This window comes from Nymphaea colorata, chromosome 2 (assembly GCF_008831285.2).
Source record: "Nymphaea colorata isolate Beijing-Zhang1983 chromosome 2, ASM883128v2, whole genome shotgun sequence".
NCBI classification, from domain to species: domain Eukaryota; kingdom Viridiplantae; phylum Streptophyta; class Magnoliopsida; order Nymphaeales; family Nymphaeaceae; genus Nymphaea; species Nymphaea colorata.
In genome coordinates this window covers 792288-933297 of record NC_045139.1, presented here as the reverse complement: position 1 = coordinate 933297, position 141010 = coordinate 792288, and the positions used below count along the sequence as shown (strand labels likewise).

General features: G+C 38.3%; 13 protein-coding genes and 1 non-coding gene across 31 annotated transcripts; 8 read left to right on the top strand and 6 right to left on the bottom strand.

Moving 5' to 3' along the window:
• Window positions 1-277: 277 nt before the first annotated feature.
• On the top strand, window positions 278-1330 carry LOC116248253 (transcription factor bHLH148-like). Its single transcript, XM_031620932.2, has one exon. The coding sequence runs from the start codon at window positions 343-345 to the stop codon at window positions 964-966; it is 624 nt and encodes a 207-aa protein (XP_031476792.1). The 5' UTR covers window positions 278-342; the 3' UTR covers window positions 967-1330.
• A 9123-nt stretch (window positions 1331-10453) lies between these two features.
• On the top strand, window positions 10454-10958 carry LOC116248674 (succinate dehydrogenase assembly factor 1, mitochondrial). Its single transcript, XM_031621599.2, has one exon. It carries the CDS (start codon window positions 10514-10516, stop codon window positions 10766-10768), a length of 255 nt encoding a protein of 84 aa, XP_031477459.1. The 5' UTR covers window positions 10454-10513; the 3' UTR covers window positions 10769-10958.
• Window positions 10959-25365: 14407 nt separating this feature from the next.
• On the top strand, window positions 25366-32422 carry LOC116247803 (mitogen-activated protein kinase 10-like). The gene is made up of 10 exons (XM_031620125.2): window positions 25366-25969; window positions 27234-27642; window positions 27864-27991; window positions 28117-28176; window positions 29837-29986; window positions 30096-30251; window positions 30483-30694; window positions 30789-30890; window positions 31096-31268; window positions 31561-32422. Exons 1-10 carry the CDS (start codon window positions 25943-25945, stop codon window positions 31992-31994), a joined length of 1851 nt encoding a protein of 616 aa, XP_031475985.1. The 5' UTR covers window positions 25366-25942; the 3' UTR covers window positions 31995-32422.
• Window positions 32423-35261: 2839 nt separating this feature from the next.
• On the top strand, window positions 35262-37724 carry LOC116249235 (serine carboxypeptidase-like 50). The gene has a single exon (XM_031622450.2). It carries the CDS (start codon window positions 35302-35304, stop codon window positions 36655-36657), a length of 1356 nt encoding a protein of 451 aa, XP_031478310.1. The 5' UTR covers window positions 35262-35301; the 3' UTR covers window positions 36658-37724.
• Window positions 37725-38866: 1142 nt separating this feature from the next.
• On the bottom strand, window positions 38867-45301 carry LOC116248558 (uncharacterized). Of its 4 annotated transcripts, none has more exons than XM_031621422.1 (7): window positions 45142-45301; window positions 42931-43190; window positions 42166-42239; window positions 41335-41437; window positions 40016-40564; window positions 39541-39878; window positions 38867-39363 (listed from the first exon to the last, which is right to left on the bottom strand). In XM_031621422.1, exons 2-7 carry the CDS (start codon window positions 43085-43087, stop codon window positions 39205-39207), a joined length of 1380 nt encoding a protein of 459 aa, XP_031477282.1. In that variant the 5' UTR covers window positions 43088-43190; window positions 45142-45301; the 3' UTR covers window positions 38867-39204. The 4 variants fall into 4 exon arrangements, with proteins under 4 accessions (XP_031477282.1, XP_031477280.1, XP_031477281.1 ...); XM_031621420.1 differs by having other exon boundaries at window positions 42931-43131; XM_031621421.1 differs by having other exon boundaries at window positions 42931-43114.
• A 1608-nt stretch (window positions 45302-46909) lies between these two features.
• Window positions 46910-47010, top strand: LOC116249419 (U6 spliceosomal RNA). The gene has a single exon (XR_004171184.1). It is a non-coding gene; the product is annotated as a U6 spliceosomal RNA (small nuclear RNA).
• A 599-nt stretch (window positions 47011-47609) lies between these two features.
• Window positions 47610-60172, bottom strand: LOC116248069 (glutamine--tRNA ligase). 2 transcript variants are annotated; one of them, XM_031620654.1, is made up of 24 exons: window positions 60038-60172; window positions 59712-59910; window positions 59175-59225; window positions 59012-59083; window positions 58624-58723; window positions 56469-56564; window positions 55435-55496; window positions 55238-55339; window positions 55066-55158; window positions 54086-54238; window positions 53927-53982; window positions 53688-53778; window positions 53525-53611; window positions 53247-53444; window positions 51789-51887; window positions 51554-51685; window positions 51327-51463; window positions 50041-50140; window positions 49872-49967; window positions 49136-49236; window positions 48856-48961; window positions 48679-48768; window positions 48461-48590; window positions 47610-48151 (listed from the first exon to the last, which is right to left on the bottom strand). In XM_031620654.1, exons 2-24 carry the CDS (start codon window positions 59841-59843, stop codon window positions 48054-48056), a joined length of 2382 nt encoding a protein of 793 aa, XP_031476514.1. In that variant the 5' UTR covers window positions 59844-59910; window positions 60038-60172; the 3' UTR covers window positions 47610-48053. The 2 variants fall into 2 exon arrangements, with proteins under 2 accessions (XP_031476514.1, XP_031476515.1); XM_031620655.2 differs by having other exon boundaries at window positions 59712-60157.
• A 9857-nt stretch (window positions 60173-70029) lies between these two features.
• Window positions 70030-72564, bottom strand: LOC116246780 (glycerol-3-phosphate acyltransferase 1-like). The gene is made up of 2 exons (XM_031618643.2): window positions 71762-72564; window positions 70030-71245 (listed from the first exon to the last, which is right to left on the bottom strand). Exons 1-2 carry the CDS (start codon window positions 72476-72478, stop codon window positions 70370-70372), a joined length of 1593 nt encoding a protein of 530 aa, XP_031474503.1. The 5' UTR covers window positions 72479-72564; the 3' UTR covers window positions 70030-70369.
• Window positions 72565-78935: 6371 nt separating this feature from the next.
• LOC116248227 (30S ribosomal protein S17, chloroplastic) lies at window positions 78936-79618 on the top strand. The gene has a single exon (XM_031620889.2). The coding sequence runs from the start codon at window positions 79033-79035 to the stop codon at window positions 79495-79497; it is 465 nt and encodes a 154-aa protein (XP_031476749.1). The 5' UTR covers window positions 78936-79032; the 3' UTR covers window positions 79498-79618.
• Window positions 79619-80865: 1247 nt separating this feature from the next.
• LOC116249011 (uncharacterized) lies at window positions 80866-86378 on the bottom strand. The gene is made up of 17 exons (XM_031622098.2): window positions 86214-86378; window positions 85788-85906; window positions 85537-85645; window positions 84858-84922; window positions 84659-84697; window positions 84394-84490; window positions 84208-84304; window positions 84072-84122; window positions 83899-83962; window positions 83737-83813; window positions 83502-83583; window positions 83068-83147; window positions 82745-82829; window positions 82584-82652; window positions 82248-82315; window positions 82122-82170; window positions 80866-81984 (listed from the first exon to the last, which is right to left on the bottom strand). Exons 1-17 carry the CDS (start codon window positions 86296-86298, stop codon window positions 81622-81624), a joined length of 1599 nt encoding a protein of 532 aa, XP_031477958.1. The 5' UTR covers window positions 86299-86378; the 3' UTR covers window positions 80866-81621.
• Window positions 86379-99566: 13188 nt separating this feature from the next.
• LOC116249113 (pescadillo homolog) lies at window positions 99567-103116 on the bottom strand. Of its 10 annotated transcripts, XM_050076417.1 has the most exons (7): window positions 102721-103116; window positions 102367-102464; window positions 101969-102058; window positions 101689-101843; window positions 101390-101497; window positions 100785-100906; window positions 99567-99844 (listed from the first exon to the last, which is right to left on the bottom strand). In XM_050076417.1, exons 4-7 carry the CDS (start codon window positions 101803-101805, stop codon window positions 99748-99750), a joined length of 444 nt encoding a protein of 147 aa, XP_049932374.1. In that variant the 5' UTR covers window positions 101806-101843; window positions 101969-102058; window positions 102367-102464; window positions 102721-103116; the 3' UTR covers window positions 99567-99747. The 10 variants fall into 10 exon arrangements, 2 of the variants coding, with proteins under 2 accessions (XP_049932374.1, XP_049932375.1); XR_007572680.1 differs by adding an exon at window positions 100479-100589 and having other exon boundaries at window positions 100842-100906; window positions 101390-102058; XR_007572681.1 differs by adding an exon at window positions 100479-100589 and having other exon boundaries at window positions 100848-100906; window positions 101390-102058.
• A 1477-nt stretch (window positions 103117-104593) lies between these two features.
• Window positions 104594-105433, top strand: LOC116249004 (putative pentatricopeptide repeat-containing protein At1g10330). The gene has a single exon (XM_031622088.1). The coding sequence runs from the start codon at window positions 104594-104596 to the stop codon at window positions 105431-105433; it is 840 nt and encodes a 279-aa protein (XP_031477948.1).
• A 4622-nt stretch (window positions 105434-110055) lies between these two features.
• LOC116248776 (pyrophosphate-energized vacuolar membrane proton pump-like) lies at window positions 110056-116226 on the top strand. 4 transcript variants are annotated; one of them, XM_031621741.2, is made up of 10 exons: window positions 110056-110175; window positions 110282-110332; window positions 110628-110758; window positions 111615-112189; window positions 112500-112879; window positions 113001-113087; window positions 113707-114037; window positions 114186-114596; window positions 115146-115205; window positions 115778-116226. In XM_031621741.2, exons 1-10 carry the CDS (start codon window positions 110093-110095, stop codon window positions 115982-115984), a joined length of 2316 nt encoding a protein of 771 aa, XP_031477601.1. In that variant the 5' UTR covers window positions 110056-110092; the 3' UTR covers window positions 115985-116226. The 4 variants fall into 4 exon arrangements, with proteins under 4 accessions (XP_031477601.1, XP_031477603.1, XP_031477604.1 ...); XM_031621744.2 differs by having other exon boundaries at window positions 110063-110175; window positions 110282-110307; window positions 115778-116224; XM_031621743.2 differs by lacking the exon at window positions 110282-110332 and having other exon boundaries at window positions 110060-110175; window positions 115778-116225.
• Window positions 116227-117618: 1392 nt separating this feature from the next.
• Window positions 117619-136661, bottom strand: LOC116247217 (uncharacterized). 2 transcript variants are annotated; one of them, XM_031619243.2, is made up of 9 exons: window positions 136357-136660; window positions 126194-134548; window positions 124381-125394; window positions 123219-123335; window positions 122288-122350; window positions 122028-122120; window positions 121619-121717; window positions 120902-120970; window positions 117619-120200 (listed from the first exon to the last, which is right to left on the bottom strand). In XM_031619243.2, the coding sequence occupies exons 1-9, from the start codon at window positions 136396-136398 to the stop codon at window positions 117738-117740; spliced, it is 12315 nt and encodes a 4104-aa protein (XP_031475103.1). In that variant the 5' UTR covers window positions 136399-136660; the 3' UTR covers window positions 117619-117737. The 2 variants fall into 2 exon arrangements, with proteins under 2 accessions (XP_031475103.1, XP_031475104.1); XM_031619244.2 differs by lacking the exons at window positions 122028-122120; window positions 122288-122350 and having other exon boundaries at window positions 136357-136661.
• Window positions 136662-141010: the final 4349 nt, after the last annotated feature.

Here is a 141010-nt window from a genome sequence, read left to right as displayed (position 1 = left end):
GAGAGAGAGGGAATTAAAAATGAGTAAAAGCATGTGACTAAACAATGTGAAGAGGAAGAGGTTTTTTTTATATATTTTTCGAAAGAAAGGGCAGTGACGTAATAGTGTTTCATATGGTGGGCAATTTCGTTACAGGGCGACTCTTTGAATTCATCACTTCCCCAGATAATTCAGGAGTCGTTCGGCAATCTTGAGAAGGAGGAGGGCAATAACGTCAACTCCTCTGGCCCCGTGGCGGGCTATAAATACCGCCACCGTCTCCATTTATGCCTTTCCAAGCCACGCCTAGATCCTCTCTCTCTCTCTCTCTCTCTCTCTCTCGATTCTCTACTTTCGCCGGAGATGACGCCGGAAAATGTTTCCGATGAACCCACCCCTCCGAAACCGGCGGAAGAGGAGCCGAACGTGGCGGGCGATGGAGAAGGGGTGGGATCGTCTGGGGGCTCCCGGTGGAGGACGAGTCCGGAGCAGCGGAGCTACACGCAGAGGCTTCTGAAGGCGCTGCGATCCGCGGGAGGGGATGCGACCCCTGCGGACGGCGTTTCGCGGTCTTTCGCCGTCAAGGAGGCCGCGGATTCCGCCCTTGCGATGTCTGCGAAGGGGCGTTCGCGGTGGAGCCGGGCGATCCTGGCTCGGTGGCGCCGTCGGAGGGAGCGCTTCATGTCGCGGAAGATTCGGCGGGTGTCGTTGCGCAGGAGAACGGCGATGATGGAGCCTTCGCCCTCCGTGCCTGCGGCGGAGAACGCTCTTCGGACCCCGGCCAAGAGGAAGCGCGGAGGGAAGGAGGAGTCCGTGGTCGATGACCGGCTGAGGACGCTGGGGAGGCTGATCCCCGGTGGCCAGAAGCTCGGCGCCCCGGCGCTCCTCGAGGAGGCGGGTGACTACATCGCAGCGTTGGAGATGCAAGTTAAGGCGATGGGCGTGCTGGAGAACCTCCTTTCAGCGGCGGCGCCGGCCCGACCCTGATCGCCTGTTTCTCTCTCGGTCTCTCTCTCTCTCTCTCTATCTCTCTGTCTCCTCCTGGGCGATTCTGCGGCGACGACGGGCTTACTTTTGCCGGAATCCCGTCCTTGTGGTGAGGACAGGCCCCTCTATCTTCCGGCCTCCGACGTCGGAATTCGGTTCCGGGAGGAATCTGACCAAATCTCTGTTCTCTTGTTTTCTGACCTCTCTCTCTTTTTCTTTCCCCGTCTCCCCTCTGCTCGTTTCCGCCGGAATATGACTCGTTTTTTTTTTCCGGCAACCATAAACCTGCTTCCTGCTGTAAATCCTGGCGCCCTTGTACAATTTTTTCTTTTTGGGAAAGAAAGAAGAAGAAAAACATTTATTTCGTGCCGAGTCTTTTCCCCTTTGCGCGTGACTGACGGACTGTTGCTCCCCCATAAACGACCTCGTGAGAAGGATAGATCCTCGCCTGCCTGCCTAACTGCCTTTATTTTTCCATTAAAAATGTTCCCTTTTTTCTTAAATTGGTTTGTTCTTTAGGTTTTGTTCTTTAAATTTCAATGGGAGTGCAACGAAATCTTGACAGTTTTCAACACTTCTGTGAATTCCGTTTCTCATGGGGATTGAAAGCCCTGTTTAAACAAAACGATTCTGATGATGATGATGATAATGATGGGTGGTGGAAATTATACATCAAGAACTTATAATTGAATAATCAAAATGATATAGATGAGCTCAGTCCGGATTGCTGACATTATTATTGAAGATTTTCTATCAAATATAAAATATCTGCTAAACTTTACATCCTTTTGTATTCGCTTGGTTGAAATTCATATCTTCAAGTTCTGTTCTATTAAAAAATTGCATTTAGATGCAAGTCCTCTCTGCTAACCTTACAGAACTTGGGTCTTCCAAGTTTGTCTGGAGAGAACTGTTTTTGGGTTCTACAGGTCGCATTCATCTAGATGTTTTTCACGAAAAGACACTCCTAGCTATGAGGTTCAAGTGAAAGATTAAGAATGAAAGACAGATGCAGCAAAACTCTTTTCCTTTTTCAAAATTCTACAGTGGACCACCCATTTGAATCTTCCATTGACACGAAATTTTTCATGATGATGACGATGACGATGGTCCATCATGATCACCATGGTGGCGCCACAAATGCCTTCAAAAGTTTCAGATGGGATTGCAGAACTTTAGGAACGTGAACACATTGATTGCCCTCATTAAAAGTTATTCATTGAATGCCAAAAATTGCAGAAGAGGTTCCCCTCTCAATGGCGACGACCGAGTGCTCGCACGGAAATTGGAAACCATTTGAAACTGCAGGGGATTTGTGGAAGAAAATACAGAAACCCATGTTACTTTTTTTCCCTCTCCCCTGATTGTTCTCTCATTGAATGCAGACCACAAGAATATGGTTGTTAAAAGCTCATTCAAGAAAAACAGGAACAACGAAAACGTACAGAAGGAAAATTTGGAAGCAGTCGTCAAAGGAAGAAAGCTAGAGAGACGACGATGGCAATTATGAGTTCCAAATTTTTGAAGACGAGTCAAAAGTCTGGAGGTGCTTGCCACAGATTTCACACAGACGAAGGTGAAAATTAATTGCAGTTGATCTTGGAGCTACCCATTGAAGCCAGCAACTGCAGATTACCTTTTTCTATACTTTGAACTTGCTTTTTATTTACATAGCAAAGAAACTTTTTCTGTGAGAGAGACCTGGTCAAACTGGTTCATTTCTTGTCTCCCCAACAGTGTAGAACTCAGTACCATGGCCACTTGGTCACTGAGAACTAAAGTCATGTCTCGCCAAATTAAGTAAGTGGTAGAACATAATTAGATTGGACAGAGGATGCAGATTCAAAACAAGATTGATGTTTCTCAATATTGGATATCACAGACAAACTTAAAGAGTATTAAGAGACAAAAAGAAAATTCATGCCTACCCAGAAAGGAAAAAATTATATTCATAAGATGCCCAAATGTGATGTAAAAAAAAGGTTATTGATGACATTTCTTTGGTATGTTAAACATAGTACCAACTTTAGTCAGATATCTACCTAGGGAAACATCTCATGATATTTGACATTTTTGGCTCTATATATGAGAAAAACTCAAGGAGTATCAAAATCTACTGATTGGTATCGTATCTTAAGTTCAATCAATTCAAAACCCCATGCCCATCAACCACTTCAAACAAAACCATGACATCAAAATGTTCAAATGAGTTCCACATGGTCAAGTGCCCAAGAATCTAAACTTCAAATCATAACTTCTCAACAAGAAACTGGGTTTTTACATCTTAAAAGCCATTTATAGTACATCCACCTTCATAGTTGGATTTGATTGAAGCATTAGAGTTTTGAAAAGTGTGCCAACTAAGGGTAAGTGCTACCACTCATTGCCAACAAAGGAGCCTTTTCCAATATGTGCACCCTTAATCAAATCTCTCTCTTCTCTCTCTCTTCTCTCATGTGCCATTTCTTGGTTGTTGGGGACACCATAAAGAAGAGAATGACCCTTAGAATAAGGTCAATCTAGAAATAAGGGTACACATAGCACATGGCACTACATAATTATTTGTGCTCCCATGCATAAATATCTCTTGATTGTTCAACTAATACAAACCACATCATATATTTATATTTTGGTGTGTCCATGTGCAGGTGGGTCCCTCCACTAGGGTCAATGCCTGTGATGAATGTGGGGTAGGTCAACACCCCCCACCTTTCTTCCCTTTCTAGGTTCAATTGGATCCAGAATTTTCTCACATCAATTTTGTTTTGAAAATTGCTTTCAGAGACATAGCATAGCTGGTCGAGATCGTGATCACGTAGATGGTGTGTCCCCGCTTCGATTCTCACAAGTGTTACTTCCTTGTAGCACAAAACATGGAGATCCATCTGTCTTTTGGACGAATCCGACTTTAAATGATCTGGTTTTGCTAAACAGTTTGGATTTTAATTAATAATTGTGCCGTTGTTTTGGTTTAGGATTTCGAAGTATGAATCGGAGAACATTCAATACATTCGGTTGTCATCCATGTCCTGGATCAAGCAATTTGGTTTTGATAATATGGATCCAAGCTGGTTCCAGTATTGAAAAAGGTATTTGGCTGTGGCATCACTGGATTTCAATCCGCATGTCCATATATCCTGAATCTTCTGCTTAACAAGTTTATATTTCTTTAACGTATTTAAAGTGATTCTAACCTCCTTAGATAAATAATAATACATAAAGATTGTGAACATTAATTGCAAGTTAGTAATCGGGCTAAATAAGCAAGAAAGAGAGGAAATTTAAACTGTATAATATGATCTGTAGCTGATCTGATCGCATAAATTACTTCAAAAATAGCAGATTCTTTTTTGCTTTACATCAAATCTTTCTTTTTTCCGGTTTTTTATTTTTCTTTCTTACGTCATCCAAACTTTTTTCTTTTTATTTTAATGAAAGAAATATGTACATGAAATTTACGAAATTGTATGTGATGACTATCAATTACTTGATTAGATAGTCTTGAAGTGAAGCATTCAAAGGACACTCCATCAAATCATCTGTACATGAAAAAACAGTTAAATATCATTTACTTTTTTTTTTTTTATTGTGTATCAACTGACGTGCACAAACATTGGAATCAGATGATTCTAGACACACTGTCGATCATGTGCGCCATATTTATAAAGTTTTCTTACCTCTCTCTCTCTCTCTCTCTCTCTCTCTCTATCCTTGTTTATGCATGCACGCGTGCATGTGCATGTGTGTGTATATTTATTTCGAAACTCCCACTCTACCCACTCTGCACATGCTTAGTGCAGTATCTAATCCTTATGAGAATGGATAAGAAAGAGCAGTCAGCCGTAAATTTTTACTGCAGCAGCATTGGCTATTCTATTTTGTGTTTGGTCTGAGTTGTTGAACTGCAGGCATAAGTTGGATGACGACCTCATACCAGATAATTCTCTCTCTCTCTCTCTCTCTCTCTATATATATATATATATATATATATATAAATATAATAATAATAATAATAATAATAATTTGCAGTGAGTAGGAACAATAACGTGGTTTATAATCCAATAGCTGTTATATGTTTGTAGTTCAAGTGAAAAATAATACTGTTCAAATGCTACGTAGCCAAGAACTTAGTTAAGAAATACGTTAGCATTATGGGAGGAAGACCAAGAAATGTGAGTAACTCAAGAGGATTACCATGAGTGGTGAGTTGTTGTTTAAATCTAATCCAACAACTCCATTTTCATATATAAAATTTACCTCCTGAAGTCAAACTATTAACAGTCATCTATTGGAGTCTAATTTAAAATGGTAGTTACCAAACCATCTAATCAAATCCCAAGATCACTTTTGCTGCTTTTTGCAATAGAAGTAGAAATTGTTAATGGATTACATTCCGAGAAACGTATCCAACTAAAATGATTCAAAAAGTGGGATATCTTAAAAAATTTAACATCTCATTAAGAGATCAGATTTAAGGGATGACTGACATCCAACCACGATTTAGTTTTAAATAAATATCCGATCAGCTTCAGATTCATGATCCAACTAGGTTTGGATGTCGATTTAGTTTTAAATAAATATCCGATCAGATTCAGATTCATGATCTTCAGATTCAGTTTTAGACAAATGCCCTATACCTGATACCCGGAAGTTATTGAAAGTTGGTTCTCAACATATCAGAGGCAGAGACAGGCGGGCCTTTGTGTGGCGTGTACCCATGAAGCTACTCTCAAACCTTAAATTTATAGTTGGATTTAGGTAGACCTGTGTCCAGTTTATATGGAGGAGTTCCACAAGACCCGGATCACTACTCCATGAACTTGGGTAGACTTGGTTGTTAACGATATATTTGGTGTCCCATAGAAAAAAAATTTTGGCTCTGCCTCTGGTAATGAATTTATTAAAGATTTGAACTGGATTCGAATGTGAAAATAAAAAGTCAGGTTCAGATCAAACTCGAATGTGAATTTAAAACTCATACCCATATATCATATAGACTTTACTTTGTTGGCATTTGAATCTTCATTGGAATTCAAATATGTGAACATTCACAGAACATGATAAGGGTACTTTGAGATTCGAATCCAATCTATTGACATCCCTACACAAGAAATGTTGTTGCCGCCCTCATATTTCTTCGTGGACATATTTTAAGAGCCATTTTATGTTATACCCAAAAGAAAAAAAAAACATATTATGGAAAAGCAAAAAAGAAAAAGTTCAATGTCACAATTTAAGAGGCATAATGATTATCAGAGCTCACAGTATTACAGAAATTGCGTGCACTAACTTTTTTTCTCTTTGGTTTTTTTCCATGAATCCAAATGTCTGCATCATTGTTGTCTGAAAATGGTAGGTAAGATTGTATTATTGCCATAATCAACGAAGGAAATGCGATTAAAACGTGAACACGATGCCAAAAAATCTATGGTTCAGGATTTTGGTACCAAACATACTTAAAAATGCATTAATGATCTTAGTCAAGCAATCTGTTTGTGCAAGAATTTCTGTGGGAAGCATGTTGGGAATCAATTGCCATCAATTACCAAAAAAGGGTTTGTTCGATACCAAATCATAAGATTCATATTCTTCATGATATAAAAGCATTTACTTCATCTTCTTTCTTTCCATAATAGAGAACTTTCCAAGAACCAGCCATTAAAGATGAATTCAACCTCCATGGAAAGACAATATGATATTCTAGGTATTATGTTTGTTAGCATATGAAACTTGACCAATTAAGTCCTTAAGATCCCAAATTATCCAGATCAGCGGGATAAAATGGAAACTCACTTGATGTGATGTAATGCAACTACCAACTTAATCTTGGGTTTCCCCATAAATTGTTACATCGGCACCCAGAGGCTTAGTGTGGCTAGCTGGGCTGGAGGAAGCCGGCCGTCAGTTTGATTCCTGTATGTGATACTCTTCTGAACTGTAAACCATGGGTGTGCACGTGTCCTACTCCTAAAGAATGAGGGGCTTAGGTTAAAAGATGTATCATCTTAAAATTTTTAATACAAGCCTAATTTTCTATGGGTATTATACAGCGAGAAATTTCTTGAGCATAATACCGTAAAGTTGTATATGTGTTTTTTTTAATGTTTTTTTATTTTCTGGCATTTTTTTTTAAACACATTTTTTCACGTTTTATATGACAGACTGTTTTTTGGCATATTATATGCATTTTTTTCCGAATGAAACGTATTTTTTTGTGACAATGGACTATGTCCCAACAGTAAGCAGAATGACTGACAGTAATACCTAATTTCTATGTGGAAATGTGAAAAAAAGAAGTTCAAATTGGAGAGACAACATGAAAAAATATATATTTTAGAAGAATTAATCTTTTATCTGAAGCCATTGCTCTCAATAGTTGCCAAGAAAAATTGGCCTTGTGAAAGTAAATAAAACTTGCATTGAACTTTTTTGAAAAATGGCTATTACGGGCCCCAAAGCGAAAATTGCTAAGAAAAACGCCAATACCATTATTTGATTACATATAAAATCATGCAATGGAACATATCTTTCTGGGACATGAACAGATCTGGGTCTGGACCCCACAACTGATCCAGATCGTGCAATTAAGCCTCAATGTTCTAATTGCATGTCCACAACCATGATCCAGATCTGGGACCTACATTTCAGATCTAGAGCCAACTGTTGTCCCTGCCCATTTCCATGGCCTCCTCCTCAGACCAAAAATTTCTGGAGCCCTTTCATTACCAGAGTGGGTAGGGCCCCACCGACACTGGCGACACGTGTTGCCGAGTCAGATCCAGCTCACCAATCTGGTACTGGATAGCAAGTTGTGGGGCCCATCGTGTCGGAAGCAGTGGCGGAGCCAGAAAAGTTTCCTGGAGGGGGCACCCATTCATAGATTTTCACTTACGAAAGGGCACTCACATATAGAACAAAGCAAATATTTGAAGATACTAATGTAAAAATAAACAAACATTGAGGGATGTTTGACGAAGCTTTGATCTCCAACTCAAACTCAAACTCAACTCGATTATTTGAGCATGATGAACCTACTTAAAAAATTAAGGTAGATTCGTGGTACATTAGTTTTATTATTTTAAGAATCTGCTTCAATTTTTGGGGCAAATTTATATTGTTACTATTCAGTGAAGTTGTTTAAAAAATTGACGCAGATTTATAAACCCTATAACATAATGTTTCATAAATCTACTCTAAATTTTGGTGTAGAATCATTAAATAAGAACAATATGTTATAGTTACCAAACGGCCCCTAAGAAACATGGCAATCCTGATCCAGGATCCCATGTGACTGCACACTGGATTAATGCAGCCTAATATATATATATATATATTAATCATTCGTATGGAAGCAATTCTCATCACCGGGTATGAGTTCTGAAATGGGTTCGATATTAGAACATATAATTTAAAAGATAATAGAGGGAATCCCTGGAGTGCATTTATTTTAAAAATGATTGATGACAATTGCAGCTGGAAAAGGAAATCCAATGGAGAAATCTTGAGTTGGCATGGGCAAGCGCCCATGCCAGCCCCATGCTGGCTCCGCCACTGGTCGGAAGATACACGTGTCGGTTTACGCATGGGTCCGAACCTGCCCTAGCTCAAAATTTTTTTATGGTGGCCCTACATGTATCCATATTAATCATTTGGTTGGAGCATTAGCCACATGGATACATCATACAAAAAAAAGATTCTTGTGTTTGGAAGAGATATGTTAATATACATTATTACAAGAAAAAAGAAAAAAAAAACTATTAAAGAGTGTTTGGATGACATCCTCATAAAAAAAACTGTTTTGAAAAGTTTGGTTTTATGAAATAAAGGCTAAAAACCAAGACAAGCAGCTTCTAGTCCAATTGGATTTCCGCCTTGCGAAAGGTCATGGAAGACACTTTCTCGGCTCGAGCAGGCTCAGCAACTAGTAAGAAACATATCTTATTTACCTTTGGATTGCCGGTTCGAGGGCATATAACCTATGCCACATGGACACTCCATTTTGGCTCCTCCTTACATGCAAATAATACAAAAATCGATCGAATCTCGGAATCGGCTCTCACATCCATGTCCATAGAAGTTGATAGACCCATGAACCTGTTCAAGTTTTCTGTCTATCCACAAGATTTAATGAGATTTTGAGGCAGAATATGTGGATAAAGTGGACAAAAAGACCAGCAAAGCAGGAGGGTTGCTCTTTGGAGCCAGCCTGGGAAAGCTCATGCATCCCCATGAAATGGATCGGGTCCATTGTATATGGCTGCACCCAAATACAAAAACAAGTTTATCCCCAATGAGGTTGGTACAATAGGATTGTATAGGGGCTGGCAGACAACTAGTCACCACTTCCAACCCTCAGAATGTCAACTTACTGCACTGCAAACGAGAAGCCATCGACGTGCAAGTTGAAGTGCAGTAAGACGGTACCTCCAAGAACCAAAGTATGTTATGTACCCAGAACAATGGAGGGTTGGATGAGATCTTTGGCCTAATTCGAACGGTAGGTCAAATCCCACTCACCCAAACATGAAAACAAGTTCAACAACTCAGGAGTCAGGTCAAGACGCCAAAAATGAATGTGATTTCTCTGATCATAGCCTCAAGTAGAGAAGGCCTCAAGTAGAGAAGGAGAAGACCAAAACAAGTTCAACTACTCTGATTGAATATTTAAAAAAGAATGATTAGAAGAAGACTGAAACAAGTTCAATTTCCCAGGTCCAACACCCAAGTAGGCAATTATTAGAAGACTTGGTGGGGAATTATTAGAAGAACAAAAAAAGTTAAATTACTCAAGTAAGTAAAAATAAGAGCACGAAAACAAGTGAATAAGAGCACGAAAACAAGTGAATGACGAGGAGGAGAAATATTTCATCATATCGCCAACAAGAGTTTAAGACAAGTAACAGGAAAGAAGATCGAAAACAAGTTTAATTACTCGGGTCGAATGAAAAGATCAACTAACTTGAGTTACTCGGGTCTAAGACTCAAGTAGAGAATTCTTTTCACCTTTTACATAGGATTATGAATTATTGTTTAGATTAAATCAAATCAATAAAAATTCTTCTCTTTTCATGAAATGCCGGAATCAACATTAGAAAGAGAAAAATCAATAGAATGGGATATATACAAGAATTTTTGTAGAATAATACACGAACAATTTCATGGACATAAATTGTTGCCCATTATTTAAGTTTTTAAAAAATATTTTTCTTCAAAATATATGTTTCAACGATGAATTTATGTACTGACCGGAAGCAAAACTGAATTTGGAAAAGTTCTGTAAAAAGTATTTCTCTACCTTCACTTGTTATTGTAAAGCTAACTTTTACCAACCAGTCAGATTGCCAATTTTAAAGCCTTCAACCCCAAAACAGCCGATATCTTGAAAATACAGGCTCATCGAAGCGCTACACCGCGTCGTGGAAGATATCGCGATATGGTTCCTTTTTAAATGCTGACCGATATTTACCCAGCCTGATGCAGTGGGGAGGAACAGACCAAGTAGAGAGAGAGAGAGAGAGAGAGGGGGAGGGAGGTGCTTCCTCCGGCGATGGCGAAGCTGTCTGGGTTGCAGAAGCAGGTGGTCAGCCTATACCGCGGATTCTTACGGGCGGCGCGGTCGAAGGGCGGCGAGGAGCGTCGGAGAATCGAGGCAGTCGTCTCGGGGGAGTTCCGGCGGAACTCTACCTCCGTCGACCGGAAAGACTTCCTCTACATCGAGTACCTGCTCCGGAGGGGGAAGAAGCAGCTGGATCAGCTTAGTGACCCCCAAACTGTAGGCCTATTTTCCCGCCACGTCGGTTGATTCTGTAATCCTTTTCCTATTTCCTCTTTGCCCCTTTTCTTTCCGTTTCCGTCTGTACATTCGTTCTCGCGAAACAGAAAATTTTTGTTAAATCTGAGATTCCAACTACCCATGATAGACAATTCTCAATGTTGTACATTGTTAATGGTCGATGAATAAAATTATACCAAGAACCGCAGCTTATTCGCAATGATGAATCGAATTTGTGGTTCAAAATCCCAATCTTTTTTGGGTTTGAGGAATTCTTTAATGTTCTTACTGTGATTAAGAAATTGATTCTGTTTATTATTTGGGTTTGTTTTGGATTAGCAGCTATTGGCATCCAATGTGTAGTTCAGAAGTTGTTTCCTTATTGATCGGTACATAAAATAGCTTGTTTCAATTACTTGAATTGGAGAAGTGTTTCCCCATCTAGCTTTTTCAAGCCTGCATAAGGGTACATTTTTGTCACCATGAATCGTATTGCCTTGGTTGGATTTCAAGTAGAACTCAAATCCCATCAGGTTTCACATTGTTCAGGATGTCTTGACAGATGCTGGAGGTGGATGTCCAGCACGTATTTTTGACCCTCCAGGCTAATAAGGGCTGAGTTACGTGGTGGAACCTCTGGGTTGTTGGCTCACTTGAGCGCTATCATATCTCATCTATTAGATCAAGATCAAGTTTGCTTCAAGTTCACAAACAATTAAACACCCATACTGGCAAAAATTCAACTGGAAATTTTATCCTGCAGCAAAATAACAATCATGAAGCAGCATTGACGAAATTGTGAGTACAACGTTGACCTTGTTCAACATCTGCTTGAACTGTCTGCTTGGTGTATTTAAGCATAGAATAGAACCTGTAAAATACTCCCTTAGTAAGCAGATGTTCATGAATTAGCATATATAAGATTAAATGTAGACGGTGTATGTTCATCTGGACCACTCTCAGAAAATCAAGTTGGTCGTCGTAAGTTAAACAACCAAAGTAAAATGAAGGCGATGAGAATTACTTAAAATATATCCGTAGTCTTGGCATACTCGGTTTCTCCTTCTTCGATCTTGATATATGCCGTTTGCTAGACATGGACGTTGCCGTTTGCTAAACATGGACGCTGTTTCTTTGTTAATGCACTCATCACCTTTGTCAACTCCTAAGCAGAAGAAGTCAAGGATGAATTCTGAATGTATTGCTGCTACTTTTAGTGTCAGAAGGAACCTATTCAAATCCTACTAAATGCGCCAGCATATTCTTTGCTAAAGACTTGCAAGACTAAACATGTTTTTGGAGTATTTTCAGAATGTTTATGTGGTAAAGTCTAAATAGCAAGAAAGGCTTATAACAGAAGAAGTATTCTCAGAATGTTGATGTAGTAAAGTCTAAATAGCAAGAAAGGCCCATAACAGAAGTCCTTGTCCTGTGGCATGAAGCACTGGGCTCACAGGACATAGTTGAAGTGGACTGTAAATATCTTGAATATAAGACTTCTAGCATTGCTGTGGAAAGAGTTTATGAAACCCAGCTGTACATCTTTATGTTTTGTCAGCCCTTATAAATCCTGCAGCTTCTGTTATGTCCTGTGATGGAATAGCATGTTTATTTACGTAGGACGGAGCCAAGTATCCATGTAAGAAAACCTCAAAAGAAATTATTACTGTTATCCTACAGCAAAAACGCAGCGCTCAGGGCACTGCGGGATGTTTTCACCACGGACATGGTTCACATGGAGTCTGGAATGTCTTAAATTGGTAGCGATCCCTTTCAAAACTTCTGAAATCCAGCTATGACATCTTTAAATTTGTCAGTCCTTGTAAGCCCTGTAGCCTCTATGATGTCATTCAGTCACAGAAGAGGACAGTTCGAATAACTGCTCCATAGGATCTTCGTGTACACATAGCATGGTTTGTCAAGCTTATCTGGATGTTATTGGTGTTGGTCCTTTGTTTTCTAGTGGAGGGCATCAATGAGACTATGAACAGCAGGTGATCCGTGAGCATCTGAGTACTGTATCTATTCTTAATGGAGCAATAGGATGTGTGACTGAAACTGTAAGTAGAGGTACCAGACCGTAGGTTGGCGATGTCAAGAGCCACCCTATAGACAGCCTGTGTACCAATAGGCCTTCATTGTTGGAATCTATCATTCTGCATATCGTCCTGTGCGACATGGTTTTCCTGGTTGGCTGTCTGCTATCACTATAAGATCAAGCCCATTTAGCTAGTCCTTTTTTCACATAAGTTCCGTAATTTACCTAAAAGGGCTGTAGTTTTTAATGCAATTTTGCCCCTTCTTTCACGGCTCAGAGTGCATTTAGGTGGCATATCACCATCCACAAAGAATTTTCTCTAAACAAAACCTTTAGTATTGCTTATGTGAAATACCTTAGCGCATGTTAATCGATGGTTATGCTGCCATCCTGTCTTGTTCTTGTTCGAGACCATGGAACGGCTTACTCGCTCCGAGATTTATATCCTCTCTATCATTACATTTATATAGCATTCGATTCAACTTTCCTGAGGATCACTTCGACTCCATGAATCTTCCATTACAGTTATGATGATTTAATTTGGTGAAAACCCATGCATGTTTGGCTGACAGCGGCTAAAACCTGGCTCCTAGAGTGACTTAAGTTTTGCTTTAGTACCTAGTCTTTTTTGTAAACGAGTTCTGTTAAGTCTAGCTTCTCTTTGCTTGGGTGATCCAAATTCAGGACAAAAGAAGACGTATTCTAAGGTGAAATTAAAGAAAAATATGTCATACACTGGCTCCTTGGTGGCTAAAAATAAGTTGGTGCCATAGTAATATAGACAGACTATCATTCTCTAGCAAAATGGCTGGAACGGGTCAAAGAACAAACTTTTTAATGAATATGTGGACAGAAAGTAGTTGAAGAATGAAAATTACAGAACACTTCCAGCTTTATGGAGACTGGAAGTAGCTCTAATTCAATAGTTTTACATGCCATCTTTGCGGACATAAACCTGAATATCCATATTGGCACAAAAAGTTTGTCAACAGTACATGTTTTTGAGCAACCTCAATTATATATAGATTGGATTTCAAATACAATTTCTACCTGAACATCTGTCGATGTCTTATATTTGCTTTGATTGTGGACTTGTGTTCTAAATGCCATTGAAATTGCATATGTTGGGTCAGGACTCATCTTCTTCATCTGACATAATCTGGGTCAGTTGCCTGGCCTCGAATGTTGGTCAGCTGAGTGGGTTCGACGAAAATATGGTTCTTCATAACAAATCTTCATCCGCCTAGTTTGTAACTCGGCTTAAAGGTGCTTATGACCTTCACATTCAAGGAAGTCGAGTTTGACGCGGGTGATGGCCTCTCTATCTGAGACTTACTTTCAGCCTCTTCCAATAGACTTACTTTTAGGGTCCTCTAAATGGGACTCTGGATGCCAATGAAACATCAGCACCTTCATTGAAAGAAAATTTTCAACTACATTATTCTCTGTCATTGTTCAACTGATAAGAGTTGACACTTGACACATCCCAATCAGAGGTTTCTGAGTTCATTTCCAAACTGGCATTTAAAGAAACAGGAGAGATACAAATGAACATTCAATGGTAGAGACGTGAAAGCAGTAGTTGAAATTTACGCATTTCTACTGCAACTACGCGGCTGTCCTCTTGTCTGACATGACAAAAGCATGTAGAATATTCCTGCAGATGCCTAGTTTCCAGCTTAACCTGCACATGGGAGGTGAATAATGTCGGCGAAGGAGACGGAGAGTACTCCATTGGACAAGCTAGTTCTGGTTACGAATGTAAATGAATCGGATGTGACCAAGACCAATCTGAATTGAATTCATTTAGCAGAATTCAGCTTAAATTATCCGTTTCCTAGTCCTTTTCCAGATTCAGTATGCAGTTTCACAACTAATCCGAATTTGAATCGAATATTCTAGCCATTTCAACTCAATTTAGGATGAAAGTGTAAGTCAAAGCTTGAAACTAAATCTGGCAGAAAATGTGATTGTGTCAAATTTTGTAGAGGTTGGATCGGATGGAATCCAACTCTGTTAGGTTCCTAGTTACGACTTACAAAAAGCAGGTGGAAACAAGACGACCGGAATTGTTAAGAGTCTGGAGGTGTCCTTGAAAGGACGTTCTTCTTTACACTTTGGCTGCAAGCAAATGAGTTGTTTTACAGGATTTCCAGTATGGTAACTTCTCTCTCTCTCGCTCTTTCTCTCTCTCAATATATATATATATATAAAGGAACTGAAATAATGACAAAAACATTTGAAAATTGACATTAAAAGCACAATGCCACAAGAGTATTAGCAATAGTTTATTTTACTGACAGATTTTGAATATCTGGTAACATCCAAGGGCCGGCTGATTTCAATTTTTCCACATATACTATGGCTAAGTTTTGAGTTTGATAAAAAAATGACTAAATATTAGTACTACTATTTAAAAAAAAAAAAAACATGCTCCCATTCAATTGAGTCAGTTTTACAAACAGACTAATTTTCCCAACTAAAGTTGTAATTTATGAGCTGAAAAATAAATCAAAATATGAAATTATTTTGAAAAATGAAAAAAAATAGAGAAGTGTATTGTCTATGAGAAGCAAGATAGATGTAATTGGATCGAGATACGAAATCTAGATTTTGGACCCTCGGTTTCAGATTCAGAATCTGGACATTGGGAACCGAGGAATCACTCCCTTTCCCTCTGGATTTGACCTCCATGAAGATATTTCAAGTACGAGAAATCCCTTGGTGTATCCTTTGTCGAATAAAACATGGATCGACCAAAAGTGTCTGGATAAAAATATGGATCCAACCGATGTTGAACCTTGATACTAATACCCTAACCAGTCAAAGGTCCAAGCAGGATTCTCTCACACACTCTCTTTAGGTGGGTCCAAGCCCAGCAGTCTGGTTTCCCATGTCGTCAGGCTAGGCATAGGTCCGGGATGGGGCCCGGTTCGTAGCTTGGATGCAGCCAGTGGTCTGGTCCGACAAGTTATCAGGCTGTGCTGGACCCAGCTAATCTTGGCCCCATGGTTGTTTTCGCGACCAAAGCTCTACCCACCAGGCCACCGACTAGACTCTATGACTCTGCCCATTCTGACCCAATTAGTTATTGTCTCGTCTGCTCGAAGCGCAGGTGATGCAAGGCTTCAGGATATCGTTGTGTGATGTGCTTGGAGCGTTGGGTTCCCGCCTTCCCTACCTGGGTGTTTTAAGAAATGCTGAACAACTCTCCTTGAAATTCACACATCCATAGATCCACACATGATTCATTTTGATCGAAGGTCGTTTTCACCATGCCCAATGCCCAGTCTTACTTGCCGCCCCATAATAATTTGTATACCAAGCGATTATCTTATTTCAAGCTCACTTTCATATCCTCTCTCTCCAAGTGGTAGGGCACTCCCCACATAGGGAATGGTCCAATATGGTGGGTCTGAGTCCATTTCCAGCCACTCATTTTTGGTGCTGTCAATGTCTATGTTGATGCATCATGCAGCTGATTTTATATTCACTGCTTAAAAGATGACAAAGGTTCAGAAATTCTTTTGGTTTTTAAAGTTGCCTCTTACTTCTAGGCAATATAGGAGCACCCACTTATCTATTGGGAGAAAAAAAAGGTGTAAAATTGGGGCCAGAGGTTTGTACTTTAAGTGACCATTTTCCAGCTTTTGGTGTGATAAGCCACTGAGAGGATCCCCTTTTTAAGATTTTGGGTGTCATTCAGACGCTCAATATTTCTTGTCTTTTTTTATCACCTACGTCAACGGTGAGATGCACTGGGGAAATTGTAATAAATAGATTAGAATGATCATCTTATATTTTTGACTAAAAGTTGCTTATAAATTGATGGCATAAAGATGATAGCGATTTTACAACTTTGACACATAAAGTCTTTCTCTCTCTCTCTCTATCTCTCTCTACATGCACGTGCATAATATATATATATATATATATATATATATATATATATATATATATATATATATATATATATATATATATATATAGTGGTTAAATGGCGACTCCAGCTTTCTAGAATCACTCAATCATCTAATGGAAGCTGTTTGATTTAATATGATAAACAGTTAAAAAAAAACAAGGAAAAAAATGTGACGGTTATTTTTTTCATCTGACATTAGTTTACATCTTTTTCTCTTTATTTTTCTGTGAAGCAGATCGATGATGGTTGGGTGAATTTAGATAGTTAGAGTCATCATTCACTCATTATATATATATATTCATTAACGGTGGACACTTAAGATATACATTGTCTTATTCATTTACAATTAGCAACATGGTTACGACGCCCATGTATATATTATGATAATAAGTTTAAGATAATGTTGGTTATGCTGATTGTAACTTGTTTTAGCATATTGTAGTTGTTGATTGATAGTGGATCAGCCAGTCATTGCTTCAAAGCATATCAAATACTGAGTGGATTGGCAGCTTCAGCGGCTTAATTTAATTTTCGCTAATCCACAGATTAATCTGCTTAATCCACAGCTACCAAGCGTCGATATTCATTGGTTTTCCTGCATTAGAATACTTTAACGTGTGTGTATATCAGAGAGAGAGAGAGAGAGAGAGAGAGAGAGAGAGAAGTGGCCAATTGACTTGTGCAAAATCTATGTCTAATCATAAATTAAAGAAAGAGGGAAATAAATCTAGCATGCCAAACTCCAGTGGAAGACGCAATATTAAAAGTTAAAGGTGTGTTGAGCAATAAAAACAGCAAGTTGACTCAATGTGGTACCAACAAGCTAAAATTAAATATTGCTAACTATATACACCTTAAAGAGGACCTTGCAATTTGCTTTCATTATCTTTCAATTTATGTTAGACGAGCATGTATCCCAATCCCAATTTAATAGCCTTTCTTGTGTTTTACGTTGTTGTGACTCTTGTATTTAACGAGGATCAACATCTCTTAAATAGTAGAACTATAGTGCAAGCCATAGAAATAAGAAAACAAATCTCTATCTTTTCGAGCCACATAAAATTCTTCTTGTATTTTTGTGTGTTTACTTTTTTCCGTCTTCTTAATCAATTCGAGATTGAAGATTGTGTGTAACAACCCGACCGACTTGTAGGCTCGGGCCCCTGGTTCGGTGGATCCCAACCCACCTTTAACAGTTTTGATTTCAGTACTAAAAGGGATATGAACCAAGACAGTCATCTATTCAATAACTCTTTTCATAAGCCATTGAAGATCCCCCACAATCTTCAATACGAAACTAAATTTTTAGAATGTTACATTTTGAAAACTCAGACCCTAACACAACCCAAAACCTCCGAAGTAAAGGAGTTGGGAGAGCCTTTATGTCTCATGCGGGCAGTGGATAATCTCTCGCTCAGCCGGAGAGGACCGGCATCGTTTCTAACGCCACAATGTTTCCATAATTGCACATAGTTCTAAAGGAACAATACCTACTGATGGAGATCCTCCGTGCAAGCAATACCCTATTTGAATAATAGATAGAAAAGGTCCCTCCAAGATAGCCTTAGGGGGCAAGGAACCTTCCTCCCCACCAAGAAAAGGTGGGAAAGTGCAGGTTGGTCACAAACTAGAAAAAAAAAGCTGCTCTGTTCCTTTCAGTTAGTGCAATCAAAGTCAGAGACCAAACTTCAAGAAAAACAATACTTTTCTTCAGCCCATATATGATGCATGTTGAGCCTTCAAGAATTGCTTTGCTATCATGATTTGGTGATTCTTCAAAAGAAACCCACTAAAGCATATATACCAACTGTGGAGGTTCAATCTCATTGGGTATGAAGTTGATGATGCTGTTCAATAGAAAAAAGTCGCTCAACAGTTAACCTCAGAGAAAAGGCATAATCAATTCCAGTTGGTGCAGGAGTCACCTGACTTGAAGAGGAAACCAACCCAAGGAAAAGGACCTAACCGGTGGCGGAGCCTCATATAGGCAGGTGTGGGCAGTTGCCAGTAGAGGAGCTACATGTAGGCTGGTGTGGGCAGTTGCCCACGCCAGCAACAAAATTTTTATTTGTTTTTACATAAATTTTTTATAATTATTTACTTATTTATATATATTGTGTCCATTCAGAAATAAAGATTTCTATAAGAGTGCCCTTCAGCCAAAAATTCCTTTCGACCTAACTAGTGCATCAAAGTTGAGACATTCTTTTCTTGCTTTTATCCAATGATATTTTTTCTTGTTCACTTCTTTCATTTCGGAAGCTTCGCAACCAGTTGGTGCTTGCCAAGTGTTATGTTTTCAATGGTCGAAAAGCCCTTTTATCTAAGTTTTCTGGCTCCGCCTCTGCTCATGCACCGTCCACCTCTGGCGGCTGTTAAATCCTTTACCATCCGCCCACTTGAATGACTCTAGTGACAGTGGTTGGTGGATAGTGCAGTAGGTGGGATAAAGATGTGGAGTAAGCAATTCTGCACATTTTAACATTGCAACAACATATATAGAGAATTCAATGAGTATATATATATATATATATGTTTGCTATACAAATTCTTAGTTGCATGACACAAGATGTAGGATTAAATGGGTACCAATGTGCAATTGAAAATAAATAACTAATTTCCTGGAATATAGTTGGACAACTCAAACAAAATTGCCAACCTCTATAGCTTCATATATATATATATATATATATATATATATATATATATATATATATATATATATATATATAGGCATATGCGGGAAAGTTGGTAAAAAGTAGACCACTACGTTAAGGGACAAACCATGCTCAATAGAATTAATTATTAAAGCATTTTTTCTGCAATCTAACTTTATAGATATGATCTTAAAGGTGATTTGATGAGAAACAATATTAAGTTAGTCATTTTTTAATTTAATTGTGTTAATTGCAAAATGAACGGCTCTTATAACATCGAAATTTTGATATTAGAGAACATCATTTTTTTTACGAAACAACCTCAAATAAAACATGATTTACACAAAATTAGTGTTTATACGCATATTAGGAGGTTGATATTTTGTTTAAAACTCTTTTTATCACAAATTTAAGAAGCCTGCTTGTCCCTTACCCAAATAGTCAAGTATATATATATAAATCAAAGTTAGGTAATATGGTTTGTGCGTGGTAGGTTAGGCTTACCTAATGACATCTTTTAAAAAGTGGCGTTTCGTTTTTCTTTTTCTTCCTTTACAAAGCCAAGTAGAATTTTATCACCACCTGCCGACTTTTACCTAGTAAACGCCCGCCTCTTTTTCTTGAATATGAACTGGTACATTTGTTCATACTTTCCATCTTCTAAAGTAAACGCGTTTTTCAATCTACCGTTTACCTTCAACGCGATATTTGTTATTATTCTTTGATATTTGGTGTGTGTATATATATATATATATATATATATATATATATATATATATATATATATGAAGAGAGAGAGAGAGAGATTCAAATGTGGGTTAGACTTCGTCTTGTACTCCACTGTTGGTAAAGAAAATCTGTTGCATCTACTTAATTTCTTGGTTAAAAAATCATGGGGAAGACTTAGAGAGAGAGAGAGAGAGAGAGAATATTCTTCAATAAGAATCCGCATTTTTTGCAACCCTTCATGCTTGCTTAGAAAGAAGTAAGAGAACCCTCTGTTATTTCATTTTCCACTTCAAAGAATGGCTTCACCACGTCCAATGATTGATCCCTACGGGGCCGACTCTGATTGTTAACTTATACCTTCTTGGTCCACCTCTAAGGCCCATCCTTCTCCCTCATCTCACCCTGCCGACACTCAGTCTCACCATTAACTCCTCTCTCTCTCTCTCTCTCTCTCTCTCTATATCTATATATATATATATATAATAATGGGTTTCTTTGGAATATGCCCAAGGAAAAGACCAAGCATATCAATTTCAGAATGAAGCTCAAAGCGTAAAGAATTGGAGGGTTTTGGTACGGTGGCTTTGTTTCTTGATATTTAATTAGAAGAAAGATGTGAACCGCACATATCATTCGAGAAAACTCCAAGTCTTGATCGTAGAAAAAATTTTCGCAGTGCGTGTTGAAGGACAGACCTGTCTCCTGTCAAGCAAATAACACAGTCTTTTCATCAATGGCGATGGACCACCACAGCCACTGAAGCGCATAAAATATTAGATTTTGTCACACAAAATCTCACGAAGAAATGCAAAAAATTTTCACCCTCCTTAATACCAATCATTAGATGTTCATCTCAGATTTTCTTCAAACAGTCGTGTTTGTCATTTGTGGGTTTTGTTTAAATAGGATCAAGGAGAAAACTCTGACCTGAACCGAGACATTCTCTCCCTTTCAAACGTAAGAGAAGTCATCTACAGATAATTTCTCTAACGTGGTTAAAAGAAAAGAAAAACTGTACTTACAAGTTGACCTAGAAATAGGTCTTCATTGGGTTGAATTTACCATTTCAAATTGAATCAGTGGAGCCCATTTGATTCATTGGTCAATGCCAAATCCCGAAGAAGCTTTGAACCCTGGGGATGAAGGAGTAACTTTGCCTCTCGCGATCCGCCATTGGCCAATATGTAAGTTTCAAGTGCCTCACGCACTATTTTTTATTATTTTTATATAATTTTAAAATTTTCTTTGTTTTCTAACTATTTTATATATAATTTATTTTATTTTTTGAAAAAAAAAAGAAAAAAAAAGCATTCTTAAGTAGTGGGTGAGTCTTTTTTTTGCCTCGAGGAAACATACCTTTAGGCAAGCATGCAATCTTTTTACAGGACACCACTTTGAAGCCAATTGCTTTGTGCGCTCTTGTGACCATTTTGTTGCAGTTGCACATTAAAAATCCCAACATATCTGGTGGGACCCACCCAATGTGGAGAGCATACTCTATAATGCCATGCCTCCTTGGCATGCCCTCAATTCTAAAAAATAATAATAATAATTGAACATCTTTTTTTTCCAAAATAAGTCAAAAATATCGGTATCTGCGCCGTATCATTCAATATATTGTGCTGCATATGTGAAATGCCAAAGCATATATTTATATATATTAAATGGTGACTTTATTATTTCAGCCTCATCCAACCATCTAATCAAGGTCATTTCATTTCATCATGATAGGGTGGTAAGTGAAAAACAATGAAAAAAACAAGAAAAAAAGTGATTGACATTTTTGTTATCTAGTTACGGTTCACGCATTTTTCTCATTGTTTTTCTCCCAACGAACGCATTGAATAGAAATAGATTGAAAGACTCATGTGGTTTTGACGTGTTTAAGCAAGGGGTATGTTTTTTCAATGAAACAAACAGTGATTTTGAATTCCAGGATGTGTGGTGTAGAGTTGAAAGTGATTGAGAAACACAGTTGGTGAATTTGGAGGAAGGGGAAAATGTGAGTCTCCAAAAAGTGCAGCAAATGTGAAGAAGATTCAGCTGAAAACATTTAAGGAAATAAATGTGAAACATTTATGTGATCCATGGTTCATTGGCTTTGACTTTCTTCTTCACCTCTATTAAATTCTCTTAGTTGTCTTCCTTGTCCTCTTTATTTACTGCAAGAATTTGTTTGGTACACTAAATATTGCAAATTTCTTATACTTACCAACAAAAAATTCAACTTAATTAAAATAAACATGCTTAAAGACCCAAAAAATCACATAAATCAGCAAAAGAAATGTTGGGAATTGCTTTCCTTGGCGGGACGCCAAATCACGGTATATTTCTCACTGGGAGACAAGAAATCCAGACTCTTGCCAAACAAAGAACCGTTTGTATCTCATCAATGATTTGAATTGGAACACAAGAAAGTCCTTATGGCAAAGTTCTGCCATCTTTTTAGATGTGAAATCTTATTGCTGCTCAAACACCATTTGAAGTTTAACAAAGATGTTCATTAATCCAGTAAACAAGGAATCATTAGATTTTTGCTCAATTTGCAAACTTGGTCAGAAATATGACAATCTTCTATCAATTATTGAGAACATGTTAGACTTCAGCTGAAAACTTTACAAAAGGACATTTATGCTCAACAAAAACCCCTCTCTCTCTCTACTATATATATATATATATATATATATTCAATTCCAACAAAAATCGCAAAACTCTCACATCAGTTGCAACTCGCGGTTGACTATGATATGCTTTCAGTGTCTATTATTTGTACCAACAATGGAGGAATTTAAAATTGGGTCTGTCATTGGATTAGATTTTTCATCGGACCTGGATCTGCCCAAACTTTTCTCTGCCTGTGACATGCTGATTTAACTGAACTCTACCACAGGTAAGACCAATCCGGTTCTAGATCTGGATACCAACATGATAAACCGATCCAACCAAACTATGAGAAATGAGCTATGACAAAGTGGATTACCAATCTATGCCTTGAGAAATGAGACATCTTCACGCCAAATCCACGTTTGGTGGGACCTTCTTAAACAGACAAAATATCTCAGCAACATGTATCTCAAATCCACGTTACATGTAAAACAAGCGTGGACCTACCTTAAATCCACGGGTAGGAAACGCACCTTGATAGTGTCTTAGACAGAATGTCTCAGGGTTCCAAACACGCTCTTACTAGCAATAACATGACAAAAATGTGATAATATTGTGTAAACTTTGAGTTATGGCATATTAATTATATTTAGTTATTTTTAACTTTAATTACAACAATAACTGCAAATAACATTCTCGATTGATAAGGATACATGAAAAACGTGACAATTCAACCAATAATTTTTAGCATTAATATAAATTATGTTCTTGTGAAATTTTTGAAATAGCATTCTTCCCTAAACTCGGAATAATATGAACTTGTAAAACTCTTTGCAGTTTTAACAATATAATATTGTCAAGAAACCCAAAGTGTCGGTCTATCTAAAAAAGGCTAAAAAAAGAAAAAAACAATAGGTCGGCGGTCTTCATGAAGACATCAAATCCCAACTTCCGGTAGGTAATGGCGTGTGGTGCCGACGTAATCTAATATAGAGATAGAATATTTTTCATTCCCATAATGCCCTTATTTAGAATCCAATGTGCCGGTCTAGTACTGAAAAAACAAATAAAATTTTCAAATACCCCCCTCTGCATGAGGTAGGTAGGAAACTTCCTCCAGGGTAAAATAAAACCCACTCTCCATTAAAAAATCACGTGCCGAAACCGCCAGTCAGAAAGGAAAATAGAAAAAAAAAAAAGAAACATGTGAAGAACAGAAATGCAGATTGAAATGACCGAAATGCCCTTGCTTGGAGACTATGAAGATGAGGTTCCTGTCGGTGGCGAATCGCCTGTAGTGTGAAAGCAACGTGTTTGGTGAGAATGCTGCAAATTATTATATCAAAGATAACACCGGTTGATCAAAGAGAAGAAAAACGCCGGCAATAAATTAATCTATATTAATGATAAACATGGTAGAAAAACATGTTTTTTGTGCATAAACCGCAGTTTAAGAGATAATAATAACAACCGCAATAATAATAATAGTAATAGTTTCATATGTTATGGGCATATTTATAGGTTGTTGTTAAGTTTTGAAAATGACAATTATGCCCATGCTAACTTTGGGCACCAACAAATTTTTTTACTTTTAGCCCTATAACAATAATTTACATATTAGTGCGGAGTGAGATTTTGTGGTAGGAAAACGTGTGAAACAAACAGAGTCTCAGGTGAGAAACTCCTTCCCGGGAAAACCTTTTAGAAGTTGACCTTTCTACAGCCACGAGTTCAGGGAGTGATCCACGCACCACGAGGCGGCTGGCCTTCTCGTGATTTTCTTCATCCGCAGGGTTCTAAAGGGACGCCACCACGGTTGGATTTTTATCTTATCCAAAATCGCGAGCCGGCTTCGATAGGCAAGCGCATTAAGCCGAGCCGAGCCGAGCCGAGCTGTCATAGTCCAGCCCACACGCGGGGGCCCAACGGCTACAAAACCGTATACGTGTAGGCCTCCATGCGGCCCCGCCCCGTTCGGACCCCTCGATAAGTACGCCGTATGCGTACTCCACCGACGCTTAATTCCCAAAGTGCCCTCGCCATTAAAGGCAAAGCTACCTAAACGTGGCTGAGACTCGATTAATCTTCCGATTCGGAGTATAAGGTACGATCCGATACGAGTCGGAGTTTGAAACGAAGCCCACCCACACGAGCCTGGGCTCGGTCGTGATCCAGCCAAAAAGCAGCACGGGCCACGGCGTTCTTCTTGGGCGTAGTGAGGTCATGATCGACTCCCTTTTGTGTCGAAATGGACCGAGTCAATGGCGGCACCTTGCTATTAAAGGCAAAACCACCTAAACATAGGTGAGACTCTATTATAATTTCAATTCGGAATCAAAGGTATGATCCGATACAAATCGGAGTTTGAAACGAAGCCCACCCACACGAGACTGGGCTCGGTCCTGATCCAGCCGAAAAGCAGCACGGGCCACGGCGTTCTTGGGCGTAGGGAGCTCATGATCGACTCCCTTTTGTGTTGAAATGGACCGAGTCAATCGCGGCATCCCGAGTCTTTAGATTGAGTCGAAAACGTTTAGAGATGACCGGTTCCCACAGTCGCACTAGCCGTTGTTTTCAAGACTGTTTAGGGCAAAAAGGTCATTTATGGGGACGACGATTATTTCCACATTTCAAAGAGTTAAAATCAGGGGGAAAAAAGAAGCGTGCATACAGAGTGGGGGTGCCCTAGATTTAAGGGTCTTTTTCTCTCCCTCTCTGTCTCTCTCTCTCTCTCTTCATCTTCTTCACCCCGTCCCCCTTCCCTCTGCTAGAAGAAGAAGAAGATACCAACTCCTCATTTCGATCTCTTTTTCCCTTTCTCGGCTGTTTCTGAGGGCCTGTGGTTTGTTTCTTGTGGGGTTCCTCTGAGTACGTGGAATCGTCGGCAAGTTTGGTGAAATGTGGAGGGAAGTGTAATTAGAGATGTCGAGAAATCTCAGGAGAACGAGGCCGGGATGGGCCTGGAGGCAGGAATCTTTTCCGTGACTGCTGCTGCCCGAGTTTTTGGCTCTCAGGATGACGTTTGCTTGGACAGTTGCATGAGTGGTCTGGTTCTGCTTGCGATCTTGGTGGATAACTTGTCGCATGTGAAGAGCAACTGCGGTTTTTTCATACGGAGCAGGGGACGCTGGGGGAAATGCGGCTGAGTGGTCGTTCTGGCCGTTGAATTATTGTTTCTTGTCGTGTTTTGGTTCGCATTCTGAGGTGGGAGAACTTGGGGGAGTAGAAAGATTGAGTTCAGTAGGTTGGGCACAATGCAGCAGCAAGATCAGAGGAAGAAAGTGAGTTTCTCCGTTGTTTTTTAACAAATGGGGAGTCGTTGTGGAGTTTGGTTTGCGTTTGGCCGGAATTTTTTTTTTCTGTCGTTTATTTGCTCGGATCCGGCGTGATCAGAGCTTGGAGATTGGTGGGTGTGCACAATTCTTGGTTGTGCTCGTAGTTGGAGTTGTTTTCTAGTGTGGATATGCCCTAGCCTTTTCTTTTTTTTAGGTATGCTATGGTGGATCTGATAAGTCTTGGCACAATCCTCCGCATCTGTTTGCTTCTTAGCCACAGGGTGCTTTAGCGGAAAAGAATTTGTAGTTTTGGTATTTGATTCTTCTTATCCATAGGATTTTTTTTATTTTTGAGGCAAGAATCCTTTTAAAGAACTTGTACAGCCTTTCCTTTTCTTTTTTCAGGATTCCCGATTTGCACTACCACTATGCTTTTGCGTCATTGTGCCTTTTCTGGCTTTTTCGGTTAAATTGAATCAGAGTTTTCTTAAAAATGGTTCGCAAACCGTACCTTTTTTCCAATTGGTTTTCTAACAAGGACATTTACTTTCGAAGAACTGCTCCTTCCTTTTGGCTTTCCTTGCTGCTATGGATCATTGTCGTATTACTTGGGTCATCGGATTTTCCTACCTAACTCTTACTTTTTTTTCCTTTGTCTTTTATCTCATTTGCCTGTTGTCGAGAAGGGTAGTTTTTTCAGCCTTTCTTGTTACTCTGATGCAAGGACTACCACTTATGGTTCTTTATTGTGACATTCTCTTTTCAGTGATACCGGCACCATTTCTTTTGCTTAGGCAGAAAAAAGTCGTTGCACTAACTTGAAATCTCATCATTGTGCTGTGCCAAAGAATGGTGTTATTTGCCCTTCGGATAACTTTTCTCTTTTCTCAGTCGGATTGCTCTTATACGGCTCCCTTCGTTTATGCAAAGTATTGCAGTTGCCTCTTTTTGTCGGGTCATAATTGGTTCTTGCACCATAGGATTCCGAATTAACTAATTGCCTGTAGTGGTCTAAAGTCCTCACCAGGTCGCCAACAGTAGCTGATGTCACTGATGATGTATATGGTATTGACCTGGTCCGTTGAAAGCACTTGTTCATGTATCTCTGGTTATGTTTCTTTGTGCGGTCTTTGCTGTTTTGTGGAACTGTCCCCTGTAATTGCCTTATTTGCTTGTTTTGTTGTTCCGCTAAGGGCGTGAACGAGCAATTGGTGGCTAGTTGTGGCTTGCTTCACCGTTGGCCTGACTGTTTGCTCCTTATTGCTTTCAGAGCGCCACTGAGATGGACTTCTTCACAGAATATGGAGACGCCAACAGGTACAGGATTCAAGAAGTCATTGGGAAGGGAAGCTATGGCGTCGTATGTTCTGCCATTGACACTCATACAGGGGAGAAAGTGGCAATAAAGAAGATACATGACATTTTTGAGCACATCTCTGATGCAACACGCATTCTGCGGGAGATCAAGCTGCTTAGGCTTCTTCGTCATCCTGATATTGTTGAAATTAAGCACATCATGTTGCCCCCATCAAGAAGGGATTTTAAGGATATCTTTGTCGTTTTTGAGCTTATGGAGTCTGATCTCCATCAGGTTATAAAAGCAAACGATGACTTAACCAAGGAACACTATCAGTTCTTTCTATATCAGTTGCTTCGTGCACTGAAATACATCCATACGGGTATGCAGTTATTTATTTTTTTCGTTTTCTTAAAGAGTAATGAGAATGACACGTTATGCCAACAATCCCTTTATGAATCAGTTGAGCTCAATGTTGACTTAGCGTTTCAATTTATGTTAAATGAACCAACATTCTTGCCATGGTTTCTTCTGGAACATGAGCTTTTGTGTGTACCTCCTCCATTCATGGGTATCTTATATGTTTTGTTCCTCTTAATGTAGCAAACGTCTATCATCGAGATTTGAAGCCAAAGAATATACTGGCAAATGCAAACTGCAAGTTAAAAATTTGTGACTTTGGCTTGGCTCGAGTTGCATTTAATGACACTCCGACAACAATATTCTGGACGGTATATATTTAATCCTGTAATTGCATTTGTTGCATCAGTGTTTACCTTTCTTTTCCTTAGCTACATTTCGCAATTGATTATTACAACTTCGTTTCATTTCCTTTCGTTTTTAAACTCTTGGGCAGGATTATGTTGCAACAAGATGGTATAGAGCTCCAGAGCTGTGTGGATCATTTTTCTCCAAAGTATGGGTTCCATTCCCATTTCTTACTCGAAGTACATATTTTGATAGCCTATGGTGACATTTTTTATGTCTTTGTTTAAAGCATGGAAATTTGTGGCATGGAAGTTTGCTTAGCAGTATGTATCATATAAGCATTGGTGTTTCAATTGCATCCTGTCTGAGAGGAATTTCTAGGTCTGCAGATATCTGCTTTTTGTCTTACGAGTACTGTGAGAAACATTGTCCAAATATTAAACAAATTGAACAGCTTTAGAAGTCTAAATGTCAATTTACTTGTTGAATATGGTTTTATTCAAATTATTTGATTCCCTTCTTAGTTGAATGTAGAGGCATTAGGTCGTTTGAGCATAGATATTCTCAGCGAGATAAGAGTAAGAAGGGCTAGGTGTCTTCCCTATATAACGTTGGCTAGAGATGCAAAAGGTGATGTCGATTCCATTTTTTGGTTTCTGATCAATTAAGTTTGCTATTAGTCTTTGAGTCTGCGAATGCGATTTGCAGAATTGCTATGGAAGGACAATCCTTAGTCTCCCTTACATCATGCTCGTTTGTTGACCTATTCTTTTAGCATTTCTCTGTGGATGCAATAATCAGATGCATAATCAATTTATGGTAGTGGATATATAGAAAGATTTAGATTAAAGTGCATGAGGCCCCAATAACAAAATAAATAACACATTAAATGATGAGAGAGTGGTTTTTTTCCAAGACCTTTATATGTGCGTGTATATAATGTTTTGCATGTGAATTATAAAAGGGTGTCATATACAATTTTTTTCATATAGCTTTTACCACTAAGACACCATTGGTTGGGTGGTTAGTAATTATGCTCCCACACACTTGGCATGGGATTGAGTTCTGGACCTCTGGTATGTTTGTACAGAACACAGATTCATTAGTAAGCGACAACCTTCTTAGCGGTATTGAACAAAGTAACAAACGATTTCACTTGTCTGTATTCTCTTTTTAAATGTGTATGAAGACTGTCTAACAGGTTCTCCTGTCAATCATTTAAGACTAGCTTGCAGACCATGAACTTGTTTGCTCCATGATTTGAGGAAGTGGGGGTGTAGGCTGAAAACTGATGAGTGGTTCACTATTATTGGGATTGAAGTTATGAAATCATGTAGAAAATTTATTTAAGTCGCTCTAAATGAGTTTCTTGAATGGCACATTCTGATACATTTGAAGCAAACCAGATTTTATTCATCTACTAAAAAGTGAATTTACTTGTTTCTATTTTAGCCACACGAGGATAATAGGACCATATAATAGATTACTATTATCAACATTAGCATCAACCTAGTTACTACCATACTAAAATTTTCTTTTCTTCTCTTCGATGACTCTTATTTGTGAGGCTGGGGACACCATGATCATGCCAGATGAAAATCTTATTTATCATTAAGTCCTTGTCTATATGCTGTGTTACTGTCTAATAGATACATCGACTCTTTTCCATTAAACTCTAAGTTGCTAGTGATCAAAAAATGCTTGTTCAGGATGGAATATTGAATCCTTCTCCAAGTTGAGATTCCTGTCTCATTCAGGTACCTGTATTGAGATTGGTCCTCGATTTGGTCAGCATATGTTTTATCACTGCATATGTAATTTCGCCATATTTGTTCTGCCAACTAATTACATCCTTTGTTGACTTGCAGTACACGCCTGCCATTGATATTTGGAGCATAGGTTGCATATTTGCTGAGGTTTTAACAGGGAAGCCACTTTTTCCTGGAAAAAATGTTGTTCACCAGCTGGACTTGATAACGGATCTGCTTGGGACTCCTTCCTTGGACACTATATCTCGGGTATGTAATTGAATATTGAAAATTGAAACTATAATATTTATTCTTATGTTGTGTTGAAGCAAAATCGTGTGATTTAATTCTTGAACTGTTATCTGGTTTGAGGTTGCAGGTTCGCAATGAGAAGGCACGAAGGTACTTAACCAGCATGAGGAAAAAGCATCCTGTGCCTTTCTCACAGAAGTTCCCGAATGCTGATCCACTGGCGCTCAAACTACTGGAAAGATTGTTAGCTTTTGATCCCAAGGACCGGCCAACTGCGGAAGAGGTATGCTGATGCCTCTACTCAAATCACCTTTTAGTTATTGCATAATATATCAAAATACTACTTCCATTTCAAGTAGATAGATGCTTGTTATATGTGATACCTCCCCCTGTCTGGATGTTCCAAATTGTGGGTCCTCCTGGTTCTCATGTGATAACAGCACTTTTGGTAGTAGGCCTCTATGCTGATTTTTTATTTTTTAATAACAATGTTGACGCATCTGTGTCTGGTCAGGCTTTAGCAGATCCTTATTTTAAGGGCCTAGCCAGAGTAGAAAGAGAGCCATCTTGTCAGCCAATCACAAAGATGGAGTTTGAATTTGAAAGACGTAGAATGACAAAAGATGACGTTCGAGAGCTTATCTTCCGTGAGATCCTGGAATACCACCCTCAACTACTCAAGGACTATATGAATGGAACTGAAAGAACAACCTTTCTGTATCCTAGGTTCTCTCATCCTTTTCCTTTCTCTTTTTCTGGTCTAAGCTTCTGCTATGAATTATGTTATGATCAATCCTGATTCTTGAATTTCCTATTTTAGTGCTGTCGACCAATTCAAGAGGCAATTTGCTCATCTTGAAGAAAATGGTGGTAAAAGTGGCCCTGTAATTCCTTTAGAAAGGAAACATGTCTCTCTCCCAAGGTATGCAGGTTAATTCACGTCTTTTCTTGGGAAAAAATTGTTAGAAAATGGAAAAATGATTTCCTTCAGGATCTTGTTTTCTTTTGTTATTATTATTATTATATATCTGCTTTCTTGTTGCATCTTGTAATGAAGCCACATTTTTTGTTGTATGTTTTTTCTCTTTTAGATACAATTGATTTGATTTGCTTTATTTTGCCTGTAGGTCAACTATTGTCCATTCTGCTTCGATTGCTCCAAAGGAACAGGTACCTGTTTCTTCATATAGAGATCGGTGTGTTGACAGCCAAGATGCTGCTTCGAAAGTCTCCACAGAAGCAGCTCGCATGTCTGCTATCTTTTCAAGAACTTCACAGGCCCCACAAAGGATCACACAAGGTAAATGATTCATCCTATCAGGCAGCCTTGGGTAGCCTATAGATAACATGTATGGTTGCTACAGTGCAGGACTAGCACAGGTAGGATGCCAATTTTGTAAATGAGAAAAATAACATGAAAATAGTGCAACAGAGGACATGGATGATCTACAGAATAAAAACTCCGTATCTATACAAGCAAGATTCTGGATATTAGAACAGCTGAAAGATAAAATCGACTTTTCGTATAGCAGGCTTCAAGATTTTTGCATCATGATTGTTGCAGGATCCTAAACTTTATTTTGATGCTGCAGCTAAACCTGGGAAAGTTGTTGGACCAGTTGTACCCTATGAAAATGGAGGTCCAAAGGATGCCTACGACCTTAGAAGACTGATGAGGGGTGCTGTTCTGCCTCCCCAGTATTCTGGTCCAGCCTCTTATTCTGGTTTCCAAAAGGTTGGGAGGTCGGACCATTGTGAGAAGACTGTGCAGACAGAAAAGGAATACAATGCTGCCAAGCCTCCATGTATACCAAATAATGGTGCCACCAAAGTCGCAGAGCATATAGCAATAGACATGAATTCATCACCTTTCTACCTTTCACGTGTTCCAAAGGCTGAGGCTGGGGAGGATCGAACAATGGCAGATGCAAACTATTTACATGCCAAATCCCAGTTCAATGGAGTGGCTGCAGCTAGTTCTCGGAAAATGGGTGCCGTTCAGTATGGCATGTCAAGGATGTACTGAGGATTCTCTTGATGGGGAGGAATTCTCGTATTCTGAAGTACAGGGTGCAACTGTGAGCTTCATCCAGTGACGAATGGACACCTCAACCTTTAGTCGCATCGTTAGTTTTCAACTTTTTATTTTGCTGGGACTTGAGGAACAGAAGACAGCAGCATCCATGCTGTAGCCCAATAAATGGAGATTCTGTTCATCACCCCGAAGCGGCTAGCATTCTCACGGCGCCAATGCTCAAAACCAAGGTTGCTGCCTCCCTCTCTGCTGCCTTCGTGGCTGCTGCCTGCTGGTAACCCTGTTGTGCTCCTTCTGCCTACCTTTCACACGTTGGAGTCTAGAGAGCAAGGCAGAATCATACATGTGTATAACGAACTGTATTCAAATTATATTTTCGAGTCCATTTCCAATCAAAATTCACTTGGTGATTTTTGATCTCTCTCTCTCTCTCTCTCTCTCTCGTTGGTCTTTTCAAGAATCTGTTCATAAAAATGTTGCGGACTTCATTTTGCATCAAGGAACGGCTAGAACATGAGACAGCAAACGTTGCTTCTTCTGAGTCAGCATCTAATATGGCCAGGAACTTCGTTTTCGGTAGGGGCAACTTAGAGGTCTCAAGCCAAGGTTCCATAGTAGGGTGTACTCTCCCATCTGCCACAAGGACGTCCAAAAGTTGTGAGGCTTGTCAATATTCGTCAATTGGAAGGCAAGTTGGGGGTTGAGTTTCAGCTCTTGGCCCCCCCATTCATTGGACCTATGTGCAAAGGAGCATGTTGTGTTCTTTTCACAAGAGGCTTGGCTCAAGCCGGCCGGCCCATGTATCTGACATGCAGATCCAACATTTCATCCTCTGCCGTGACTCTCATCCACTGTGGTGGATCAAAAAAGCTTTTTTGTTAAGGAGCACCAATATATGTAAATAAACAAATTGTTGACTAAATAATATAAAGTACCAACATGTAATCTGGGTGGGCAATTGCCAACACAAACCACATTTGCCTGCACCACTGCTCATAGGAATAACAGTGAAGCCCTACAAATCCCCCTCGACTCCAAGATGTACAAATAAGACTTTACATTCAGCAAAGCCTGTCCCGCCATCTCTAATTAAACATTACATTCAACAATGTCCTACTTTTGCTTTAAACTTTACATTCAGCAGGATTCTGCCCAGACTTCTTAACCTACATCAGCTCTTCCAAGCCACAACCAGCATGCCAGCCAAGTCTTCTTCGGGCCTCAGCTCTGAAATTTCAGCTCTTGCCCAGCCTGAAGCCAGTCATCGCAGCAACATGTGTTTACCTGCTGGAGCTGTCAAGTTCGACTGTTGCCGGTTCAAGGTTGTCGTCCGGTTCCACGACCTGACCCACATACATAATGGGTAAAGAACAAGCTCCCAAATTTACCCATTTCAAGTACTTAGAACATATATTTATGTGAAATATGTGGACATAAAGCACTCAAAGCAGCTGGGTCATGTCAAATATTGAAGTAAAATTGCACCCAGAACCCAACCTCACTCAATACTGAGGGGAAAATTATAAATGGCATGAAATTTGTGATTCCTACAGCCAGAAACTTGGCTCTAGCTTGGATCAAGTTGGATCCTGTCGTGCATTGGACACAAACCTGATCCTTAACAGCTCTGTGCCTTTGTCATTTCCCCAGCCCCTTGCATTATTGGTTATGGTCCCATGAGATGAGAAAACTTATCGGAAGCCTTCCTCAAGAAAGACTACCTTTACAGTCTTTAATGGATCCTGTTCATGGTGGAACCAAGTAACCAGTGCTCATCTCCTTTGATTCTAAGAGAGAGGAAGTACTTTTTCTTCTCGAGAAAGTGACATCTAGGGGAAAACGATGGACACTTGCTGGAGAGGGATGGCCCCTACCCTTTTATTAACTCAGCATTACGTACGGAAAAGAGTCAACAAAACAATGAGTATACAAGTTGGTTTCTGAAATCTGACAATTCAGCAGATGTTACTATTGACCCAAGACCTGTGACAGCAGACATCAGGAGCTCCTCATGCATATACTGGTTTAGGGTGAAAGGAAAATGCCTTCTTTCCTCCACGCTGTGGCTTTCAGTATTCGGCCTGCAGGATGAATTATTGTACATACTGCATAAGAGCTTAGATGAAGACATCTCACGACAGTATTGATTTTGATGCGGCAGCGAGCATCAATATTGTTGTTTGGCCAGATCCCACCCGCATCCAGTCCTGAAATTTCAGCCGAAGCAAGTCATGTTTCTTCTGTTTCAAAAAAAAAAAATTCCTTGCAATTATACCAGACGTGCATCAGTGCTGTACATGTCCCGACTACAACATCTTCAAATTTGGCCTTGTACCACCACAGCTCATGTTTCATTTTGAAAACGAATACACCAGAAATGCTTGAGAGTCTTCTCTTTCAACTTTAAGAGATTACCAATACTAGAATACTTCATCTACTTCAAACTCTGTCAGTGGGGCATCTCCTTTTGAACAATTTCCTTACTAGTTCAGAATTCATAATTCTTCTGTGATAAATTTCGTAATTAGCCATGATTTACCATTGATGGCACAGATGACCCAGCAACAACTTCATATAACATCTCCTTGTCTGGCTAGTTTAATACTTGCTTAGTTCAGTGTCAAAAGGCTAATCAAAGTTTTAAACTTGTAGAGGGGCCGACTGTATGAGGTTAAATCACCACGGCCAGAACACTAGTCCCCCCGCCATCTAAGAAGAAAGAAATCTGTCTCAAGATTGACTGTTGCAATTTGCAATACCAGTTTTCTTTCGACAATTATATGGTCATTGAAAATATCGCAAGGTTTTAAACAGGCTTTCACATGCATTCTTACCATGCTCCAGTCCTCCATACTGTAGTTACAGTGAGATCTGCTTTAAATTGGATTTCTCTTTTTCCTGTTCACTGTTCGCTGCTTCCTGAAACCTCAGCCCTTATTTTAACATATTATCTTTTTAACAAAAAAATTGCAGAACCATTAGTCAGTTTCTGAAGTTTTCATTTAACCAAGAAAACCACACAGAAAACCAATGTTCAGATGAAAAAAGAACAGCATTTTGTTATTTCATAAAAAATTAGAGCCGCTGGAAAACAGTTCATTTTGTAAAACATCTATTTACATCTTTATATTTTCCTTAGCTAGTATTTATATACGCTCGACAGCGTCATTATGTAGTTTGTCTTTTGCAGCTGTCTCCATTAAGACTTTTGTCGGATGCACATTGGGAGCTGGTGAATTCTTCACCGTGAATGCCTTTAATCCTCCAAGCAAGACCTTCCAGCAGCTAAACTGCAGCTATGCCACCGATGGCCATGGAGCTTATCAAGGTTCGCCAACTCCTCACCATATTGCTTCTCTTTCATCTTCATCCGTTCTCTGTAGCCGCTGCTACTGCTGTACTCCCCAAGGAAGCACTGCCCACAAAGTCCGGCTACCTACCAATCAACAAAACCACAGGATCAGCCATCTTCTTCACTTTCTATGAAGCCATCCAGCCTTCCTCTGCCAACACCTCCCAGACCCCACTTCTCATCTGGCTCCAAGGTGGGCCTGGATGCTCCTCCATGATCGGAAACTTCTTCGAGCTCGGCCCGTGGAAGTTCTCCGCCGACAACCCAGACCTCCAGCCAAATCCCCACTCCTGGAATCGTCGCTTCGGCCTCCTGTTCCTCGACAACCCGATCGGAACGGGCTTCAGCATCGCTGCAAATCAATCTGAGATTCCCACCAATCAGAAGTCCGTCTCCCGGCATCTCTATATTGCTTTCCAGTACTTCCTCTCGACAAACCCGGGGTTCCAGTCTCGCCCCCTGTACATCACGGGCGAGAGTTATGCGGGGAAGTACGTTCCGGCATTTGGGTACTATGTCTTGAACAAGAACCGAAAGGTGAAGCCATCTCGCCAGATAAATCTCCAGGGAGTTGCGATCGGCAACGGCTTGACGGATCCCGAAGTTCAAGTAACAACACACGCTGCATCTGCATATTTCTCAGGTCTGATCAATGCTGAGCAGAAGTTCGAGTTGGAGAAACTTCAAATTTCTACTGTGGAACGGATTAAACTCCAAAAATGGCGTGAAGCAACAGATACTAGAAACCAGGTTCTACATTTTCTTCAGAGTGCGAGTGGGTTACCTACACTCTATGACTTGAGGAGGACAAGGCCTTATGAGACAAAGATGATAGTAGATTTCCTAGGAAATGAAACTGTCAAACAGGCACTTGGTGCCAAAATGGATATCGTCTTTGAGGAGTGCAGTGACTTGGTAAGCTTTGTCTTGCATGAAGATGTGATGAAAAGTGTGAAGTTTATGGTTGAAACGCTAGTTGCGAAGGTAAGAGTTCTGCTATACCAAGGGCTTTTCGACCTGAGGGACGGCGTTGTCTCGACTGAAGCTTGGATCGAAAAGATGAACTGGGAGGGACTGAAGTGGTTTTTGATGGCAAAGAGGAAAGTGTGGAAGGTGGAGGGAGAATTCAGTGGGTCTGTTCAGAGATGGGGGAAACTGAGCCATGTTGTTGTCGCTGGTGCAGGACACCTAGTCCCTGCTGACCAGGGACTGCATTCTCAATCCATGATTGAGGAATGGGTGTTAGAGGAAGGCTACTTTGGAGATGATGAAGATGCGGCAGGGATTCGGAAGGCCATCTGAAAGCACGTTCAAGGAGACCATGACTCAATCAGGCAGATTAAGTTTTCCATTTTTTCAGTACCTTGGCTTTTTGGGTAGATATTGGTGATCCGACTTGGTTTTTATGCATGTATATTTGGAAACCATGTAGCGATTTTGCTTGGTTGCTATGTTATGCGTTCAGCTTAAAGATGGTAAGGCTGCAAAGGATAGGAGCTCCTTTTTTTTACGGGGACAATGGTGATTCAACTTATGCCAATTACCGCACGCTATTATTTATATGCGTGTACACTAGGAAATGATCTAGTCATTTTGCTTGGTTGCTATGTTATGCCGGAAACAAGAAAAGAAGAGAGCTTGCAAAAAGGGAGGGAGGGAGGGAGGGAGGGAAAGAGAGAGTAAATTGTAGTCGGAACCAACCGCCAGCCAAGTGGGGTGATATGATCATGAGCCGATAGTAGAAAGGAACAAACAAGCAGCGAATTTCTCTGAAGACTCAGTTTCGTTCTTTTTGGACGTATCACCGGCAGCAGACGAGCCAGGAATGCCATGTGAAGAGCCAAATCCGGAATATTGAAGATGGAGAAGAAAAAAGAAGCAGCTGACGGGGTTAGATCGATCGATAAGAAAGGAGGTGATAGTTGGCCAAACAATGGCTAAAATATTTCGAAAGAAAGGGCCAGTGGCAAAAAGGCATCCGCGAGTAACGTCAGACCTGCCTCCCTTGCACCTCTGTTGCCGAAACCTGTTAGCACCTTTTTGTCACTTGCCCTCCTTTCGAGATATCTTAGTTACTGTTTGGCTCACCCTCTCTTCATTGTCCTGGTTTTGATTCTTCACTTAGCATTCATTGCTCATCTACTACTACTGGCGGGCTTGGAAGGGGCATAGCAACCGGCTCTTCAAGGATGTTAACTGCTTATATGCTTCTTTCTGCTATCAACTTTGGGACGATGTTCACATCGCCCTCATGCTTTGCATACCGCTCTCTCTCTCTCTCTCTCTCTCTGTGTGTGTGTGTGCGCGTGTGCACGCATGTGTGTGAGTTCATATCTTATCTTGGTTGCTATGTTATGTATTCTATGTCACGACGAATTCCAAGAGGTCGAAATTGCCAAAAGAATTGTCGGACATCGATGATACATCTGCCATTCTGCACAAATGCCCTTCAGTGAGTTGAACATACAAGAACGTGTAACCTCTTCCGTTCATTTTATCAACAACCGACATGCCGTTCTTAGATTCAGGTTTTAAATACGACCATCCCTCAAGTTCCAGGCAGAAAAAACTCCCCACACGCGCCCCTAGAGTCACTATATATCTTCCGATTTTAGACATACACCCTTATTATGGATTCCGATGATATGTAACTGCTTTCACGTATTTTACGTGACTATAAGACTGTCATTATTGACAATGCCATTAACGATTATTTACTTTTTCATATTTCAGATGTTCCTCATGTTGGTAACTATTTCTTTACATGATTTTAAATTTTATAGTGTAGACATTGCTCTGTTGAAATGATCAATCCATCATGAGATTATTCTCTTCCACAGGGAATCCCAAAATCTGCAATGGCAGTCGGGTGAGGTCTAGTCGAAGACAGGAATTTCAGTGACATTACAGCAGAACAAAGTAAGCCCACGAAGATGACATAATATTACTGATACAATCAAAATAGACATAAAAACCTTGTGGTTATGCTACGGATGCCTAATCCACGTCCACCCATGTTATGATGTCTAGACATTCATTCAAACAAGGCAGAACACCATCCACTGCATTAACAAATCATTGGGAAGCATTATCATCACATGGAACTACCCTCTCAACTCAGAAGTTTGTACATATCGTTAATGGATGACATAAATAAACACAATGGAGCAAAATATATCAATCAAGTTTCGTTTTGAATTGTTTGACCACCAGGCGACGTTGGATCACAAGGGTGTGCACAACAACAAACGAAAGACACTTCTTTCTACTCGAGTGCTGCTTAAAAACTACTAAACGAACGCATGACATCATGGTGTACAACAGCACTAGAGGCTGCCTCCTTTCCAAAGTTAAGCAGTCACAATAAATGAATTCATTCAGTCACTGCCGCATGGACTCTTTGTATCAGTCAGTTCACCAAGAAAAATATACAGAGTGTACAGCACCCTAGAAAGGTGAAATTTGATGGTGGTGGCAGTGGAATTTGTATGGCTAACAAACATGTGCAAAGTAAGCAAACAATTAATTTTATTACCAGCAAAATTTCTCATGTACAGGCAACTCTAGTTTTCTACTATGACATAAAATTACATCCCACTGCCAACAATTTCAGCAACCAAATCGCCAAACCGGTTTATTGCAAGGGAACTGTCAGAATGACCCTCCACAATCAGCTGAAGGCAGGTAGAGAATAGGATGATAGGTAAGCTGAATTAGCTTCATAAGGACAGCAAGCGTTACGGACTTGTTCTCCAACTGAGTTATTGGCCCCTGGGGATTAAAGGGTGTAAGAATTGAGGAGATAGGCTGGTATATAACCAGTAAGAAAACAGATCATATAGAAGTTCATCAGCCTTGAGTGCCAAATCTTTTTGCAATGATAGGCCGTACATCATCAGCAGAGGCAAGTGTCTCAAGGAAGGGAAGTAAAGACAGTAATTCAGAATCTGTCGGGTCATCAAACCAGCTTTCAATAGGAATTCCATTGTTGACTTGCAATTGGAAAACCTGGAATCATTGAAAAAAGAGATGCTTAGTCCCCAGGAATATATTGATGTATCTGAAGATCGACCACAGCACCCCAATGTTCCTCCACATCATATGCGCACATGTAAAATCGAAAACATTGGTCCAAAGACCAAGAGATAAAATTCAAGATTTTTGGATTAAAGATCAGGAGAAAACCTGTGGGGAATTATCAATTATTGCAACTTTTGCCAGGTCACGTCCCAAAATTGTCAGGTCCTTCATGTAACTGCCTTCTGAAAATATACAAGAGTCCCGGTAGACACGCTCAGAAATAATCTTTTGGTCAGGATCTAATATATTCAGCAGCTGCTCTGCATACATGCTTTGACTGGCTGTGAAGATAATGACCTCAAACATCTCTGCTACTCTTTCCAGAAATGTGTGGAGGTGGGGCCTTCGTCGAACATAGACTGTGTGCTCTTTCATGTTGAAGAAAACAGGAAAGGTGAAATCTGCATCAGGACAATGCTCCAGGGAAGAGTGGACAAGTGTTTCTGAACAGAAAATAGATGCAGTCAACTCTCTAGAGTAAACATCCAAAGTTTCAGAAAGCAATAAACTTTCAAGCACAAATAATACCGTCGAAGAGACATTCAGGAAACACATTACTCTTGAAGAGACAGACCCTTACCATCCAAGTCAAGAACAAGAGTTATAGGCTTCCTTTTACGTGATTGTTTTGGCATCAATATGGGTAGATAAGAAGGAACTGCCTCAGAGATCTCCAAAGAGTTCCCAATAAATAACTGTGGGTCAAAATATTCTGTATCATCAAGGTCCTCGTAACTGCTTTTATAACCTAATTTCTGCTGAGATGGTTTGCCCTGGTGAATTGCCAGAAACAAACATCCATCATCAGAGTTCAGCATAGCATCTTCAACGGATCCAGCATAATCAAAGTTATTGTTTTCAGCAGTCTCTTCCAAGAATGGAAGTATCATGCATCTCTCAGTTGCATCAAATATCATCTCTGGATGGATACATTCATAATCAAGACAAGAATTAGACATAAGGGTCCCGTCTGACCCAAGATCCTCAGCAGCAGATAAGCTAATGGCACTCCCATCAGCAACATGAAAGCTTTCTGAATTACAATTCTTATCATCACAAGAGCTGCTACTGCTATCATCACTTTCGTCAGAAATCAAATCTGGCACGGCAGGATTTTCAATGTCTTGAACTGCCAAAATAGAGAAAAACCACTCAGTTTAATCAGCCTACAGTTCAGATAAAAAAAATGGGGCAACTGCAAAAAAACACATGACAGAAAATCAAGAACCAAGAACAGGTAACACCTGTAAGCAGATCAAGCACATTATGGTACTGAAACTACTGATGCATATGATTATCACCTACTACACTCTTTTTTCCTGATATATGGTTTCTTCTTTAAGTGATCCATTTGCCAAAGGTAAAAGACTGTCAAAATATGTCACAGAAACTCTGACAGAGACAGCAATGCGCCAATCATGAAACTGATTAACTATCTGTAAAGAATGGGGTTCACAAGTTGCCTGCTAAAGCTATGCTTCATGAATATGGAATCAGCCAGTCAGCTGTTTGGGCTTGACCATTTGACCCCTACATTAACATCACTTGGGACCCAGCCTACACTAATAACTGGTAGATAATTTTGCAGAGAACTCTATGATGAGAAAATATTTTGTATCATCATTTCGTTCACATATATTCAATAAAATTTTGTTTCTCTATGCATGTCTAGAGCTCAAAGACATCTCTCACAACCATTAGTGTCCTATGCAATTTCTCTCTCTATAACCAAGAGACAGCACCCACTGTACAGAAAATATAGTGTGTGTGTGTGTGTGTTGGGGGGGGGGGGGCGCTTTTTTTTGTTTGTGTGTGTGGAAAGAGAGAGAGAGAGCACAAAGAAAATGAATAACATGAAACAAAAAACTAAAGCAAGAAAACAAGTTTAGCTCACTATACCAGCACGACTATAAACAAGCTGTTGACATTGAAATTCCTTGGGCTCCAATGGTGGAGAAAAGATAGTCTCCAATAAATATGAGCATGTGTTTGGTGACAGCTCCTGCAAGGAAGATGACAAAATTACAACAAGAACATATACGTGAATGAGCCAGAACAGCAGACAAAAATAAAGATGCAACTTCAATAATGTGAAATAACATAAGCATTCCATGAAAGGCTCTCCACAGGCCTAACTTTTGAGTCGTCCCACTGAACCATTAGATGTCCACCATGCATGATGCGAAAGGCAAACTCAACCATTTAGAGCAAGTAAACAAACTTGCTTAAGTTAATAGAATGCAAAATTTTGAATTTTCAACTACACCATATAGTAAATCAACGAATCACTTGATTAAACAGGCAAGAAATACAACAATGAACACATCCACCAATTATTTTCTCAAGGATGATTTTTGACTCAGTTCTGAATAAGCAAATACAATTAGCTGCATTTCCAGTATGCATAAAGTTCCTTGTTTCATGAAAATAATATAGCACACTAAGGTGACTAAGCCTTCAGAGATCAAGTCATAACCAAGTGAATCTATGGTCTGCCACAAACTTGTGTTGATGCTGATTAGTGTAACCCACTGACTCAACTCAACTAGATCTAGGCTCATTAGACCATACAAAACAAGGAAAGAGATAAACTATACTAAATCCTATTACACCCTGTAATGCTGATTAGTGTAACCCACTGACTCAACTCAACTAGATCTAGGCTCATTAGACCATATAAAACAAGGAAAGAGATAAACTATACTAAATCCTATTACACCCTGTACTCACATTAGCAGAACAGCTGGCATGGTCAACGGCTTCAGCATGGTTGCTGTCATTGCAACGAGCTGCAATAAGTGGAACTGCAATAAACAGATGATCAAATGGAAACAAATTTATCAGAGTAGTCCAACATCGAAAATCCACTAAGTGTCAGCTGCTATTATGAAACGTAGATCTTATAATATTGAAGGTCCTTTTTTCCACATTCAATTATTAAAGTGAAGAATATGGAAAATGTCCAGAATTTAAAGCTAGTACAAAGTTACAAACTCAAAATGCCCCCATGTTCAGTAGTCTATTATACAAACTACAGCTTCTTTAAAGAAATATACAAAGAAACATAAACTATAAAAGGTCTGATAGTTCGCCACCTTTCACATATGAACACCATTTTCTGTGTTACTGTCATTGTGCCCAAAAATTTTCATAAGCTTAAATAATTTCCCCATCCATTAAGATAAACCGCCAGCCCTTTTTTTCCATAAAAAGAAATAGGGCGATGAAGCCATTTTATTGGACTCTAATATGTTCAAGATAACAATTACAGTACCAATTTTTCCTTAAATTTCAGCCGTTAACAAATTAATTCAATAATAACAGTCTGGCAATTTAATACAAGTTAATAAGAAATCAGGGAATTTTTTAAGTCTACTCCAAAAATGAAGACAAGAAATGAATTCCTTTCACCTCCAAGAAACAGAGACAGCAACCTGTAAAGTTTTATGCTTATGAGAAAAAGGTAGCCAGCCAGAGAAAAGGATGGCAACTTACCAGCCGAATTATCTTCAATTGAAGAAGCCTCTAATTCTACAGCTTGGCAACATATCTTTGATTCACACTGAGAATCCTTAGCAATTTTATTTGATTGACAGCATGGGTGAACACCACTTCTTTTCCTCGTCAAGTTTCTATCTTGTTTGGTCTTCATTTTCAAATACTCTCAGACAGCATCTTCCTAGTCAAAAAATTCATCTGGGAATATCAAGACAGTTTGATCATTGATGTTTCTCTAACTTCAAGAATGATTAACACTACAGAAGCAGTACAAAGAAACAGAGATATTATACAAAAGCAACTACAGAAACAAGGCAGCATAAAGAAATACAAGTAGTCCCATCCGTTCAAAAATAAAAAACTGTAAGAGGCACACATATTCCCCAACAGTGCAATAATGTCAGCAATGACTTTCTCCCAGTAAAATAACCATGAATCCCTTGGATCCAACTGAAAAGCATAGGAATTTAAAAAGCTGAATCTCCTTCAAATGAACTTTTGTAGAATAAAGTTATTCTGTTAAAATCAGAATATTAATCTGACATCATTCATTTTTTGTTTTATCACGGCATTCTAAAATGTTTTGCTATATATCCTCTAAATGAGCTCAAAACCAGAAAAAACACTAAAGGCCAATGTTGAAAAATATAACTCTAACAATACAATACAATGTGGAAAACCCCCGAAAAATATGAAACCTTGTGCAAACAAGTCATGAAATTCAACTAACAACCTTGCAGGGGCAGATATCCACTTGACGACATGATTAATATAATTCAAGTGATAATAAATCCAGTAAGTAGATAAACCCAATAAATTCTATTAACGTCTGGAGGCAACAACAGAAAGCATGGTCCAATTTACCTAGTATTTGCAAATATGCAATATAATTCAAATTTCAAAGTAGCATTCTATTTCTGTTAGGTTACTGGCTGCTTACATTATTATTGCTTAGAAGTTCTGGAGGGAACTAGGCTCGTTATCAAGGTTCCCTAAGCCATAAGGAGCAGATTTTGTAACTCGAAATACATATTTCTCTCACGAATGTTGACTACCCTTTGACCTGCATTTACCGAAACTGTAGGTGAAACTGACTGACCTCAAGTACTTAGTTATCAGGCATCACGAGATGGGAATCAATGTAGTCAAGAAAAGCTTAGGCAGGAAAAGCACAACGACAAGAATCCTCTGAAGATATGCTTCTTTCACTAATTTACTTTCATTAGAAATTTAGAAGGATGATCTAACATCTAACCGTTCATCTCGGCCCAACGAGATTTACACTGATATGAGATAGCAGTTTAGACAGCTTATGAACAAATCCCATTTTTCTTACTTCTTTGGTTGGTCCTCTCAATATTTTTTATGACGCTTATTGATGGCCATAGTAACTAAATAGCATAATATGTTTAGCTCGTATATGGATGATTTCTATTATCGCTACGTCTGTCCATCCAAGAGCCTACTCCTCGTCTGAAAGATCCGCAACCACAAGTTTCTCTTACGAAACCAGGGGAAGAAGGAAAACAGAAAGCGCTCAAAATATTTAGGTAAATTGAGCTCCGGAAAAGCACAAATCCATATCTCTGCCTCGTCTAGCAACATTCCAGTCCACAACTCAGCCGCATAACGTCTCTCTGGGTTTCAAAGACAGACAAGCACAACTACTTGGTTTACCAAAGGTCACAAAGGCGAAGACGATCCGATGATTCCGATCAACCCGCTTGGAAAGCTCAACCCTTATTCTGCACTAACAGAGCCGCACCCACAACCTACCGTCTTCAAAAGGCCATATTCCCTACCCTCAAAAGCACAAACCCAAACCCACCAAGTTCCAAAATCCGACACCCTGAGGGTCAAAATTTCGACCAAGCAAGTCATCCACTTAATCAAGAGCGAAGGAGCCACATAGAGTCGCCATCAAAAAAGAACCGCCTACTAGAAGAAACCGATTTAAAGAACAAGAGATAGACGAAAACCCAACGACGCAGAAGATCAAGTAAACCAAGAAAACCCCAATTTCGCAACCAAAGAAACAACAAAAAGATTAATTACAGAAGCGCAAAAAACGTACCAACGACAAACTAAGAAAGACAGGAACTGAACTAAGAAAAAGTCAAACCAAGAAAAGTCGAAAGCTTGAAGCAGCAGCAGCAGCAGGAGAAGAAGAAGAAGAAAGAAAGAATCAACTGAAAAGAATCCGACTACCTCAAAATTCAAAAGGAAAGAGGAAGCTGGTGCTCGCCTTCTCTCCCGTACGCCAAGTGCTTCGTTCGATTTGTCAATCCACTGAAAGACGGAGGGAGGGAAGAAAATTTTGGTCCTCCCCACAACCCGAAGGATCTCTCTCCCTCTTCCTCTCCCTCCCTCCCTCAATAAAAGAGTCTTCCTACCAACGTTTTGATGACGCGGTAATGCTCGAACATCGACGGCTCCGATGCGATCCGCGCGCCTACGATCGCCTCTGTGGGGGTCGAACACGTGTCTCGACCTGCATACGTCATCATGACAAGTCATTCTATGACCACGTGGCAGACGATGATTGACAGAATTCAGTACCGCGGCGCCCATTGACTCGTTGACTCTCTCTCTCTCTCTCTCTCTCTACAATCGGCTGGTTTCAGGTGATTCTCAGGGTCGAGAATGTGGACCTAAATTCTTTCTTAAGGTACCATTAATGGGTCCATCTTCCATTAAGTAGCTAAGAAATGGGTTAACCTGTAAGGGTACTAGCTCCTTCTCAGTTTTATTTCGTCCCTCATGGCAAGGGTTATGGCCGCACCTCCCCCCTAAGTTTTTGCAGATCAAAACTTTAATATCATGATTTTATATGCCCTCATTTGTTTGATTTTCTAGAACTTTTGTTTTGGGTATTTTAATATCATGTTTGCTTGTCCATAGAACCTAAATACCATTTGTTTCTAACAATAGTTCAACAATAATAAATTAAAAAAAGTTCAATGGTTTAAAAAAAAAAAAAAGCTCAAGAATAAAGTTCCAACTATTTTTGTGGAACTTTATTGCTGGGAGAAAAGTACAAGGAAAGTCCCGGGTGTTTAGTTTCGCAGGTGTTTCGTGATAAAACTTTCCACATAATCTGGACTTTTGTTCTACCTCAACAGCAAAGTTCCAGCTATTCAAACGGGCCCTTGGAAAAAACTTGGCTCCTCGACTGGTCATGAGGCAATAGTGATGGTACTAGGGTTGAAGTTTCTTTATCCTGTTGAGAACACGACAAGTCTCCTAATTTGCTTGGAATTGCACTACGTTAGTCTTCCTCCAAGTCATAAATTAAGCTCGGTCAAGCCAAACAACATCAAGCAAGTGTTTCACAGCAAAAACTTGCATAGATTTGTTAAATGGTACGTTGATGCCATAGATAAAGCTGGGAAACAGGCCAAGCACTTGCAATGCAGCTTTGCTTCACTTGGTTTGCGAAAATGGTATTTTGTGATTGTTAACTTTGAGAAAAGTACTCAAAGAATCAACTATTCGTAGCAAATATCTTGATACAAAATGGCAAAATCACTTCTTCCTTGGCCAAGAAAAAAATATTTTCGTCTTCAGGAGAGAGATTTTTATATTTCATATCAACGACTGATACTTTATCTGGGAGGCAGCCCTTTGCAAATTTCTCTAAAAAATCAAGCACTTGCTTGTTCATTTTTAAAAATTGAGTATGGATTTATTATATGTGAAAAAGTTATGCAGTTTTTTGAATTTTTACATTTTGTAAATTTATTGTGTTGAATTTTATGAAAAAAATGACAACTGAAACTGGTATATATATGTTCACACAAATCATAACTTTGTTACCGTCGTAAATATGTCAGTTCACTTAGGACTCGGACGAGAGAAATTGCTCTGATTTGTGGACAGGAATCGCTGTGGATCTAGCAGGTGCAATCCTGCTCACGAGGACAGGAGACGAAAGAATCCTGGTGTCTCTGGTAGCATGTAAAGTGGGTAAACAAGCATCTTTTAGGAGACATCCATAAATTGGAATGATACAGAGAAGATTAGCATGGACCCTGCACAAGGAAAACACACAAATCGAGAAAAAAGGTGGGTAAGCAAGCCGAATGAATCAAACTGGGCTTATTTGGGTTGGCTCATTTACTCAAAGGGAAGCCCAGCTTAGCTTGTGGCTCCACTCCATAAGCAGGCTCCACGAAGAGTTTTTCTATTGGCTTTTTGACTGTTTGAAATTGCACTTTATATGGATGATATAGATATGAGATAGTGAATGTACATAAAGAAATTAGTAAGAGCCAAGCCAACACAATAACTACATCTTCGCTCTCAGGCAGCACCTGAACATGAACAAGCTGTTGATGAGGTTTCTTTGTTATGACAAATGAGAAAGAAGAGAACCCCAGACAACCCAAGCGTACCCAACCCAGGGAGAACAAGAAGACAACTTTACATGGCACTTGACATGGATGGATGTGGATCTAGATCGAAGGGACACCAGAAATCATTTACCCATGAAGTGATTCGTTCGCCATTTGATCCCATTCAATTATTTATTTTGTACATTTTCTGTGTAATATATGATGAAATCTTTCCATTGACTCTAACGGATTTGATAATCGATAATACCTGCTGCAACTACAATTTTCACCTGATTATCTCGAAACAAGATGAACAAAGCAGCTGAAAAATAAACTCAACCCTTTGTAGATATGAAGAGGCAGATTCTTACTAAGATGAATAAACATTTTTACAAGCAGTACAACTTAAATATTATTAGGATCCTTTGAACACCAGAAGAATAAGATCCAGCACAGGTGATAATAATATGTGAAAAATCAGCATACGAAAATATTGTTTTAAACAGAAGCAATTGACAGCTCACGGCCTCACTGTGCGCCCTTTGTTGGTCAACGTTCAAGAAAGGACTTGCACTCGCACAACTCATGTGGGCTTTCCCTACTGATCGATTGACATGAGAGAGAGATCCTTCCAGCAGCATTCTTGAGAGAGAATTTTCCTGTGATACCTAAGCAGCCTACAACTAATAATTTCTGAGGCTTACAGACTTTCTAGTATGTATTCATGTGTATCTAGTGATCTGACACTCCCATCAGCATAGCAAGCACACTATTAAGGACCAGCAGTTACTTATTTCCGCCCTTGGTATATGAATCACGTAAGGTCACAGTTCTGTTGAAGACAATTTTCTCAGACGTAGAGTCCGGATCCACTGAAAAGTAACCTGTTAAAAGAGAAAACGCACAAATGATTACAAGTGAATTTGAGAACTACATTGTACTGCAGAAACGCCATGTCCAGACTCGACCTGGTACTATGGTTCTATCACTCTATGTGAGCCTAAAATATTCAGGTTTTACCATGAGTATTAACATCAAGAAGAGGCATCTCTTGGCTGCCTCAAAGAGCCAATTGCTTACAGTAACATGAACTTTGGCATTTATAATTTGTTGAATCCGACGAATGCAAACTACAATCATCTTTCTATCACAGGTCAACAAAGAAGCATCAAGCAAAAGATCCATGATAATACCGAGACGTTCAAACTGAAATTTGTCTCCCAATACAGCACTTGCTAGAGTTGGCACTGCATATGCCGCTGGTATCACCTCTTTGGAATTGGGATTGAGGTCACCAAGCCAATTATCCAGTTCTGCTGGGTTCTGATGCATGAAAACTAATGTCATGAATATTTAGGACTAAGGAATTCTCTAAAAAAGTCATTTCTTGAGACAATTAAGTTAAGTTTACCTCTGACAGGAACAATTTGTCAAACAATCTCACTTCCACTTTGAGTGGGTCCACCCCCGGTGAAGGTTGTGCCACCCAATGTAGGACACCCTGCATCATGTTTTGATATTTAACCATATTATTGCAGCATTAGAAATGCATCTAAATAGGAAAACAGACAACAGCAAAAAACTGAACCTTCGGCTTTGACTTTTTCAAAGGATCATATTCAGCTCTTATCTCTACAATTGTCTCTTTATCATCACCATATATAACTTCAGTACATTTTATCGGAAATGCATATCTGCAACAAAAAGAAGTGACCTCTTATTAGATTTAAAGCGTGAACTGTAACATTTCAGCTATATACTAATACACTGGAAAGATTGGGAAGATGAAAACCTTAACACTGAAGATATACACAGAAGAGAAAATATACTGCCATAAATTTCTAAGAGAGATTACACAAACAGTATACCTGAGCAAGACACTTTTACCAGGAGCAAGGCCATAATAATCCTTTGAATCCTTAATCCGGAAATCTGATTGTTCAATATAAACCACATTTGTAAAAGGAACCTGCAGGACCCACACAAGTAGTAAACGGATACAGAAATGAGATCTAATCCACGAAAGATTTGCATACTAGCTTAATCTGCAGAAAGATCAAGGCAAATGTGCTTGCTGCCCTTCTGACAAAGCAGAACCAATTCTGCAGCATTTTCTTTCCAAGTACACAACGTCATAAACAGCCAGAGCAATGTTCTACCACCATAGACAATTGCAATAAATAGCTTCACACTTGCTCACTAGATGGACATGGCTGCAGAATCCAGATGCAGCCTCTGGGCTAATGAACCCAGAGAATCACCAACAAGTCTTGCAAGTCCAAGTCAGCCACATTTTGGCATGATTTGGCTCAGTTGTATATGGACTCCATCGGGCAGAGACATGCACAACATGTGTGTGCATACACATGCACATGCACACACAAATACAGGTTTTTCTCTACATTAAATTTTGATTGGACATTTATGTCTAGATGGATGCCAATTAGTCGTGTATTTTGATTCCTTCCAGAATAGCCAATAAAGGACAACAACACAGATAAACAACCAATGGCAGGTGAAGCTGGAGGGCAGGAGGCTTTCAGGTTCAACCTACATCCCTTGCATTTCTTTCATTGAAAGGTATGGAAAAGTTAACAACTTTACCTTATAGAATGCAGACGCATCATCAGCATGAGCATCAGGCCACTTCTTGGCATCAAGATTTATAATGGTGCCTGGTTCTAAATTTGTAATAACCACCTGAAAATACAATCATTTTTTCAACATTCTTTACACAAAATCAACAAATGCCAAAATGGTTCAATTATATTACCTTAAGAGGATAAGTTACAACCATAGTACGAGGTGCAGTTCTATTCAGTTCTTCTCTTATATGAAATTCAAGGCGGTCTAGACGAATCATGCTATTGTCACTGCATCAAAAGCAGCAAAAATATCCATGAGAAAAAATAAAAATGAATGATGCAGTATAGCTAAAAAGAAATCAAACCAATCCAAATAGAAAAAAGCAGAACCCAATAGCTAAGGTTTAATAAGCTTTTGTGAAGATGGGTCAGCTGCAAGGGTAACAAATTTGATCATATTACTAAACGTTATTTGCCTCATTTAGTACAAGTGAATTAAGAAATATTGTCTCCTAAATTCTCTGTCACAGTTTTTGGCCATTACAGAACATTCATTTTTCGTAGCCAATATACATTATCTAAATAGATTTGTCTCTAGACTGCGTGTACCATTTAAGGATCTCAAGGATAAGTACCTTCAACTACTTGTTCACATTTCACTTTTCAACAATATACATCACTTTCTTTTTCATATTTTCAGCCCAATTTCCTCTAAGGTGTGCTTGTTATGATTGCCATTGAGAAACCACAAGCTTGAATATCATAATCGTCTTTTCTCAGCCATTGTCCTTTTGGCAAGCGACCACACCTTTAGTCCAGAATCACAAGTTAAAGGGTATTTGATTTCATAAATCATAAGCAATAAAAAATCAAAGGCTACATTTTTTTTATATGTCCGGTCAACCTTCTATAACTGTGATAAGGAATCACAAGCATTTTTTAAGTTGAGGAATCACATACCGAAGTAAAAATATCCTTAGAGTCCATGTTTTCATATTTTTCAAAACATTTCAAAAAATATGTTGACTTTCCACCCATGTTATCAATATCTCTCCGTATCTGAGTGTGCCATCTGATACGCATCCCATTGGGCCCTCGGCCGACACGTTCTATTTTTTTCTTCATTGTGGAATCAATTTAAAATATTTCTAATTATTTTTAAATTCATAGAATTGAAAAATAGCGCAGTGCAGACAGATATGCATTGGCCGATATGCAGTATTTGTTCAGCAAAACCATGTCCCTGGTGTAGTTTTTTACGACATTGCTGTCCACAAACATGCATAAAACTGCTGTTTGACCATCTGATTACATCAAAGTGTCTTAAATGACAGAAAAACAAATGAAATGCCAACAAGTACCCTGCACATAAGCAAGACTATTTTTTACGAAGACTTGTTAATTTCAACATATGATATGATAGACAAAGAATTGTTGGTGAGATAAGTAGGTTATAGAAGAATAAGTTTATTACCTTCTGGTGATTCCAATGCCCCGCACAAATGCATTGATAGAACTTGAAGTCACTCCTCTACGTCGTAAGCCGGCTAGTGTCATTAATCGGGGATCATCCCAGCCATCTACCCACCTCTCAGTCACAAGACGATTCAACTACAAAGGAAAAAAGAGTAACTAAAAACTGAGATGCAAATTGCATGAAAACTTTTAAATATATTGACATTATCTTGCTGGATTACAAACCTTTCGTTTGGACATGACAGTATTGGTGACATTCAAACGTGAGTACTCCCATACATAGGGCAAATAGAGGTCCAATGCCTCCAACAGCCAATAGTATGATGCACGGCGAGTCTCAAACTCAAGAGTGCACAGCTACAAATAAGCAACTAAGCATTAACACCTCAACAATGCAGATTGCAGGGCCATAGCTCCAAAAAGTAAAACAAATCAACATAGAAAAGAAGAAATAGCTTACCGAATGAGTTACATTCTCAATAGCATCCACAAGACAATGAGCATAATCATAGCTTGGATAAACACACCATTTGTCCCCTGAATGCGGATGAGGAGTGAACTAGAGAACAACAGAAAAAGAATAAGTGAAGATGCATAAAAGTTCTACTGTGTAACTGTAACAAAATCTAAAACTAAATCTTATACCATAAAGAGTACACAAGAGAGAGAAATAGACATACAAGCATAATATTACTAAAACGCTTGGCCAATGATGGTCGAAAGCAAGGAGCGGGACGGAAGAGAGAGAGAAGTAAGGGGCTTAGGGAGACATGAGGAGAGGAGACAAGAGAGGAAGGCAAGGAGGATGGAGAGGCAAAGGGAGGCGACAAGGAGCAAAGTAATGGTGAGGAGGAACCAAAGAAGTAGGGGTGCAAGAGACAGAATAAAGGAAAAAACCACAGTAAGCGAAACAAAAACAAAAGGGTGGGGAGGAAGCCATCAAAAACAATAACACCACAAGCGAGGTTACCATGGTAGCCTGACAAGGACGACAAAAATTGTACCACAGGCAAGCACCCAAAGGCTGCCCACATAAAAGCCGGATGTTGGAACCAACAAATCAGTTGAAAGCGAAAATGCCTTGACAGGAAAGACCGAACCTGCAAAGAGTGGGGGAGAGGAGTAGTGGGGCTGGTGGAAAGAAGAGCAGACCCAACACTACGGAGCCGGATGAAAGGAAGTGGAATGTTACAACTGAAAGGCCAGTTACGGCCACAATGGCCACAGAATGAAGAAGCTTTAGAGGACACAGAACACCACGATCTCCTAAGTGAAGTCGTTTGCAATGTCAGAGAGAGAGAGAGAGAACCTTTGCAGGTTGAGCCACAACAAACACCGAGGAGAAATTAGACAAGATATGCCCCACAAACTATGTGGAAAAGGGGTTTCCTTCCATTACATTAAGACCAGCAAAATAATGAGCAGAAAAAAGAAAGTGTACTCTCTTTAGTTTTGTGTCAAAAGAAGACATTTTTCATAGCCAATTCTGCATGATCCTAACCAAAGCGATGAAATGTCACGATCATGTTTGGCTCTTTTACAACTCCAGAGAGGAAATCAGAGACAGCAGGCTTCAATTAGTGTAGGTATGAGGTTTCTCACATTGGACAATTTCTATACACGACATTTCAAAGTGCTAGACATAGGACATTAAATTTCCATTTTCTTCAGATACTTCTAGGTTGAAAAATTTAAGTGATCAAAGCATATTAGTGCTCATATGTAACTGTGTGGAAAACTAAGAAGCCATCCATCCAAAAGTGTAGGCAACATATGGTGAATGAAGCATGCACATGGAATATGTTAGAAGACCAAAGATATGTAAATCTCCCATAAATTGCATGCAATTAAGTAACATAGATCTCTAGCCAATGTCTCATGGATTAGCAACACAAAGACAGAAATTAGCGAAAGTTACCTTTATCCGATATGCAATCAAGTCATACATGTTGTAATTCTCACTTTGCATGTCTTGTTTCATCCTCAATGTGGCCTTCCCTTCATCAATAAGACCTCGCCTCATATCATCAAATAATTTCAACGATTCCTCAATTGGCCGGTTTCTCCATGGGCTATCTACCTTTCTTTCTCTGTATTCCTTTATCTCGTCAGGAGTCTAAAAATATGCAAACCATGCTCATGAATACATGTTCTACAAGGAAAACACTATCTAACAAATGCCAAACCAGTTGTCACCTGATGGTCAACATATGCATAACCTCTCTTTATCAGATCTACTGCGAGGTCATAAAGAATTTGAAAATAGTCACTGGTATAAGTAACCTGTGAAAGTATGAACTTCGTTAGATACTTCATGCAAGCAAGATGACAAAATTCTAGACATAGACCAACTTTGTACCTTGAAAGGCTTCCAACCCATCCACTCAACAATCTCCTGAATATGATCAATATATTCTTGTTTTTCAGCTTCTGGATTTGTATCATCAAACCTAGTGAGACCAAGTAAATGTGAAAGCAAGAAAAAAACAAAAGATAGCTGCAACAGAAGTTTGAACTCAGAAAAAAGAAAAATGGATGAAACGCTGAGAAGCAAGGGCCGCTAGTTTAACCAGAAATTGAGAGTGGAGAAAATCCAACCTGAGATAACAGTCCCCATTTCTTTCTTTTGCTAAACCAAAGCTTACAAACATAGCCTGTTATAACATGCAAAAGGCTCATCGGTAAGTACAAGTACTCGAAAACAAAAAAAGGGAAAAGGAAATAACCTATCATTCTAACAGATAGGCAATTAATTACCTTTGCATGTCCAATATGGAGATAACCATTTGGTTCGGGAGGGAAACGGGTGTAAACTTTACCCTTTGTTATCTCCATGTGCTTATTGAGTTTATCTTTGGTATTATGTGGCCTCCATACTGTACCATTGCTGAAATGGATTTCAGTATGTACCTAAGAGAACCACCAAAAGGATTAGAATCAGAATAAAGTCACATACCCATTTCAGACGGTGGAAAGCATCTTCCATTAGAAACTAGTTAGCAAGAGTTAACAGAACAAGCAAAGCATTTAGTCATTAGAATGATCAGAAAGCCTTTATTCATGAACAATAAGATGAAAAATAGATAAAGAAACTTAAAGAACATTATATTTTATGCCCTTTAGAGGTTCAAAAGATTGACAAATTAAGAATGGTAGGCATAGGCATGAATATTGTTCTCGGGTTTTAAACGGCAAAGTTTTTTTTTGGAACTTTTCAACAAAGTAGTTTCTATCAGGAAGATTACGCAAAAATCTCGGAAACTTTTTTTAAAAATGAAAAATTCCTAAAAATTAAGTAAAAACAAAACAAATGAGAAGTTAATTAATAACAAATTTTTTAAAAAAAAGAAAAAAACTAGACAAAATGATAAAAATAACGTCTTAATGATGATAAGAATGATAACAAATACTTTAAATTTAAAGCTGAATCCATGCATAAGATGGTGACACATTTGGTATGAAAAGAAAAGAAGAGATCCAGTATTCCAGTTGATTCATACAATCATCTCGAAGTTGGCAGCCAAAAAGTTCCCTACCCACTCCCTCCTCTCCCCCTCCTCCCCTTCATGTTGATCATGTTGATGCTGATTCATTTCATGAACTTTTATCTTGCTTTATTATGGAGTGGCTCCCTCTGACCTTTAAGGCTTTAACAAATTTTTCATGTTGTATATTGAAAAGGAATAGCAAGTTGGGGAAGAGAGCGATTACAACATAAAATCAGGATCTAGCATTACCTTTACATTTTCCTCTGGCTGAGGAAATATGAGAAAAGGATTGAGTTCTTCCTCAGGAGGGACTGGAGAAACATCTGCAACAGGAACTTCATCCTAGAAGAAATTGCAACAGAAAAGCTGGCAGTTAGTGTTCATGAAGCAAACCTAGTTGCAGAAAAATCACAAAGACTACCTTCACTTTCTCAGCCTTCTCTTTTTTCTTTTTAATAGGTTTTTCATTGTCTGCTTCATTCCGTTCACCAAGTAACTCATACAACTTCTCATCTATCACTTTCTGTATTATAAAAGCCGTAGCACATGAATGGTCGAGAGCCAAAGCAAAATGGAAAAACAAGGTTAATTTTACCAATCATGCATGTAATCCACTACCTTGATATTTCTTGCATCAGCCCATGGGTGCCTCTCGCGCACTTGTCCACATAGATTTCCAACTAAAAAGTGGGGAAGAAAGATTAAGTTCTGATGTAAGAGAGACTTCCATATGAAAGCATATTTGTTGATCCATTAAACAGTCAACATATTTGATCCATTAAATAGTCATAAAATCAACAAATTGTGAAATTCATCCTCCGCCATTGAAACTATCAGCTTCCTTTCTTCTTCACAGTTGAGCAGAATACATAGGACAGCTATTTCAAAGCTTCAAAGTTGAAACTCATGCAAATTTAAGGTGATTCTCTATCCCCGCCCCTAAACTTAGCAAAATTGCAGAATGACCTAATCCGGTTAGCATCTGTAAACCTGTAATTGTGTTTTAAAGTATAAAGTGATATTTCTCTAAAGTACCTTCAACATGTTGAGACATCATTTATTTCTTAATGCATAATCAAACAATTTGGAAATTCCCTTTCATTCATTACTTTCTTGTAAATTCACCTATGAACTTCCAAGATATATGCTTGTGTTTACAATCAAATTTTACCATTTAATTACTGATTGTATATCTTTGCAAACTTAAAACATGTTTCCATAGGCGTGTGCTGCAAGGCATCAAATTGAAAAGGAAGAGAAACTGACAATCTTTATGGATGTAAGTATAGCTATATCACATGGAAAGCAGGTACAGGTGCGCACAAGAGTGTAGATCATTTTAACAAAACTTAATCACAACACATGTCTACATATAACCTATTCCTGGATTACTCTAGTCATGAGCATGTGGACTGCACCCGACACAGCATTGGCAATGTAGCTGGTGAGCGCAGGGCAGCATGCATGTCTGCACCCCTGTCCAACCATGTTGAAACGACTGCAATGCTTTTTTAGCCAAGTCCATTTTTACATAGTAGTACAGGCATGTACTGCATAGCATATGATTAAAAAAGGAGCCTAGCAGTAACACTGCACATCGGAGCAAAGCTATTATTGATAAAAGAAGAAATATATGACAGAAGATGAAATACCATTTATTCTATACCGCTGCTCCAGTATCTGTGCCATGTTCTCTTCCAACACCTTCTCAACTGTAGATATAATCTCTTCAATGGGAACATCGATCCCTATTGAGGAAGAGAGGGAACAGAAATACGATAATTGCATTAAGGATGCCAGCATTCTGAATATGCATACCTTTCTGAGTACATCAAGGACAAAATATAAATGATAGACTAGCAAGAAACAAGCTTGCTAATGGAGAAAAAAAAAATACTCATTGATATATTAATCACAAAGCTTAGTTCATGTTGTGAGTTCCATAAAAGCTATGCTGTTCTTGCAGAACCGCCTTTTCATTTCCAAAACAGTTATAAGAAGCATATTCCTTTTAATTTGATTTATTAAGGTCACCCATCCACAGCATAAATTATTCTTAGCTTATCATACTAAAAGCAAACAGAATTCATCGTTATTCTAATTCCAAGAGCAGATTCTACTCTATGATTGCTCTAGCTCAAGATATAAGCTCCATATGAACTGGAAAGATATTGAGTTTGCAATAGATAAAGGGCACATTTGATGACCTGAATAAGTTATCCACAATGTACTTCTCCTGGATTGGTGTCCAACATAACATATTGTATGACACGTGTTGTGCTGTTACTTGTGTAATGTAACTATGAACAAAAACAGTACAATACAATCCTGAAACTAGGTTCAATAGAAAGTATACCATTCCAGGTGTTCATATCAAACATTACAAATTTAGAATACACTATGAAATGTAGCTTATGTTATGACATGAAACATATCATGGCTTAATCCACTCCAACCATGGCTTAAAGATTGAGCTCCACCTAAAATTGTGGACCTTGGATCTCTATCGTTTCTTGAGGGCACATCCACGACACACCAAGGAACCCCCATCGCCGACTATAACCGTGAACTCAGGTTGCTCCACAGTAGTGCATCCACACATCTTCACCATTTTTTCGCAAACAAAGTTACGTGTGGATCCGTGTCTACAAGGATACTAATTTACCTTCCATTCAAACACCCCACAACCCTCATAATTTGTGGTACAAAATCTCCAATCAGCACATGGACTAATATTTCTGGCGGCTGATCTAACCATGTTGCTTTGTTTGCAGTCCCAGTAACCGATTCTTCCTCAAGTGGAATATGTCTTCTTCCTCCTCGTCAACAAGATACATGTGCAACCGCTTGCATAAATGCCCGAGTGTCCACTTTTCTTCACAGTAGACACGTAGCCCCTTGAGGTTCTTTTCTTCCCTAGAGAAACATGGAAATTCCATCTTAGGCATTTTGAATGGGCTGCTATTTCTCCCATTGGACGAGGTTATTGGGATCTCGTGTGCTCCCATCTCCTTGGTGTGGTGCTCCGTTGAGATGAGGTCATTCAATGGTCTCTTCCTCCATTCGGCTCGAAGAAAGAGGTATTTTCAAGGGTAGGCTGAGGGCTTACCTTTTCCAAGTCTTCACGAAGGAATGCCTTGAACGTCTGCAGGGCTGCTAAAATGTGCTCGACCTTCTGCAGCTCTGCTCGACTCCAGCCATCCGACTGCCCGTATCTTGATGCTTGTATTACATGGTCTCCAGTCACGGTGTCATAAGTTGAGGCTCCTCTTCCACTTGCTTCTTGAAGCCTTCTAGCACAGAAAGAACCTCACACCCTATCATATCTCTTTGTTTACTTAAGCTGGCTCTTCTACCAAATGATAGCTCCCTGTGGCTATCAGATTGCTGCCCAGCAGGAAGAAAGAACACATACACTTACACAAAATTAGGGTTAATTTCCCAGCCCAGCTAGGAAATTAGATTTCATTAATCTTTTACATGCTGAAGTTAACACAAATCACCTATTCATAGGTGATTACAGTAAATAGATCGACATCCCATCTAAAGGACAAGAATCCCTACTTATTACAAGCTCAGTACATTTTCTGCTAATGACACTTAAGTGTCTGAATTCTCCCCTAAATACCGATAGCTATCACTAGGGCTACCCACAAAGGCAAACATTCAGTACAATCTCATGTATACAAAAGAAATCCAACACAAATCCAGTTGCCAAGAGGAAAAGGCATGAAAGAAAATCATCCAGCTAATTGAACGAACATCAATTGGAAAATAGGCCTTTCAGAACTTAATTTCAGAACATACCGACACCACAAGCTTCTTCAAAAACTTTTACTTCAAAATTTTCAGGTCCCTTGAGTTCAAGAAAAGATAGAGCTGCTTCTAACTGGTCTTGTTTCTTAATCTGCAGGAGAGCATAAGTTTGACAAGCATTAAAATAATGCATTCTCCCATTGACATATAGACTAAGGATAGAACGATTTCAAATCATTAAGAACTAAAGTCAACAACTTATAAATAACAGAAAACAGGTATCAGGAAAACACAGGAAATCAAATCGTAGCACTGCAATACCGTAGCCAAAATTGTAATGGAAACTGTATTTTTTTCTACTTGTTTGCTGCCCCACATTCATAATCTCAAACTCAAAGACACAAACTTCAGCACGAAGAGCAAGCAGAGCAGATGTTACCTTCAATGTAACAATATAATCGAGCAGAAGTGGCCGATGAACAAGTGCATTAGCAGGAAATTTAGCTGCGACCTGTCCATGAAAACATAAAAAACAGAAGATCGTATGCTTACACCAGAAAAAAGGATTTTGCATAATAAAACATAGTGAAATAAATACGCACCGTGTACAAGAGGTTGCCAACAGATTTGTCGCAGCCATTTTCAATATTTGCCTGCAAGAAAGAAATCAATTCCAATATCCAGTAAGAAAGAATATTTTTTATGGGTAATGTTCATTCGTTCTCTTTATCTATGTATTAAGAAAAACATTTACATGAAGGATCAACGAATGGCACCAAGTTATTCTCCCAAAAGGAGTAATTTCATCCTGGTTCAATCGAGTCTAAAACCAAGCACGAAAGTTTCGATTTAGAACTATTGCGCATATAGAGTGGAATAATTAACAACTAAGAGCCCTTTATTTTTTCATTACTGACTTCTATTAGTACCGAAAACTTCATTATTGTCTTCGATTAGTTCAATTCACAGAGAAAACATAACTAGCTTCAAAAAAACACAAATCACCAATAATAACCGACTGGAATTCTTCTTGCACTATAGTCCTGTCATCTTCATTTTTTCCATTTGATATCCGCGGAGGAAGAGGCCAAAAGCGGAAATATAAACGCAAACGAAGCACGAAAGGAGCTCCTACGAACCTCGTCGATGACGGCTGCCAGATTCGCGGACAGCTTCGCGTTGACAAGCGTGTTCTTTGCGGTCTTCTCGTTCAACCCGATCCTCATGAACGAATGCAGCAGTTCCCCGTCGTCCTCCTTCTTGGCTCCCATGTTTCTCCCCCCTTTTCACGTCAAATTCTCCACAACCTCACCACCCAAAGAAGAAACCCACAAAATTCTGAACGGAAAGACAAAAATCAGAACACCACCACGAAGAAGGAGAAGATGACCACGATGAACAAGAAGGAGACCAACGAGGGATGAGATTTATGGGCCTCTTGCCCTTCTCTCTCCGTCTCAGCTACCTTGGTTTTTGACCGAACCTATTGTCCTTTCGGGCTTCCCGGGAAAATGGCAATGGCTAGATCTCTCTCTCTCTCTCTCTCTCCGATTCAGCTGGCGGTATTCGTCTCCCTTGGTGGGAGTGGCGCCAATAAAACCCTAGTCTTCCCCACTTTTATTTATTTCGTTTTTTTATTGAGAATAAAAGTGAAAAAATATCTTGAGATTCAAGATTCCAAATTCTCTTGGTGGACCCCACGTGGTGGGATCTTGTGGGGCCCACTAAATAGCGTACCTGGCCTTATCACCTTGTCTAAAACCTTTAAAAACTGTAGTTTTCGTTGGGACAATAAAATTTATTCGTACCAAAATAAATAAAAAACTTTTTAGAACAAAATATTTTTTAGCTGTTTTTCTTAAATTTAAATTAAAATTTTTTAACTTAAGAGAAAAATTATAGGAAATCTCTTCATGTTTTAATTTTTTAAAAACGATAAATAGGTGGTCAACTTTTGGGAAAAAAACAATTCGAAAGGGCACTTCTAATTTTTAATTTAAAAATTATTATAAACCCCCTTTTTAAGACAAATTCGTCTCCTGTCAACAAAAAAAAAACGGATGCTTTTCTCGCAAGAGATATTTTAAAACTTCTTCCGAAATTATATATAAAAATTGAATTTTTGCTCCATCTAAATAATTTTTTAACAAGTCCATTTTCCTTCCTAATTAGTATATAGTTCAAGTAAAGAACAAGTAGTGTAGGAAGAGGCGTGCGCACGACTTATTTGAAATTGAAAGTCAAGATCTATACTAAAATGATATCCAAAGCAACCCCTTTTACACTACATAAATGGAAAATATTTTAATTTATTTAATTACCCTATGCACCTCATTAGTAATGTCTTGTATTTGTATTTCTGCATATTTTTCTTTTTCTAAAAATTTGATATTTAATATTTTAGTATTTTTATTTTGAAAGCCTATAATTTAAAAAACAACAATTTTATTTCCAAACATTATAGAGATAATAATATTGTGATAGAAGTGTCTCGACGAGTATAGCATAGGGCTCATAACTGATATACAAGTTGTCATAGCCGATGTCGATTAGGACTCTCGAGGCAGGGGATCAGAAGCAGAAGCCTTTGGCGCCTCTAAATTAATAATTAAAAAGTTATGAATAGCGTGATATATAGTTAGTTGACTTGCAACCTCTTTTTTATTTTAATGTGGGCCAATTAACCATGAAAACTGTCCCTCCAAAGCTTGTGGTGTGGATTGAAGAGAAAGATTGGCATGGATGTCATATGGGGAGTCGATGATGACATTTCTTCAAAATATCCCATGCTTCATTAACCTTGATGTCATGTGGGATAAAGTCAACAATATCATGCATAATTGTTACTAAAGACCATCCTTTTAAAAAATTCTTGGCATTTTCAAAGTTTTAAAATGGGATTGAATTTCTTGGCAAATATATGTCAAGTTGCTGCCATTTAAGCAAAATATTTGCTGCCATTTAAGAAGAGAAAGAAGGGTCAGTCACTTTTTATATATACATATATATATATATCAAGAGATTGAGGGCAGCAACTTGATATATATTTCCCCAAAAGAAGAGAAAGAAGGGTCAGTTACTTTAACTCATAGAGATTTGGTTTTTAGATTTGCTTCTTCTTGTTCTACATTTTTCTTATGATTGATGTTGATATTCTATTATTTTTTGAAAGAACTGAGGGCCAGGAGGTGAGAAGGGGAGAGAGGTTAAGAAGCAGAAGATTTATTATTTTGAATTGTGCCAATGTCCTTGTTCTTACGAGGGAAGACTTCTTCATTTATGAATATCTAATTGAATTCAGATTCGGCTTTGGATCATATTTAATTTTGAATAAATATCCTACATTCAATAATCTTACGTTTTGAAAATTGACTAAATTCGGATCAAAATTTAGATTTGGATCAGATTCAGATTGTAAAATCAGATTTCAGGTTCGGATTCAGGTATAACTTTTTTTGTTTATATTCAAATTCAAATTTGAATCCAAACATGTAAATACCTGAAGAAACGGATACCATTAAGAATATATCTTAATCAAGTTCGAGCCCTTCACGTCTCTACTTTAAATGTGACTTATATCCACGAAAAAGTTGACGATAATCATGAATTTTTCTTTTTTCATAAGAAGTGAAGAACACTTTCTAAGTTGAAAGAAGAATAACGTTGAAAGCAGATCTCCCGCACACGCCATAATTTAGTTTCATAGGAAGTGAAAACACTTTCTAACTTAAAAGAACAATAACATTGGAAATTATGATATCATGGTCATGACCTAATATCATGCACCTAGTAGGCTTTTTTGGGTCAAATGGAAATTTGTAAAACTTGAACATGTTTTTGTTATTCGCAAAAAGTGGGGTTCCTTTAATTTTCTAAGATAAATTTTGCTTTTGGTTGTTGTAGTATATTTTCCTTATTTTAAGCATTAGCTCACTTGTTTTTTTTTTTTATTTAATATAAAAACACGACCACTCATGATCAGAACACATGGCCGTTGGAGGTGATTAATATAGAATGGTTATTGTGAAATAATTTTTGAAGAATTCTTATGACTAAATTCTCTACAATTCTTGTTTGTTTTGCGATATCCCCTTTCTGCATATCCAGAAATTATGGGGTGGAATTGATGAATTACATAAGCAAGTCATCTAACATGACAAGCAATTAATTAGGTGATCTTGTTTTATGATCATAATCAATTCCTTCTCCTTCCATTTGTCTATGTTTCATTCTCTTCTCCTTTTTCTCTATTTTTAATTGTTAAAAAACAAAATCAGCTTGATAGAGCAAGACCCTTCCCCTATCACTTTGGAGGCACTGATCGTCCTGGCGGTCGAAATTGCTCGCTTGAACAATTACAAGGTTGTTTGTATTGGACTTCTTGATAGGTTGTACCTTGTAAATGTAAAAACACCAACAAAACTACACGTTTTTCACTAATATACAATCATTAATATACTGCAAATTTGAGAGCACATATGTGCTTTTAATTCCTAATACCAGCCAAGTTTGTAATTATCGGGGATTGGCTAATTAGCAAGGCGAGGGCTGGTAAGTGACTAGTCTCCATTTCGAATCTTAAAACGCCAACTCTTTGTGCTAACGAGTCATTGACGTACAATTTAAAGTTCAGCAGACCCGACACCCTGAGACATCAAAAGCAGACCTTGTACCTTATGAAAACGAACAAGCTTGGGCACCAGACCGGGACGCCGCCGAGTACCCAGTACCCAGCCCGACTCGGGCCCAGGCCCCCAAAAAAGGAACCCAGGTTGGCCCGGGTGAGCCCGATAATGAGTTTTTTTTATATATATATTTATATTATATTTATATATTTTTTAGTTAAGTTATATTTAATCGGGCAAGCTCAGGCTTGGGTATTTCGTGCCTAGGCTTAGGAACGAATGTTATTTTAGCTATTTTTTAAATGGTAGGATAAAATATTTCTTCTTTCATCCAAAAGAAATCCTCTAGTTAAGCCCCAAGTTGGTTATTGCCAGTCCTGCAAAAGAAAATCCATCTTTTGAAATTAATAAAAAAAATATTTGTAAAAAATAATCCAAAATATATATTATTTAAAAGTAACTTGTACATATATCTACCTTTGCATGTGCAGGTTGTTTAAATAGATGATAACTGCAAGCCATTCAAGTTTTCACCTGTGAATGTTCGATATAGATTTAGATTTCCATGAGTTGATATAAAAGTTGATCATGATAATGAAGAATGAGTTTGAAGAAGAAACAAAAAAATTTAATTCATTTTTTGTGATTTCATGTAACTTAGCTGGTAGCCTCAAGGAGCATAGCGTAATTGGTCGAGTTAGGGGCCTCTATCAAGTCAGGTCTCTAGTTCGATTCCCATGGACGCTATGTTCCTGAGTCTTAAGGTAGTAGGGCGCGACATCCAAGTTGACGGGTGCACCGTTGCTATCGTTGATACCGACGCAGCTCAAGACCCCGGAGGCAGGGAGAATGGAGGGCTTTCGGGCCTTTTTCGAGCGGTATAACTTAGTTGGTAATTTCAAATTAAATGCACTAACCATGGGTGGGTAGTTTGTTAATTTCATGTTGCTTAACCATGGTTTACACATGGTAAACACGTATGAGTTAGCAGTGGGTTGAATTAAGAACTAGTTTATTAATCAGGCATTGTTTGTATAAATAGCTCAAAGTTGGCATTTTTTAAAAAACTTATAACTCTAATTTAATCCAATATTTCCAAAACGATATTGGAAAGCTAGTTAATTTAGTTCGTTGAAAACCGAGTCTAACAACATCGCCAGCTAAGTCATCAGTTTTGATAAATCATGCCAATGCTACAGATATCATGATATTTTAGAAAATTATGCCAGTGCTACAGATTGCAAAAGACCTCTCTTACTTTACTAATTTACTTGTGACAGCTAAGTCATCAGTTTTGATAAATCATGCAAGTGCTACAGATATCATGATATTTTCGAAAATTAATCGTGATATTAATGTGAAAAAAAAGTAAAAAGAAAGGCAAAATCGTGATATTTTGTGAAAACAACAGGAAAAAATTTTGTCATGTTATTTTTTGCGTTAATTTTGTAATTTTTCTCCATTTTTCTATCTTTCAACATGGCTTTTTATCATGGATTAACATTTAAACTTAAACTAAAATATTTTTCATCATTTTTATCATCATTAAGACATACTTTTGTCATAGTTTTTACTTACGTTTTCTTATTAATTTCTGATTTATTTTTCCGTATACTATTTTTCTTACTTTTTAAAATTTTCTGATTTTTTTCAAAAAATTTTTTAAAAAAAAAACAACATTGTCACAAAATACCCAGAAAAATGAACAAACCATCTGGAGCTTATGCCTCCCTCCATCAAGGAAGTATATCACTGTTCAGAGAATGTAGATGATCAAAATATGTAAGTCCATAATAAAACATAAGCACATGGAGAAGAAACAAACTGGGCTTGATTGAACTCAAATTCATGAAATGAAAATATTTATCTATGCATGGACTTCATCTAAAATAATGATGGAGGAACAAATATGATTTTATAAGCACAAACAAGAGCGAATCGTATCCAGAAAGCAATTAATTAAATCTTTTGTACAAGTCAATATATTTATTAATCAGGAACAAGAACAGACGCGTCAAGTTATGGTTCACAAATCGTTGCACTAATCATGCATTCATGGCCTAGTCTTGACTGCTTAAATCTCGATATGGCAACTTCATAATGGCGCATTATTAAATGAATGCGACAAACACAAAGAGCGGGAACAAAGTATATATAAAATGATTTTTTTTTTTTTTTTTTTGTACTCGATTGAATTTAAGGTCCTAGCTGCTTATTGAAATGAATAGCACATCCCATATTTCCAATTTATGCATATGTGGAACGTTATTCCCTTTAACCAGTTTGGACACCAAGCACAAACTATAAATCTCCAATTTCTTGTCCTCCAGAGGAAATCGATGGGTGTGTTTGCAAGCGTGCTTGTGTGTGTGTGGAAGGGAGAGAGAGAGAAAGTGAGAGAGAAGGGGAGATGGTTAACCTTAGCCACAAATAACGTACGTCTCAGGGTTTTAAACGGCGAGGTGTTTTTTTTTAGTATACTACAGCAAGCTTAAAAAAAAAAAAAAATGATAAACTTTTAAAAAATTTAAAAAACTAAAAATAAAGAAAAAATAAAATAAGTGAGAAACTAATAACATAAACATCACAATACTAGTAGATTTAAAACAAATAAAAAAAATTGTTTGGCATTAAAAAACTGAAAAAATAAAAAAAAAACACAAAAAAATGCGTTAAAATGTGTTTTTTTCATTTTTAACATTTTTTTTCAAAAAAATATGTTTTTTTTTAGTTTTAAACAACCATTTAATTTATCACATTTTTCACGTTTTATTAAAAAAAAGTGTTTTTTGTGACTATGGACTCATAACCCAGAAACCCGCAGGACTTCATCCTCAAGCTTAAAATATATACCATGAGAGTCCTCGACCAAAAATTTCTGCTACTGGACGGTAACAATGTGTTACTATTGCCAAGCAAAACATGGACACCAATTAGTTTATAGTATTTAAAGCTTGGCATGATGCAAATTGACTGCACTGAGAAAGATTTACAATGGCTACAGTAGATTATTTTAAAAGAAAAAACATCAAAAAGATGAAAGCATACTGTTAAATAATTATTAATTAATACTATGATTTCATATATAATTAAAAATTGATACCCATGATGTCAATCGCTTGTTATATTTATTCTAAATGAAATTAAGCTAGGGGATAAGCAGTACATAAGCGATTATAAAACCAATGAAGTTGAAGCCATGAATCATTATTTCAAGAAAGCAACACTTCCAATTTGCAAACGAAAGAAGATGAAATGAAAAAAATAATGATGCTAAAATTTAACTTCACAAAAAAATATTGGTAAATCAAAACATTATTGAGAAAAGCATTTTAATTAGGAACATTTTTAAGCAACTGTTTTGCCAAGAGACAATGGTCCTCAATTTTTTGCCTTTAGTCATCAAAACAAGACGTACAAAAAAATATTGCATAAATGGAAAGTTTATCTTTAGTTTTAAACAGGAAAACAAACACAGGATTTGTATTCCAAGTAGAGAATAAGGCAAAATTTTTGCCCCACACGAAGCTCTTGCGGCCTATCAAAGAGTCCTTAATGCAAAATATTTGCTAACAATCAAATAGATCCCAAGAAAATCACATATAAACAAATAAACTTAAGATTGGCCAATTTTAGGCAAAGTTTGTCTTCTACAAAACTTGTCTCAAACACACATGAGGCCCAATTGCTTCAAAATTTTCCTAACCTCATGTTAGTGAAAATTTTGCAAGGCAAAAGTTTAAAGGAGTTTTCTTCTATAATTCTTCCTCTTTTAAGACAAACGACATGTTTTAGCAAAAAATAAATGGATGAAGCTTCCAATTTCTATCTTTTCCGGATATTGAACAACCCCCAATCATTTAAAATTTTTTCTACTAAGCAAAAAGACTCCTGAAAGCGGAAGTATTCTTATTCTCTCACACTACTTTTGCATACACAAAATAAACTTTTAGCTACAAATAACAAGCCAATCTCAATCAAGGTCACAGTTATTTTATATCATACCAAAAAAAAAAATGCAATAACCAAGAAAGAGGTGCATAACTATTTGCACGGATGAAAATACATAGAAAAGGACAGCCATGAACCATATGGCATGTGATAGCTTAAAGGCCCGAAAGAGAAAAGCATGATTTATAATAAAATCAAATAGCAAGAAATATATAATTGAACAGAGAAAACAACATCAAACTGAAGTAGCAAACAAGGTGATGAAACAAGTGAAAGAAATATTTTCATCATCTACCATGCATTAGCAAGCCTGTGATTGGCAAAATCTGACGCCGCCCTTAGCAATGCAAGATCCGCAGGACACAAGGATTTAAATATGTGACCAGGAAAGATGCATGAAAATAACATTCCAGGCGAACTTATAAGTAAAAACACTCATGTTTCAATGTATCAATAATAGAGATTGAAAGTTTAGGCTTTAACATTAATTTGAGGTTGTAATGTTGATGTGGACATCGATGCCACCTAACTTTAGAGTTAGATCTAACAACTGTATGTTTCAAAGTCTGAATCTTCATATTCAAGTTTTTTAATTTACGCTTGTGTTTTTATTGATAGAATAGAATCGGTGGAAGGACCCTTCATATCCGCCATTTTTTGAAAACTTGGATGTCATAAACTCGTAAAATGGGAAATAGAGTGCTAGAAATAGGGGCCGCAAATGAATTTAAAATTGGGTCTCCTACATGTGCACATAAAAAAGCTTGGGAGTCCGAGTTTTTTTTGTTTAAATTGTACATTTCAAAGTCTATGTTTCCTTAGAGTCTTTATAATCCTTTGGTTTGTTATGTACTTCATTTGTTTATGTTGAGTTTTGGTTTATGTTTGAATGTTCACCTGCGATGAAACATACTCTATTCTGGTCCCAAGTGTATGTAATAAAATTCTTTGTTTTTGGTGGTCGGCAAAAATCTTACAAGCAGCTTCGGCCAACTCTATGTAAGCAAGTTGAGATTATTCTCATTTCTTATCTTCCTCGTGATATACAAGCTTTTCAAGAGAAATACATTACGAGTTTTTTTTTATTCACACTTTGTGTTCGTTATGCACTTAGCTTTCAAATGATCTCTACGCCCCTTTCAATGGTTTAAGGCTGACAGCATAAGGTGCTTGCCGTGCTGCACAGACTAAAGTTGTCAGCCCGTGACAGTCCAAGACTTTCTTTTTTTCTCTTTAAATTTCATAATTGAAGCTTGTTCTTTATTTGAGAGATCATAGACTTGGTGGAAGGACCCTTATATCCATTTGAAAACAAAATATTGTATGTCGCATGCACATAAAAAGAGAGATATTGTGCCAGAACTAGGGCTGCAAATTATTCAAATTTGGGAGTTAAACTCATGAACAATGTGAAAATGATTTGGGAATAGTCTTGTAACTTAGATTTTGAGAGGTGTTGATGAACAGATACATTTATGTCTTGTAGTGTCATATGTAATGGTTTACAACTTCCTTTAGGCAGGTCAGAATAAAGGAGGTTAATTACATGACAAGTTGGGTTCCACTATATTAGGCATTTGGGTCAATTTCAGTGATGTCATTACACTTTGGAGCATATCCATGACAAAATTAGGCAATCAAGTCGTCTATATATCAAACTCATTTTCTCTACAAGTTGAATCAAAACCTTTTTATTTGTTGGTCACAAACATGGAATATCTTTCCCATCTCCCTTTCAATTTCATCTATCTTCCAACTTCAAATGACTATTTTGAATCTAATAGCTAGTAAACATATATCATTCCATGTAGTTATGCACTAGAATCTCCCAAGAAGGGTGCATTATAAAAAATTTCATTTTTTCTTGATTGGACACTTTAATGTTCATCAAGTACCTAATATTTTCCTAGCTGCATGAAGCTTTAAGACTCTCCTAACAGGCAAAAAGTTTTTGGAGCTAAAATTTCCTTTCCAACAGATTCCAGTGGAAATTTTTGAGCAAAGAAATTTAAGAAAATAAGGTATATAGATGATCAAAACTGTGTAAGATTCTACTTGGATTTGAGATATAGATATAAAATCAATTTGTGCACATGAATTAGGAAATTTAGTTACATTCAAGTATATTTTGAAAGCCATAATTTTCTAAACTAGATCCGTCATTAGCCTTTGGCGTCGAAACCTAACCAATTCATTCACACCCTCAATGGCGAAGTCATATAAGTCATATTTCCGATGGCTCGTGGGTACTTTTGACTTCCTCTAGGAAAAGTAAAAAGAAGAAAAAGTTAATGAGAACGTTCTCGTAACTAGAACCGCCGTGGTTTGCACCTGTCCTTCGAGCTGTTGACATTTTTATGTCCAATGTGCCCTTCATTAAAAGTTCCTCCGAAATTCTGCGGCTTCTTATTCCCAAGCTAACGGTAAAAGTTACAGCCATCGAGGCTCAAGCTTTCTTGGAAAAGATTGCGATGAATTTTAAAGTAAATTTTTGACATTGAAAACATAGTGCTTCCAGCATAGTTAGTTGAGGTAGGAGCTTGTATAAAGACATGTTTTTAGTTTGATTTCGGTGGGTGCTAAAGCGTGACATCCAAGTTGAAGTGTGCACCTTGGTATGACACCGACTTAGCTTATGACCCCGAATGTAAGGGGAATGAAAGCCTTCGGGCGGTGGGATGAACCTCTCGCTCACCCGAAAACATCGTGTTCAATAATTCATGTGAAATTAACATATTTTATTTTAAAATTAAATTTTTTCATGTGGTCAATTAATATATTATTATCTTACTAATACAAGCTAAACGAATGTATGCATTTATAAAAGAGAGTCAATTATACGTAACTTGTGAAAGTCGCCAAGTCGGTAAGGTGGACCTCAAATCCAAAGTTTGTTGTGGAACACATTGTTCATATGTTTGACCCTTGCAGGCTTGCACGACGCCATAGTACCATTTAATACATCAATTATGTGCTTGCTCAAGGCCCGAACATATAATACATAAGATTCAATGATCAATAGCCATTTTCATAAAACGTTATCGTCTACTGAACTATCTACACGAGCAGTTTCTATTTTCAATGACAAACCATCTTCACACTGCAACCAGATCACAATGAGCCTCAGCTTCTCCCATAGAACAATTACATAACATAAATGAATGATAATTTAATTTAAGCTAACCTGCAACAACTCCCTCTCTTTCTCTTTCTCTGTTGCTTTACTTTTTCTGAGGTACAATGCCCTCGTTTCCAGCCAACATCAAATACTTGTCTCTTCTAGTGAGCTTTGTGCATTCAAATCCCAAGGCATCAGCCATCTGCTTCTGTATGAAGTTAGCCACATCCCAGCTTGACTTTCCACCAGCGCATGTCATCTCCCTAGGCAGCAACCCCAATATCTCCACTTCGTACACAGGAGAAGGGTTCATCATGAAGAACAATGGGTCCAAACACTTGAACCCACTGGCTGTTGTGCCATAGAACATGCTCACAGATGTGTTCATGGCCACAGGCACTATGTCATCAGCCAGTTCTGCAAACAGTGAGCTGAATCTCAGGAGGTAGGGCTCTCTGCATGTGGTGCCCTCTGGGCACACCACCAAGTCCCCTTCCTTCAGCAGCCTGTTCATGGTCTCTGCATCTCTCTCTCTGTTTCTTGTTAGCCTCACTGTTTTGATGGGGGAGAGGATCTCAGAGGTTCTGCTCACGCTGTAGGTCACCGCTGACAGTGGTTTTTGCAGTGCACTGCTGAGGATCACAGGGTCCAGCAGAGTCCTGTGTGAGCAGACATAGAGAACACCCTTCTGGGCGTTTCTGTCTACTCTGTCAAGCCCCTTGACTCTTATCTGCACACCATCCATGGCTGCTATCGCCCTAGCAAACTTCATGGGGAGAGAGATCCCGATTACGATTCTGAAGATGGCTAGCGGGAAGGCAAAAGGAAGCCATAGAAACATGATCAAGGAGGCCATTGGGGTAGGCAAAAAGGCCAGTCTGCCATCATGGAAGACCAGGGGCTTGGGATACTTTTCTCTTGCCATGATTGAAGAAGGCAAGCCATTCTTCTCATCTTGCCTGTACACCACATACGCTTCCTGTCATCCAAAAAGTTCGAAAAGAACCATTACTTTTTCAAACACACTTGTTTAGACAAAGCAATATAAAGTAAAGAAAAATTATTGCATCAGCTGCCTATGTGGTGATGCCTGAAATTTTAGACTGACGTTGACATGCAGCAGAAAGAAAAAAGAGTCCAGCCATCAGAAAATGCCCCTGTTGACGGCTTCTGTGAAAGTAGATAAGGTCAGAACCAGGTGTTTGGATAGAAGTGTTGATTAGCTAGAGGAAGCTGTTGAACAAATATGATCTAAAGGTTGATTAACTAGAGGAATTAATAATTAGCCATGGTGAATCTTTTCATGCATTTAGACCATCAAAAAGTATAATTCTTGAATGGGGTGCATAGTTAAAGGGGATTTTTCTCATGCTGGAAACCGGTGAGATGAAGCCACCATGATCAGCATGTGGGTAATCCGGCCACTTCCTGGAAGGTGCAAGCCTGCAAAGAAAAACAAAGAAGAAGAACTGTTTTTGGGTGTTCTGGTACAAACCTTGCAGAGAGTCAAGAGATGTTGGTCTTCACTGCTAGTGCTTCCAAGACCAACATCAGGTTTGGAATCTCCAAAGATCTCCTTCAATGCCTTGTCCTTCACAGGCAGGCCTGAAGTAGTTAGAAAACCAGTAAACCGACCCCTTACCATCTGCAGTTCTGTTCCAACCACAACATCCACATTTAAGTACTCCCTGAGGAAGCCTTCCACCAGAACTCTCGGCACGCTCGTTATCACCACCTTCTTCTTGGCGGCAGCCACCACCTCATAAGCCTGAAGGTGAAGCTCCTGCAAGAAGAACTTGGGCAGGACAGCCCTTGCCACCGTCTGAACATCCTCCAGCTTCAGGCCACAGAAGGAGATGAAGACCATGGCCCTCATACCAGCGTCATGGTTCAAGAAATGCAGAAAAGGGTAAGCTACCAAGAGCAGGAGGGCTCTAAGAATGCTGCCACCCTCAAAGGCAACCAACATGAAGTAAGGGAAGAAAGAGGTTGATGATCTCAAGAGGCAGCCATTGATGTCGCAGACAACTGCGTGGCCTGTCCTGCCACACTTGGTCACAGATGGGTATGGAAGCTCGGCGGGCTGCATCCTAGAACCTGCAGCCCTCGCCTGCAAACTGGGTGCTCTGATCTTTCTGGCTGCCCTATAGTAGGAGTTGGCCAGAATCTGGACCAAGTCCACCAGCCTGAGAAAGCCTGTTGCAGGAACCATTTTGGTAGATCTCTGAGGGACAGTTTTTTCTTGATGTGGGGAGATGCCAAAGCTGGCTTCTGGGGTGCAGATATCAGGAGAAGCAAAGGACCTATATATAAGGAAGCCAGTCTAGGTGAAATACTGCTGCCTGTGTTTAAAATGTGTTTGGAAAATGGTGTCCTCGCTTTGAAAATTTCACCAGGAGAAAGCTGCTCGAAAAATATGATATAGAAATTCATGACATAAGAAACTTTCGACCTATGACGCGCCATTGGGAAAAGAGGAGAAAGCTGGACTTCTCTCTCTCTCTCTCTCTCTCTCTCTCTATATATATATATATATATATATATATATATATATATATATATATATATATATCCAATGACTTCATGCTTGAACATGCATCAGTTTAATTAGTTACTTTTGAGTGACAGTTCACTTGCATGAAAGGTTGTTGGTCTAGATTGTGTTGAAGTATTTGGTGAATTTATAAAGCCCCAAAGTCGCCTGTTTAGACAATAGGCAATGAAAAATGCGTTCAAGGGGCTTAGAATTTCATGAAGACATAAACATTTTCCCCAAATATATAGTAAGTACATGTTATAAATGTGTGTGTGTTGTGTGTGCCGAGTGCGTGCATGCCAAATTACAAACATAAAACATTGTTAATGACGTGAAGGAGACTTAATTTGTTTGGAACAGCGAAAGGTTTGTGAATTGCTCTAAAAATATAAGCAGGAACTCATCTCATGCAACGGATGTGTCCTTCAAAAAGTAATTGTTTTTTGTAAAATATCATTTTCCTAATTAGATGATTGCCCACAAATTGCTAAATTTTTCCCTTTATTATAAAGAAATAAACACCAGGCTAAGATGCATGTTTGACATTGGCTTAACCCAAGTACCCAAGCCACATATAACTGCCAAAATCCATCAATTATATAAATTAAAAGTAAAAAAAAAATACTTAACTTTTAGGCAAACAACAAAATCACTACTCAAGTTTTAAATATCAATAACTAGAAGCTTTACAAATTCCCAAAGAACATCCTTTAGATGAAAAACATTAAAGTGTATACTGAATTTATAAATGACCCCTCTTAAACAAACTTAGTTTACTTTATTCTTTCTTTTTCAGATAAATCTAATTAAGATGGATCATTTATGGGTAATTTGTTACTTGCTTAATAATTAAGCAACTTTGTTAATTTTTTATATATCAATTTACATGAATCTTGTCCCACAACTGCAAACGTATAAATTTGCGCCCTCCTGACTTAAAATTTTTGTCTCTGCTACTGGCGCAACCGGTTCGGCCCAGACAAGGGCGGAGCCAGGATTTTCTTTAGGGGCGAGCCGACAGTCCAACCTCTGAATCCAAGTAGGGCTAGGCCCAGAGTTGTTCCGGAACAATTGGGTGAGGCCCTCGGAAGCTGCCCGGAAAGGTTTGAAGTTTGAACCCACGGCCCGCCGTTTATTGTTTGCAGTTTGCGGACTTTCCAACATGACTAGGAGAAGTGATCAACTTGTTCTGAATTCAGAAATTGGTACATGCCAAGAGGATGTCAAATACGAATACCTAACAGGTCAGGCCTTATGTTTAATCAATACAATATATAGGTTGACTGTGATTTTATATATATATATATATATATATATATATATATGATAGTTGTGCCTGTTACTAATTTAATTGTCCAAAAAAATTGTAGCATATTATTGGGAATCATGTGCCATGGGAGTTTAACTTAATTTCCACCTACCAAGCTTCATTTGTAACAGATAAATTTAGGAAGCACCTTCAATCATTGATGAGTTCATGATCATATTGGCTTTTGTAGTTGAACAGTGCCAAGTAAATGGATTGGCTTTTTCTTCCAAAAATTTTGGCACTACTCATGCTCTTGTGTGGCCCTCGGTGTCTACAGAGTTCCACACGCCAAAACTGTGTTGAACGATCTGCAGGTGCTTGCAACTTCAAGTTGTTCACATTTTACACACGCATACTCATGCAGGCAAAGTTGTGGGTTCGACCTGAATCTGCCACCTCGAATCGAATCTCCGGGCTTCTTTTAATTCGAAACATGGCCCTGATTATGAAATGATTCTAGAGTTTTTAAATGGCGAGGTTTTTTTTTTTTTAAGTATAATACCATGAAAGAAATAAGTTAATTTTTTATAAAAAAATCCAAAAAAGGAAAAAATATAAAAAAGTGAGAAACTGATAACACAAACATAAAGCAATAAGGAAATAAACAATAAATACAAATTAACACATAAAAACAAGCTGTTTGGCATTAAAAAACGTGAAAATCACTATCAAAATTGATAAAATAAATGAACAAAAACGAATTTTTCATGTTTTTTTGGTTTTGACATTTTTTTTTTCAAAAAACTGTTGTTCATTTTTTTATTTAAATGGGTGACTTATTGATCACATTTTATATGGGTTTTTTTCTTCAAAAAAATGTGTTTTTCATGACTATAGTTTAAACTGCTCACACACAATATTTCTTTTAAAGTTTCATTAATTTTATTTTTTTTTAACTTTTTTGTTACTTAAAAATATAAATTTATTTTGATTTGATGCAAAGAAAAAAATCTGATTCCGATTTGATTCAACCAACTTTTTGAATCTTTTTCCGACCGATTCGAATTAGACTCCGATTTTTTTTTCGACCGATTCGAATTGGAAACCGATTTTTACAACACTGATTGATACCAGCATCCATACAATCGTCCAAAGAAATTGGATTTGGACCACAGCTACATGAGAACTTGCTTGACGCTAAAAACTTGTAAAATTGTCCGCAGACATCATGTCCAAACATATGACCTCATCGTATATACTTTTTGTTCAAATTAACTCATTTATACATATTATTTTGTTCTAAATACCGATCACCTTATGCACTCAAGTCCGATTCACCCTGGTTTTTGAGGGGCAGAAAACTGACCCAACTGGGGATGAAGAGAGACAACCGGAGATGATCTGTTACTGAAATCGAATATCTGAGTACAATATGATATCAATTAGTTGGATTTGATGTTCAATTTTCAGGAACATTCGAATCCAGCAAAGTTCAGATATAATTTGTACATTTCGTTGTGATTTCAAGTCAAACTTGGCCAACATGAGAACAGTGCACACAACCTTTACCGATATTCTTCGTACGAAGGACAAGTCAAATTTTTAAATTTTTAAGCAATCCCCCGGGGGTTAGCGCAATGGACGGAGCACCAATTTTCCTTTCAAACTCATGTGGCGTCACCGACGTGCAAGTTGAAGCACAGCAAGAGCGTCACCGCAAGAAACTATGAAGGAGAGAAGGGGGGAAGTTTAAGCATTCACTAGGGTAATGCGATTAGCCTCCCACCCACCCGAAATTTAAACATAATAATAATAATAATAATAATAATGCACTTGCTTTATATGTAATTGATTTGATAAGAATTAATCTTTGAATCACTAGATATGGAAGTGTTCATACTTGTGGTGAAAATTCTCTGCCATGAAATTGTCAAATTTTGGATTCGGCAATGGAAATCACTAATCAAATTTGACCAAAGAAATGTTGAAAACTTCAGTTCAAAGGTACATTTTTAGGCATAGAAAGCTAGGGTTTGGCATAGTAAGTCACAACTTATTTGGAAAAAGTTGTACTAATTCTGACAGTCTTGTGATGACAAGATCTTACTGTATTTCAATCACATATTCTTAATGATTTTTTTTTCAGAACTAAAAACACGGCTTGATTCAATTTGTTCAAAATTTTTCATTAAGCAAGTTTCTTAGTCAATCCTCCACCAAAATTGTTTTCATTCTATTAATAATTTAGATACCTTTGAAGAAAAAATCAAAGAATAAGTTAGTAACAAGGCACGCAAGTATTTAAGGAGCAAGATAAATCTATTTTGGCTAACTTATGATTATGATAAGTTGCTAACCATGGTTGATTAGAGGAAAAAATGAATTTGACTTGAAATTAATAGCAACACCAAAGTTATATTCTTAATAGATTTAACTTATAAGGGATGAATTTAATTAGAGATCAAGTTAACCAAAAAGTAGGAAGAGGAAAGAAGCAAACTCAGAAATTTTGGTTTCCTCTTCAATGGACAAATTTTCCCCTTGTGCATAAACATGAATGCCTTGACTCAATTATTTGATGGAGATAGGACTTTGGGGAAGATTCAAAAATATGCCTAGCAAGATCCCCGTACACTGTTTGGCACGTTGAGAGAAAGGAAAAATCACGTTAAGGATCATGTGAATCCGATTCTTGGACATATCTCCAAGCATTCAACAGTTCATATTGCGCCAAACTTTTTCAGTTAATGAAGCAAGTCAACTTAGAAATCGTGTTAATTAAATGGATTATGATAAAAACGTTTATTGAATGTAATGACCCAACCCACTTCCACACTGTGCTCGGACCCCTGGTCTGGCAGATCTCAATCTGTCTCCCAGTAGTTTCGCCGCATCCCATGCATAGCACACGGAAAACAAACCTTCTATGAGTTTGGTCAGCATTTAAGGATGTGTTGATGATTATAAAAATCCCGTGAATTCATTAGAAGATGAACTTTATAATCTTAAGAGGGTGAACTCAGATCTTATATATGAGATGGTATGAGATCTGTGGGTTCTTATATTCGAAGATTTTCGGCCCTTGATCTTTAATAAGGATCATAGATCTTTAACAAGTCATACAACTTCCTTACTGAATAGAGGGCAAGAGTTTTTAGAACAATGAAGATCTTAAATATATGGTTATCAAATCTTTAGTTTCCTAGAACTGTAGATTTAAGGAGCGCTCCAAGTAAGATCAAACCCTCAAATCCCGTTAAAGTTTGATCTGATCATCAAGGTCTTCCATTAGGAGCCTATACTACTTTTTGGGCATATTCATAAAGTAATTAGAAGCTGTTTTCGTTGCCAAATGGCCCCTTAATAGCACTCCTAGCAACCGAGCATGAAAACTCAGTCGCATTATTAGCAACATGAAACCTTAAAGCTAGCACTTTCGCTTGTAGGTAGGGATGTCAATATATCCGATTTGAATCGAATATTTGATCGAACATATTCAAAAAAATCAGATATGAAAAAAAAAATTATCCGATTAAGAAATCAAATTCGGCTTTGGATATACATAAATATCAAATCGGATTTGGATACAGATTCAGATGGAATTCATTTTTAGACAAATATCATGTATCTAATGCCATTAAATTTTGAAAATTAGCAAAATCCGGTTCAAAATTCGGATTCAGATATAAATATAAAAATCAGATTCCGATCAGATTCAGATTGTAAAATCAGATTTCGGATTTGGATTTATATATTATTTTTCTTTATTCGAATTCGAATATGAATATGTGAATATCGTAAAAAGTGGATATGATTAAGAATATATCTGATTCGAATCCGATCCGTTGACATCCCTACTACTTGTAGGGACATATATGTGTATTTCGACTAGTGAGATTCTAATAACCAAAGATATAACAATTCATCTCATTCCCACACCAGGCTTACGCTTGGGCTCCTGATCAAGCGGATCTTCATCCACCCGCTAACAATTTCTATTCAAACTCTAAAACAGGACAATCATTCACTTATCAACCCACTTTATAAGTCCTCTAAAAATTTTGACACTCTTAGATATGTGACTACATTTTCCAAAGTAGGGTGTTAAATTTTCATAGTCTTAGATATGCGACTAAATTCTACAAAGTAGGGTGTCCGTCCCAAAAGAAATGACAAATTGGTTTTTTAACCATGCATTGTGCAGAGCAATCGGTGCAGTGAATAATTTTTAAGGAAACAGTTGAACATACTTTAGGATCATGTTCAAGAGCTTAGATAAAGCGATTCGTTCCAAGCTTATACGACTTGTAAGTAACTGAAACGTTCATCAACTTCAGATTATGAGTGGAAAATCTATCTTTGTATTTGAAAACACTCAATATTCTGACGCTTAACTGTATTTGCCACCTTACCTTATGGGAAACATGTTATTGAAGGGACTAATTTCTTTCTTTCTTACTGTCTTTTAGGGTAAACTTTCTAAGATGAAGAGTAAGCTGTAATTATTTTCCTACCTCTACCACTAATTATATTTTATAATTTTCAAGTTAACCGAAGTGCACTTCAGGACTTTATTTTATAATTTTTGTGAAAAATGTGACCTCACTACAGAAATTACAAAAAACGAAATTTTGTTTACAAGCACAAACATAGTCATGAAAAAACCCTGAAGAGGAAATTTATGAGTCAGTAAAATGTCACAAAGAAATTATGCGATCCCACTTTGTTAAGCTCATAACTAGGGAAAGATGCAAAATGTAAACGTTTTAAAAAGAGCAAACATCACTGCCTCACTCAGGCATGCATTTGTCAATCACGCTAAAATAAGAACAACGGTGTAAATTGCCTACAAGGTTGTAGATGAATTGAAAAAGAAAATCCCAAACGAAGAGCCAAGGCGCCTCATCCACTTTACCAGGCTTCACTCCTCTCCTCTCGCTCTCCCTCATCCCCTCCCTCTCTCCCTCTGCAGAAGAAGGAAATGTTTCTCCTCTCCCCTCCCACGTCCCTTCGCCTTCCGTCTCTGAAGCCCCTCAAGTCCTCCTCCTTCCTCCATGGATCCCTTCCTCTCCCCCTTCTCAACCAGCCCTCCACCTCTTCCTTTCCGGCTGCGCCACCACCGCCATCCTTCCTCCCCATCAAGGCCATGAAGAAGCTGCAAGGCAAGGTGGTCTGCTCCACCAACGACAAGACCGTGGCCGTGGAGGTGACGAGGATCTACGCCCACCCCAAGTACAAGCGCAGGATCAAGAGCAAGAAGAAGTATCAGGCGCACGACCCACTTAACCAGTTCAAAGTGGGAGATATCGTCCAGCTCGAGAAGAGCAGACCCATCAGCAAGACCAAGTCGTTCCTCGCCGTCCCCGTTGCCCCCAAGAACAAGCCTAAGTCGCCGGAAGCAGTGCCAGAGGAGCTAGGCCTCCCTCTGGAGCCCGCTCGGTCATAGGGAGCTCTCCCCCTCTGGTTTTCTTTCTCTCTTGTTTCTGCTTCTTCTACTTTTGAACTGTGGATCTTATGTGGCTCAAATTTTGTGGGTACTGAACGAATTGTGGTTTTAGTTGCTTTTCCTCTGCGGCTCTTACAGTTCCGTTGTTTTTGGTCTGGATTGCGTGGAATTTAGTCGTCTGTGAATAAGTGGTGGTGAATGGTGAGGATAGAGAGAGACAGTCGCATGTTCCTTGGCAAAGTTATATCGACTAGCCGTTCCTTATTGCGGAATAGACAGAATTCTTTCCGAGAAGATACCTGGAGTTACGTCGTGGACTAAAGTTAGAACTGAAATTTTGACCTTCAATCCGTTGGCAGAAGCGGCATCCTTTTTCTTTTTCATTCGTAATCAGATAGTGAGATGATCGAGCGTGATTCACACTGTCAAATGAATCTCTCAGCCACCAACTGTGCTGAGAAGAAAATTGTTCTGCTGCTTTACTATGTCCCTAATGATAAACCTCCTTTACAAGTTTTAGCTGCGTCGATTTCCCTGTTTTAGGTAGATAATTTTTCAAGTGTATACGTACATTCAGCTGGTAGTCTTTGAGTATATTTCGTACTCTTTTACTCGATTATGTGTTGGAAGAGGATCTTGCTCAAGCAGAGGAATTGGCGACCCTATTTTCATGTAGCATTACGAAAAAGGCATTTATGACTTGTTTGAAGAATGCTGCACCTATTACTTATGAAATGATCCTCTTCGTCCCTAATCTTTGTTAACCGATTGATTCTCTCTTGAACCTTCCTCAGACCATACATTGACCTCAAACAATTTACCTAAAATTCAATACATGCACTAGTCCTGAAAGTTATGTTAGACACACAAAAAGGTAATGTTTCTGCTGTTCAAGGATTTCCTCCAAGCTAAAAATCTCCACTAACAGAAGCGGCATAGCAGGTGCATTTCTGTTTTGTGTTCTATGTTATGCAAGACTACATCCGGTATATTAGCTTTAGACCTGAATGACCGGAGCTACGTTGCGGGGGATACCCTTCAAGCAACAATTACGCGATTCCAAACTGGTAGAGATTTAAAAAACTACTCATTTTTTCAAGCTTCTGCTGCAGAACAAGGTTATCCATACAAGCTTAGCACATAAATATTCCATGAGACTTCCATCTGTAAAGTGGAATCGTAAGGCATGCTGAATCATAAAACTTTCTATTCCAACTTTGAATCATAAAATGTTGGCTTATACATAACGCCAAAGCATTCATGAAAAAATTTATTTTTGCATTCATCTGAAAACAATTGGTGACTTAAGTAATATGGTCACATTTTATTTTTGCATTCATCTGAAAACAATTGCTGACTTAAGTAATATGGTCACAAAGCCAGAAATCAGTATCAAGAAAAGCTTCTCCAGGTGGATACAGAAAGTACGGCCAACAGAGAAGGCCATCAACCACTAAGGTGAACTATAAAGACGTGCTTTCCAAGAGACTCCGGTAAACAAATAGTTGTTTATAAAATATTTACTGGTATAAATTTACTCTCAACAGTTATAGTATGTACGCGTGTATGAAAGAGAGAGCTCATGCTCTCTTAGAGCATTGTGATAGTTTGAGCTTCGGTTCGGGCCTTGGAAGTGGTGAAATCCTCCCCAAGCACAAATTAGAAAGGAGAAAAATGAATATGCTATAGAAAAGGGGATATCGCAAGAGTACTCTACTCTTGTTCAATATCTCCCTCAGTATTTGACATGCTGTAAACCTCGCAAGCGCAGAAGCCTTCCTGCATCTACAGCCACAGCACGTGAGAATTTTGCGCTTGTATGCGCATATACCTTTTTCTTCACCCTCTGGCACCAAGGAGGTTATCCTCCACTTGGAACATCCATCACCTTTTCCTCGTGAAGACTGAGCAGAAAATTGTCGAGTTGTAGTCTGTAAAGGAATGCTTGCGGCAGCAAAGGTGAACACTTTTTCACCCTCTGGCACCAAGGAGCTTATTCTCTGGTTGGAACATCCGTCACCTTTTACTGGTGAAGACTGAATAGAAAAATTGTCAAGTTGTATCCTTTAAAAGAACGCTTTAGGTGAGCCACTTTCCTCTGAAACTGGATGAATGGCCCAATTTTCAGGAAGCGGCAACAAAATAATCTCGAATGGTCCTCCTCCTTTTCAAGGAGGAAGGTGGGTTCAAAACAGAGGACGGGCTCGTCATATTGTCTTCTGAGGTCTTCTGCAACCGTGCCTCTTCCATAAAAGATTGAAAAGAGCTCATCTTTACTGTTGCTTCCGGAGTCAACGCCTGAAGGTTGGTAGAGTCAGGTGGAGAGCAATGGGCAGGTGAAGTTTGCGGTGATTCTGTTTGCTCAGTTGAGGGGACATCACCACACAGTTGTCCATATTCAAGGCTAGAACATGTAGCTTCTGTTCGAGTGACAGAAGCCGATTTATGATTCAAATAACTGCCAGTCTTACTCCTCCAGATTCGAACCTGTCAATGAAAACTAACATCAGTCTTAGGCCAAGTGGTTCCAGGTTTGTGCCTGTTGACACGATCGACTGGTAAACAACCCTTCGCCAGCAAAGGACCGTCCAACCATAACTTCAGGTGCATGCTTGAGCACATACCGTGTAATCATCAGCAGCAGTAGCAATTTTCCCAATCTCCGAGGGACACCTGCACATATGTGTAAATCGAGATTTAAAAGACGTCTATCAACGGGGCATTTTCAACGGACATGGTGAAGCATGTACCAATCTACGGCCGTGACTTCTGCTTCGTGGCCTTCCAGCATCACAGGTGCAGCCTCAGGCTCATCCACCTGAAATTATTTTAGGTGTGATTATCCAAATAGTATTCAAGGGATGCTTGCGTGTATATTAAGTTATAACAGTAAAACTTAGCATATTAAAAGATTTATCAAAGAGTATCCTTCAGCATCACTGCCAGTTGCCAAAATGCCAAGAAAAAACTCCAAGCAAATTATGCTTGCTAACACGATCCAGGAACATAGGGAATTGATATAAGCACGCCGGCAGCGCCTGCTAGCGAAGTCACTACTTTAAAAACGTAAGCAGAAGCAAGCCTACCTGCCACACATAGGCATGACCATCTGTGGAACCGCTGAGCAAGTGAGCACCGTCATGACTTATAGCAGACTGCAGTTGCACGATGAAATGCTGAGAATAAAGAATTTAGAAAAGAAATATATTATATATGCTATTCGTGGATGACAACATCCTAAATGTACCTTTACATAGAACGACTCTATCAGGTGGCCTGAAAAAGTTTTTACTGGTCCTTTATCTGGTTGAAGCACATTGTACAAGTAAATCCTGTTGCAGTGAACAAGAACGCTTAGCGGGTGTAGGAAAATTTGATGCTTCACAAAAGTACAGCTGCCATATCAGCAAAACTTGAGAAATAACACTGGGGGAACCAAATACGTAAAGCTGAACAGAGGAGCAACGAAAGCTCTTCTTGCAACGGTGACATCCGCCGATTACTCTCTTGTGTGTGCTGGGATTTGCAATTACTCGATTGGGAGCATAAAAACCGAGACAAGGCTCCTACCTACTATCCATGCAGGAAGCCGCAAGAGAGCTGCCATCTAGGACTTGAGACAAGCACGTAACTCCATGCGCTCCTTTCTTCTGAAAGCAGAAAAGGAAGTTCAAACTTGTCAAGCTATGAATAAAAAAAGACGTCCAACTTGTCTCAAACATTGATATATATGGCTTTGTACATGAAAAGAATGAGGTCTTGCAGGCAGGAAAACATGCTCAGTCACGAGATAGCACACTGAGAATGTAGGGCACTATAACATCAAGTGGCTAACCAAGTGCGTTAAATTGTATAGCCTAATTGGCCTCCATGCTTGGAAGTCCTCTATCTTGTAGGCAACCATCTAATTCCAATGGCTTACTTCAGGCAGAGATAGATAACCTAGCTTGTCGCAATTCGCAAACATGAAACAACACAACCAGAATTGCAAGTTTGAGGCTGACCTTTACGCTATATGTCTCGATATGGGGTTGAGCTTGAGCTGTGTTGGTCTTCAGATTACGAGAATCCCAGAATTTTATGACACTGAAGGAAGACGGGAGGAGGAGAAAATAAGTTAGAGCTGGGTATTGCGATATTTCATATAAAGCTTTACAGAAATTTCAAATAGAACTCGAGACCAAGAACAGCTTCATTTCAAGTAAATTCGATGCTTGATAATAGATGAAGTAATCTTGCCTGTCAACAGCCCCTCCGCTAGCGATTGATAATCCATCTTTAAGATAAAGAACCGACGTTATGCTTTTGGATGCTGTCTGGAGAAACCAAAAAGAAGCCTCTTCATTCAGGATCACTAATATACTTAAACGAGAGACATGACACTGACTACACAGTTCGTACCTTGGCTTGCTTGCTAGATTTTCTTTTGGTGCAAGTATTTGGATTATTGAACATGACAGTTGGCCTAAAGCAGACACAATTGTGATGGTAAGTTTATCGATGCCATTGCAAAACTAAAAGACGACCGCACACGGAGAGAAACTGAAAAAAAAAAATGAAAATGCTTCCCATACCTTGTATGGTAGTCTTTAGGAGGATGCGCATTGTGGATCACGGCAATTGGCCTGAAAAGGGGGGATACACGTTTTAGATGTGCGGAATATCATCATTAAGAAGATGAACGCTAAATGTGTTGATATGGAAATTTACATCAAACAGGGTTTGCCGAGGACTTTTCTCGAAATTGAGTTACAACGTCTGTCCCAAAGCGCAACGCATCCATCCCTTGAACCAGATACCAGAAGATCTGCATGAATCAATCAATTTTAGAATTAGACTGCCTATCAACGTAACAGTCAGATTTACAAACAAAGAGGATAGATATAAGGGTCCTACCAGGATTCAGTGGGTGCGAGCACAGCGTCTTTATACTGCCCGAATGGCCCCACATTACATCAAGAAGTTGCGTTGTCTCCACATTCCATGCCCTTATCTGACAAAAAGAGAAACAATTTCAGCTACAGAAGATAACTCATCAATTGTTGATTCAAAACCCAGTACCAGTAAACAAACGTGGCTTTAGGACTTTTTGATTTTCAGAGGGAATAATAACTGGACATATTTTTCGTAAACAATAATTTGCCAAAATAACTGGCCATACCGTTTGATCTCCTGAAGCTGTCATGAGCACAGAATCCTCCTGCATGATGTTTGGTACACAATAAAATCACTGAGCAAACTATCAATTATAGCTAACCCCAAAGATCCTCAAACTAGTGGCGAGCCATGGTTCGAAACGAACACTTGCCATCAGCCACCAACATCAGACAACTGATCATAACTATAAGATGCATGCTTACCTTTGCCCAGCAAGTATTGAAAACAGCATTAGAATGAGCCGACCACTCGGACACCTTTGCTTCAACTGCAATTAAGCCAAGAGAGAAATCAAAATGTGAATTCCCCCTGTCGGATTTTAGGAGTAACTTCTCATTTAGAGTCGTAATTTGGTGCACTCCTCAATAACAGGGCCCTACAGGCAAAGAGAAGATCTCTCAACACTTTCCGATGTGCGCGAGCACTATTCTAATGCTTGAGGTGCGCTATGGAGTTAGCGCTGCAAATCTATCCACAACACTACATTTAACAGTAAACACCATCGGGATAAGTAGTCATTGTCAGCAAAACATTTGCAACTTCACTGCTTTCTAAAAAGCTAGCAGAAATAGCAGCAGGCTTCATCTTTCCCTTTGCATGTTTCTTTCCTCTCATTTTTCTCCGTACTATAGCCTTAAATTCTATAGATACCATATTTGCATCATTTGGAGCGTCTTATTCCTCTTAGTACAAATCGACCACCTCCCCTAAGACCTTACTACTAGCTTACATGGTTTCTTGTGATTCCCTACAGCCGGGGCATGACGGCAAAGCATATCCATGGATTTCTAGCATTCTCGACTTCGATTGTCTGTATGATCAATTCCTACTAAACCAAGAAAGAGCAACCAAAAAAAAAAAAAAAAAAATTGTAAGCCGGACCTGGTTGTTCAATGGGAAATCGGGATGAAGGAAGCGGACGCCGAGTATCATACAAAGCGATGAATCCATCTTCATCAGCCACAGCAAGGAGGTGCCCACTTCTCAGAGTCTGAAACCAATAAGGGGGGGTTATATCACAAATTGTGGTGGTGGTCATCCCCACGACATGAAATCCTGAAAAACCTTTGGATCTTCCAAATGGATGAACGATAGGGAAATCTGATAGAACAGAAAATTTAAGGGATTGATACCTTGCCAAAGGAAAGGGCAAGGGGCGGACTGGGCGCATCGTCGTGGTCGATCGCCAATATCCCTGCACCTCTGCCACCAGAATCCGATTCTCCCCCCTGCACATACGGCCTCTTCCGCACTATAACATGGCAACAGAGAAATCATTAACGCATGCAAGCAATCGATACGACATTTTGCAACCTATTTCAAACACGCATCGAAACAGAAACAGATGCAGATAAATGGGTAAAAGTTTGAGAAGGAGAACAGACACAACCCTGATCAGATTCTTCAAACCAAACGCAGAGATCGACTAAATGCAAAGAGACAGACGAGATGAGTAAGCAGAAACAAACTACGGCAGTTCAATTTCGCACTAGAGGAAAAACCATGAACACGCGTTTAAAAACAGAGAGAGAACAAATGAAAAGAAGATGTGGGTGCACCTCTGAATCCATTGATCTCTCTGCTCCTGATCTCACTGTGAAGGGAACGGGAAGAAGAACAGCAATAGCGATTCGACCACGCCATCCGTCTCTCTCAATGTGTGTCTCTCTCTCCAGGCGACGATTGCGAGCGTTGGATTCCTCTGCATTAACGAGGAGAACAAAAAAAATGTGGGAGACAAAAAAATGGAGCGAAAACGCGAAGTTCTTTGTTATCTTCAAAAACTCAAATTGCCTTTCGCGCCAAGCAACGAAAGAAAAGGCGGGAGTCCACATTCCCGTCACGCCCGGCCCAGCCTAGTTCGGACCTAGCCGGGTCGACCGACTCGGCCCGCCGGCTCGGTTTTGGCGCGTCTCCAACAGAATGGGAAAAGGATCCCGTGCATGCAATTTAATTAACTATATTTTTATATAATTATATATTTAATTAATATGTATTTTTTTTATTGTTTAACGGATCAGTTGTAAGCTCGATTAGTTGGGAAGATGCAAATCTATTTTTGTATGTGAAAATGAGATTATATAAGAAGTGAGAATCGCATGATGTACATTGCTGGTAGCTCTTTAAAGACTTCCAGTTGCATGTTTCTATACACAAACAAAATAATATGTACAAGAAACCATAATATATACAGAATGCAAAGCATCATGAGCACCCATGATTTTAATATATTTGTTCTAAATGAAAATTTTTGAAATCCTATGATTTAGTATCTTAGTTTTACACAACCTCTTATAGTCTTATTTAAATTCGGAAGCAATCGAACACCCAAAAATATAATTCAATAGAATACCGTGCTTTAATTTTCTTTTTTTCCGAACAACATTTTATTTCATGGGAATTCTTTTGCAAGGCAAATGTGAACACGATGTTTGTTTGGTTCAAACACTGGTCTCCATGTCAACTTTATTGTGTAAGAAATCGAATAACTTCTATTTCAAATACAATAATCTCTCAACATTATTTGTGTGAAACATAGAAGACTCGACATGGTGGGTCATGCAATAAAATAACCTCACACAGCACCATTATATATAAACGAACAAATACTTTAAAGCAATGTGGAAGTTTAAAAATCGGATTAGGGAGAGACAGATAGGCTTTCAACCGAGAGAGTTTGCAGGGAGGGATTGGAGAGAGCGGGTTGTCCAGATTTGGCGGAGACGCTTTGACTGTAAGGATAAAAGGACCAATATTTACAAGTAAACTGTTTGACACATATATGCAAACGTATATATCAATTATTAAATCTTTACATTAATGATGATGAAAAATAATTACCTCATATTGTATGCATCCAATATTGACAAAGATCTTTCTTAAACTATTAGTTTCACAAACATATGTCTGTCATTCAAGAATCAACATATAAAAAAACAAAAAGTCATATTTCAGAAATGGCCATTGGTTAAATAATGAATATCTTTCTCCACAATTTTGGAAGAGCATATAATGTCACTAAAAAGTACTATATGTAAAAAAGAAAATAACGTAAACATTCGCTGAATTATCTTCAAAGCTTAAGTAGTAAACAAAAGAAAACGAAACGCTAGAGAAGTGATATTCGACATGTACGTATATATTATTTTGTCAAATTATTGACTCAAAGGTTGTACAACAAAAACGAACACTAAATCCAAACAGTCATGCAATAGGTACAATGCATCAAAGAACTTAGACATCTACACAGAAAGGATATGATGTAGAATCTCTGTTATTGAAATAAAAAGTAGAAATATTATAACTATAATAAGCGAAATGAATGAAAATCATCACATGTTCTTTAAGAAAATATCAAAGGGTTTTCTGTTATTCAAGTGTTCTAAAAGCTGATCAACAAGGGTCTTAGCTTCTGTCATGATTCACCTGCAATAAAAACAAAACAAGTTTTTATCTACTCAAACAACAAGAAAGGGGAAGAACACAATATGCTCGTTGAATAAACGTAGAAAAATAGAGCCTGATGCACTGAAGCGCGTAAATGTTTGTTTTTTCAATTCAAAATTTCTTTATCATCAAACGTCTCCGAAGAGAATGAGATAGAGAAGAAACCTAGATTTCGATGGAGGCATGCTTGAGACTTCTTAAAATGGAAGTAGAGAGCGAACGAGAGACCCTGAAAGACTTCGAGTGAAAGTGAACGAAAGGAAGGACGAGAGTTTCTTAATTTTTGATCGAGGTCACGGAAGGAAGAAACGTAGCCCGCGGATGACGAGAGTTCCTGATTTTTTATCGATGTCATGAAAGGGAGAAACGTAGCCCGGGGAGGAAGAGAGTTTCTTGATTTTTGATTGAGCTCACGAAATGAGAAACGTAGCCTGAGGAGGACGAGAGTTTCTTGATTTTTGATCAAGTTCATGAAAGATAGAAACGTAGCCCGGAGAGGACGAGAGTTTCTTGTTTTTTGATCGAGCTCACGAAAGGGAGAAACGTGGCTCGAAAAAGAAGAGGGTTTCTTGATTTTTGATCGAGCTCACGAAAGGGAGAAACGTAGTGTGGGAAGGATGAGACTTCTAGTTTCTTCATTTTTGATCGAGCTCTCAGCGTATAACTAACACATCGGTTATTGGAGTCCGCCGAGTTGAGTTGGCGACTCGATTCGGGTGAGTTGAGTTGGCGACTCGGTTCGGGTGAGTTAATGTCACTAAAAAACACTATATGTAAAAAAGAAAATAACATAAACCTTCGTTGAATTATCTTCAAAGCTTAAGTAGTAAACAAAAGAAAACGAAACGCTAGAGAAGTGACATTCGACATGTACGTATATATTATTTTGTCAAATTATTGACTCAAAGGTTGTACAACAAAAAAGAACACTAAATCCAAACAGTCATGCAATAGGTACAATGCATCAGAGAACTTAGACATCTACACAAGAAGGACATGATGTAGAATCTGTGTTATTGAAATAAAAAGTAGAAATATTATAACTATAATAAGCGAAATGAATGAAAATCATCACATGTTCTTTAAGAAAATATCAAAAGGTTCTCTGTTCTTCAAGCGTTCTAAAAACATATCAACAAGGGTCTTAGCTTCTGCCATGATTCACCTGCAATATAGATAAAACAAGTTTTTATTTACTCAAACAAGAAGAAAGAGGAAAAACACAATACGCTCGTAGAATGAATGTAGAAAAATAGAGTCTGATGCACTGAAGCGCGTAAATGTTTATTTTTTCAATTCCAAATTTTTTTGTTATCAAACGACTCCGAAGAGAATGAGATAGAGAAGAAACCTAGATTTCGATGGAGGCATGCTTGAGACTTCTTAAAATGGAAGTAGAGAGCGAACGGGAGACCCTGAAAGCTGATCAACAAGGGTCTTAGCTTCTGCCATGATTCACCTGCAATATAGACAAAACAAGTTTTTATCTACTCAAACAACAAGAAAGGAGAAGAACACAATATGCTCGTTGAATGAATGTAGAAAAATAGAGCCTGATGCACTGAAGCGCGTAAATGTTTATTTTTTCAATTCGAAATTTCTTTATCATCAAACGACTTCGAAGAAAATGAGATAGAGAAGAAACCTAGATTTCGATGGTGGCATGCTTGAGACTTCTTAAAATGGAAGTAGAGAGCGAACGAGAGACCCTGAAAGACTTCGAGTGAAAGTGAACAAAAGGAAGGACGAGAGTTTCTTAATTTTTGTTCGAGGCCACGGAAGGAAGAAACGTAGCCCGCGGATGACGAGAGTTTCTTGATTTTTTATCGATATCATGAAAGGGAGAAACGTAGCCCGGGGAGGAAGAGAGTTTCTTGATTTTTGATTGAGCTCATGAAATGAGAAACGTAGCCCGAGGAGGACGAGAGTTTCTTGATTTTTTATCAAGCTCATGAAAGGGAGAAACGTAGCCCAGAGAGGACGAGAGTTTCTTGTTTTTTGATCGAGCTCACGAAAGGGAAAAACGTGGCTCGAAAAAGAAGAGGGTTTCTTGATTTTTGATCGAGCTCACGAAAGGGAGAAACGTAGTGTGGGAAGGATGAGACTTCTCGTTTCTTCATTTTTGATCGAGCTCTCAGCGTATAACTAACACATCGGTTATTGGAGTCCGCCGAGTTGAGTTGGCGACTCAATTCGGGTGAGTTGAGTTGGCGACTCGGTTCGGGTGAGTTAATGTCACTAAAAAACACTATATGTAAAAAAGAAAATAACGTAAACCTTCGTTGAATTATCTTCAAAGCTTAAGTAGTAAACAAAAGAAAACGAAACGCTAGAGAAGTGACATTCGACATGTACGTATATATTATTTTGTCAAATTATTGACTCAAAGGTTGTACAACAAAAAAGAACACTAAATCCAAACAGTCATGCAATAGGTACAATGCATCAGAGAACTTAGACATCTACACAAGAAGGATATGACGTAGAATCTGAGTTATTGAAATAAAAAGTAGAAATATTATAACTATAATAAGCGAAATGAATGAAAATCATCACATGTTTTTTAAGAAAATGTCAAAGGGTTCTCTGTTCTTCAAGCGTTCTAAAAGCGAAAGGGGAAGAACATAATACGCTCGTTGAACGAACGTAGAAAATCAGAGCCTGATGCACTGAAGCACCTAAATGTTTATTTTTTCAATTCCAAATTTTTTTGTTATCAAACGACTCCGAAGAGAATGAGATAGAGAAGAAACCTAGATTTCGATGGAGGCATGCTTGAGACTTCTTAAAATGGAAGTAGAGAGCGAATGGGAGACCCTGAAAGCTGATCAACAAGGGTCTTAGCTTCTGCCATGATTCACCTGCAATATAGACAAAACAAGTTTTTATCTACTCAAACAACAAGAAAGGGGAAGAACACAATATGCTCATTGAATGAATGTAGAAAAATAGAGCCTGATGCACTGAAGCACGTAAATGTTTATTTTTTCAATTCGAAATTTCTTTATCATCAAACGTCTCCGAAGAGAATGAGATAGAGAAGAAACCTAGATTTCGATGGTGGCATGCTTGAGACTTCTTAAAATGGAAGTAGAGAGCAAATGGGAGACCCTGAAAGACTTCGAGTGAAAGTGAACGAAAGGAAGGACGAGAGTTTCTTAATTTTTGATCGAGGTCACGGAAGGAAGAAACGTAGCCCGTGGATGACGAGAGTTTCTGGATTTTTTATCGATGTCATGAAAGGGAGAAACGTTGCCCGGGGAGGAAGAGAGTTTCTTGATTTTTGATTGAGCTAATGAAAGGTAGAAACGTAGCCCGGGGAGGACGAGAGTTTCTTGTTTTTTGATTGAGCTCACGAAAGGGAGAAACGTATCCCAGGCAGGATGAGAGTTTCTTGATTTTTGATCGAGCTCATGAAAGGGAGAAACGTAGCCTGGGGAGGACGAAAGTTTTTTTATTTTTGATCGAGCTCACGAAAGGGAGAAACATGGCTCAAAAAAGAAGAGGGTTTCTTGATTTTTGATCGAGCTCTCAGCGTATAACTAACTTCACCTTACTAACACATCGGTTATTGGAGTCCGCCGAGTTGAGTTGGCAACTCGGTTTGGGTGAGTTGAGTTGGCGACTTGGTTCGGCATCTAAATTATTTAAGGCGGAAGTAATTGCTGACAGCAAATGTGAATACAACGTCATATCTCAGTGGTAATCAGCATGTAAGGCAAGTTATAAGTATTGTAGAGATTATTTTTCCTTCCAAAGGGGTCTCTGGCCTATTGACCTAATACATTATGTTGTTGTTTTATGAATATGCCACCTGAAATGTTGGGACATGTTATGGAATTGTAATGCGTCTTTACTATTGTCATAAAACCTTTGAAATTAATATTCTTGAAGTAAAAGTTTAAACTTGAGTTTAACATAAGGTGCAACCGTTGCAACTTTGGAACAAAGGATTGCATATGTTTTGTTATGAACAAAAGATACTATATCACATGCTTTAAGGTCCTGATATTGTATTTCACCTCATGTATATTTTTTTTAAGTGATTAAGCACCTAAAAACATAATTAAACAGAAGCACGACTATAATGCATTAAAATGCCAATAAATGGCGGCTGGAATTTAAGCTCTTCACCCTTTTATTCTAACAAAATAATGTGTACAAGAAAGAAAAATATATATAGAATGCAGAGCGTCAAACTTAGCTCTACCGGTATAAACAAAACAAAATAAGCCGGTCCTCTTCTACTAGGCACAGAACCAGTAATTTTTCATGAAGGGAGCAAAATTATACTTTAAAATTTTTAACTAAATAAATTTTTGTAAAATTTACATGTTTGTTTTTTTCAAGCAACCCATTAAGCTCCTAAAATCGTGTGGAAGCTTCGTTACTTGCTGAGTCCATTTGCTAAGGTGCACTAGTAATATAAAATACTAATTTTTTAATAAAATTTGAAAATGAAAAAAATTGTTAAATAAATATTTTTGTACGTTTATGGGAACAATTATGTATCCACATATACCCACACGTGCCTCTCAAGTGCTTTGTCTATTCCTGAAAAATGTCACATGGAAAATATTGTCATGGTTTTTTGTATTTGAATTTGTTAACCTCCGCCTTTTTTATTGCATCATAACTACATATTAAACAACCCAAATTTTATAATGAACGGAAGCCTATACGCATTAATTAAAGTTACTACGTATTCTAAATTTAAGTCTGTTAATGGAATTTAGTAGCTTGTGTCTTGAATCGATTCGGCACCCATGATTTTAATACATTTTCTAAATGAAAAATTCTGAAATCTTAGTTTTACGCAACCTCTTATTTGAATTCGGCAGCAATCAAACACCCAAAAATATAATTCAATATGCGAAGAAGATGTTTGTTTGGCTCAAATACGGTTCACTATGTCAAATGTATTGTATAAGAAATATCAAACATTGCCGATTTCAAATATAAGAATTCCTCAACATTATTTGTGTGAAATATGGTGGACTTGACATGGTGGGTCATGCAATACAAAAACCTCAAAGAGGCACCACTATATAAGTGAACAAATATTTTAAAGCAAAATGAAAATAAAAAACTTTTGTGGAGTTTGTTTGGGCAATATTTAGTGCCGGTACCGCCAAGAAATTCAGGAGGCATGCCTTAAATAAGATATTCTCTATGTAAAATTGCTTGAGGTTCATTACTGGAGCATTCCATTGGAAGGTCATGTCAACACGTATATGCAAACATATATATCAATTATTAAAACTTTATATTAATGAAGACGAAAATAATTACTTGATATTGTATGCCTTCAGTAGTGACAAAAATCTTTCTTAAAATATTAGTTTCACAAACATATGTTTACCATTCAAGGCTCAACCTAAACAAAAATAAAAAGTCATATTTCAAAAATGGCTAGTAGGTAAGAGCAATGCCTAAGTAGTAGGCAACAGAAAATGAAAAGCAAGAGAAGTGACCTTCGACATGTACATATATATTATTTTTATTTGTCAAAGTATTGACTCGAAGGTTGTGCAGCAAAAAAGAACACAATCCAGACAATCATCCAACATGTACAATGCATGAGTGGACATATGCACATAAAGGATATGACATAGAATCTATGTTACTGAAATAAAAAGTAAACATCTCAAAATTATAAAAAACAAAATGAAGGAAAATCATTACATGTTCTTTAAGAAAATGACTTAGCTTTTGCCGTGATTCACCTGTAATATAGATAAAACAAGTCCTTATCTACACCTAAAAGAAGGATGAAGAAGAATATAACATGGCCATTGAATGAACGTAGAAAAACAAAGCCTAGTGCACTAAAGCATGTAAATGTTTATTTTTGTGTTTGTGTCCATGTGCGTGTTTGTTCTTCTCTTCTTTGGTTTTTCAGATTAGTTTTATCAACTTAGGCGCCATATTCACATCTAAATTCAATTATCATTTTTTGAATAACCATTTTGTTTATCTTTTTATTCTAAATTAAGCAATTGCATGTCACGAAGAAAACAAGATAGAAAAGAAACCTAGATCTCGACGGACGCATCGCTTGAGACTTATTGGAATGGAAGTGAATGAGCACAAACGGGTGACCCTAAAAGAATTCTTCGAGTGAAGCGAACTGAGAGCAAAAGGGAGAAAAGGTAGTAGGGGAAGGAGGAAAGTATCTTATTTTTTATCGAACGCCCACTTAGGTACGGATCGTTTAATCGTTAGGGAGTGCATAACTAACTAGGTCGACACGTTTCCTGTGGAGCTCCCAGTGTAAAAATAAAAAGGCCGATATTTACAAGTAAATGTCATACACGTATATGCAAACTTATATGTCAATTATTAAAACATTATATTCATGAGGACCAAAAATAATTACATGATATTGTATGCCTTCAGTAGTGACGGAGATCTTTCTTACATTATTAGTTTTACAAACATATGTCTGCCATTCGAAACTTAACCTAAACAAAGATAAAATGTCATATTTCAAAAATGGCTACTAGGCTGGCAGAGTACAATAATATCACTAAAAAACACTATGCAAAAAGGAAAAAAACATAAACCTTCACATAATTATATTCAAAGCCTAAGTAGTAGGTTACAAAAAATGAAAAACTAGAAAAGTGACATTCAACATGTACATATATATTATTTATCTCAGTATTGACTGAGAGGTTGTGCAACAAAAAAGAACACCGAATCAGATAATCATGCAACAGGTGCAATGCACCAGAGAACTCTAAACATCTGCATAGAATGAATATGACATAGAATCCATGTTACTGCAATAAAAAAAAGTAAACATCTTAAAACTATAAAAAACTAAATGAAGGGAAATCTTCACATTCTTTGAGAAAATGTCAAAGGGTTCCCCGTTCTTCGATCGTTCTAAAAGCATATCAACAAGGGTTTTAGCTTTTGTCCTGCAATATAGATAAAACAAGTCCTTATCTACACAAAGAGGAGTGACTAAAACACAACACGGTCGTTGAATGAACGTAGAAAAACAGAACCTGATGCACTGAAGCTCGTAAAAGTTTATTTTTGTGTTTGGGTGTGTGTGTGTGTTTATTCTTTTCTTTCTTGGATTTTCAGTTCATTTTTATCAACTTAGGATCGCCGGATTTACAGCTGAATCCATTTACCGTTTTTTGGATATGCATTTTGTTTATATTTCTATTATAAATTAAGCAATAGCATGTCACGAAAAGAACATGATAGAAAAGAAACCTAGATCTCGATGGACGCATCACTTGAGACTTCTTGGAATGAAAGTGAATGAACACCAACAGGAGACCCTTAAAGACCTCTTCAAATAAAGTTAACCGAGAGCAAAAGGAAGAAAAGTAGCACGAGAAGGAGGAGAGTGTTTTATTTTTTATCAAACTCATAATATGAAGATCTTTGCTTTAAAATCCATCCAATAAAAAAAAAACTATTCATGAATTTGCATTTGCTCATAAGATTTATTTAGATCAATCAATTGTGCTACCACCAATATCTAGAACTAAGAGTCCTGATTCCAATGCGACTTTGTGAGTCATTCTGGGACCTCAGCAACGAATCTGGCGATTAATGGAGCCATGGCCATGCAAATTAATCTGCCGCATAAAAGGAGGCTTATGCAAATGTTCAACTAAAGTATCAGGTGCTTTCACTCACTCAATCTGCTCCATAATAAAAGGGGCTGTGCTTCTTTAATCGATGACATGCCTATTCAAATTCTTTCTATCATGCTGCATATAACGTTGATGCTTATTTTTGTGCGAGATCAGGGTCATGATTAATCGGTATTCATCTCGTTCGATCTTGATGTTCTTAAACTCAATTTCTTTTGCTGATGGACGCTGCGTCTGGCATTAATTGGTTATGTTCGATCTTTCATTGGGTTGGAAATGCCTTCATTTGGATCCATATCCACTCGAATCGCCGGCGGCAATCAACCAACCGGTAAAGACTGTCATATACGCAGACGGGCACCCATCGCCATCGGCAGGCAGCAACCGGCGATGGCAGAGTAACCCATCAACACGCAGCGACAGGCGAGGTACGGGGTCTCTCCATCTCTCAGCCGGCTGAAATCCTGGCCGACTTTTTGCAATATGGCCTGAGTGTTTTGCGTCGTGAACAGGCCCAGCAAAATGTATAAATATGCTGAAGAGTCAGACCTGCTAGACATTATAACTGGCAAGGTTTGGGAAGAGACCTGCTAGACATTATAATTGATGACTATGTAGTACTTCAAAAGTGGACGAAAATGTTGTCCAGATCATGCACATAATAATATCATTTTGGTAAGCAGGGAACATGAAGAGCGTCAAGTTGAAGATTCCCATGTCTTCCTAAGGCGTGGTAGATGGCCAAATGGGGCTCACCTAGGTTTTCTTTCTTCAAAGGTCCCTCATCATAAAATGTGTGACCTTGCACATTCTGAGTGTAATTTATAAGAAAATGTGCATATCAAAATCTGTCAACCGATATGATAGCTTCTAGTTAATTTAAGCAGACTGCCACCACCAGTGAATAATAGGCCTGGGCATCGGGCCGGACCGGTCGGGTAACGGTCGGCCCGATCTGGCCCGTCGGCCCGCTCAGCCCAGCCCGGGGCCAGCCCGATAGCCCAGTTCTCGGCCCGGCCCGTTGGGCCGCTCAGCCGAACCCGGCCCGCCCTGCCGTCCCCTACCCTCTCGACCCCCATTCCCCCTGCCCTCCCGTCGCCCTCCGATGGAGGAGGAGGGGGGAGGGGGAGGGAGACGCAGGAGGAGTGGGAGCGGCGAGGGAAACAAAGGAGGAGGGAGAGGGGGAGCGGTAGGGGTAGTTATCGGGCCGGCCCGGGATTTTTTCGGCCCATACCGAGCCGGCCCGACGCCCAGCCTTAGGGAGCGGGAGCAGAGAGGGAGAGGGGGAGCGGAGAGGGAGACAGAGGGCGGGAGTCGGGCTGGCCTATTGGGCCCAGCTCGGGCCAGGTTTTCCCCGGCCCGAACCGGGTCCGACCGGGCCAGGCGGCAGCCCGGCCCGACACCCAGGATTACAAGTGAAGGACCCATAAGTTTCAACATTGAGCACACCGTTTTTATAAATACACTAGCATCTAGCGAACTTTCCAACAACAAATTGACTTTTCATTTTTAGATAGTTATCTCTATGACAATATAATAAATTAGGAATGGAAGGACACAAGGTGTGGGTTCTAAATATAAATGCATATGCATGTATATAAATATATATATACAGATTTGAACACAAATGACGGCTAGCGCATAATATATATATATATATATATATATATATATATATATATATATATATATATATATATATATATATATATATATATATATTAGTATGAGCTAAGTCCAGTGGATAGTTTTGTTTCGAGAGGTAGTAGTGTGGTATGTGCTCACTGTGGTTGCACACTGCATATGCACTAAACTGCCCACGGGTATCGAACGGCATAAGGGCTTAAGATTCAGTTATAACTTTGATTGGAGCGCAAGGCAACTCTTAGTCTCTGAACTCGGGTGCCTAGATGGGTTGATCTACCACTTTGGGTGATACCAGTTGTATGGCTCTATTGCGGTGATCTGAAATATCTCAAGAGGCTTTATTGTAGGTTACCCTCAATTTTTGTATATCATTTGGTAAAGATTTGTTCTGTTTTACATGTGTTTTGTACCCACAGGGTCCTCTATTGAATGCTCGACATAATGACAATATTTATTGTTAATGGACCACCATTGTAACCTTACAATACATAAACGTATAATGTAACTCACTTATGGTTATAAGTTTTAACTCAACAAGGCATTATGAATCAAACGGACTTATAGATGTAGGCCATGAATCATGATATAGATTTGTTTGACATAATTGTGTATTTATTTTGTCGGATCATGTTCCACCCATGGCTAAATGTTGCCATACTCGGAGAAATCTGACCTTTCCTCTTGTCTTTATAGGTAGTTATTGATAGATCATAAGCTCCAGGATTGACATCCTCAATTGAAATGGACCGTCGTTAGCGATCTAGGCATGTGTTGAGTCTGGGCTTTGTTGATTGAGTTTTGTGGGTCTGAATGCTTTGTTTTTGTTCGTCTTGTACTGGTCATACTCGAACCGTGATTTGGTTTTTACAGACTTGATGTTCATAATTATTGTGGATAAAAAAAAATTGTGTCAAAAACTTGGGTCGTGACGGTAGTTTTGGTATAACTGGTCTTTATTTAGTACTTAGTTGATATTCTAATTCATACTTGGGCTTAGATCAACTATGTTAGCTCAAATATATACTGATGATTTGCTCATCGAGAAGGCAAGTGATATGAACAAATTAGCAGACCATATTTTTTCAATGTTAATTTTCTGCTATTATATGGAAATATGTACAGTAAAATTCATGTTAGAAGATTTTATCTAAGAAATGGGAAGAGGGTCATACATTAGTTCAGACAAGTCAGCCTTAACCAACTTGATGAAATACATGCTGGCATGACATTGCTTACAGTCATTTGGAAAATCTGTATAGTCGAGAAGCTACCTAAGTCACACGGGTATATGTGATCTGCCCACATATCCATGTCGGTATACAGGTACGTTGAGATAAAAAATTATATTTTTAAACTTTTTTTCCTTAATTTTGACTTTTCCATTCTTTTTAATTTCTCTTCCACCATGATTCTATATGTTCGTGCCATTTTTCTTTAGTTTGAGACACTTTTGAGGATGAATATATATATATATATATATATTAAGTTTCGATCAGCGGGGTATAGAATACGGTGCAAAGCTGATAAAGGAGGCCGTCGGTCAGATTGATAGGGACGACCTTCAGTCCTTAGACTTTGGGGAACGGAAGAGCTAATTAATTTATAGTTCTTTTATCGCATTTGTGCACACTAAGTTTTTCTTATCAAGGTATATTAGAGAAATTAAGGAGATTCTCTTATTATGATTATACAACTAAAAAGGAGGTGATTTTATCTAAAATTTTATAGGTTTTTGAATCCCAAAAAGATTAACTTTGAAAGAAAACGAATAAAAAAATTACAAACTTCAACTATTCAGATTCATTTAAAAAAAGGGATAAATTACAAACTTCAACTATCCCAAAAAGATTATACTCTCTTATACATATATATATATATATATATATGACAATTTATTTTTACACTCCACTGCACACAATTTATTACATTGTTTTAATTTTAAATACATGAGTAGCCTTTCGAATCTGGATCACAGTTAGCGTATTCGTTTACTGTTTTTGTATGTTTAAGTTAACAGCCATTTTTAAGCAAAGCAACTGTACCATGGTCTCACAAGTTAAACTGCAGCGAGGGACTGCCAAAGCGCTTTTGTATGGAGACATCCAACACATTAAGCATTTAAGCTTGTGATTATCGTTATTTCTTGAAGTGGTTGCCTTTCAGGGTTTTCCAGGCTACCATGGTGAGTCGACACACTAACCCGCCTTTAAAGAGCCACCTTCATAAAACTTGAATCCACTGAACATTAACCTGTCTTTAAAGAGCCATCTTCTCTAAAACTTGAATCCCCTGACAATTTGAGTACTTTGGCTTTGCAGAAAGCCTTCTCCTTTGCATTCAAAATGGAAAATGAAGGATATTTTAGAAGAGACTAACACTATTTTTCAAGAAGAGCCTTCTCCTTTGCCAATTTCTTTGAACTTTCTCTCCTCTTCATCAAGAGCAGCTTTCTCATCTTTCCTCTCCTCACCAAACTACAACTTAAATGAAAGAATTTGATAAACACCCATAGGTTTCACTTTTTTAAAATATAAAAGAAAAAGCTAGATATGCATGACCTAAGCACAAATACATAAAAAAACTAGTTTAACAAAGAACTAATCAAAACGGTTCATATTAAAATTTCCTCAAAATGCTTCAGCTCCTTCTCTTCCCAAATGTCCAATTCCAAGAAAGGTTGCTCCTCAAAACTCTAGGTTTTTTGGTTAGAACTATTGACTTTCTTTGTCACCATATAGTTAGTGTAGTTGATGTCTTTTAATTTCATCTTCAATTCTTCGAGATATTGTTTATCAAGCCTTGCACCCTAAAAGGATGAGCGAATTTTCAATAATTGGTGTAAGCATTTACAGTCCAAGAAAAACAAATCTCATAGACAACCATTGAAAAACAAGGAATCCACAATCATGCACTTGGTTTTGTTATTCTACCTCCTTTCGCTTTATTTTTCTCCTTTTGAAGGCTTTGCAGTCACGTTCCTTACTATACATTTGTCCTCGAATATTTGACAAGTAAATTTGATGCAAAACAAACGGCTGAAAGTAAATGCTTAAACCAATTATTGAAAATTCGCTCATCTTTTATAATGCAAGGCTGGAGAAACAATACCTCAAAGAACTGAAGATGGAATTAAAAGGCATCAGCTGCACTGACTATATGGTGGCAAAGAAAGCCAATAATTCTGACCAAAAAGCCCCGAGTTCTGAGGAGCAACCTTTCCTGAAATTGGACATTTGAAAAGAGGAGGAGCTGAAGCATTTTGAGAAAATTTTAGTATGAACTGTTTTTATTAGTTCTTTGTTAAACTAGATTCTTTTTCATGTATTTGTGCTTAGGCTATGCATATCTAGCTTTTTCTTTTATATTTAAAAAAAAAGTGAAACCCAGAAGTGCTTATCAAATTCTTTCATTTACGTTGTAGTTTGGTGAGAAGAAGAAAGAGGAGAAATTTGAAGCAATATACTGTCATACACCCACGTCAGTCGAACGTATCTTCTAGAAGGGAACATGTTGGACTGGGGTTGTTCTTCAGCTATCTGCAATTAGGCAGCAAGAAGTTGAACAAAATCCTTTATTTAAGATCCATCAATGTAAAAGTAAAACATGTTGCATGGAGATACACAGATATGTAAAAATAAAAAAAAGAGATACGCAGATATGTAAAAGTAAAAAAAAAGGCTGACAATGTAAACTGCAAAGCACTCAAAAAAATAACTAGTTTTAGTTGAATCTTGGTTGTTAAAATCAGCAACTGAGTCCGAGCACCCTACTTTGAAAGAACCTAGTTTTCTTCTTTTATGCATATTTTTCATGTGTTAAAACATGAAAATGTACAAGTCATTTTAATTGTTTCTAATTACGAGGTGATTCTTCAGTTGTTAAAACCTAAAAGTTGATATTGCAATTTTGAAGGATAGTTTGCATGTGTAAGGACCCTTGGACAAGCATGTAAACTACATATCAGACAACTAAGATCACGACCCAGTCAATTAACAATAATTACTTGATAAACCACACACCTGAAGCATGATACTTTCATCAGCTTTGCTAAAAGGAGATGCTTCACCTTCCCATGAAACGACACCACCAAAAGCGGTAATTATGAAAAGCAAGGAATCTTTAGGTACCTAGAAATTTAAAATGTAAATAAGTTAGCAACATGGAAGTAGAATTTGGCGACACAAAATTTCATTGACAAAGGCAAGTCTAAATTATTCACGTCCTACAACTTTGTAAAAATCATGAAGTACTAGACAAATTTTCTTAGCAAAAAAGTTATGACGATGACAAGCTATCAAACTCAAACGGATTTACCCACGCCATGACTTAGGAAAAACATCAGATTCTTGAATAATGTTCTACTCCAACCCTCATCCGTGGTTTCCTTTGTGGGATATGATAAGGATCCATGTCCACAGCTAGGAGCAGTTGCCATTCTCGCAGTAGAGACACACTTTAATGTTGCATAAAGCTCTGCAACGCATTGTCAAGAAAGCAGTTGCCATTCTTGCAGTAGAGACACACTTTAATGTTGCATAAAGCTCTGCAATGCATTTTCAAGAAAGTGACTGACTGTGTTTATTGAAGAACTTGCGTACCTTCTCCTATAGCTTCCAGTTGAGTTTCAGGAGTTGGTGGGCAGGCTACCCCAATGAAATGACAGGGAAGTGGAAAAATCCTAGAAGTATCTGGGAAAAAAAATCAACAAAAATGAAGAGCACTGTAAGCCTCAACAATCATCTTTCCTGCTTTACGCTGTCCTTGCAATACTGAAGTTTCATCATTCTAGAGAACAAAATGAACAAACAATTTGATATTAAAATGGAAAACAAACAAAACGAATTGAGTGTTTTGGATATAATAATGACACTGAAATTTCTGCACCTATTCACGTTTCATTAAACAGGAAGGATGTCCAAAGACAAAAAAAAATAGTTGTCGCCAAATCATAGATCTGATTGTGGCTCAAGATTTAAAACGGAAAGACAAAGCAAACCTTTCAATTAAGAGGAAGGCAAGAAGAAGAGCACTGTAAGCCTCAACAATAATCTTTTCTGCTTCACGCTGTCTTTGCAATACTGAAGTTTCATCATTCTAGAGCACATAATGAACAAACAACTTGATATTAAAATGGGAAAAAAACAAAACGAATTGAGTGTTTTGGTTTAATAATGACACTGGAATTTCTGCACCTATTCACGTTTCATCAAACATGAAGGAGGTCCAAAATTTCACAGCAGTATTATCCTTCATATTTTCAAGCCATTTAGTTTTTGCTTATCATGTTCAAGAAACTTCTGAGCAGCAAGACAATACATTAGGGTGGCAATCAACAAAAACTGCCACTTACCAAGGATACCGCTGCTACATCTTTGATTGCCTCCCCAGATCCTTGATTGGCTAAAAAGATTTCGTGGTCCTCCTTGCACTGAATGCTTGAGATAGTCTCTGAATACGCATGCCAGAATTCCTTCAGAAAGGTTATCAACCCTCAGCGCTCCCTCCACGAACTTGCCCCCATTCCTCGCCGCCAATCTGGGCCTACTACTATTCCAAAGATGAGAAGCTTCTGGTGCTGGACTACACGCAGGCAGGAAGCTTGCCCTCTCTGCTGCAGGCAGATATCGCCTCGCCTCCTGAAACCTTGAAGACTGAAGCAGAGCTGCGGTCCTGCGGAGGCGGAGCAACGAACTTAGGTTTCAATGTTGGGGGAAAATTTTTTCGAAACGAGAAAACAAAAAGGCAAAGTGTTTCTCGCCTGAGACAAACTCACAAAAGGGTCCGGGAAACCGGTTTGTTTATAAAAAAAACGAGTCGGTAAAAATCGATACACATAATTTTCGAACCGGGAGTTTAACACTTTAAACTGGATTAGTTAAACCAGTCGATTCTAAACGCGAGCTCGACACGTTCAACAAATGACTGGGCTCGAACTCTTTAACAAGTCAAACTTCAACTAGTCCGTTGTTCACCCTAACTTTCAACGAAACATAAAAAGACCGATATTTACAAGTAAATGTCTAACAAATCTGTTATTAAAGTCCGCTGAGTTGAGCTGGCAGGGCATCAAAATTTTTAAGGTGAGAGCAGCTCAATGTGAATACAGCATTCATGTCATACAATATAAGGCAAAATGGAGGGGGTGTAAGTGAGCCCCATCCCATAAGATTGGAGCCATTGGTAATAATCCTCACACTTACACACCTACATGTATGACTACCGACTACATGTTTACATTTACAATTGTCCATTAAACACGTTGTACGAGATAATGGTTACAACAATTTAACAATAATAATTGAAAAGATACACTCTTTTATATCAATTGATAACTTAAGTATAAAAAATAAGAATATTCATGTAATCTAATGCTTATTCAATAATTATCCTTAATGCGCCTCTCATTTTCTCTCTCCTCCTGTTTTATGTTCTTTATGTTTTTTGCTCTTGTGAGAATCGCATGATGCAAATTGCTGGTAGTTCCTTAAATTAGTGAGACTTCAATTGCACGTTTGTACGTCGTTGGGCGATGGTAGCGGAATGTTACTTTCTCAAGTATTGGAGCAGATGATGGATGGAACTATCACATACTTTTGCTATTGACAAACTACCCGTAAAGCTTTTATTTGACTTGCTACGATGAAAATCCATATTCGTGAAGTTGAAGTTTCAAACTCGCACTTAAAAGTTTGGTGCAATCGTTTTGGCAGTTGTTTTGCGTATGAACTGCTAACGTTGCATGGACTCAGCTCCACCGGCACTTAGTTCATGAGCATGGTCTGCCACATCTTGCTTCAGAAAACGGCCCGAAACATTAGATCGTTCCTCCAAATTTCCCAATTTTGCAGGATTTGTGACCAGTGAAGCCAATTCCACTGCGTTTTGATCACAACGGGACTTCTATACAAGAGCAAGGATCCCTTCTTATGGAACACCTTAATCCACACCTACACCCTTCAACAATGCTCTAAGAATCCATTCGTCCTCTTCACCCAAATGCTCAAAAACCAGATCCATCCTGATAAATTCACCTTCCCTTCACTGATCAAGGCCTCTTCCACCTCAAAGCCAATAGGCCAGACCATCCATGGGCTCATTATCAAGCATCTGATAATTTCATACACAGCTGCCTCAGACGGTTCTATGGTATTTTTGCGGAAACAGACGATGCGCGCCAGGTTTTTGTTGAAATATCCGAGCCAGATAAAGTGTCTCACAACGCGATGCTCGACGCATACTGCAAAAATGGGAAGATGGCTTCTGCACGCCAACTGATTGTTGAAATGCCTTGGCGGGATGTCGTCTCTTGGACCACTATGGTCAATGGTTGCGCCAAGAACGGGCGCTGTAGAGAAGCATTTGATTTCTTTAAGTCTATGGTGGATGTGGGTTTATCGCCTCATGAAGCCACTCTGGTTAGTGTTATTTCTGCCTGTGGAGGTCTAGGGGCTGCTAATGAAGGGAAATCTCTCCATGGTTATGTGATTAGAAGAAGCATTATGATTACTCCATTTCTTGGTACATCACTAATCGACATGTATGGAAAATGTGGTTTGCTAAAGTCTGCCATTATAGTATTTGGGAGTATGCAAGTGAAGCAGTTGTGCACTTGGAATGCCATGATCTCGACGTTTGCAGCACATGACTGTGGCAATGAGGCCATGTCCACTTACAATGATATGCTGAAGGCTGGTCTGAAACCAAATGGGATCACCTTTCTTGGAGTACTCACAGCATGTGCACGAGCTGGTTGTGTTGAATTAGGCATCAAATATTTTGATTCTATGCATACGGAATTCAACATTTCACCGTGGACTGAGCATTATAGCTGCATGGTTAATCTTCTCGGTGCAGCAGGTCTCTTACAGGAGGCTAGCGAGTTTATAAGGAGGATGCCAGTGGATGTTGAGGGATCAGTCTGGGGTGCCTTGTTGGGGGCTTGCAGGCTGCATGGGGAGTTAGGTTTAGGTGAGTCCGCAGGCCAGAGGCTTCTTGGTTTAGAGCCAGAGAGGTGTGGAGCTTATGTTGTATTGCCAAATATCTATTCTGGTTGTGGTAGGTAGCAGGAAGCCGTAGAACTGAGAGAAGTTATGGCCGGTAAAGGAGTCAAGAAATTGGCAGGGTGTAGTTGGGTGAGCACCACCCCCACTTCGTGATTTACCTTATAGAAGGACATGAAAGAATTTATTGGAAGTTCATAGCCATGAAAGACCAAGGTTTTGTTGGACTGGAATGGCTTCATGAACTGGACTAAGGCTCGAAAATTAGCCCCACTGCATGCCTGATTGCAGCAGCTTGAGCTCAACTCAGTTTTCACTTGCAAGGTAGTAGTCACTGTTCGAGTTCGACTCATTTTCAGCGCATTGAACCCAATGAGGTTTAATTATCAAGGTTTGGTCTTGGGTACAGTAAATGTTGATATGAACTTACTTTGTTCATAAAGATTGAGGTTATAAAGCTGACGATTCTTCATCCTACATTCATGAATGCCAAATAATCTTGCTGTTCCTGTCATTTTCAAGAGTCTGCGACTTCTCAACACAGGATATTCTGTGGTTGATCACAGATTCCATCTGCAACATCTCTCTGCACATGGAAATAACTTAGATAATCTCACAGCTGTTAAGTTTCTAGTCAATAGTATTGTTATATGTCTCGACCTAATCACCAGATTTGTGTCATGGCTCTTGACCTTTCATGTGCCAAACCGAAGCAGATGATCAGGTGGTTGAGATCCATCAAACTCGGTGCTGAGGTCAGTTGAGGCAGGTCATTAGAACGCCACAATCTGCAGGTATGTCCCTTTCAAGAGAAAAGTACAGGAAGCAAACAGTGTTTTTGTGAACGATTCTGCAGCTAATTGTAGTGAAACTTCTTTCGATACAAATAACAAGACAACCAGATGGAAGAAACTGAGAGTGCATGATTTTTGTCTCTATATTCAAATTGTCTTAGAATCGGCGACGATTGGTTACTAAATCATTTGGCTTCGGGTGTGGTTGGCGTGTTGACTATTGAACAGAGGAATGCGGCTTGATGATTTTGCCAAATAACTCAGACAGGTATAAGAGCTAATGAAAAAAATTCTTGATGGGACCTAATGCTCATTGAGAAAGTTATCAGAAACGGCTTGCGGCCGCATGGGCTACTGGAAGAAAATGAAAAAGCTTTTGGCAAACGTTGACTGGACTTGGTGATGTTTTGCAGGATTTCCTGTAGGTATAAAGCGATGGGCTCCCAAAACCGCTTATATATGCACTGTTCATGGCTTCTCTAATCTCCTCATGAGCAACATCTTAATTGATTGACTTCATTTTTCCTATAATTATTTGCCAGCGATACATATCTAATAGAGAAGATCCCAATGCAAACCTGCTGGGAGGATGGGCTTTGTTTTATACATTAAGCCGATCTTTATAAAAAAATTATATTCACTGCACAGAATATTCAATTCACGTGTGTTGATATAATAGGTAAGAGCGTGTAGACATGATTTATTAATTCGAACTTTTAATCAATGAGTCAGCAAACGAAAAATTTGCTTGTTAAACAGAATATATATATATATATATATCGAAAGGCTTATATCCGATTGATAAGTTGTGAAGAATTTAGCCATAAATAATCCCTTTATATATATATTACGATATCATGGCAAAAAAGGATGGACTGATTTGGATTTAAAATGGTTGTTATTTGTCAACTTAAGCACACGAAAACAGTAAGAAGAATATGCCAACCTTGATCCAAAGATTGCTTGTGTATTTAAAAATCAAACCCATTCAATTTAATTAAATGCGTACGTACCATCACATACTTGTATAGTATACTGCATAAATAAATAATATATATATATGTATGTATGTATATATATTGTGTGTAGAGAGCGAGAGAGAGAAAAAGAAAAGAGAATCTATTTTATTTTCGCATCCCTTTGAATTAGGCATCTGCAAGTGTGAGAAAAAGGTAAAGCTGATTTTCTTCACTAATTGGAGGCAGTTGTCATTCTCAAGTGCTTTTTCCGGCCATTGAATTTTCACGTTTAAAAAACTCACGTACATGCACGCGTGCACACACACATGTATATATAAAATATGTATGTCAAGGTGCTTGTCACGTTGATAGAGACTAACATACCAGCCAATTGTTATTTTATTATTGTTGACTTTTCACATAATATAAAAATATGTAAGGATGTTCAAGTATCTTCGTTCATCTGATCTTGACATGTGACTGCGAATATAATTCCTTATGATCGGATTGTGCTGAGCATACATGGAAGCACATTCTTTTGAGACCATTGTGTGTGTGGCGCTGAGTCCACTCTTGCTTATGACTGGCCAGCTTTGCTTCAACCCAGCAACTATAAATGAAAGCACCTAATAGTAATTTAATGAAGCAGTTTGCGGCAAAATCCTTTTGTTGGTGTGATGCTTAGATCTAATACACACAGTTTATTATTAGATTTGTTCTTCATTAAAATATGAGAAAACCAAGTTTGGAGTTATCTCCCAAACACCCAAAACCAAGTTTTCTGCCATGCCGGAACCAGGTTTTACAAGAACCCTGGTTTTCATAAAACTCAGTTGCCAAGAAGAGCCGATCAGGTGATCTAATTACCCTTCTAGAAAAGCAGTCACTGACAAACTTGATTAATTTGTAGATTTTTACTGTAAGGTATCGGAAAAACCGAATAATTTATAGAAAAAAACACAATAAGATCTGGTAGGTGGTAAAGGATAGAGCCTCAAAAGAACTCAATAAACTGGAGTAGAGAAATCTAATTATATATATATATATATATACACACACACATGAATAATGATCCTCATCTTAAGGATATGCTTGAAATCCAACGTTTCTTCTATGAATGTTTAATGTTGGGTGCTGCGCATAAGAATACTGGGTGCTTTATATATATATATATATGATCCTTATCTTATCTGAAGGAGCTGCTTGCAATCCAATGTTTGCCTTAAGAATGCTTAATGCTGGGTGCTGCCCATATGAATACTGGGTGCTTAAAAAGTTTTATGCACGCATGTTTCAGTTTCAACAACTTGAAACACGGTTTCATGACATGACCGAACCAAGTTAGGTGAGGTGTCCGTGGGGCACAATCTCGATGGAGATACTTTGAAATTAAATTTATAATTTTTTATACTTGAATTTAGGTGAACTTGGTTCCGATTATATAGGGCAGCCCCACGGACGTAGGTTACTGGCTCATGAACTTAGATACATTTGGTTGTTAACTATATATTTATTGTCTCGTAAAAAAAATTTCTGGCTCTACTCCTAGACCAAACCCCCTTACTTGTATCATACTACTATATGCAAGACAGAGAACAAAGCTCTAAGGTAGTTTGAGAAATTCAGAAGCAGAATCATGTGCACCAAATCAAAATTGTAGTTTCCATATATAGTTATCTTGGGAATATAAATTCTTCCTGGTAGTGGTGTTGATCAATCGGACTTGAATCTTTATGCTTCTGTATCTTATGAAAAATTTACCTTTATCCAAAGTTTGGAGGTTTTCTCCATGCTTGTGGTTTAAATATGAAATATATCATTACTTGCATAATTATTTGATGATTGGACTAATATGGGCACATTAATTAATGGAGGGAATTTTTTATTAGAGGCCAGATTTTCTCTCTCTAGTATAAAAAAATCTCCAGAGTATTTTCAGGTGAGCGAGAAAGACCTACTGAAGGCTGAAGCATCTACCCAACCTCTTATTTCTTTAGGTATAAGGCTTGCTTTTGTTACCTATACCATGCCGAACTGTTATTTCATTTTGTGTAGCTAAAATCTGTCTCAAAAAAGATGCATTTTGACACTAAAAAACATAGCCAAGCAAGTGATCATTGCAGTTAAGGTTTTTAATGATACAAAATATAAAAAATAACTATCTACCTATAAAGGTAGTATTTCAATTTCTCTCTCTCTCTCTCTCTCTCTATATATATATATATATATATATTATATGAAAGACCTAAAAAATTTAGTTATGAGCTCTTAGGTTCACTTTTAAGATCCCAGGGTGAAGCTCGACCAAGGCCTTTGCTTTTCTTAACCAAGTGTTAAAAGGAGGCTTAGACAGGGTTTCCATCCCAATAACAAGATAGTAAGAAAAATTTTCTCCCCAACTTTTTAGTTTTTTAGACAAAATTGTGTAGTTGAAGCTTTTAATTTCTTATTCAATATGATAGAGGGAAAAATTATTTACAGCTCTCTCGGCCCTAAGTAAGCCTGGACATCGGGCCGACCCAACCCAGACCGGCCCAACCGGCCCAATAACGAGTCCGGCCCAATGCCCTGCTTTAACAGTAAGAGAGAAATGTTTTTTTTTTTTTTTTCAATTTTTTATTAAAAACCTATTAAGTTTGTACATTTCAAAATTGCTGTACCAAATGTTAATAAAAGAATTAATGTGCATAATGGAAATAAAATAATTAAGAACTGATTTGCCTACGAGATGATCTGTTAAGTGTTGACCATAGGCGAGTAAAATAACTATGGCCACTTTTAATTTTCAACCCTTAACGCATGGTGTGGTTAAGTAAAAGAGGTTAAACTTACAAAAATGTTATGCATATGGCTTATTGTGGAGTATTTTTAAAATCTAGGGCTTATTCCGTAATAACATTGCTTACTTTCCCGGCCTTTTGAACGGGGCGCGGGGATCTGCCGCCTTCTTCCTTCCTGCTCTGAAGTCAATGGTTTCTCTTCTCCATTTTGGCGAATCTCCTGAAACTTTAATTATTATGGGGCCCATCTGGAATACCCTAGATCGTTTAAGGTCACCTGTCCTCCTCTTTTTCATTTTTCGTTTTTGATTTCTTTCAAAATTTATCCTGAAAAAAGTCATTTTCTTCTTCTTCTTCTTCTTATTTTGGCTACTGCAGGATGGCCCGCCTCAAAAATCTATTGGGTAAGTCAATTTCAAGGGCACACAGGTTATAATACTCCTGGTTTTGCATTTCTACCTCTTCTGATGTTCGTCGATGGTCACTAACTTAGTTGTTTATTAGTTTGAGTCACCCTTGGCGTAGCCATTTGACATTCTGTGCACGTTCTATAAATTCTACCATGAGGGCGTTGCTTCTTTGATTGGTTTTGCTGTCTCTTGATGTTTGGGGAAATGGGTTCTGCTCTAGTTGGCGAACTCTTTGCGTATATCTTCATTCCGGTGATTGCGGTTATCGGAATTGTGTTTGCTCTGTACCAATGGTTTCTGGTGTCCCGAATCAGGCTTTCTCTGGACCGCCAACCATCGGAAGGAGGGATTGCAGAGGCGTTGTTGGGACACGAAGAGGAAGAGGGTGTCGATGCCAGCGTGGTCGTGACTAAGTGCTGTGAGATTCAGAATGCCATTTCCATAGGTATGAGTAATTTAGCGCGCTCTTATGGTTGGGTTCGTGAGGGGCATTACTGTTCATCGTGTCAATGATTTGCAAGTTCTTTGTTTTTATGTCCTTGAATTGGGGTCGGTTTCATGAGCCAATTCGAGGCGGAACTCATATAGTCGATCACACATTTGATATGTTTAAATCACGTGTTTGAGTTGTTTAATTTAATTTTATACATAAATAAAAAAAGCCATTGTCTTCAACTTTTTTATAGTTCCTGGTCTCTGAATTTCTTATTTTTACTTGTAGTTGACTGATTAATCTTTTTCCTTTACGATGCAATGACAACAAGGTTTGGTGATCGCTGCTAGATTTCCAAGGAAATTTTATAGAATTATGCATAAAGCAGGCAAAAGAGTGAACACAAACCTCAGTTTCGTGTTTAGATGCTGTTCTTTAACTCAGACCAACCTTTACTTAGTCTCCTGCTAATTACCATTATAGAGTTCAAACTATCTAGTTACTTATTTCTCATTCTGGCCACCGTGTTGGTGGTGTATGACACGAAGATAATGATGATTGATGACCTATTATGCTATATGCTAATTTTATAAGGAATAAGCTACTTGCTTTTCCTTTATGCCATGTTCATACATGAAGTCCTTGTGAAGGGTACATCACCAGGATCAACTTTACAGAATCTATTGAGGTGAGAATGAGATCGTTCCTGTTTCTTGATTGGGATATTAAATGTTTGTTGAAGAGTAAATTAGTTCTTTTGATCATTATTCCCCTGGTATCTCCATAACTGGTATAATGTGAAGCACTTCTGGGATAGCTTATACCTCTCCCTGCGAGGCTGAGACTGGCTCTTCTCTATTGTCTGCAGGAGCAACGTCCTTCTTGTTCACCCAATACAAGTATCTTGGTGTTTTCATGGTTGTTTTTGGCGCAATTATATTCTTGTTCCTCGGTTCAGTGAAAGGCTTTAGCACACAGCCAGAACCGTGTGCCTATGATGAACAGAAGCTGTGCAAACCTGCACTTGCAAATGCTGTATTCAGCACCATTGCGTTCCTTCTCGGGGCCTTAACCTCTGTATTTTCTGGTTTTCTTGGCATGAAGATTGCAACATATGCAAATGCAAGGACTACACTAGAAGCAAGAAAGGGGGTTAACAGAGCTTTTGTTGTGGCCTTCAGGTCTGGTTCTGTCATGGGTTTCCTGCTTGCTGCCAATGGACTATTGGTACTCTTTGTTGCAATTTATCTGTTTAAATTGTACTACGGGGATGACTGGGAGGGCCTTTATGAAGCAATTACTGGCTATGGCCTTGGTGGTTCTTCAATGGCCCTATTTGGTAGAGTAGGTGGTGGGATATATACTAAAGCTGCAGATGTTGGTGCTGACCTTGTTGGCAAGGTGGAGAAAAATATTCCTGAAGATGATCCACGTAACCCAGCTGTAAGTTCTTTTGTGAAATTTTTAGTTTTGCAAACCTGTAACTAAACAGAGCTTGATGGTTCATGGAAGCCTGTCAATTTTTGGCAGTCTTCTTTAGTTGTAAAAGGTTTCTCAGCTTTTTTGGGTTATGAGTCCACTCCTATTTTTGCACTTAGTTTTTTATGAAAAGACAGGATCTCTCAGTTTGTGATTAGCACCCGTTTGGTTTCTGATGGAAGCATTTTGTTGCTACACATAGCTTCGTTGTGCTTTACATTACTTTGAGCTGTGGCCCTGCATCTAACGGACTTTCTTTGCTATTGATATGCAGGTTATTGCAGATAATGTTGGTGACAATGTTGGAGATATCGCAGGGATGGGTTCAGATCTGTTTGGCTCTTATGCGGAATCGTCTTGTGCTGCCCTTTTTGTTGCCTCAATATCATCATTTGGTGTTGACCATGACTTCACTGCTATGTCCTTTCCATTGCTTGTCAGTTCTATGGGTATCCTGGTTTGCATGATCACCACATTGCTTACCACACAGTTATTTGAGATAAAAACTGAAAAAGAAATTGAACCTATGTTGAAGCGTCAGCTTATTATATCCACTGTGCTGATGACTATTGGCATTGCCATAGTTTGCCTTATTGCTCTGCCATCAACTTTTGAATTATTTGATCTTGGTGCCAAAAAGACTGTGAAGAACTGGTAAGCTGTGGTTGGACCTCTCTTTAAATTTGACAAGATAGCTTTACAGAAGCTGGATGATGTAGTTCTACAAGGGCTTCTGGTGATCTCTTGAACATTGTTTTGTTCCTGTGGTTTTCAGGCATCTGTTCTTTGCTGTTTCCATTGGATTATGGATGGGCTTAATTATCGGGTACATAACAGAGTACTTCACAAGCAATGCTTACAGGTAAAAGCTGCTAAACCCCTTTTTGTTTGCCTATTTAGGTAGGTATATGCTCATTTTGGGAACAGCTGAGATGTCAAGATCACTCAGTTCTGGATTATCAAACGCCGCCCAGTGGAGTCTTGTAGTTCTGATTTGGGCATGTATAGAGAACGTGTCAGCTGGCACATTTTGATTATGAAGGAGAGTGACATACTGGCTACATTTATCAGTTATTCAGGTTTCTGATCCACTAATAAAATTCCACATTTACTCAGCAGTTGTCTGTTTACATATGGAGAATATACCTGGCATGGTTGGAATACAAGGACTCATATCTCAGTCAGTATGCAAAGCAAGTTATAAGGAATATAGGTTATCGTGCTCCAAAGAAGTCTATAGCCTATTGACCTAATCATACAAGGCTAAAGCCAATGCTTGGTAGCTTTGAGAAGGAGGGAGGGTTCTTTTATGTCAATTTTGCAGTTATTTCCTTTCCTGTTTTGAGCATAGCTGCACCTTGTCCTGTGCATGTCTCAAACGAAAATGCTGTAGCATATGGACTTATGGAGAAATATTTTATTTGGACTTATCTAGTATGTATTTGGCATTTGGTGATCCTTTTGTGGCAAAACTTTTTCAGGCCTGTCCGTGATGTGGCTGATTCATGCCGAACAGGAGCAGCAACAAATGTAATTTTTGGGCTGGCTCTTGGTTACAAATCAGTAATCATTCCAATTTTTGCAATTGCAGTTGCAATTTATGTTAGTTTCACTTTGGCTGCAATGTATGGAGTTGCCATGGCTGCTCTAGGGATGCTCAGCACAATTGCTATTGGGCTCACAATCGATGCATATGGTCCAATAAGTGACAATGCTGGTGGGATAGCAGAAATGGCTGGAATGAGCCGAGAAATCCGCCGTCGTACTGATGCACTTGATGCAGCTGGTAATACAACTGCTGCCATTGGGAAGGTGAACAGTTTAATGCCTCAGCTGTTAACTTTTAAATAAAAAGTTTGTGTATAGGTTTCCTTTGGTTTTTGTTCATCTTTCTATGACTAAATCAACTTTGCTGATTTGAATTTCACCAAATAACATAAGGTTTGCTCAATGGGTTCAGGGTTTTGCTATTGGATCAGCTGCCCTTGTATCCCTTGCTCTATTTGGAGCTTTTGTGAGCCGAGCTAGCCTGAAAACAGTTGATCTGCTGTCTGCTAAGGTTTTCATTGGTTTAATTGTGGGTGCTATGCTTCCTTACTGGTTCTCATCCATGACGATGAAGAGTGTTGGGAGTGCTGCTTTAAAAATGGTTGAAGAAGTTCGCCGACAATTTAACACCACTCCAGGACTAATGGAAGGCCATGTAAAGCCTGATTATGCGAACTGTGTGAGAATTTCCACTGATGCTTCACTTAGAGAAATGATACCACCAGGTGCACTGGTTTTGCTATCACCATTGATTGCTGGCACTTTCTTTGGAGTTGAAACTCTGTCGGGCCTTTTGGCTGGTGCCCTTGTTTCTGGTGTGCAGGTACATACATATGAATGCCACTTTTTTGTTGGATAAATAAGGTGTCTATATTCATATCATTGTCTTGTCATGAATGCCAAGGCATATATATATATATATATATATATATATATATATATATATATAGAGAGAGAGAGAGAGAGAGAGAACCAACCAATTCAGCCTCCTCCCCTCTTTTTTTTGGCCTTTCTAACCGATTAAGAAAACTGGATCAAAATAATTTTTTATCATTAATTTAGTTTTATATCACCAAAACTCATATTGTGCTTGACTTGGCTGAGTCAACTGAGTCTTGATGTGGATCACTTGGGTCCTAACCCGTGACCCAGCATGTGAACAATCTCGATCTGGTTCGGGCGGTTCCCGAGTCAGATCGCCGAGTTTGCCAACTATGATCATTGGAACAAGATTTGTAAAATACATCTGGTTGATGCAATTTGGATCTCTCATAGAGATGGAAACATTATTAACATTCTTCTAGCAGATAAATTGTGGTCTTTCTTGTTAATTTTATTGAGGTAATCACATATTGTGTTATTCAAAATACAGGTTGCAATATCAGCTTCTAACACAGGCGGTGCCTGGGATAATGCCAAGAAATATATAGAGGTAACCTTTTGGTTTCTTCTTATCTGGATTTTGGACACTTGAATCAGGTCTATGTGATCACTCCCCAACATTGACACCTGAAATTTACCTTGAGATATTTTTGTTCCTTCTTGATAAACTATCGAGCTTCATTTTTTCGGCTTTCAGCAAAGGTTCATAGATGTAGTGGAATGCATTGTACATGCCAATGTTTTCAACTGTTTTCACATTGAAGATGTTGATCCATCATTACCCTGCTTATATTGCTTTCCTGTTAGTTTTGTGCTATGTACTTCAAGTGTCTAGTTCACTTCCTGTTAACGTTCTTTTAATGGAACTGTGATTTACTTGAAAATGCATCTTATGGTGAAACTATGAATAGATATCACCTTCCATTTTTGGTTTTTTGAGTTTCTAGGTGTAACTCAGCTGGGAAAATCTCATGTTTTTAATTTCCATGACCTCCTTAACTCTAGCAATAAACTGAATATGCTTTGTTTCATCCTGTCTTTTTTAAACTAATTTTTTCCTTATTTTTCTATTTCCATCTGAAAAGTTCTCTGAGATTCTTATATGTAATTCTCTGTGTGCAGGCTGGTTCAACTGATCATGCTAGAGCTTTGGGCCCAAAGGGGTCTGACGCACACAAAGCAGCAGTGATTGGTGACACGGTTGGTGATCCACTCAAGGATACTTCTGGTCCTTCTCTAAACATCTTGATCAAGCTCATGGCAGTTGAATCATTGGTGTTTGCACCATTCTTTGCTGCACATGGAGGATTGCTCTTTAAATATCTTTAGATTTTGTCTCTGCACCTTTTTGTTGTGCCCAATAAGAGTCCTGTGTTTGTAATTTTTTTTTGGTTGGGTAGAAGAAGAGTGATTTTTTTGTCGTTTGTGTTGGTTAGAAGGCCTGCATTATCATTGTCCTTAGAGTCCTGTACCTTTTAATGTATCTACTGATAAAAAAGTAACGGAGTTATGCGGCATTGCCATGTGTTGATAAGTGCAAGTGTTCTTCCATTTGAGAAACATTGTATTGTCTTCATCGCTTAAAGTAAGTAGAAAGAAATGGTTCACTAATTTTTAATTGGACATGTTACCTCCTGCAACAACTAGGCTTTTGTAGTAGATGTTACAGTTCACCCTCTGTCCTTACTTTAAATGTATGTCGTGCTGGGTGCTGTTGTACTTCTGAAGTTTGATAGTATCATTTTCCAAAGATACCTCTTAACTCTTAAGGCTGCATTTGGCTTTGACTTACTATTAATTTCAAGGGTTTATGTAAAAATATAATTGTCTTAAGGATTTTATTGTAATTGCTACATCATTGAGTTTGGTGATGACTCAAATTAAATCTATGGTCTGCTTATCCAAATTAAATACTGAATCCCTAAGTGCAATCTGTTTCCTATTTGTACAAGTCCTGTCTACAAAAATATCCTAGTCACCTCAAGGTAACATAGAAAGGTGCTTCGAGTTTACACCTGTTTTCCCCTGTTTCACAGAGCCTCAAGTGTGCTACTTTTGAATTTTGATATGTAATGATCATCTTACAATTAGTATTCTAAGTCGATCTTGATAAAGTTCCCGCTCACATTTTAACTGAAAGTACTTATGGTATGAAAGAACTTTATATGATCAAACTGTTCAAGTTTGTGGCAATTACTTAGATCATAAATGCTATAATCTGCAGTTCAGAAATATGTAACGACAAGGAAAAGGAGTGTTCATTTCATGAACATGGAAGGTGATTTTGTCTGGTCTGCTGAACTGAACTGAACTGATGCATTCTTGGTTAGTGTTATGCAAGAGGGAACATGCTGAGGAAAGATAGTGTAACCCACGATTGCCAGAAATGAAAAGGTTATGGAAGTGATACACAAAATTGGAGGAAGCTAATGTTTCAGAAAATGTTACATTGGAAAAGTCGATACATTTTGGTAGTAGAAAGCAAATTGGGAAGGAAGGGGGGGTTATGGCAATACTGTTTTTTTTATTGTTTTAAAAGCTGGAAAAACCAGGTCCAGTAACTCTGCATGATTTTTATGGAAATTGTGAGAAAGGTTGCACCACTAAATGTGTGAGACATCTGCAATATCTGTGGAGAGTGAACGGCGTGACTGAAAGTTACAAACTCTATAGTTTTAGATGTCTTGCTTTGCTTCCTTGAGACTTACTTGTACTTGGTGATGGCCTTGACTGTTTTCCAAATAGCTCATCCTCTTAGGTCACTTCAGTTTATGTCTTATTTCCTCATTTTATCCCCTAAATCTTTTCCTAACGCATGACATGGATGGATTTGGCTATATATTTGGTGATGCTGTTTTACTGCCATCATGAAGGATAATATCTTGCAAAACGAGTCACCACCCATTGGGCTATGAATGTTGAATTTTCGATGCCTAACAATCTTCTATATGACTACACAGACAAAATAAATGGTTTTCCAAGTCTTTATGAAATGTCAAACTAATTTCAATAACTAGTGTCTTTAAAAGAGAACACAAGTCAAGTACCTCTGACCCATTTTGTCTTTTCATCCATTTTTTGATCACGCTTTTGGTGAATGTGGCTTGTGGTGTGAGGACTTACCAGTGATTGCCTTTTTCACCTTCCCGATGGAGTGCTTCACCTTTGATCCAACACTTGACAAAATGTTATGTTTCTTATGGGCTGGCTTGTGGTCCGTGGCCCCTGAGGGTTCCTCTAAAACTGGTGAAGCAGAACCTGACTCTTGTTTACTTTGTTCCTCATCTGATCCTGCACTTTTCTCTGGATGCACTGAATCCGTTTGAACAATGTCAGTCTTATATTGTAGAGAATAATCTTTGACATCTGCCATGGATTTCATTTTAAGTGAGACTTCTCCAGCAGGAGCTTCAAAACCTGATTCCTCATGTTTATGTTCTTCCTCTTCTCTTTCTTCAGCACTTTTATCTGCACACAAAAGTCCTGTGCAAAGAGTAGGTTTATTGTCGGAAGAGTCATCAACTGCACATTGCTTCCCTTCCATGAAATGTGCTCCCATCTTCATGTTTTCTTCACCTGATGTTTTGCCTAAATCTATTGACTGTGCTTGTTCAGACACATTATCAACAATTTCCAAATCTTTTCTTGTAGCTTTTGTTTCCTGGATAATTGTTCGTCCAATTTCTTCAGGCTTCCTATCTTCTGATGCATCTTCTTTTTCTATTTTTTCAACCACCTCTTGCACAAGACCTTGTTGGTCAACCTCATTTTCTTCTTTTTGTAAAATGATATCCTTGAAGCCGCTATCCGTAACCTGTCTTCCTTCTATGGTCTCAAAGCATGCCTGATCAGCTTGTGTTTGAGGCTTCCCTTCTCTGTTTTCATTAACTTTTTGGGAAGACATTTTTATTTCTCTTGCTGGTTGGTCATCTGACTGTTCATACTGTGTCTCTGCTGCTATTTCAGTCCAACTATTCAGTTCTTGATTTCCATCAACCATTGCAACACATTTTGTCAATACTTCAGGATGCCTGTCAAATTCCTCACCATACTTTTTCTCCTTTTCTGTACTTACCACAGCTTCCTCTTGTAAATCAATCTCATCTTGGACACAGGTCTTCAGGTGTTCACTTTCATAAATTGATCTACAACTTGCTATTTCTGGCTCTGGTAGTGGACTTGGTGGCACTTCATCTTTTGCATGCTTTAGGCTGATTTTGTCTGTTGAAGCATGCATATCTGAAAAAGAAAATAAATTCTCATCTGATCTTTTTTCTTCTTTAGAAATTGTTGAATCCAGAGATTCTCCATAACTTGATTGGAGTATTTCAGCTGGTAAGTTAGCATCCAGAGTTTTAACATCGTTTGCTTCTTCATCTTGACTACTTCTTTGTGACATTACCTGCATTTTTGATGACAGGTTCTTGGATTCACCACCCATTGGATTGTCGTACTCCAAATTGGTTTTATCATTTTCATTCTGCTGCAATTCCGTCACCAAATTGGAAATCTCCAGCACCTTTTCAGTTTCAACCAGCAAGACTTCTTTAGTTGCAAGTTGTGTGGCAGACTTATGCAAGGCTTCATCATTTTGAAAATCTTGAATTTCTATTTTCTTGCTTACTTCAACCCTTTCTCTAGTATGCTCTTCATTTACTGGAAGAGAAACTTCTTGAACTGCCTCCTTGTTTTTTTCTGTGCTGATACCTGACTCGATAGTGGTTTCTGATGGAAATGGTAAATTATCATTTTCATCATCTTTCATGGTCATAAGTTCAACATGATTGTTTACCTTGCTTCTTTCCTGATCCTGTTCTTCAATTCCCAAGCTAGAGCCTGTAGTTTGTTCTTCAGATGAACTGTCAGTCAGCTTATCAATGTTAAGGTCCTTTTCCACATTAATTTCTCCATCTTTCACTTTCATAGTTTCCTTAGTAAATGAAGGACCAATCCCATCTAAACTTTGCTTGTCTATAGCCACCTCTGGCACTGTCATGGGCCTCTGGATTTCTATTATATCTTCTTTCACGACTTGAATGTCTATTTCATCCTCCTCTACTTGAAAATCAGTACATTCATTGTCCTTTGTGATGTCAGACTTGATGTCGGTGTCATCTTTTGCACCAATCAATTCATTGATTTCTTCTTCAGAAACTAGATTAGAGATGCCTGCTGGGCTTTCTTCAAGTTCTATGGGCAACATTTCTTTGATTGAAGCTTGTATCAGTGGCATGACTTTTGTATAGCTTGGATTCTCCTCATTCTGACAACCAAGATCTATGCTCTTTCTTGTACCTGAAGCATTCTGGATTTCCTCTTCTGTTAAATCTGCACCTTCAGAGTTCTTTTGAAGTTTATTTCCTGAATCTTGTACTTTCTCTTCTTCTTCATGTGTCATAGATATCAAAGCTGCCATTTGGTCGTCCTTTGAGATTTTGTGTTCCTTTGCATCTGTAAGGATGTGAATCTGCTCATTGGACACTGGGTTTGGTGCATGCTCATGTTTCTTGCTATCCTCTTTTGACATGACTTCCACAGTTGTCTCCTGTTAATAAGCAGCAAGGATTTGTTTTTGTTACAGTTTATTTCTGCTTCTTAATGTTCAGCTTTTTCAAACAACAGAAAAAAATCTTCATTTTATCCGACCTGAATGATGAACTATGGGTTAACTGTAAGCACATGTGTACAGAAAAGTCATGAGCATGTGCTCTGCAGAAATGAAGTATCCATAATTGGTGGTTTGACATGACTAGAGGTAAACTTGTCTTTGGAGGCTCTTGAACAGATAGATGAAGAAGGTACTACATTGGACGTGTATACCTTTTATAGACTATGGAATGAAAAACTAAGCAAAAGATTTTATTTTATCTTTGTCAGATACATATATTTTTTGTGGTTCCTGCAATGATATGCATGCTTGTTTTTGGCATGTATTTGCTTTGGTAAAAAAAAAAAAAACTGAAGGAACAGCCTTTATTTTTGCCATTTTCGTTGATTTTTTAAACCTGTTAGTTTCCACATGAAGTAGTGATACCAAGCAAGGAATTGTCAGCAAATAATCTAATAAAGGTAATCTCATGTGGATTAAACTAACATTAATATTGAAGATTATAAAAAAAATACCTGAAAGTTGAAACTATTATGCTTTTAATATGCACAAAAGATATTAGGTAAGGTCCTAAGGTAACAAAAGCTATATATGTGCACGAAATGGACAAAAAAATTGTTATTATTTTTTTTCCTCACCTCTTCACTAGCTTTTGTTCCTGTCTCTCTCTTTATTCCATCACTGTATGCTACTTGTCCAATCTGAGCCTGTACAATAAGTATTCCTGTGAATATTTGAATTGTGGAGTATGAAAATCCAACAAATGCAAACATCTAACTTTACTTTGTACTAACCTACACAAATGTATTTAGTTTCTTTCTGGTTAGTGGTTGTTATTGGTTTCTATTTACTACTAGCTTGCCCTTGTATAATTACAAAAAACGTCATGAAAGAGAAAACATGCACTTTGGTAATTGCAGAATCAATAGTCTATTCTTTGTTATTTCTATTTGTTTGTTTTCTTTCTTGTCCTGCAAGCTAAACCAGCCATGGCTGGGCGAGAAAATTTCCAGCCATGCTTTTGATGAACCTTCCACTGTGTCAGGAAAATTATTAGCGTATGTTAGACAGTGTCACTTCAGTATTTTTCTGTTTTTGGTTAACCAGAGATCACAAGCTCATTATTTTGCTGTTTTTGGTTAGTCACAGATTCACAGGCTAGAAGTTATAGGGTCTATTTGTGGATGAAATGAAATCCAGTCATCCTGGGTTTTTGTACCTACTTGACTACTATCCAATTAACAACCAAAACTTTTCATGCCACTTATTTTTAGTATACAACAGAAAAAATTTAAAAGGAGAAAAATAAGAAAAAAAGAGAAAAGGTAAGGGAGAAGAGAGAATGATATCCTCACAATATGGTCTCCAGCATCCATTACAGATTCAGCTTGCTGTTCCCCTTGTAGTTGCAGTTCCACTTTATTTATCTCAGAATCAAGCTGCTCAAGTTCAGCCTGTACGACATGTATTTCTTCTTAGTAATTCCACTGATGTGAAGACTGCCTTTTGTGGAAAAAAGTTAAATCTTTGTTACATGAATGCTTATACATGGAAAGGGAAAAAAAGTTTAGGATCTCTTTTCATCATAATTGTAGGTTCATGTGTTTTTTCTACACAAGAGTTCTTCTGTTGGAAAAGGTTGCCTGCAAGATAGGCCTATGAAATAGTTGATGTCCAGAAATTTGTCAAGTCTTTTAGCATGTATAAGTCCGTGGGCATTATTAACTCCATATGCCCATGAACACTTGCATCTACTGCTTTTACCTCCTTGAAGGCTGTCTCTGGATCAAGACTTGGTTTCAAATTGCCTTCAGCTCTCTCATCTTCTATCTGTTCATTCTGTTTCTCAAGTTCAGCCTGCGTTCCATCAATTTTACTTATCAATATGTGGTCATACAGATACCATTGCTTTTAAGTTGATACATATGAAAAAAACAAGTGTCCAGGAATTAAATGTTGAACTCTTGCTAGCATCACAGTTTCATGATGTATGATTAGCAGCTATTGAGAGCCTTCACTCTTACTTCTATCATTTCTCCAGCTTGTGGTTGTAATTCTTTTACTGTCTGGCTTTCTTCAAGCTCAACCTGTATGGCAGAATAAATGGCCAATGTTCATGCTCACATCTGAGGTGCTGAGGATAGCATAAAATGAATTATTTCTGATAATTTTGACGACCGAGAATAGTCTGAGTATGGCTGGTATGCATTGTCAATTGTCAGTCAACCCTCGTTGTCTCAGTCAGATGATTCATTGATACAGTGTCTGTAATGGGATCTAACCAAGTCTTGGTGTCTCAGTGGGTCAGGCAAAGGTACTACAGGAATAGCTCCTAACATGGATGTGGTTTTGTAGCAAAATCTAGTCAAGTTAAGAGGTACTGACAAGCAAAGGTGCTACCATTACATCATTATTGCGTGGCTAGGTCACAGAGTACCAATTGAGCCTGTGGTTCGTTGTGATTGTCCACTCTTTATATTGAATTGGCAGGAATATCATTTTCCTAGGTCAAACAAAGGGTCAATTTTTATATCATAGTCCACTTGGTCCAGTATGACTTTATATCAATTAGTATAGATTCAACTCACTTTTTTTTTGTTTTAAGGCTTTAAAACCCAAATTTGTTCAACAACTAACCAAGTTACAAACTATATTACATAAGTGGATCTGGTAGACCATTTTCTGAAAGAAACTGTGTGGGAGCTGCAAGGGTGTGAGTGTGAGTGAGTGTGGAAGAGAGAGAGAGTCTGTGTGTGTGTATATATACACATATAATAGACACACTTACATAAGAAGCTTATGTGTGCAAAACTACAAATTAAAAAAAATGTGTTCCTTTGAATTAGAGCATAAATTATGTAACCATCAATACTAATAGCTGCATCCAAAGTGCACCCAGGACAACTCAGTCTTTGAATGATTCATGCATGTAATTTTTTATTAACTGACACTTACCTGGTTTGGCACAGGATCTTGAAAACTTGCTTCAGGTGATTCACCTTTTGGTTTTTCAGACACCAAGATTGACATAGTGTCTATTTTCTCATGGGATAGACTTATTTCAAATTGAACCTGCTTGACAAATACAAATAGGCAAAATAAGTCAGCGACTCAGCAGTCTTTAAAAGATGAAAGAGACACTAATAATTTTTTGTGAGTGACAAGAAAAGATCATATCTGATTTCACAATAGTGTTTGCTGAAGCACCCAATCTGCTTTACCAGTGGTTGGCTAGATATGCAGTGCCTCTAATATGCTCAATTACTTGTTGGCTAGACATGCATGCACTACTGAGATATTCACAATGGATTACCACATGATATTTTTCTCATGATCCTTTTAATTGTATTATGCTGCTATATCTAGAACCACTGTAAAAATGATGCATTTGCTGATGCTCAATGCAAGGGAAAGAAGCAGAAAATAAAAGAGAAAAAAATTCTAAGCAAATTTTGGTTTGAGCCTTAATTCAAGTGTCTTTATTTCCTTCTATTTATTACATGGAAAACCAGGTACTCTAGTCGAGAGATTTCATCTCTCAGTCTGCAGCATAAAACTCTGAGGCTAGTTACCCCAGGGCCTATGCATGCTTCAATTCACATAGGGGACTGACACCCATGGAATTCAAGTTTCAGTGCATAACTTCCCATCAAACAATTGAGGCCTAGTCCACTACACAAACCCCTTGGAGACTAGGGTTGGGTCAAGTTTGAAATTCAGTAATAAAATGCATAGTCTACAAGCCAGGGAATGAGGTGACAGTTAGAATAAGATTGTTCATATGCTGCTTGGGTTTGTGTTCTCTCCCAATCTTGTGTTGAACCATCAAACAGTTTTATTTTCGTGGCTTTACTCAACAAGCTGCTTGGATTTGTTTCTCTCTCAGTCTTGCATTGAATCGGCAAAGAACAGGTTATTTTCTTGGCTTTGATGAGTAAAAGTTTAGGTTATGACTAACCTGATCCTGACAGATCTCAAAATCAATTGTTATCTGTGAACCCTACTTTTCTGGGTTAAGTACAAGTTTGTTCAACAAAGCTAAGTCAACTATCCCACCTGAGTTTCAGCAATTTTGTCTTTTCGCAACTGCTTATCTTGTTTATTAACTGTTATGTACCTGCTCTAGTGCAATCCCTTCAGACTCTTCTCTTTTACTTGTATCATGCTGAGTGCTTCTCTCTTCCATGCTCTTGGAGGTGAGTTCTTCTATGAGGGCATTTTCATTAGGGGTTTCACTATCACCAATTGTTGGAAAACCTTGCTCCATTGAGTCTGCATTGAGTACCTTTTGTTGTACTTGAGTTGTACTTTTGTCTACTTTTAAGCCTGCATCCAAAGAAGGTTGAGTTGTGAACATATTATTTTCTGCTTCTTTTTGAGCTTTCTTCTGTGTGATTCTGGAACTTTTGGTTGTGTCAGAAGTTCCATCTTCTTTATCTAGTTCTAGGGATCTTGATTCCTGAACCTTCTCGTCCTGCACTAATATGGGTACAAGAAGCAGCTGATCTTCCAACTTGAATCCTGAGGCCCTTAATGACACTGTTGTTTCTTGTTGCGATGGTTCTGAATTTGCCTCATCCTTAAAGCTATCATGACTCTCTCTATTCACTTTCAAGGTTTCCTGATTTGGATCTCCATGCTCTGTTTGATATGTTGCTTCAATTTTCTTGTCTTCTGAGGAGATTTCCACTCCTGAATCTTGTACTAGAATGTCTTCATCTATGCCATTTACTGTCTTATTTGTTCTGCTACTGCTGGATTCAAGGATCTCACTGTTTTGTTCGTCGTGGACTAAGATAGTCTTGTCAAGCTTCTCATCTTCTGTTTTGTCAAGAGATGCTGTTTCAAATTTTGCCTGGTTGACAGACACATCTGGTGAACGAACAGTTGTAGAGATCTTGTCATGAGTTGGTGAAAGAGGTTCCTCAATTTTCTTCTCTTCTTCCAAGAGAACTACAGATGAATCCTGTTCTGCCACTTCACCTGACCTGTGATTAGTACCCGTTGTCTTGATCTCTTTGGTTTCACTTGCTTCAAGGATTTCATCTTTTAGTTGTTCAGATACCAAGAATGAGAAACTATTTTTTTTCTCATCTTCTATTTTGTCAGAGGATAAACTTCCAAGTTCAACCTGTTTGAGAAGTGCGTCAAATGAATCAGCATTCATTAGATAAAGTGAGATAAATATTTTGAATTTTTTTGTTGCAAAGAAAAAATTCATGATGAAAACCTTGATCATAGTATTTTGCTCAAGCTTGTAATACAATTATGCAACCTACCAGTTCGTGACTGGCCATGGGTGTACTATCAATTAGGGTGTTGGTTGACCACTTTGTCTGTAACACCCGGAAAAATTAGTCCGTATCTAAGGTTGTGAGTAATCTTGAGGGACTTATAAGGGAGCTGACCAAATGGTTAAATTGTCCAGGTTCTTAGCTTTTTTGGGGTTGAAATTAAAGCTGCTAGGGAAGTTGGTTTGGGGGGGGGGGGGGGGGGGAGGTCGTTAAATAGTCCACATTCCTATCTTTTCTTGGTTCTATAATATGTTTATTGTAAAAAACAAAGTTGAATTTATTAATTCAGTAGCTGATTCAAGTTTGAGATTTTGTAGAATAATATATATCAATAGGCCATGAAATCAAGGGCCATTCAACGTTTAAAACCTGTTCACACCCTCCCTAGTTTTGGGACCTTGAGAAGCGACAAGATAATCTTGAATTAGATAATTAAAGGGATGAGCCACCTAGTCCAATGTGAATTCTCCTAAGCCTCAATATTAGCTGATAATGCTGGTGCAACCCACCTTTCCTTGGGTTAGGTAAAGGTCACTTACATGATGAACTCTGAACTCTCTCTGTTTCAGAGATGAGGTTGAACATGTCTATCAAATGGCTTACATTGCCTATGCTGTATTATTAGATGTTGCATACCTGGTCTGCTGCTGGTCCTTTTAACTCTTCTTTTTCACCATTCTCATTCTGTGCCTCTTGAACATTCTCTGGAGTGAATCTCTCTCTCAGGATTTCCATGTCATGATTTTCATTGTTCTTGTTTGTTAAATGACTCGGTCCCAATGGATCTGCCTCGAGTACTTCTCCTTGAGTTTCTCTTTCACTTTCTTCTGTTTTTATGCTTGCATCTGTAGACGCCTGCATTGACGACAGATTGCTTTCTCCTCCTGGTTGGTCCTCTATATCTGTGTTTCTGGAAATCTCTATTATTTTAGAAGTTTCTTCTTCAGATTCTAGTTCTAGTGATTTTACGTGCTTCTCATGATCCATTTCAGTTTTCTCACCATGTATGTTTCCCTCTTCAATTGTTATCTTGAAGCATGGCTGGAGCTCATCACGTTTTTGATTATCATGTTCTAGATCACTGTGAACCTTCATGTTAAGTGCTGAGCACTCTTCCTCTTGTTCTTCCATTTGTAGGCTGTCTTGAATTGGAGGCAACCTAAGCTCCTTGTTGGGAGCCTCTTGCAACAGATCTGGGTGTTCTTGTAAGATTTCGCTAACCATTTCTATTGTTTCTTTAGTTAAATCCTTTTCATTTTCAATTTCCAATTGACTAGTTTCTTCAACCGAAGGCTTCTTTTCTGGAGTTTCTTCTTGAAGTTTCAAATTGGAAGGCTTACTTGGGTTGTCCTTGCAATCCTGTATGATATCTTCAGTTGAACCCATAGTGGCAGAAAAACTGCAAAGATCTGCAGTCTCCTTCTTCACAAGATTTTGAGTTCTTTCTTCTTTTAGTGCTTTAACAACTGCATGTTCTCGCTTTTCACCTTCCAGACATCGTGTGTCTTCAGCTGCGGTTGGCTCCTTTAGAGTCACCTTTTGTATCTCTGAATGTGGGTGGTCCTTATTTTCCATTTCTTTTTGCACGCTCTCTTGAATCAAATCTTGGATCACCTCAAGATCATTGCTGCTTTTCCTGCTTTGACTTGCATACTCGTGCCAATTGTCTCCCAGTGGTTGAATATTGTGAACTGCTTCTGTTGGAATCTCCATTTGATGTTCTATAGGAGAAGAATCTGTTGGGCTATTCACATGCTCCTGTGAGATAACTCTAAGCGCTTCATGGTTGGTGGACAAGATATCCATGCCATCCTTGATAAAAACCTTGGTCCTTTCTTCCTGTACTTCAAATGAATCGTCTTGCATCCTGGCTTCCACTTGAAGAATGTCTATAAGTGAAGCAGCCTGCTCTAAAGTTCCTTCTTGAAGCTTCAGTCCACAGGCTTCTACTAGTTTGCCCACATGTCCCCGTGATGTCTCTTCATTTGAATCTTGGATTCTATTTGTGCTTACCTTCTCATCTTGTGTATCAGTACTTTCTCTATGTGCCAGTCCTACAATTGAGTCCTGTTTCTTTTCTACCTCAACTTTTGACTTGTCCTCAAAAATAGTTGCCTCTTTTGGAGTCTCCTTTTCATGCTCCTTGATCGAGCAGTCTTCTAGCTTCATATCCTCTTGTAATACCTCTCCAATTGAATCATGTGTACTGGATGGAATATCCTCAATATCCTTTGAATGATGTTTGCTATCCTTTGTTTGTAATATTTTTTTAGTTGAATCTTCTTGCTTGTCAACTTCCACTTGTGGAATATCTTGAACAACTGAATTGGTGTCTTCTGGAATCTTCACAATCTCCAAATTGGAGTGTTCTACCAGTTTCTCCATAGTAGGACAATGGATATGACTGTCTGTACCTTCAATTTTTACATGGTCTGTGCAAGCTTCAGTCTGCATCATTTTTAGAAGAGAATTGTCTTCTTCCTTGGATTCCACAAGTGGGATATCTTGAATTGAAGACATTTGTTCTGGATTCTTGCCTTCTAGCTTCTCCATAGTTTCTTGTGAGAATTGTATACTTGAACCTGTGCTTTCCATCTTGATAAGTTTCTCACTGATTTTGTTCTGTAGTATGTGAGCAATTGACTCTTTCTCTATAGATAGTTGTTCAAGGTTCTTGTTGGCATTTTCCTCATCTTCTGACAATTCACTTTTCCTTTTTTCAACTATAGCTACCATGTCCTCCTCTTTTATGGACGAATTAGCTTCACACTCTCCTGTCGCTGGAACAAATGATAAACCTGTTCCTTGTTCATACTGGTAAGTGTCATCTTCTATGTTCTCTTTTTTGCTTGTATGTTCTTGAGCATGCTCTTCAGAGATTGTAGTTCTGTCTTCCTCAACCTTCTCTTCATTTGCTGTTTGCAAGTGTCCTTCAACTGGTTCCAGTGTAATGGTCGAGGACTCAAAATTTTGCTCTTCCATTCTTTCATCAGGTGAAGTATGGATTTCGGTGGCCTTGGTGTTTGTCACCTGTTGCTTATCTTCAGAAACTGACTCATTAGCACCCTGAAGTTCACAGGCTTCTGCTATATCAACACATGATAGTGTTTGACCCCCCATAACAGATGTGTCCGAGATGTTCCCGTTCACTTCTTTTTCTTGTCCTGTAGAATCATAAAGTTTTTCCTCATTCGTACTTGGGGTAATTTTCGGGGATTCCCTATCTAGATATATGGAAGATTTATCAACATTCACACGGTCACCTACAACCGCTTCATCTTTTGAATCTTGAGAAATTTGTGCAAAATAAGTGCTTCTGTCATTCAAGAATCTGGCTTCCTCTGTGTTATCACCGTCTATGCTGCTGGCTTTTACAGGCGATTCTAGTCTTTCCTTACTGATAGGAGATGCAGTAAATTTCTGTTTCATGCTTCCTTCGCACGTGCTTCCTATTTCATGATTCCATTGTTCAATGTCTAATTTAAGAGTCTCCTCTTGTTTGAGACCTTCCACTCCTTCATTTCTTGTGTTGCTTTCTATTGTTTCCATAGCATCAAGTGAAGTTTCATTGACAATTTCAGTTGTCTCATTGTGAGCATTGCACATTACACATGAACTCTGATCTAAGCTTGCTGGTTCGGGAACTGTATCTGGTCTTTCAGCTTCTTCAACATAATATTGAGTTGCAATCTGTAATGTCTCCTGGTGAGTGGGTACTTGTGTATAGTTTGTCTCACAGTTGTTCCCTGTATACACTGTTTTATTCCTTCCATCGAGTTCCTCATCAACTCTTTTGTCTTCATGACAACTGCTGTATGCTTCTGTCCTTTTAACCAAAACTGCAAGTTCTTCTGCACAAGTGCCAGTAATAATGTAGTCGACTTGTTGCTCATCAAAGTTTGATTTATGCACATTTTCAGAATCTTCTCGTTGCTGTTGATCTGCTAGTTGTGCAGCACACAAGGCTGAAGAGTCAGTTTCTGATGGCACTTCATCTTCCAGAGTATCTTTTCCTCTCTGTGTATCCATGCTTCTTTGAATGTTTGAAGTTTTGATGTCTGTCATCTTTGCACAACTTTCAGATGTCTCTTCTTTAGACACTGTCTCAGAGTCATCCTTAGGTTTTCCATTGTGTTCACCGATAAGATGCATGTCTTCCTCAGTTTGTGCCTGAAAAACAGGTTGACCATGACAAGTGACGTCCTTGTTGTCTGATTTCTTTGGACTTTCACACTGAATAGTATCACTTATTGAGCTAATTTCACAGGCTTCTATCCCATTTGGAAACTTCTTTTCTATTGGCAGCGGTTCAGAGGAAACCAAACCTTGTCCACTGCCATCGTCCACAACCTTCAAGTTCTGTTCACTTTTCACATGTACAACAGGTTCAAAATGTACAGTCTCATCTAGGATATCTAGTTCATTCAGATTCTTGCACTTTACAGTATCATTTTCAGAAGCAATAGTCCAGTTCTCATTGCAACTTTTATGATCCTGTCCTTCAGGCCCCAACTCTATGGCACCCTTTACAATTTCTTTGACAATGTTCAAATCTTCCTGACTCTGAAATTCTGGAATTGATTTATCAAGAAGGACCTCATTGATAATCTCTTCTTTATTCAGGTTGTCACTATGCTTACTTTCATTTGTAGCACTTTCATTGTTCTTGATGACAGTTTCAAGGTAGTCTCTATGACTACTCTCATCTGGAATATGTTTTTGTTCCAGGCTTTCATGTATTCTACCATACTTCAGATAACCAGCTTCAGTGTCTTGCTCCTCTGGAACCACATCGAGTGTTTCTTCCTTTGTCATCTTATATTCACTTTCTACTTCTGGGGTGCTCATTTCATCAGCCTGTTTTATGTGCTCTTCATGATTTTTATGATCAGTTTCACCCTCTTCTCCTGCGACCTCATCTGCAGCAGCTTCATCATGATCAGCATTTTCAAGTTCCCTTTTGTCAGACATGAAGTTAGACCTTCTTTCATGCATCTGGCAGCTTGTTTCATCTTTTTGCAAGTTGTTGTCCACTGAGGCAAGGGAGACAGGGTAACCATCACTATTTGGCCCTTTTAGTGATTTTTCTGTTAAGGAGTCCTGATGAGCAGTGATGTTTTCATCTTCATTTTGCAGGGATTTCTCCTTGCAGTTGTATCCTTTGTCTGTTGTAGCTTGAGTCTGTTCCTCAGTTGCAGCTTTAGGGACATTATGAATCTTGATTTCTATTTTGCCTTGTTGTGATGATGCTTCTTTTGTTGATGGAGTTATGTATGATGCATATTGGTTACTGTCTTGCTCCTTGTTTGACTCTATGACTGCATCTTTCATGCTTCCACTGGCTGTTTCTGGAGCCTTCTCTTCAGAAACTAGAATAACTGTTTCATCAAATTCTTCCTGTTTTACCTTGTCTACCTTCTTTCCTATTGAATCCTGAAGGTTTGATGAAGTGATGGTGCTTTCATCATCTTCCTTATGATCAGAAGTTACGTACTGGCTCAATGGTTCTGTCTCCAAAGGTTGATGATTCTTTTCCAGACATGTATCAGGTAAGCTTGTCCTTTCAAGAGCCAGTTCAGCATCCAAATTCTGGGATCTTTCTACTAATTCATCATTTTTTTCATCATGTTGTATCAAATTTCCATCCATTTCCTCTTGAGCTGGTAAGCTGACAAGTGAGCTTTCATTGGCATCCTGAAACTCTAGTTCATATGGAACTTCTTGGGAATTGGTTCCATCTTTCTTCAAGCTCACTTCATCAATAGCTTGTCCTGAAGCATCTTGTTCAGGGTCATATTCTCTTAGTGCTGAATTGGTTGTTTCAACATGTTCTTCAGCAAATGTTGTTTCTTTCTGCTCAGCACAACCTTCTATTGTCTCTTGTACTGTTTCAGTGTCCAGGTTATTGGCAGTTCTTTCATTGACTATTTCTAGATAATTTTTCTCAGACACGAAGTTGGAGATTTCTTCATGCACCTCAGAACTTGCTTCATGCAAGTTGGTGCAAATAGGGGCCGGGGAGTTGGGGCTACCATCAATCCTTTCAACTTCATAAAAACTTTCTATCGAAGACTGGAAAACAGTGACATTTTCATCTTCATTTTGCAGGAATGTCTCCTTATGTATGTACCCAACATCTGTTATAGTTTGATTCTGCTTCTCAGTTGCTTCTTGTGAAGGGCCATCATCAAGCTTTTTGTTTTTTACTTCTTGCTGTGATGTTGTCCCTTCTTTTGATGGAGTTGCATACAATACTTCTTGGTTATCCCCTTGTCCTTCATTTTCCTCTACAACCTCTTCTTTCATGCCTGCACTGGTTGGGTTGGGAATCTTTTCCAGAGCCTTCTCACTAGAAACTAGAACAAAATGTTCATCAACTTCTTCCATTTTTTCTTTGTCTACCATCTCTCCAGTTGAAGCGTCACTGGTTGAGGAAGTGATGCTGATTTCCTCATTGACATCATCATCCACATTCATGTTGCTGCTTAATGCTTCTGTTTCTGAAAACTGGATATTTTTTTGCAGTTTTTCATGAGACAAGCTTATCAATTCAAGAGCTTGTTCAGCATTCAAATCTTTGACTCCTTTTAGTAGTTCGCCATCTTTTTCATTGTCAGCTGTTATATTTTCAACTGCTTCCTCTTTAGTAGGTAAGATACCTTCGTCAGAGCTTTCTGCTGTGGCTTGAGGCACTGATTGAGCTGGAACAAATTTGCAAGCTGTTCCATCTTTCTGCATTTTTTGTTCACAAATAGCCTGTTGTGAGGTACCATCATCAGTGAGGACCTTTTTCTCATTCATGTCATCTGCTCCATGTTTGTAATCCTTCAGTTCTGAGCAGATGGTCTTCTCAGTTTCTTCGACAAAAATTGTCTGTTTTTGCTCTGGATTGTCTCTTATTGTGTCTGAAGCACATTTAACACATAAATCATTGTTTTCTCTTTCTTTTTCTATGTCTGGGATGAGAATCTCTGTAACTTCTTCCAGGTCATCATTGTGAACCCTGTTCATACTCTTTGTAATATCTTGATTTTGAGACATCAATTCTTCATGTGAAAACTTTGATGCATCTATGTTTCCTTTCCCTATTACTCCAATTATTTTCATGTTGCTCCCTTCTGTTGATAAAGAGTCAATGGTTTCACTGGTCATTTCCTCTTTGATGAATTGTGCCACTTCCTCATTGAGTCTTTTGTCTACACCATCCATTTCGATATCCTCCTCTACGTACTCAGTTTCTGAGGCTTTCTCCTTGCCTCCACCTCGTATGCTTGTCTTTTGTAGGTCTACATCAGCTGATGGCTGTTGTAGGTACAAATCATCAGTTTCCTTATCTAACTTTTGAAGTACCTCTTTCAATTGTTTTTCTGCACTATCACATATTTCTGCGCCAGTCTCCTGAATTTGGCCTTCCTTTATTGGGAGCTCCTTTGTTGAACTTATCATGGAAGGTAAGTGAGCTTCACGTAATTCCTCACTTTTAATTTTTTTTTCGTTCACTCCTTTATCAGAGGGGAAACGGCTTTTTCCATCTGTCACATTTTCAAGGCTGTTTATGTCTTTGCAGCCTGAAGATTCAGATGACAAATAGTGGGATTCTTCAGAGTACTCACCTTCTTTGGCATTCAGTGAGCTCCTCTCTTCTTTTTTCTCTGCATAGAATGGAGTCTTCAGCTTCTCATTCATTGTCTCTTTGGTCAATTGAATTTCTTTAGTAATGGTATTGCCTTGATTAATAGGTTCAGCATTCCCCTCTTCAGACAGAGATTCACAAATTTTCTTATATTCTGTCCCTATCAATTTCTTTTCATTTAATCCATCTTCTATTGTTTCAACAATTTGTGCTTCTTCAAGCTCCTTTGTAGCATTCCATATCCATTCATCTGCTACACTTCTGATGTCTTCATGGGGATGTCTGTTAAGCATCTGGATAGATTCTTTGTTGGCCTCATCTAGTTCACACTTTTCTTGTGTCACCAACATCAGGTTCTTTGAGAAGGTTGAATCCCCACTATCCATGTTCTCTCTGTTATCATCATTTTCTGGTGTAGGATTCTCATATATGGAGCTAATTTCTTTGCAAAAATGTTGTTCTTCAACTGGTATAGCCCCTATTATGTTCCCTGGAGGAGACAAACCCACATCCTCAGGTTTCTCATCTTCTGAACTTTTCTGTCTAATTTCATGGATTGCTTCTACTAATTCAAAAAAATTAGATTCTTCACCTTTTATCAAGCTATGTGGTAAATTTGTTGGAATTGTGGAATTCTGTTGGAAGGGTATTGAGCTGATATTTTCCTGTTCTGCTTCTTTCTGGTCTTCATTCCTTCTGATCTCACTCTCACTTTGCTTGCTATATGTTGGCTTGGAGCATTTCATAAGGTTGTCACCTTCTGCTGTCACAAACAAGCCTGTCACTGCTGACTTCTCTTTGATGAGTATGCTGCTGACATTTCCGTGCTGCGCCTGTGCCTTTTGTGGAAATTCATCTGCTAAGATTTCAGAAGTCTCTGCTGCACATTCTTTTCGATCCTTCTGTATTTGGATCTGCATCCTTGGGGTCCGCCTGGTAGCTAATGTGGATGCATACGTTTCATGTTCATTATTTTCTTCCAAGTTTAGATCCAGAGTTTCTGCTGGACCATATTCATCAGAACTGATGACAGAAACCACCTTTGCTTCAGAAGGTGTTCCACAAAATTCTTCACCTTCAATTTTTTTTTTCTCAACCTCAGTTTGTACTTCTGTACTCATTACAGCTTGTGCTTCCATGAATTTTTCACTAGTCTCAACTTTTACATTTTCCAAGCTAGAGTTTCTTTCGGTATCTTTAGCAACATTAACCAAGTCAAAAGAATCATTTACATCAGGTTGAGGACTCTGAATTTTTTCGTCTGGATTTTGTTTTGTTATTGATGATGTCAACTCTAGGAGTGTTTCATGGAACTTGTCAACAGCCGACTCTTCACAAATCAAAACCTTTCTGTTTTCCTGAATAAAAAAAGTACAACTAAATATCTGTTTTCTTAACATTGGAAACATGGAAATCTTGCAGAAGCAGTAATATTGGTGGCTCTCGCAGTACAAAAGAAATACATGCACATAAAGTATAATAACTATCAATTATTAACAGCGGCATCCAAAAAGCACCTAGCGCACACTGACACCTGATGTGCACTTGACTTGGGTGTGGCAGCCTAAAGCATCCATGTGACATAAACTCAGTGGCTGCTCTGTAAACTAATACTAGTCCCCACTTAATTTCACTCTCATCTTTCATAGATATAATCTGGCCAAAATACAAAATGTTATTAAGTGGAAAACAAAACCAAATCATAACATATTTATGCACGTGAAATAATCACGTCAGTGAAAAAGCATCAATGAGAAAGCATTTGTGCAAAAAGACCAGTGGGAGAATAGGGATGTAGCATCAGATTGCAGTCATTACCATGTCTGATATAATCAGATCAATTTAATTGGATTTGAATTAGATACAATAAACTGAAGTAGAACCCATATCCAGATCTAACTTAAAACCCGATATTTACATGTATCCAGATTGAGATCTAAACAGATCCGGTGTGGGTTCATACTCAGATGAGCATGGAGAAACTGATACTATAACTAAAACCAATTTCCTTTACTTTCTGATTCTTGCTAGGCAAATCCAGACTAGCTAAATATCTGTCCTGAATGACACTGAAACAACTGACACTACAATTGAAGAAAAAGATGGGTTGTCCATTAACTTTTGTGGTGATTTGGAGTTTTCATGACATTCATCAAGATTTAGTTAAATCAAAAGGTTGCTTGTAAGCTTTAAAGTCCTACTTCTCACAGTTTAGAAGTACCTAATATTTATGAGTACATTAACCACAGGTTGAAGTTCATCATCTATGACAATATAATATTCCTCTTATTTTCCTTTACTACCCATTGGTTTAACCAGAAATCCAGATAGTGGTAGTCCTTTTCATCTTCAGATACTTGACAGCAAGACAGAAGAAAGGAGTATAAGTTCTACCGTATAACTGGTAGAGCTCATCCTGCTTTCTGTGCTGTCAATCTTTCCAACATATCATAAAAAATCCGATTGGTTGATGTCTCAAGACACCTGATTAAATGCTGTAGTTTACATTGAGCTGGAAGTAGTTAGACAGATCGAATTTGGAAAATTGAAAGGAGAATTTTCTTTCCATTATGGAGTTTCAAGATTTCATAATGTTAATCATGATCCTGCACCTGAAGAATCTCTAAACATTGATGCTTGTTCTTTATAGAGTAAAAAAGGTAGCACATGTAAAAGGAGTGCTTTCATTTGCCCGGATCATGATACAAAGTTAAAAAGTTGATATTTGTTGATCATTTTTTGCACAAAAAATTCACAGGAAAATAAGACAACCCAGAATTTGTCCTTCATATAATCAGGAGGCTTTATGATGATTGCCAGATGAAATAGCATGCTGCTAAAAAAAAAAAAAAAAAAACACTTCTTGTCTCTTGTAACATTCAATGGAGTAAAATGAAGGACAAACGGAAATTCGTGCAGTATTATTAGCTTAACCTACTTTAACTTGAAAAATGAAATATGTTTTGGGATCCAAAATGACCGTAAAGAAGAAAATGGTGCATCTATAAGACTATAATCTGCTCCTCTTCAAATAAGTTAACATGCAGATATATCATACTTTACAGTTTACAGACAGAAAGTCCATAAACATGGAAGACGATCATAACGTCGTGGAAAAACAAATTGATTCATATCTGGAAGCAGAATACATTGCGATTTTACTTACTTTTTGATGTCCAATTCCCGAGACTGTTGTTTCAGCTTCCATGCTCTGTCCAGCAGTTTTTGATGCAGTATGCAGAAATTGAGTTGCTGAGAGATCTCAGAAGGGGAAAATCTTAAGTTGCAGATTGTCGTTCAGGCTGCACATTACACCATCTCAAGAGATGGAAACTCATATAAAACAATATTGGATTATGGTTGGATAGCTGATAGAACAATATCATAAAGATGAGATGGTACTACGGTTTTCATGTAAAAAGGCTACTTTTCTTTTCATCTCACTATATGTTCTGCGTTGTGTATGATTGCTGATTCTCTTGTTATTCAATGCCCATTTGTTCTTTGCTAAATACCAACTTGACCAACCTGGATTCGAATATTTCTTCCAAACCATCAGAAATGACTAAACTGTCCCTTAGATGCATGTTGTACATAGTTGAAGTCCATGAAACGTTTCATCAGGTTTAATGCATCTGTTAAAGCTGAAGCAGGACCTGTGCTGAGTCAGTCAGGATCGTGTTTGTCCATCTGTTCTGCAAATTGCATACTTGGCAGACTATAGGTAGATTTCAGCAAGTTTTTCTAGTTAGAATATCATGATATGTTTCTCAAACATACAGTAATAACGTGTGCCACTGATTCCAAGTCCAAAGCAGTCCCATATATCCTAATCTAAATTTTGTTAATGTCTTCATGCATTAGTTTTATGCATTCCACTTTCTTGTGATCATAAATTGTCAGGAAATGCAACTTAGTTTTTCACTGTGGTTCATGGAGCAAGCTGATCCAGTGAAAAGCAAGAGACAAGATGCGACACAGTTAATAACCCATGGTTTTTATGGTATTTTCCTGTGGACAGTTTATATAGAACAGTGTCTATCGTAATGATGCAATCACTGAAAAATTAAATTGTCTGACAAAGACAAGTTTGGCATCACCTGGAACATGGTTATTTGACTACAGTGATTCCCACTAAGCATGTCACGTCAGAGTCTCTCTCCTCTTTCACACACACACACACATAAAATAGGGCCGTTACTGTTCTGGTAGGATGTGGGTTTGTTTCAAGGTTGGTTGTGGTCGATGCCAACCTTTCCCTTATTTAGAATTGGAGCTCCAGACTAGCGTTAATAGTAAGGAGCTACGTTTCCATGCTTCTTGTTTTCATTAGTTTTTTTAGTAGCTACTCCTTACATCGCACTCTGCACATGACTTGGTTGCAATGATTCTGTCAAGTTTATTGATTAGGACTTAGGGCACCAGTTTCACCTAATATATATATATATATATATATATATATATATATATATATAGAGAGAGAGAGAGAGAGAGAGAGAGGAATTGTGCATTCCTCTGTATTTGCAGTATCCAACAAAGAACAGGCAGTATGCGCTTGTCTTGTACCGCCGCCCATGCCTGCCTGGCAGAAGAATCTGTGATAACGTACAACACCTTTGTGGGTCTCACCCCAACTATGAACAACTCTGTGCAAATTGTTTGGTACAGGAAGACTATCGGGAAAAATAAATCCACTTTTTCCCGTCTACCTTCAAACTTTTTGATTACAGAAACGGTTCAGGTTTGGTATTTGACTGCATCCGTGAATGTTTGGTTGAATGTCGCAAACAAAACTGGATCGACAGAACATATCCGGACTTCGAGTTCTATGTGAAGTTTTTTGCATATGAACATTAACCAAGAATCTGATCCCTGTATGCGTATAAAAGCTCAGTTTCTTGATCGGTTGGATCTGGGTTCGGTTTGGGGGTCAGTTCATCCAATTTCAAATCTTGGGTGGAGCTCAATTAAGCCAGATCTGGCGATGGAACTTGGTAATACCTAGATCAAACACAAAACTACTTGTTTACGTGACCTATGTTAAACTTCCGGGCTTATCCAGAAAATGATTCCTATTAATTTGCTTGCACCTTACAGAAATTTCCATATTGTGGTGGCCTTCTGAAATTGGTGAGATTCCTTCTTCTTTCTCCATCTCTCTTCCAACTTGGCAAGATTCGTTCCCAAGCAACCTCTCTTTCTCCATCTCCCTCCGAACTTGGACCACATTAGCATTAAAAAAAGCATGATAAAAGCTGAAAAGACAAGAGCAGGATTCATAGAGCATTATTTAGGCGAGAAGGTGGGGGTAAACATGAGATCAGAGAGAAAACGCCACTCCCTTCTCCTCTTTTTAATCAAGAAACGAGGGTGCTAAAATTTGTTCAAGTTGGAAAAAGAAGCATGGCTGAACCAGGATCTCTGGGTTCGCTGCAAAATGCCGGAAAAAGATTGCATGGTTTATTCAGTACTGACCACTAGAATGTGTGTGTGTGAGCCTGCAGGCGCGTACGCGAGTGTACAAAACAGAGAGAGAGGTATTTCGATATTTGTTCAGGACTACAGCAACCCTAGGTCCAGTGTAGGTGCAAGATGGACTTAAATGCTGAAGAAACAAATTTGAACAACAGAAAAAGTAGGAAGGAAAACATTCACGTTAAGAACATGAAAAAATTCAAAAGACAAATGTTGAACACGAAATATTATGCATCGCAATCACATCTAGCTTTAATGCAACTGTTATAGTTATATTTATTGTATCAGAAGATACGGCCCCAGTAAGTGACTGGACATGATTCCTATATTAGATTATCATGATATGGTGTAGAAGCACGTGAATTATATATATATATATATAAGAGAACGGTAGGTATGAGACCTTTAATGTATGATCCATGAAAGATCTACAAAACAAAAAGAACCAAGAGAAAACTCCTGCAACTTCTTCATGGTGATTATCTTTAGGTTAATGGGAACCCCAAAAGTTCTAAACACAGCTCCAAGATATGGCGAAGACTCAACTAAAAACTCAATTCAAATTGGAAAAATCAAAACCACCATTCAAAGCAAATGCAAACTTCCAACTGATAGTCCAAGTAGATCGCATATGTTTCTCAATCAATGTCGACATCATGACAAATGCAGGTAGCATAGTTAAAAGCCATTGGATAAGAAGATCTGACCTTGATCACTAGAGGATTGAGAAGGAGGATGAGTCTGATGGATGGGCGGTTTGGAAGCACATGAGATGGGTGAGAGATTGAGATTCATGACATGGGGCGGTGTGGAAGCACATGGAGGTGGTGGGAAAGGATAGAGAGAGAGTGACACTGTCCTTCCATGATTGAGCTGTCAATGTGGATGTGAGTTGGCCAACTTGAAAGAAGCTTGTGGGTGATGCAAGAAGATCCATGGTGAGTCACCTCATTGCCGGCATGGCGGTTATCCGGACAGGTGTCGATGCCTCCGTGGCTTCCTCTTTTCACAGTTGGCTGCACCTCAATCATAGATCATCTTATTCAAACATTTTAATTGTGGTATCAATGATTTCAGTCCTGAATGTCACATATTTCATTTCTTCTCGGGATGAAGCATGCTTTGTGCCCGTCAGAATAAGCATACTAAATAAGTATGAAAACTATGCGTAATAAGTTGTTTAAATAACTTAGCGATGATTTATAAAGCGCTATATGTAAATTAACTTTTCAAAATTAGAATAATAATTGCCATTCAACCTTTTAGAAATGGATGTGGCACCTGCTAAACGACTAAGTAAGTTGATTGGATGATTCATCATTAGTAAGTATAGTCATCATATTTATTTAATTTGCATATCTCAAGAAAGATATATATACACTCTCTCTTTCTGTGTGTGTGTATGGATTATAGTATTACGGGGTTTAGTTGAACTTCAGTATAGGAAATGGGGGAAGGTAGGAGTGTCACCCTAAATGAGAGGATTTCTCGTATTTTTTTAAGTTCAAGTTTTTAAGTGAAAATGCCCATTTCTGCAAGATTTGATACGACAAATTGCAGTATCCTTCTTCCTCCTTTTCCTTTCTTCCTCCTTTCCGTTTTTACTACCAACAAAGGGAATACTTCTCATATGAGAACATATATGATGAACAGATTCGTTTCTTTCCACTTCAATATGTGCCCAAAGAGTTGCAGTGTTGATCATACAACAAGCAAGACTGAAAGCACGAGATTCAAAAAGATGTTTTTCTTTTGGCCCTCATAGGCTCCAAGATAAGAAGTTTCTTGTTCAGAGTGCGTGCAGAAAATGATCCCTGCTGCAAGAGCGGAGAAGGGCAATATCATCATCAATTATCCTTTTTCAGTGCAACCAGAAATCAGAAGCCTACTTTTTTGAAGAAAAATTATTGATGTCAATTATTGATGTAATTTGGTATAGTAATGAGTCTAGCTGTGAAACTTTTGAGCTATAAAATATGCTCACAACTAATAGTCTTTGAAGAAGAAATAATCTAATATGACACTAGAAAAAACTAAAAAGTTACGCCTTGAGACAACCGATGATGAATTCGCTGCAATTTAGCAAATTGGTAGGTTAGACTTAGCCAGTTCTTTCGATCTCATCTTATTTTTAAATTAGTAAAAACCAGTTCACGCCTAATCAAATTACCTTATACAGACAAAATTTAACTATAGGTGGATTAAGATCAAGTTTTTGGTCTTGTCAGTTTCTAGATTGCCATTATTCCTTGCCTAACAAATCCCCATTCTGCTGACAAATATTAATCAACTCATCCAAGACTATCTTTTGATGAAGACAGATGTTCAATAGGACCATTACCGTC

Excerpts from the sequence above, each read along its gene's own strand:
- LOC116248253 (XM_031620932.2), top strand. The coding sequence starts at position 343 with ATGACGCCGGAAAATGTTTCCGATGAACCCACCCCTCCGAAACCGGCG.
- LOC116248674 (XM_031621599.2), top strand. The coding sequence starts at position 10,514 with ATGGCGAAGCTGTCTGGGTTGCAGAAGCAGGTGGTCAGCCTATACCGC.
- LOC116247803 (XM_031620125.2), top strand. The coding sequence starts at position 25,943 with ATGCAGCAGCAAGATCAGAGGAAGAAA. Across the intron at positions 29,987-30,095 it reads CCTTGGACACTATATCTCGG|GTTCGCAATGAGAAGGCACG; the intron begins GTATGTAATTGA and ends TTGAGGTTGCAG. Across the intron at positions 30,695-30,788 it reads ACAACCTTTCTGTATCCTAG|TGCTGTCGACCAATTCAAGA; the intron begins GTTCTCTCATCC and ends TTCCTATTTTAG.
- LOC116249235 (XM_031622450.2), top strand. The coding sequence starts at position 35,302 with ATGCCACCGATGGCCATGGAGCTTATCAAGGTTCGCCAACTCCTCACC.
- LOC116248558 (XM_031621422.1), bottom strand. The coding sequence starts at position 43,087 with ATGAAGACCAAACAAGATAGAAACTTGACGAGGAAAAGAAGTGGTGTT. Across the intron at positions 42,240-42,930 it reads AATTGAAGATAATTCGGCTG|TTCCACTTATTGCAGCTCGT; the intron begins GTAAGTTGCCAT and ends TGTTTATTGCAG. Across the intron at positions 41,438-42,165 it reads ATGCCAGCTGTTCTGCTAAT|GAGCTGTCACCAAACACATG; the intron begins GTGAGTACAGGG and ends TCTTCCTTGCAG.
- LOC116248069 (XM_031620654.1), bottom strand. The coding sequence starts at position 59,843 with ATGGGAGCCAAGAAGGAGGACGACGGGGAACTGCTGCATTCGTTCATG. Across the intron at positions 54,239-55,065 it reads AGCCAGAGGAAAATGTAAAG|GTACATACTGAAATCCATTT; the intron begins GTAATGCTAGAT and ends TGGTTCTCTTAG. Across the intron at positions 51,464-51,553 it reads CTGTCATGTCCAAACGAAAG|TTGAATCGTCTTGTGACTGA; the intron begins GTTTGTAATCCA and ends TTTCCTTTGTAG.
- LOC116246780 (XM_031618643.2), bottom strand. The coding sequence starts at position 72,478 with ATGGTTCCTGCAACAGGCTTTCTCAGGCTGGTGGACTTGGTCCAGATT. Across the intron at positions 71,246-71,761 it reads ATCTCTTGACTCTCTGCAAG|GAAGCGTATGTGGTGTACAG; the intron begins GTTTGTACCAGA and ends TTTGGATGACAG.
- LOC116248227 (XM_031620889.2), top strand. The coding sequence starts at position 79,033 with ATGTTTCTCCTCTCCCCTCCCACGTCCCTTCGCCTTCCGTCTCTGAAG.
- LOC116249011 (XM_031622098.2), bottom strand. The coding sequence starts at position 86,298 with ATGGCGTGGTCGAATCGCTATTGCTGTTCTTCTTCCCGTTCCCTTCAC. Across the intron at positions 85,907-86,213 it reads AGAGATCAATGGATTCAGAG|TGCGGAAGAGGCCGTATGTG; the intron begins GTGCACCCACAT and ends GCCATGTTATAG. Across the intron at positions 84,491-84,658 it reads CAGCTTCAGGAGATCAAACG|ATAAGGGCATGGAATGTGGA; the intron begins GTATGGCCAGTT and ends TCTTTTTGTCAG.
- LOC116249113 (XM_050076417.1), bottom strand. The coding sequence starts at position 101,805 with ATGGCAACTGCTCCTAGCTGTGGACATGGATCCTTATCATATCCCACA. Across the intron at positions 101,498-101,688 it reads TGTTTTTCCTAAGTCATGGC|GTACCTAAAGATTCCTTGCT; the intron begins GTGGGTAAATCC and ends TTAAATTTCTAG. Across the intron at positions 99,845-100,784 it reads TCTTCTCACCAAACTACAAC|TTTGGTGAGGAGAGGAAAGA; the intron begins GTAAATGAAAGA and ends TTTAAGTTGTAG.
- LOC116249004 (XM_031622088.1), top strand. The coding sequence starts at position 104,594 with ATGCTCGACGCATACTGCAAAAATGGGAAGATGGCTTCTGCACGCCAA.
- LOC116248776 (XM_031621741.2), top strand. The coding sequence starts at position 110,093 with ATGGTTTCTCTTCTCCATTTTGGCGAATCTCCTGAAACTTTAATTATT. Across the intron at positions 110,333-110,627 it reads TCAATTTCAAGGGCACACAG|GCTTTCTCTGGACCGCCAAC; the intron begins GTTATAATACTC and ends GTCCCGAATCAG. Across the intron at positions 114,597-115,145 it reads CCCTTGTTTCTGGTGTGCAG|GTTGCAATATCAGCTTCTAA; the intron begins GTACATACATAT and ends TTCAAAATACAG.
- LOC116247217 (XM_031619243.2), bottom strand. The coding sequence starts at position 136,398 with ATGGAAGCTGAAACAACAGTCTCGGGAATTGGACATCAAAAA. Across the intron at positions 122,351-123,218 it reads AAGATCCTGTGCCAAACCAG|GTTGAGCTTGAAGAAAGCCA; the intron begins GTAAGTGTCAGT and ends TCTGCCATACAG. Across the intron at positions 120,971-121,618 it reads TGGATGCTGGAGACCATATT|GCTCAGATTGGACAAGTAGC; the intron begins GTGAGGATATCA and ends CTTATTGTACAG.